This window comes from Chiloscyllium plagiosum, unplaced genomic scaffold (genome assembly GCF_037043375.1).
Source record: "Chiloscyllium plagiosum isolate Xiang-an unplaced genomic scaffold, Cpla_swu_hap1 HiC_scaffold_18, whole genome shotgun sequence".
NCBI classification, from domain to species: Eukaryota; Metazoa; Chordata; class Chondrichthyes; order Orectolobiformes; family Hemiscylliidae; genus Chiloscyllium; species Chiloscyllium plagiosum.
Window position 1 is genome coordinate 5373175 of NW_028270156.1, and position 107955 is coordinate 5481129.

The 107955-nt window shown below is 43.7% G+C and overlaps 1 protein-coding gene across 5 annotated transcripts; it reads right to left on the reverse strand.

Annotated features, from left to right (window-relative positions):
- Positions 1-4761: 4761 nt before the first annotated feature.
- On the reverse strand, positions 4762-100357 carry nadsyn1 (NAD synthetase 1). 5 transcript variants are annotated; one of them, XM_043705355.2, is made up of 21 exons: positions 99843-100344; positions 95675-95735; positions 87895-88011; positions 82339-82392; positions 77712-77801; positions 69211-69262; positions 62014-62102; positions 59155-59272; positions 56200-56331; positions 55632-55706; positions 53158-53282; positions 49784-49832; positions 42871-42973; positions 40288-40456; positions 27361-27496; positions 21520-21626; positions 15411-15542; positions 15089-15158; positions 13372-13500; positions 12411-12587; positions 4762-8616 (listed from the first exon to the last, which is right to left on the reverse strand). In XM_043705355.2, exons 1-21 carry the CDS (start codon positions 99928-99930, stop codon positions 8554-8556), a joined length of 2136 nt encoding a protein of 711 aa, XP_043561290.2. In that variant the 5' UTR covers positions 99931-100344; the 3' UTR covers positions 4762-8553. The 5 variants fall into 5 exon arrangements, with proteins under 5 accessions (XP_043561290.2, XP_087852380.1, XP_087852382.1 ...); XM_087996254.1 differs by lacking the exon at positions 99843-100344 and adding an exon at positions 97764-97884; XM_043705356.2 differs by lacking the exon at positions 4762-8616 and having other exon boundaries at positions 12421-12587; positions 13376-13500; positions 99843-100357.
- Positions 100358-107955: the final 7598 nt, after the last annotated feature.

The following is a 107955-nucleotide window of genomic DNA, read 5'->3' on the forward strand; positions in this document are numbered from 1 at the left end:
CCAGTGAAGCCAATGTCTCCCCTCCCTCTGCAGGGACCAACAAGATTCAGGAAGAAATCTTAGCAAAACAGCCCAGCAACATTGATGCCCTGTCTGTCCTCTGTATTTGCAAACTCCACCCAAATTCACATGGGGTGCCAAATCCGGATTAATGTTGCCCAACCAAACTAATAAACCCAACGTGACACCGCAACCATGGAGTTTAATTCCCTTTAAAGGATTGCAACGACTCACGTCTGAGCTTGTTGAGCAATGCAGAGAGTTACTTTCAGTGTTGTTCTTTTTTTTAAATTTTTTTTAGCACCCATGGTGTGTGCGTGCAGGTGTGAGACACAGTGAAGGACACAAAGTGCACGAATCATTATTCAAATTCCACCACCAGGAAGACAGGAAAACACCCGGGTGGCCAGTGACAAACACTGCCCTTCACATCAAAGGGCAGTGCTGTGTGATCAAAACAGTGAAGGGGAGGGTAGGGACTGAATCAAAATAGAGTTGGAGGGATTCAGTGTTGTTCTTCTTTGATGTGTAATCTTTTTCGGTTAGGCCAGAACTGAATCAGTTCTGACGATGAGTCACTAGACCCGGAACGTTAACTCCCACTTCTCTCCACTGATGCTACCAGATCTGCTGAGTTTCTCCAGCAATTTCTGTTTTTGTTTCTGATTTACAGCAGCCGCAGTTCTTCCGAGAAAAAATAGCCGCCCTGCATTGAGAGAGCCAATTTATTAAGATACTTCTTATCGGATGAAAATTGCTTTGAAGATAACCCGCTATATAACTGCAAGTTAAGAATGGAGAGAGGGAAAGAATCAAGAAATTGTAACGTAAATTCTGATCTTCAAAATACAATGGCAGAACTTTTCGTGAGATTTGAGCTAATTAGAGCGGGATTTGTGAAGCATCCGCCATAAATCGAACCAATTTTTTTTGCGACAGTAAAGTTGTATCTAACCCGGGACTGTTAGCTAACAGTGTATACGATTGGAGGCAACTGATTGACCTGCCCAGGACAGTCTCATTCGTCCGCTGAAGACATATAATCCGGACAAAAGTGCACAGAAATTGGAAGGAAGTGATCGTTTGTGGTTTTCCAGAGAACTTGACTTCAATTATTTATTAATGTCTTTGATAACATGCTGTTGGTCCTGTAGAAAAGGCAGAGTCCAGAGTGTGGTGCTGGAAAAGCACAGCAGGTCAGGCAGCATCCGAGGAGCAGGAGAATCGACATTTCGGGCATAAGTCCTTCATCAGGAATTCCTGATGAAGCTCTCATTCTCCTGCTCCTTGGATGCTGCCTGACCGGTTGTGCTTTTCCAGCTCCACATTCTCCACTCTGAGCTCCAGCATCCTCCACTCTGAGCTCCAGCATCCTCCACTCTGAGCTCCAGCATCCTCCACTCTGAGCTCCAGCATCTGCAGTCCTCACTTTCTCCACGTGGAAAAGGCAGGGGCATTGCAATGGTTACATGTCAAAATGGCTTGAAGTGCATGGCTGCACCTGGACCGTACAGTCAATGTCGTTTTAACCCATGGCCAAGGCTCTTGTGGTGAAGTGATAGTGTCCCTATCCCTGCGCCAGGAGGGTGACATTCAAGTTCTACCCATTCCAGAGGTGTGTCACATGTCTAAACAATATGGTTAGAAAATATCTAACTCATGGTGGGTGAGTATTGATAGGATATTGAACATTGGCGCCACCTCGTGCTCCCGCGAGGAGGTTGAGCAATTCATCAACTTCACCAACACATTCCACCCTGACCATAAATTTACCTGGACCATCTCTGACACCTCCCTCCCCTTCCTGGACCTCTCCATCTCCATTAATGACGACCGACTTGACACTGACATTTTTTACAAACCCACCGACTCCCACAGCTACCTGGATTACACCTCTTCCCACCTACCTCTTGCAAAAATTCCATCCCGTATTCCCAATTCCTCCGCCTCCGCCGTATCTGCTCCCAGGAGGACAAGTTCCACCACAGAACACACCAGATGGGCTCCTTCTTTAGAGACCACAATTTCCCTTCCCACATGGTTTAAGATGCCCTCCAACGCATCTCGTCCACATCCCGCACCTCCGCCCTCAGACCCCACCCCTCCAACCGTAACAAGAACAGAACGCCCCTGGTGCTCACCTTCCACCCTACCAACCTTTGCATAAACCAAATCATCCGCCGACATTTCCACCACCTCCAAACAAACCCCACCACCATGGATATATTTTCCTCCCCACCTCTTTCCGCCTTCCGCAAAGACCGTTCCCTCCATGACTAACTGGTCAGGTCCACGCCACCCCTACAACCCACCCTCCCATCCTGGCACTTTCCCCTGCCACCGCAGGAACTGTAAAACCTGCGCCCACACCTCCTCCCTCACCTCTATCCAAGGCCCTAAAGGAGCCTTCCACATCCGTCAAAGTTTTACTTGCACATCCACTAATATCATTTATTGTATACGTTGCTCCCTCTACATTGGGGAGACTGGGCGCCTCCTAGCAGAGTGCTTTAGGGAACATCTCCGGGACACCTGCACCAATCAACCACACCGCCCCGTGGCCCAATGTTTCAACTTCCCCTCCCACTCTGCTGAGGACATGGAGATCCTGGGCCTCCTTCACTGCCGCTCCCTCACCACCCGACACCTGGAGGAAGAACGCCTCATCTTCCGCCTCGGAACACTTCAACCCCAGGGCATCAATGTGGACTTCAACAGTTTCCTCATTTCCCCTTCCCCACCTCACCCGAGTTCCAAACTTCCAGCTCAGCACTGTCCCCATGACTTGTCCAGACTTGTCCTACCTGCTTATCTCCTTTTCCACCTATCCACTCCACCCTCTCGTCCCTGACCTATCACCTTCATCCCCTCCCCAATCACCTATTGTACTCTATGCGACTTTCTCCCCACCCCCACCCTCCTCTAGCTTATCTCTCCACGCTTCAGGCTCACTGCCTTTATTCTTGATGAAGAGCTTTTGCCCGAAATGTTGATTTCGCTGCTCCTTGGATGCTGCCTGAACTGCTGCTCTCTTCCAGCACCACTAATCCAGAATCTGGTTTCCAGCATCTGCAGTCATTGTTTTTACCTCGTTGATTTTAACCCTACTGCGAATCCTCTTGCAAGGATGCCTGCCTTGAAGAAGTTTTCCTCCTCTCTCTACAAGAATCTCAGGGAGTCCCTCTCCCACTGCAACTCCCAGGTCATTTACTCTGCCCTGAAGCTCTTCAACCATGTGGTGAAACAAACTCGCTACCACAGCCACAGTTAATTTTTTTTAGTCAGCTGTCTTGTGAAATTTTCCTAATTTTAAAAGGACGGATCTAGTGGATTCTGTCCCCGAATAAGAAAATATTTGAAAGTTATCATTGTTTGCTCTTAAAGGGAGGAGCGGATGAGAGATCTCACCGTATGCATAATACATTGAGACTCATACTAAGTAATTTGTTTCCTAATTGTAAACTAATAAGGGAAAGAAATATAAGATGCATAAATAAGTAAAATGTATGCATCAAAACTCAGTAGAAGTTTTGAGGAAGAAGTTAATAAGTTCTATTTTAAACCCATTGTAACAATCCTGCTGGTGTGTTGCAATATAATCCACGTTGCTTTTGAACTGGCCATAAAGGGAGGTTATCTGCTCGGATTTTCTTCAATTTCCCTTTACTTCCTCTCTTTGAAACGAGAGAATATGGCAGGGATTAACTAAGTTTATCCTCTCTTTCCATTATTACATAAAAGTTACAAATTTTCAGATTGTGTTAACTGACATGAGGTTGATGTTACCCAAAGTTCCTACTTTTGTCACTAAATTAGACACACGACACACTGCTTTCGCAATGCACTGTTGAGGGGGAGCTAAGCAGCTCAGTTATTTTTAAAAAATGCAAACTCACCTAAATAAGGGAACTGTTTGTTTTTTTTTAAAATGAGATGCAGATAATCTGATTGCATTCTTACTCCTGACATCTAATTTAACAAGTTAATGTAATGGAAGAATAACAGCCAGAGTTGGGTTCATTCATTGCACCATCAGAAGGCCACTTGTTTCTCGCCAGTTATAAAGTACCCCTCAGATGGCACGCCATCAGGAAGTGGAGCTTCTAAATACTGAATTTAAACAAAATCACCTTTTAGACTTCCTACCTAACTGACCATATCCAGTGTGTAGCCGAGACATCAGTCAATTCTCCTTCTATATATATTGCAATCAACTTTCACAGTCTTTGGTCCTGCAAATACAGAACGTGGGGCACAAACATTTACCTATTTGTAAATATCTTTAATCAGCCTGTTCATCGATGTTATTATGCTCCTGTGGAGCAAGTAGGACTTGAACCCGGGAATTCTGACTCATAAACAGGGACACTACGACTGCACCACAAGAAGCCGTTTTATTATTTGTAGTTTTTTTCTAACCAACCTATTCAGTGATGTTATTACGCATGTACGGAGCAGGCGGGACTTGAATGTGGGCTTTCCGGCTCAGAGGAAGGGACACTACCGCTACACCACAAGATCCCTTATTTGTATTATTTCTATTTTTCTATTGAATTATACAACACACATGAAGGCCATTTGGCCCATTATGCTTATGGCAGCTATCTGAAATACTTTTTCTTACAGGGTGCAATGAACTTCCGTCACAAATTAATGGGGCTGGAAATCAAGGCCCACTGTTCCCGGAGTCATCACAAACATTAAATCAGCAAATTGTCCAACTTTCCCTTGTTGTCAGGTTCCAAGAATGTACACAGCAGATTTTACCATTAAGAAGAAATTCACTATTTATTGCAATCAAACAGTTTTAAAGCAATGACAGCAAAGCAACTTGAGTTGCTAAATTATAACTCTATAACTTAAACTTTTCAAAACTCTCACACGCATACAAACTGACACTCCAAAAAACAATGCAAGACGTTGATACTGGGGGTAAGAAAGAAGAGGGTTGGTGGAGCAGTTCTGAAGTCAGTCCCGAGTACAGGTGTCAACGAATTCCCTTTGATGAAAACGTTAGGTTTTGGACGAACTGACTCTCAATCTTTCATTCCCCAGTTGAAAATTCGGCCTTTCAATGTGTTGAAGGTAGCTTCCCCCTTTTCAAGACAAGAATGCGCAGAGACTTTTGCTTCCTTCTGCCTCCTCCCCAAAGGGGAGAGAGAAACAAAGATTTAGGTGTTTTCTCTTCCATAGGCTGGGTCTTACTCTTGCTTTGTCCAAATACAAAGCTGTAGCCACTTGCCCAGGCATCAGATAACAAGATATTGTAATGCTGAGTACTCCGGACCAACAGTCCTTATTGGAAAACCAATCAGTCCCTGGGCGAAACTATCCTGGATACACCCCCACGGAGCAGAAATGTCTAGAATCCTCCTGCACTAAGTGAATAAGGTCACCTTGTAAATATAACACACAATGACTTCTGGTAACCTTTTGTTTTTAAAAGCTGTAACATCTTTACTCACACTTTCCTTGGTTAAAAGCAGTATCTTTTCCCATTTTTAAGTCTACAGTCTAAAATGTAATTTTTAAATATTGTGCACAAAGTTGCCTCCTAGACAATATTGATTTTAGTCAGTGATGATATCACCAAAGTGCCTTTGGTAATGGACACAAGTCCAGCACCCAGAGTATACACTGTGACCCTTATCACCCTCAGTGCTTTTTGCAAGTTTTGTTCAAAATGAATGAACACCAGCTCATTATCCAAAAGGGAATTAGGTGATAATCAGCAGTTGTGGGTCTTCATGGTGTTATGAAGATGAATTCTGTACCTTTAAGAGAGGGTGACTGCTGTTCTGAGAGGGGCTTGTCATGTGATATGACTAGACGACAGTCAGTATATGGGAAAACTGACAATATGTAACATTTGGCTATGAAATGGATACTGGAGTTGGTTGCTGACAAAATTAAACTGGTTAAATTCAAATTTATGCCCCGAGATACTAAAACCCCATCAAGTTTGAATTTATTGTTTTGCAAACATCAAACCAGTGAGACAATCCGATGTTGGGGATATAAAAATGCAGGCATTTTGAAAACTGGAGATAGAGCAACTGCCATCGAGAGAGACCCAAGAAATTAGGAAACACTCTCTATCAAAAGTACCTCTTCATATGAAACATATTCACAGTAAAAAGGAAGACAACGACCCAGTGAGACTTTCAGCCAGAACAAGACATCCAAGACAACAGCTGCTGTGTGGTTTTGAAATTAATTTGATGTAATTTTAATAAGTGTTGTATTGGAACAGCATATTGTTATAGAGATGGAGGCAGGAAATAAACAGTTAAGAGAAAGGGAGGCTCAGAGTTGTGAATAATTGTTGTTTAATGTTCACTTTTAGAGTTGAAGAATAAATTGATATTATTTTCTTTAAATCGTAGAATTTGGGAGTTCTCGGTCACTCATACTTTAACAGATTACAAGGAGAGGTGAGCTTTTCTGGTTTAATTAACAGAGGGGTCCACTGCCATCTTGTAACAATGTTCTCTCAAATCAATGTTGATAACTAGTAACTTCACACCCACAATGTCACTTCAACCCCTCCACCCAATGTTAACGTCTGTAAAGCAATAGTGAGTGATATTGAATAAGGCAGTACAGATCTTAGAGTGATGAGACTGATGACTTTAAAAACATCATTCTATTTTACAATTCAATTAGATTCAATGCAAAGAAGAGTTTGTGGCAATCTTACAACATTGACAATATTACACTCAGTTTACACTTTTTACAGTTTTTGGATTTAGCCTTGAACAGCTGAAACAGACACATTCACACATTTCAAAAGGTGCGGTGCTGAAAAAACACAGCCAGTCAGGCAGTATCTGAGGAGCAGGAGAGTCCAGCAGAAGCTCATGCTCAAAACGTCAACTCTATTCTTCAGATGCTGCCTGACTGGATGTGCTTTTCCAGCACCACACTTTTTGACTAATTTCCAGCATCTGCAGTCCTCACTTTCTCCTATACTCATACATTTGAAGAGTTGTGAAGATTCTTTTTTGAAGTTTCCATTTATCAATTTGTATTCCACAGTAAAATACTTCAGTTTAAATATCCATCTGATGATCATTTCATAATGTTCATAAAGGCCAAGTTCCTTCCTAATTAAGTGCCATCATTTTATTGTGAAACCTGTGCTATGAATCTAAAATCTCTTTCTGTAATTGCTAACAATGATGAAATTCCCTTCTAAAACTGGCTCTCTCCTATTCTCGATTTAAAACTTATTTCGACCAAACTTTGTTCACCTATTTCATTATGTCCTTCCTTAGCTTGGTCTCAACTTGTTGAACTGTAAAATCTAGGAGAAAGTGAGGACTGCAGATGCTAGAGATAAGAGTCAAAGAGTGTGATGCTGGAAAAGCACAGCTGGTCTGTCAGGCAGCTCCTCGGATGTGCCTGACTGGCTGTGCTTTTCCAGCACCACACTCTTCGAAACAGTACACATCTCGACAGATTGTACAATGTTAAAGATGCTATTTGAATGCAGTTAATGTTGCTGTAGTGAAAGCATGTAGCTTTAGTCACCTTAGTTAAGGGGGTATAGTAATTCCCATAGAGGGAGTGGAAAGGTCGTCCACCAGATTAATTCACTGGATACTGGGACTGCTTATGAGGCAAGATGTGAAGAAACTGGCACTGTATTCTCTAAAGTTTCAAAGAATGATAGGTAACTAATTGAAACTTTTAATGTTCTTACAGAGCATAACCAGGTGGAGAGATAATATATTTCCCCTGGTTGGTGGCTCTCAGACAATGGGATGCAATTTCAGGATGAGGGGTATCACAGAATCTATACAATGTGGAAAGAGACCATTTGGCCCATAAAATCCATACCAATCCTCAGAAGAGCAACCCACCCTATCCCTGTCACCCTGCATTTCCCATGACTAATCTACCTGGCCTGCACATCCCTGGATGCTACGGGGCAATTTTACTATGGCCAATCCACCTAACCTGCATATCCTTAGACTGTGGGAGGAAACCTGAGCATCCAACGGAAACCTGCACAGGCATGGCCTGGGGCGGGGGAACATGCAAACTCCACACAGTCACAATCACCAGAGGCTGGAATCAAACCCAGGTCCCGTGAGGCAACCACGCGAACCACTGAGCCACTGTACTGCCCAGTTGGCCATTTAAAAATCGAGATGAGCAGAAATTTGCTCACTCAGAGTGGTGAATCTTTGGAATGTTCTACTCCAAAGGACTTTGGAAGCTCAGTCATTGAGACTGTTGAAGACATAAAATGAATATGCTTCTGGAAGATAATGATGTGAAAGGGATATGGGAGATGGCGTTAGAAAGTGATATTGAGGTAGATGTCATGGTCTAGAATGGCAAGAAAGGCTCAATGGGCTGAACGGCTTTCTCGTGTTCCAAAGATGTTGAACAGGAGTATTATTTCTCAAGAATGGAAAGGATTTTCACTGGGACTATTAGGCTTTATTGCTATACAGCTACAACAAAGTCTGTGGTTTGATTCTGTGGGAGCACACTTCTCTCCGTCCATTGTTGGCAATTGTGCTCAACACTGAGTTGTAAGATTCAGTCAAGCTCGTCACAAACAACATCGTTGGAACTTTCTTGATTGCTCTCGAGCTTTGAAACCTTGAAAAAAAGAGAAAGAAAAACGAAACAATAATGAAGGACTTTCATAACTTAATCAACAAAAGCACTTTAAATAGACAAGGTTAAGATAGGGGATGCATAGTGTAAATCAAAACTGTTACATTTAAAAGAATCATAATTGACAAGGAGACAACTTGCAAAGTTATCGTGCCAAATAACACACATTTAATGAGCCAGTGCAGGCACAATGGGCCAAATGGCCTCCTTCTGTGCCTTAACACTTCTGTGATCACATGGAGGTTAGCTCACGAGACTGCACATTTGTTGTGATGTACAGAATTGGGGGAAATCAAGGTAAGTGAAGTATTTTATTTTGTGAAATATTAAACAGTACACCAGTTAGTTTCAGCCAAACACTGCACAGGTTTACAATATCCCCAATGTACTGGTGGTGCAAGTGGATGACACTTCAATGGATGGTGTGTGCTGGGATGGAAGTGGGGAGTTTGAAGTTGCTGAAATCAGTGTGTCGTCTGTATTGGAAATGTGAAAAGACATTTACAAAGACCAGCTACAAATATACAGAATAAGAGTTGGAAGAGAATCAGTGTACGGTGAAACCTGTAGATGTTTCACAACATGGCACTGAAACTAGTACAGAAGGACGCTTTCTTTAAATATAGAAGTACCAATAATAAACTGTTTTAATTGGAGATGATTTCTCCTGACCTAGGAGCACAGTCGAATCAGTGGATCAACTTTATCTTCACCTTGCGAAATTAATGCATTAGACTATTGCAGGTTCAATAAAACTCAAACTCAAATAGAAATGAGTACTCGTTGGCACTATGGATCTATCTACACACATGGGCTGCAGCGGTTTAAGAAGGTAGCTCACCACCACATCCTGAAGGCTAACTAGGGATGGACAATTGTTCTGACCAACCAGTGATGCCCACATCTCATTAATAAATCTTTAAAATGAAGCTTAACCTAATGAAGAGTCATCTAGATTTGAAATGTTAGCATGCTCTCACTCTCCATGGATGCTGTCCAACCCACTGTGATCTCCAGCATTTGTTGTTTTCAGCACAGATTCCAGCATCGATAGTAACTTGCTCCAACTTTAAAATTAAATTGTTCACCAACAAAGGTACAAGTACAAGGAAAGATAGCCCAAGTGAAAGGGAACGTTTTCAGCATTGAGTTGAAGGTGAAGTTTGAGCCAAGGCAGCCGAACATCAAATTCATCTGCCCACTGCGGCCTGATTAGTAATGTGCAACCTTTCTCTCTCCAACACAAAGATAGGATCAAGAATGCAAAACAGGGAATCAGGTAACAAATGGAGCAGACTCTCCACCTCAGACAAGCTGCGGTTCTGCAATGGCAATATCCCAGGACTAGATACCATTATATCATCCAGCCTTTCCTATCTAATTAATTAATTGTTAAAAGTTTGGGAGAAGATTTGGGTGCTCGTTGTTGTGGTTCTGTTCGCCGAGCTGGGAATTTGTGTTGCAGACGTTTCGTCCCCTGTCTAGGTGACATCCTCAGTGCTTGGGAGCCTCCTGTGAAGCGCTTCTGTGATCTTTCCTCTGGCATTTATAGTGGTTTGAATCTGCCGCTTCTGGTTGTCAGTTCCAGCTGTCCACTGCAGTGGCCGGTATATTGGGTCCAGGTCAATGTGCTTGTTGACTGAATCGGTGGATGAGTGCCATGCCTCTAGGAATTCCCTGGCTGTTCTCTGTTTGGCTTGTCCGATAATAGTAGTGTTGTCCCAGTCGAACTCATGTTGCTTGTCATCTGAGTGTGTGGCTACTAAGGATAGCTGGTTGTGTCGTTTTGTGGCGAGTTGGTGTTTGTGGATGCGGATCGTTAGCTGTCTTCCTGTTTGTCCTATGTAGTGTTTTGTGCAGCCTTTGCATGGGATTTTGTACACTACATTGGTTTTGTAGTGTACAAATGCTGGGTGTTCAGAAATGGGTGTGCCATTGATTTGTTCATATCAAATGGGCTCACCCATCTCTGGACTCATAGCAGAAGCGGTAATGCAAAGGTTAGAACAGTCTTACTGCAAATTCAACCCAAACTCTGGGTCAGATATGTGGATGACACCTTTGTAATCGTTAAAACCACAGAGATAGAAAACACACACCGGATCATCAACGCCACACTCACAGGATTCCGATTCACTAGAGAGGAAGCAAAGGACAGCCAACACCCATGCCTAGGCATGATGGTACAGAGGACGCTGAACGGAGACATCACCGCATATGGTATACAGGGACGACACACACACACCACACACACACCCACCCACACACCAAGTCCTAAACTACAAAAGCAACCAGCCCAACACACACAAAAGAAGTTGCATCAAGACACTGTTCAAAAGGGCCACAACACACTGCAGTACACCAGAACTGCAAAAAGAGGAAGAAGAACACCTATACAATGTATTCGCCAAAAACGGATACCCCCGCAATTTCATCAACAGATGCCGAAGGAAAAGACAATGGAATGAGGATATGCCACAACCCAAAGGACGAGCCACATTGCCATACATCAAAAATATTTCTGAACACTCAGCCAGCCTACTGCGACCACTAGGACTCATAACAGCACACAAACCAACAGCCACTCTCAGACAACAACTCACCAAGATAAAGGACCCGATACCCAGCATGAGCAAAACCAATGTAGTGTACAAAATCCCATGCAAGGACTGCACAAAACACTACATAGGACAAACAGGAAGACAGCTAACGATCCGCATCCATGAACACCAACTAGCCACGAAACGACACGACCAGCTATCCTTAGTAGCCACACACTCAGATGACAAGCAACATGAGTTCGACTGGGACAACACTACTATTATCGGACAAGCCAAACAGAGAACAGCCAGGGAATTCCTAGAGGCATGGCACTCATCCACCGATTCAGTCAACAAGCACATTGACCTGGACCCAATATACCGGCCACTGCAGTGGACAGCTGGAACTGACAACCAGAAGCGGCAGATTCAAACCACTATAAATGCCAGAGGAAAGATCACAGAAGCGCTTCACAGGAGGCTCCCAAGCACTGAGGATGTCACCTAGACAGGGGACGAAACGTCTGCAACACAAATTCCCAGCTCGGCGAACAGAACCACAACAATTAATTGTTAGTTAATTAGCAAATTATTTCAGTTGTGTCTTTTCAGTCATGCTGCCAATGATGTTGTTTTGCCTGCAGTGCCATCATTTGTCACATTTCATTACATAACAATGTTGATGCATAAAGAGCCATTCAGCCCACTGAATAGCCAGCTCAAATGATAGATCACAGACCAACTGTGATCTAACTCCTCATCTCATGGGTCAATAGTTTTAAATTAACAAAAGTCTCACTTCAATCAAAAATTTCTGATTCATACAGCAGCCAATATCAGGGAGGTGATGGCTTAGTGGTATTACTGCTGGACTCAGAATGGTCTGGGGACCCAAGTTTGTATCCCGCCAGGGCGGATGGTGGCATTTTAATTTCAGTTTTGTATTGAATTGAAGAGTCTAAGGAAGATCATGAATCATTATCAGAAAAACACATCTGGTTCACTAATGCTCTTTAGGGAAGGAAACTGCTATCCTGACTTGGTCTGGCCTAGACGTGACTCCAGACCCACAGCAATGTGATTAGCTCTGAAGGGCCCTCTGGGCAATTAGAGATGGGCAATAAATGCTGGTCTAGCCACGAATGAATAAATAATAAATCAAAATAGTCCAAGAGCCAAACCAAATAACTTGGATTTTCCAACTAGATTGCAGGCCACTGGATCCTTAAGCCTTACCTGGTTATCAATACACTTGAACTGCCAAGACCAACTAACATTGTACAGGAATGGTCGAAGATCAAACCGATTGTCGTCAGGACTATAATTTTCTGCATGGTACGCAGGGGTCAGTGTCGTCATTTTGTGCCGGTTAATCGAGTACATCTGGAAGAAATGTTTCACTTTCTCAGCCACCTGGAGATGAATCAGAAATGAAAATTCACTTCAAGTGAATGATATTCTCTTCAGTGCTCTTTCACGTTTGGGTTTAGTTTAACAATTGCGTGTGGATTGACTTTACAGAGAAAATCTATTTACATTTGGTCATGGTCTGTTAAATCCCATGCTGACTCAACAGCTTCAAGTCAATAAATAATAGATTTTCAGTTCAGTCAGACAATAGTGTGAAATGCTAGATTTACAGCTCCAAACTGAATTCTTAGAAAGGTACAGTCGAAGTTTTATCTAACATAATTTTAGTTGGATAGATAAAAGACTGGGCTTTCTCAACACATTTTTCAAATTTATTTGGGGATATTATGCAGATTAATCATCCAAGTCTAAATAACTGTCAGCTTCTGTATAAATATCGTCTGACTAATTCAGAAAATAATTCTGAAAGATAATTGCAATCAACTTCACACATACATTTAGAGAAAATGAAATGGGTAAGACAGAAGATTTGGTCGTATTACACATTACCAAAGAAAATAAAAATGTTCCATTTGAAAGAAAGGTCACTGACCTCAAAGCACAAAATCTATTTTCTCTCCACAGGTTCTACCAGACTTACTGAGATTTTCTGGCAATTTTTGCTCGTGTTTCATATCGCCAGCATTTGCATATCTATGTTTTATTAAACACACAACTATTGGTTTGATGAATATAGTGCAGACTTTACTCAAAACATTTCCTGATACTTTTCCTGGCTATTTTTTTTATTTCTAATTAACATATTGCAAACCTACTATTATATTACCTGCCTTGGGGTACAGATACTTTTCCACATGTAGAGCAATTTGCAGAACATACTGTAAGGTCCACACTTTGCAATCTTTCTTAGCTTCCCAAAGACAGACAGTTCTGTGTAGGTCATTCCCATATCAGCCTGTACAGAAATGAATGTTACATTGAAGCATGTGTATCACATTGAAATGGAATCCAACTGGTCTTAAAATTATTGTTGAAAGGATTCAAGTTGTTGAATCTTCCTGCACGCATGAAGAACTATGCAAAATACCAAATTTTAGACAACCACAACACTTACAGGGCTGTGGGAACAGACAAATCCAGAGCAGGAGTAGATCTCTCAGCTCCTGAAGCCAGCTCTACCACTCAAAAAAAATTCACAGCGGATTGGATTATAGCCCTTCCTGTCCATCAACTTTCAACTTCACGCATACCAAGAAACTATCCAGCTCTGCCTTAAAATATTCAAAGAATCTGCCTGCACCAGATTTTGAGACAGTAACAGTTCCAAAGATTCATGATCTCAGAGGAAACAAAACTTCTCCACATCTGTCTAAATTGGGCCACCTCTTATTTTGCAGCAGCTCTAGACTCCTCCCACAAGAGGAGAGATCCTCTTGAAACCCACTCTGTTCAGATCCCTGAGGATAGAGTCTTAGAGTCCTACTGCACGGAAACAGGCCCTTTGGTCCAAACTGGTCCATGCCGACCAAAATGTCCATCCACGCTAACCCAGTTTCCCTGCACTCGGTCCATAGATTTCTAAACCTTTCCTAACCATGTATTTGTCCAAATGCCTTTTAAATGTTGTTAATGTACCCGCCTCAACCACTTCCACTGGCAGCTCATTCCATGTCCATACCACCGTCTGTGTAACTGATGCCTTTTAGTCCTTGATTCCCCAATCCTGGGAAAAAGAATGAGTGCATTCACCATAGCCATGCCTCTCATGATCTTATGCACCTCTAAGACTCCCCCCACTCAATCTCCTAAGCTCTGAAGAAAAAAGTCCTAGCTTATCCAACCTCACCCTCTAACTCAGACCATTGGGTCCAGGCAACATCCTTGTAAATTTCTTCTGCACTCTTACTCCCAAGTGTGGCCTCACCAACATCTGTATAACTCCCAACTTCTTTACTCAGTGCCCTGACTAATGAAGGCGAGTGTGCCAAAAGCCTCCTTCACTGCCCTGTCTACCTATGACTCCACTTTCAGAGAACTGTGCACCTGAACTCCAAGGTCCCTCTGTTCCACTACACTCCTTAAGGGCCTACCATTCACCACAAAACTTGATTTGACTTTCCAAAATGCAAGACCTCACACTTATCCATATTAAACCCCATTTACCATTTCTCAGCCCACATCCCCAGCTGATCAAGGTGCTGCTGTAATTTCTGACAACCTTCCTCACTGTCCACTATACCTCCTTTTTGACTGTTATCTGCAAACAAACTAGTCATGCCTTGTACATTCTCATCCAAATCATTGATATAGATAACAGTGATGTTTCAATTAAGTCACTCAAGGGGAGGGGAATAAGACTCAACAGATAGCTCTTACAAAAGGGCCAGCATGGTGCAGTGGGCCAAATGGATTATTCTATGATATTGCAGTTGCTGTGTTGCTCACACTCTCTGATTGGAATAAAATTTCATGTTGTTTCACTAAAGTCAAGGCAACAGCGAATTACAATACAAGTCAGAAATCTTAAAACTAGTAAGAAGTACCTCATCAGTTTGAGATGTCTGTCCCTCTGAAAGTGGCTCCAGTTCAGCTGTTGGTGGCGCAGACATAATGCTGCAACAGGACAACACCAGTGATTCCTCAATATTAAAAGAACCGCACAAGAATCAAAACATCTCTCCCGTCACTTCCTTAGACCTGAAGCAGCCTTAATCTAGATTTCCGTTCTGGAGAATGTTTCGGGTCCAATGACCATCAACTCTGCTTTCCCTCCACAGGATCTGCCAGACCTGCTGAGTTTCTCCAGCTCTTCCGTTTCTGTTCCAAACGTAAACATGAACTGAAACTCTTGCAACATCAACTTACCTTCTCAGTGCGGTGAGTTGGAAGTTTTCAATACAGTACTGTATAAAGCTCCTTAAATCGGTCTTACTGATGCCACCAATTGGGTTGATGTCAGCACTGGAGCAATCGTATTTGGTCAGGTATCCGCAAAGGCTGAAAATAAAAATAATAATCCGTTTCCTCAGGTTAGGAACTCTGTCACCAACACAAATTCAAACTCAGGAAGACCTCTTTACAGGAAACGTTTAAGGACCCTGGCCATCTCCAAACCTCTCCTGAACCGGGAGGGAGTGCCTGAAGTTATGTTTGGATTTCCAGCCACACGTTTATTCATATTCAGCATGCACCAGATTTGTTGTCATGACTGTTCAAAGAGGCAGCTTTTCCTTGTCCAAATACCAAGAGGAAATGCTTTAGTTGCAGAGAGTGTTCGGATGAAAAAAAAAGAGTTTGGTTGCAGATGAAGCGAATGCTGTGACTAATTCCAGCCTCTAACATTCAAGCCCACATTGACAGGTTTGCATTAACTAACTGTGTTATTAATCATCCCATTCGAGGCAGTTTTACTCCAGTACCGTATGAAACTTCACCAGTACATCGCTCAATTGCTTAACCGCAAGAACAATCTGTGTTTAAATAAACTGTCACTTTGCGTTTTTAAATGTTCAGTTAGGTTTTATTAATTCGGAGTTTCCCATGTGGAGTCATGAGCTCAGAGGCAGCAGTGACTGTCATGGGTCTCTGACCGAGTTATAACAGGTGTGTTCCCACGATAACAAGGCCCCGCACACTCAGTCACCCACCTATCTCGGTCTCATTCCTTACTCAGGGGGATCATGACAATTCTCAAGGTCTTGAAATTGGGCAGACTGGGAAAAAATTTGGGAAGCACTATATTAATTATTTTAACATTTAACAAATAAATACCAGAACACACGAATTAGGAGGAGGCCTTTCAGCCAGTTGAGCATGTTCTGCCCTTCAACAAGATTATGGCTAATCTGTCAAATCCACTTTCCTGTCTCCCCATAATCCTCATCCAATAAAAACTTCAAATAAATTCGAGGCAGAGTTGCAACAACCCTCCCTCCACCACTCACGAGGGAAGAGAATTCCAGAGATTAATAACAGTTGGATTTAAAACAAAAAAAACTTTCCTCATCTCAAAACTTGATTGCGACACCAGGTTAGTGCCCAGTTTTATTTGAAATCACAAGCTTTCAAAGTGCTGCTCCTTCATCACATGAAAGCTTGCAATTTCAAATAAACCTGTTGGGACTATCACCTGGTGTCATGTAACCTTGTCCACCCCAGTCCAACACCAGCACCTCCACACCATGCCTAATTTTTAAACTCCAGGGGAAACATCCACTCAGCATCTACCCTGCTGAGTCCCACAGGATCTTAAAATGTTTCATTCTTCTAAACTCCAATCAGCAAAAGCCTAACTAGTTTGTTTCTTCGTAAGGCAGGCCCTCATCCCAGGAGTGAGTTGTGTAAACCTTCTCTGAAGAGGTACTCATGTGACCATATTCTTAAGTAAGGAGACTATGACAGTACTGTGCCTTTAAGAGATACATGTTCTGTCCTGTTTCTCTTGCAGTGAGCTGTTGTCACCCTGGTGCTGAGGTGTCTGCACCTGCGAAGCAGACTAAATAGCTTTGGTTTTTTTGTTTTAAATTCAACAAAAGCATTTGCCAGGGGTGGGTGGGATCAGACTCATGCCGAACCAAGGGACTTTGCAGTTTGCTGGCTGTTGGAGTTAATAGGCAGATCTCTCTCTCTCTCTCTCTCTCTCTCTCTCTGCTGCTAGTGAAGACTTAGACAGAAAATTAGTTTTATACTGCCCCTTAGAAATAGAAGAGGCTGACTGTTTCTTTTAGTATTTCTTTCTACTGGACTGGAGAAAGATAGCATGTGAGAATAAAATCATTTTGATAACCTACCTTTGCCAAGGGTGTTTATGCGATGCTACTTGTATTGGGACCTGATTTGGAGACACCGGTGTTGGACTGGGGTGTACAAAATTTTTAAAAATCACAACACCAGGTTATAGTCCAACAGGGTTATTTGGAAGTACTAGCTCTCACAGCACTGCTCCTTCATCAGGTGATTGTGGAGAATAAGGTTGTAAGACATAGAATTTATAGCAAAGGTTTACAGTGTGATGTAACTGAAATTATATATTGAAAAGAACTGGATTGTTTGTTAAGTCTCTCATCTTTTAGAATGAACATGTTGTTTTCAGTTCTTTTACATGTAAATCGCAAAACTTTTTTTTAAAAAGTTACATTCAAGTGAACTTTCACAATTGGTGTCATGTCAGCTCAGATAGTGTATTGAAGGTGTTAACTCCCTGTGAGGCTGACATTCCTGATGAAGGACTCCTGCCCGAAACATTGATTCTCCTGCTCCTCAGATGCTGCCTGACCTGCTGTGATTTTCCAGCACCACTCTAATCTAGACTCTAATCTCCAGCATCTGCAGTCCTCACTTTCACCTGAACACAACTATTTGTAATTTCAGCAATTGTTTTGTCAGGTGTCCATGGGATGTGGGCATCACTGGCTAGGGCAGTATTTATTGCCTATCCCTAAACACCCAGAGGGCACTTGAGAGTATTACAATCCCAGTTAATATTAGCACTGCACGAGGCAAATTGTAGACTGAAATCTAGCCTGGAGATCACCTGTTTGACTTAAAGTAAAACTGAAAGGTTCGCTTTCTATAGTTTTGGGTTTTACCCCCAAGCCTACAAAAAGAACCTAGTCCTAAAATTCTAACAGAAAACTTGAGGCACAATTTTTCACCCTGCTTAGTCCCAAGGTAGACTGCAAGGTAAAGAAATCCCATTGTTGCTGGAAACTAGCTCTCACAAATGGTTATTTGAAACAAACACCGGTGACGACTGAAGCAGGGTAATTATTATTCCCTTCAGACACACAGGAAAATCTTTGTGTCACTAATTCAAAACCCAAACAAGAATGGTATTAAAATACATAAAAATCACAAATAATCAACCACCTAGCTACAGGTCTGGAGTCACATGTAGGCTAGATCAGGTAAGGCATGGCGGTTTCTTTCCCTAGTGGGCATTAGATTTATTTTTTAAAAGCCCAATCAGGTTATTAATTTTATTCCAGCTTTTTAAAAAATTATTGAATTCAAATTTCACCATCTTCAATGGTGGGATATGAACCAATGTCTCCAAAGAATTAGCCTGGGGTCTTACATTACCAGACTGGTTCCTGTGATGGCAGGACTGACGTACGAAGAGACACTGAATCAATTTGGACTATATTCACAAGAGTTTACAAGAATGAGGGGAACCTCAGAAAACGGCAAAATTCTTATAGGACTCGACAGGGTAAACGTAGGAAGGTATGCTTTCCTCTATTGGACAGAGCATTGCAGATAGGAGTTGGGAGGTCATGTTGTGGCTATACAGGACATTGGTTAGGACACTTTTGGAATATTGCGTGCAATTCTGGTCTCCTTCCAATGTTGTGAAACTTGAAAGGGTTCAGAAAAGATTTACAAGGATATTGCCAGGGTTGGAGGATTTGGGAGAGGTTGAATAGTCTGGGGCTGTTTTCCCCGGAGCATCGGAGGCTGAGAAGTGACCTTATTGGGGTTTATAAAATCATGTAGGGCATGGATAGCTTAAATAAACAACGTCTTTTTTCAGGGTAGGGGAGTCCAGAACGAGAGATCGCAGTCTAAGGATGCAAAGCCCTTTAGGGCTGAGTTGAGGAGAAATGTCTTCAGCCAGAGAGAGTGGTTAGCCAGTAGAATTGTCTACCACAGAAAGCAGTTGAGGCAAAAACATTGAATTTTGTCAAGAAGTCTAATATAGTTCTTAGGAGTAAAGGGATCAAAGGGTGTCAGGAGAAAGCAGGAACTTGGGACTGAGTTGATCAGCCATGACATTAGGGAATGGCAGAGCAGGCTCAAAGGGCTGAATGGCCTACTCCTATTTTGGAATGTTTATTATTACTACATACATCTGCCCCATAACTGACCTCGATTCTACTCAGCCTCATTGTCATCGTCCTCTAAGTTAACCTCAGAGTCTGTCCCTGCCTCCGTGAATGACTGCTGAAACCCCTGAACTCCTTTAGTTCTCTGCCTACATCTCACCTCCCAATCTCCATAAGGGGGACGTCATCCAGCCCTCATTGCCAACTCGTGTTGAGCCCCATTCTCCTATCACTCTTGCTACTGTTGGACGTTATGGCTCAGTATCTCTCCCTTGCCCAAGCTTCAATAAAACTTTAACCTTCCAAATATCTCAATGTTCACAATTCTCTGTAACAAACTGCACGGTCGGCAGGATCTCTGGGAGCTTAGGACACATAAAAGAGGTTACACATGGTCAGAGGGTTGGAGAGTACGTTTACAAGCCACCCTTAGATTGGACCATTGGTGAGACGAGTTTCCACCTCGGTTGGTGTGTGCGTGCGTGTGCGCGCGTCTCATGTTCCAAGTGTGAATGAGGAAGGAGAAAATACAACAATACAGCACAGGAACCGACCCTTCAGCCCACCAAGCCTGTGCTGATTCTTATTTAGACCCGCTACTTGTTGCCGATATGTGCTTTTTATCCCTCTGTTTGCCGCCCCTTCATAGGTCTATCAAGATAGGCCCTAAACGTTGTTAAACGTGCCTGTTTCCACCACCTTCACTGGCAGTGCGTTCCACGCACTCAGTGAAAAATATTCCCCCTCCCTCACCTTGAACCTGTGCCCTCTGGTGGTTGACCTTTCCACCCTGGGAAAACGGCTCTGACTATCCACCCTATCTACACTTCTCAAACGTTTGTAGAGCTCTGTCAGGTTGCCCCTCAGCCTCTGTCTTTCAAGTGAAAACAGAGTTTACCCAGCCTCTCCTCACAAGTAAATCCCTCCAGACCAGATGACATCCTGGTCAACCTTCTCTGCACCCTCTCCATGGGTCCTTCTGATAGTATGGTGATCAGAACTGCAAGACAATACCAAGGGCTACAGGCAGCCAATGAATACTGATGTGACTAAACAAAAAAAAAGCTGCTTAATGTGGGAGGGGTCAAGGGCAGGACAGTGCTGCACAAAAAGGGACTTATCTGTAGGCTGCAGAAAATTCAGACTGTACCCTATCAATAGACAGTTAAGCTGCAAGTGGTGCACGGTAAGCATTTAAGGACAGTACAGATGCAGAATCCACAGAGATTCCTGGACATCTCTCAGGTAGACTCTCCAGATGGATGGCCTATCCATCTGAGGGGATCTTGTGTTCGACCAAGTGGAGGGAGTAGTCTGGGACAATTGCAGATGCTGGAGATTAAAGTCGAGAGTGTGGTGCTGGAAAAGCACAGCAGGTCAGGTAGTATCAGAGGAACAGGAAAATCGACGTTTTGGGCAAAAGCCCTTTATCAGGGACAAATGTAGGTCAATAAGTTACATATTGGCTTTACAATTGTTAATGGGATAACTGATTACATTTTACAATTGAATAAACTTTCAAATGATTGAATTTTAGTGTCCTTATTGCAGCTAACTCAAATTGACGTGATCACAGGAAGTTTGGCTGGTTTAGGTTTTGATGGTTTCAGCTTCCTCTGGTAGAATACAGCAACTATAACATTTCCTCCTGTGTCTTTCCACTGCAGATACAGGAGGAAATGCTTTGACAACTCAAAACATTTCAGATTCCTGAGAGGTGGTTCAAAGTCTCCACCACACCTTCAGCCACTAAGGCTACCAGCTCTGCAAGCCCCTGCATCCCTTTGCTCCTTTGAGCTACCTCATTGGCAAAGTTTCTCATCATCTTCCCTGTATTTCTTTATATGGCTTCGGGGTCAAACTCTGTTGGCAAATGGTGCAGTGAAGTGCTTTGGGGTGTTTTACAAGGTTTAAAAAAGGTCCTTTACAACCACAAGTACATCTTGAATAATTTCACTTGCAGCAAGTTGCAAATTGTGGGACAAGTTGATTTCTTACGAGACTTACAGAAAGACTCTACAGGGAGTTCACACTCAACTACAGTGAGCTGCTGGTCACCTTAGGAAAAAGTACAAATTCACAGAAAGCGAGTCATTTTGACAAAACTACAACTAAAGCCACGATTTTGCGAAATGGACAGGTGAGCTCACCTCTCATCTACATTGGCTGATCCAAGAACCAATGAGCTTCCAGGTTTTCCAGAAGTCCATAAACATAACTGAGCAAAGAGATATGCGATGACCATGCGAATTCTTGCCTGGAGAAGGCAAACACAAGAAAGCAAAATTCATGACTGAAGCTCTAAATGCTGGAAATTTCTTACTCCAAGAGTACAGCTAATATTAAAATTAAAATCCCAAATTTAAGTACAGGGAACTCCATTTAGTATAAAGCCCAACCTCTCATCATTAAAGAGCAGCAAACAGCTTTGCCAGAAGACAACTCCTTTCATGAGTAAAATGGCTGTGGTTTGAAAGATGGTCCCTCGCGGTCAGGGAGATATGATCTCCAGATGAATGATCAGTCAGGCAAGAGCGTCAAACTTCAGCTTAGCAATATCAATGGCAATGCTAGGCCATCTCCCTAACACATGTCCCACTCTCACACCAATTCTTCAATCAGTAACAAACCAACAGCCCTACGGCTGAGGTGACAAGTTTCATTGTGTCAGAACTGTTGTGACTCACTCTTGTGATGCCATGCCACAAGGCTATAGGCCAAAGGGCTGGAAAATGGGATTATAATAGTTAGATGAATGTTTTTGACTGGCACAGACTCAATGGGCCAATGTGGCGTACACTTCTATGACCCTATGGCAGGGGGCTGTGTATCTACACTGGGAAAAGCAGACAGACATTAAATCCTGGAACTCTGTTGCACAAAGAAATAGCAGGATTTCACCAATGGTGGAGTATGCTATCCCTAGTCTGTGACTCCCTGGGATCGGGGAGAAAGAGGAAGAGAGCTCCCAAAACTTCTCATTTTGCCTAATTTTCAATCCTTTCTCAACACCACCAGTGCCTCAATCCAGGTGGCGTTCTGGAGGGCGTGGTAACATCACACATCCACTGGTTATATCTGTGCCAGCACAGGGGCATGAAGATCTTTCCTCCACTTTCCGTCTCACTCTCCTTGATTCTGCCTGTGAGACTGTGGTACTGCTGATGGAATTCTCTCTTTTGGTTATATATTCGCAACTGAATCTGCTGTGAACCCCATGGGGTTGGGCGGGGTGGGTGTGGGTGCAGGCAATACATTTAAAGAGAGCATTAAAATAATCTCACAATACATCTCAGCAGTAATGTACACCAGTGATAAGGTAGTTCATAATAGCTGACTGCAAAGGAGACACAGTTTTGTGGATCAGTAAGTGACAAGAAGTCTGAATCTAATGTTTTGGCAGAAGCTTAAACAGTCAAGCATCAGGAACAAGGAAATCAGGAAACCAGTTGAAGTCAACCAGCTGCTCTAAAGCCAGGCGAGGGCGGTATTAAACAGTGGGAATAGTTGTTCCATTTGTTTGTTTTTCACTGAAGCATAAGCTCCTGCAAGTATCATCTTAGAAGGATCCCAATTCAACAAACATTAAACAGCCTGAGCTAATGTGATGATGTCCGTTATAACTGTCACTTTCTAAAACATACTGACTTGAACACCGCCGCAATTTTGCCTTCTGGGAACGTCAGCAGGTCCAACCCTTTACAGGAGTGGTGCAAAGTGTTCACCAACTCTGGCAGGACACATGCTGGTTCATTTTAAAGATGTACATTTTAGTGTAAAGCAGACAGTGAGGGAAAATTAGCGGGCGGCATGGTAGCTCAGTGCCTCACAGCACCAGGGACCCAGGTTTGATTCCCACCTCGGGCGACTGTCTGTGCGGAGTGTGAGTTTCCTCTGGGTGCTCCAGTTTCCTTCCATGATCCAAAGATGTACTGGTCAGGTGAATTGGCCATGCGAAATTGCCCATACTTTTCAGGGATGTGTAGGTTAGGTGCATTAGTCCAGGGAAAATATAGGGGAATGGGAGTGAGTGGGTTACTCCTCGGACGGGTGGTGTGGACGAGTTGGGCCGAAGGGCCGGTTTCCATTTAGGGCCGGGGAGGGGGATCTTGAATTCTACTTAAACTAGATTTCAATAAACACATTAAAAAGCAGGACTGAAGATACTGGAAATCTGAAATAAAAATATTAATAGCTGGAAACATCTGCAGAAAAACAACGAAAGTTAATATTTCAGGTCAAAGAATAGAGTCATAGAGTCATAGAGATGTACAGCATGGAAACAGACCCTTCGGTCCAACCTGTCCATGCCGACCAGATATCCCAACCCTAATCTAGTCCCACCTACCAGCACCCGGCCCATATCCCTCCAAACCCTTTCTACTCATATACCCATCCAAATGCCTCTTAAATATTGCAATTGTACCAGCCTCCACCACATTGTCTGGCAGCTCATTCCATAGATGTACCACCCTCTGTGTGAAAAAGTTGCCCCTTAGGTCTCTTTTATATCTTTCCCCACTCACCCTAAACCTATGCCCTCTAGCTCTGGACTCCCCCACCCCAGGGAAAAGACTTTGTCTATTTATCCTATCCATGCCCCTCAATTTTGTAAACCTCTATAAAATCACCCCTCAGTCTCTGACGCTCCAGGGAAAACAGCCCCAGCCTGTTCAGCCTCTCCCTGTAGCTCAGATCCTCCAACCCTGGCAACATCCTTGTGAATCTTTTCTAAACCCTTTCAAGTTTCACAACATCTTTCCAATAGGAAGGAGACCAGAATTGCACGCAATATTCCAACAGTGGCCTAGCCAATGTCCTGTACAGCCGCAACATGACCTCCCAACCCTGTACTCAATACTCTGACCAATAAAGGAAAGCCTTCTTCACTATCCTATCTACCTGCGACTCCACTTTCAAAGAGCTATGAACCTGCACTCCAAGGTCTCTTTGTTCAGCAACACTCCCTAGGACTTTACCATTAAGTATATAAGTCCTGCTAAGAATTGCTTTCCCAAAATGCAGCGTCTTGCATTTATCTGAATTAAACTCCATCTGCCACTCCTCAGCTCATTGGCCCATCTGGTCCAGATCCTGTTGTAATCTGAGGTAACCCTCGTCGCTGTCCACTACACCTCCAATTTTGGTGTCATCTGCAAACTTACTAACTGTACCTTTTATGCTCGCAGTCAAATCATTTATGTAAATGACAAAAAGTAGAGAGCCCAGCACCAATCCTTGTGGCACTCCACTGGTCACAGGTCTCCAGTCTGAAAAACAACCCTCCACCACCACCCTCTGTCTTCTAACTTTGAGCGAGTTCTGTATCCAAATGGCTAGTTCTCCCTGTATTCCATGAGATCTAACCTTGCTAATCAGTCTCCCATGGGGAACCTTGTCGAACACCTTACTGAAGTCCACATAGATCACATTTACTGCTCTGCCCTCAATCTTCTTTGTTACTCCTTCAAAAACCTCAATCAAGTTTGTGAGACATGATTTCCCCATGCACAAAGCCATGTTGACTGCCCCTAATCAGTCCTTGCCTTTCCAAATACATGTACATCCTGTCCCTCAGGATTCCCTCCAACAACGTGCCCACCACCGAGGTCAGGCTCACTGGTCTATAGTTCCCTCGCTTGTCTTTACCACCTTTCTTAAACAGTGAACCATGTTTGCCAACCTCCAGTCTTCCAGCACCTCACCTGTGACTATCGATGGCACAAGTATCTCAGCAAGATGCCCAGCAATCACTTCTCTAGCTTCCCACAGTTCTCGGTACACCTGATCAGATCCTGGGGATTTATCCACCTTTAAATATTTCAAGGCATCCAGCACTTCCTCCTCTGTAATCTGGACATTTTGCAAGATGTCACCATCTATTTCCCTACAGTCTATATCTTCTATATCATTTTCCAGTAAATACTGATGCAAAATATTCATTCAGTATCTTCCCCATTTTCTGTGGCTCCACACAAAGGCCGCCTTGCTGATCTTCGAGGAGCCCTATTCTCTCCCTAGTTACCCTTTTGTCCTTAATATATTTGTAAAACCCCTTTGGATTCTCCTTAATTGGATTTGCCAACGTTATCTCATGTCCCCGTTTTGCCCTCTTGATTTCCCTCTTAAGTATACTCCTACTTCCTTTATACTCTAAGGATTCACTCGATCTATCCTGTCTATACCTGACATATGCTTCCTTCTTTTTCTTAACCAAACCCTCAATTTCTTTCGTAATCCAGCATTCCCGATAGTTACCAGCCTTCCCTTTCACCCCGACAGGAATATACTTTCTCTGGATTCTTGCTATCTCATTTCTGAAGGCTTCCCATTTTCCAGCCGTCCCTTTACCTGCAAACATCTGCCTCCAATCAGCTTTCAAAAGCTCTTGCCTAGATTTGATTTGATTGATCATTGTCATGTGTACAGAGGTACAGTGAAAACTGTTGTCTTATGTGCTGTGCAAACAGATCACAGTATACAAGTACATCAGGGTAACAGAACAGAGTGCAGGGTTCAATGTTACAGCTGCCAGAGAAAGTGCAGAGAGCGATCAACATTAACATTAAAGAGATCCATTCAAAAGTCTGATAACAGCAAGGAAGAAGTTGTCCCTGAGTCTGTTTGTATGTGCAATGAACTTTTGGATCTTGTGTCTGATGCAAAAAGGTGGAAGAAAGTATAACTGTGGTGGAAGGGGTCTCTGATTAAGTTGTGATTTGAAGATGCTGGTGTTGGTCTAGGGTGTACAAAAGCTAAAAATCACACATCATCAGGTTATAGTCCAATAACATTTGGAGCGCCGCTCCTTCATCAGGTGATTGTGGAGTACACAATTGTAAGACACAGTTTATAGCAAAAGTTTACAGTGTGATGTAACTGAAATTATACATTGAAAAATACCTTGATTGTTTGATGAGTCTCTCATCTGTTAGAATGATCATGATAGTTTCACTTCTTTCATATGTAAATCACAAAACTCTTTTTTAAAGTAATATTCTCAGGTTAACTGTAACAATTGGTGTCAGCGCAGATAAGATGTTGAAGGTGTTAGCCCTCTGTATGCTCTGTCTGTGCTATAATGTTTAGACTGATTCTAATGTAAAAAAGGGTTAACAGAGACTTCATGCAAGTTTTGAGCAAAGTACAATGACACACACGCACGCGCACGCACACACACACGCACACACGCACACGCACGCACACGCACCATGAATCCATGTAAGACTCTATTAATTCATTTTTAACATTAGACTCAGTCTAAACATTATGGCACAGACAGCAGCACACGGGGGGCTAACACCTTCAACATATCTGGGCTGACACCAATTGTTAAAGTTAATCTGAGAATGTAACTTTTAAAAAATGTTTTGTCATTTACATATGAAAGAAGTGAAACTATCATGGTCATTCTAACGGATGAGAAACTTAACAAATAATCAAGGTATTTTTCAATTTATAATTTCAGTTACATCACACTGTAAACTTTTGCTGTAAATTCTGTGTTTTACAATTATATTCTCCACAAACACCTGAAGGAGCGTCGCTCTGAAAGCTAGTGCTTCCAATTAAACCTGTTGGACTATAACCTGGTGTAGTGTGATTTTTAACTCTGATTATGTTAGTTGCTTTCCCAAGGCAATGGGAAGTAAAGATGATGCCACGGGAGGAGAGGCTAGTTTGCGTGATGGACTGGGCCATGTTCATGACTCTAGTTTCTTTTGCTGTTGGACTGACTAGTTATCAGAATTGTCACCAGTCAGAAAAGTGACAAGGTTAGCTCGGTTTTTTGTCTCTACAAGTACTGCCAGACCTGCTGAGCACAGTCAGAACTTTCTTTTATCATTTCACATGTTATATTGAGTGTATGTGGACTAGTGAATGGGCTCACTATTATTCTTTACGCTACATAGCTATGCCTTTTGCAGAAAGCAAACAACATTCACCCAGCATGCAGGTCACAAGATGGAGTGGAAATTCCACCTACATACCTGCAAATTCTGTAGGGCCAGGTTCTCTCTTCTGCTGCCACCATGTGCTGCAAACTGTGGAGATTTACCGGTTACCAGGCGGAATATTCCCATCATCGCCTTCACCGCTGAATCGATGTTCAAGTTTATGTGATAACTGAAATTAGATAAAATCAGACTATTAATAGACAATAGGTGCAGGAGTAGGCCATTCTGCCCTTCCAGCCTACACCACCATTCAATATGATCATGGCTGATCATCCTTAATCAGTATCCTGATTAAGTCTCCATAACCCTTGAGAGCTCTATCCAACTCTTTCTGAAATGAATCCAGAGACTGGGCCTCCACTGCCCTCTGGGGCAGAGCATTCCACACAGCCACCACTCTCTGGGTGAAGATGTTTCTCCTCATTTCTGTCCTAAATGGTCTACCCCGTATTTTTAACCTGTGTCCTCTGGTTCGGCACTCACCCATCAGCGGAAACATGTTTCCTGCTGCCAGAGTGTCCAATCCTTTAAAAATCTTGTATATCTCAATCAGATCCCCTCTGTCTTCTAAACTCAATGGTATACAAGCCCAGTCGCTCCAGTCTTTCAGCGTAAGGTAGTCCCGCCATTCCAGGAATTGACCTCGTGAACCTACGCTGCACTCCCTCAAAAGCCAGAATGTCTTTCCTCAAATTTGGAGTCCAGAATTGCACACAGTACTCCAGGTGTGGTCTCACCAGGGCCCTGTACAGCTGCAGAAGAACCTCTTTGCTTCTATACTCAATCCCTCTTGTTATGAAGGCCAGCATGCTATTAGCCTTCTTCACTACCTGCTGTACCTGCATGCTTACCTTCATTGGCTGGTGTATAAGAACACCCAGATCTCTTTGTACTGCCCCTTTACCTAAATTGATTCCATTTAGGTAGTAATCTGCCTTCCTGTTCTTGCCACCAAAGTGGATAACCATACATTTATCCACATTAAACTGCATCTGCCATGCATCTGCCCACTCACCTAACCTATCCAGGCCACCCTGTAATCTCCTAACATCCTCCTCACATTTCACCCTGCCACCCAGCTTAGTATCATCAGCAAATTTGCTAATGTTATTACTAATACCATCTTCTATATCATTAATATATATTGCAAAAAGCTGCGGTCCCAACACTGATCCCTGCGGTACCTCACTAGTCACTACCTGCCGTTCCGAAATGGAGCCGATTATCACTACTCTTTGTTTCCTGTCAGCCAACCAACTTTCAATCCAAGTTAGTACTTTGCCCCCAATACCATGCGCCCCAATTTTGCTCACAAACCTCCAATGTGGGACTTTATCAAAAGCTTTCTGAAAGTCCAGGTACACTACATCTACTGGATTTCCCTCGTCCATCTTCAGGGTTACATCCTCAAAAAATTCCAGAAGATTAGTCAAGCATGATTTCCCCTTCATAAATCCATGCTGACTCTGACCTATCCTGTTACTACTATCCAGATGTGTCGTAATTTCTTCCTTCATAATAGACTCCAGCATCTTTTCCATCACTGAGGTCAGACTAACTGGTCTATAATTTCCTGCTTTCTCTCTCCCACCTTTCTTAAAAAGTGGTACAACATTAGCCACCCTCCAATCCGCAGGAACTGATCCCGAATCTATCGAATTCTGGAAAATAATCACCAACGCATCCACGATTTCTCGAGCCACCTTCTTCAGTACCCTGGGATGTAGACCATCAGGCCCTGGCGACTTATCAACCATCAGACCTAACAGTCTCTCCAACACCAATTCCTGGCAAATATAAATTCCCTTCAGTTCAGGTCCTTCAGCCACTGTTACCTCAGGGAGGTTGCTTGTGTCTTCCCCAGTGAACACAGATCTGAAGTACCAATTCAATTCTTCTGCCATTTCTTTGTTCCCTGTAATATATTCCCCTGTTTCTGTCTTCAAGGGCCCAATTTTAGTCTTAACCATTTTTTTTGCCTTTCACATACCTAAAAAAGCTTTTACTATCCTCCTTTATATTTTCAGCCAGTTTACCTTCATACCTCATTTTTTCCTCTGCGTATTTCCTTCTTAGTAATCCTCTGTTGTTGTTTAAAAGCTTTGCAGTCCTCCGTTTTCCCACTTATCTTTGCTATGTTATATTTTTTCTCTTTTAACTTTATATGTTTCTTAACTTCCCTCGTCAGCCACGGCATCCCATGCCTCCTCCTAGGATCTTTCTTCCTTTTTGGAATGAACTGATCCTGCATCTTCTGCATTATACACAGAAATATCCGCCATTGTTCCTCCACTGTCATCCCTGCTAAGGTATTGCACCATTGAACTTTGGCCAGCTTCTCCCTCATAGCCCCATAGTTCCCTTTATTGTCACTTCCGATTGTACCCTGTCTTAGCAAGATCGGGATAGTGTTATCCAGTGCAAAACAATCCTCATGAGATGTGTACAGTAAAGTTCCTCTCTCATGATTCGATGGGACAAGTGAAGCGAGGTGGGAATGTGGAGTAAGCAGATCATAGCGGATTCTGAAGGAACTTGACAGGGCAAATACTGAGAGGAAGTTTCCCCTCACTAGGAATGTCTGGCACCAGAGGGCACAGTCTCAGAATTTAGGGGTGCCAATTTAAGACTGAGATGAGGCAGAATTTTCTCTCAAAGGGTTGAGAGCCTTTGGAACTCTTTGCCACAGAGAACTGCGAGGGCAGAGTCCTTGTGTAGATTTAAGGCTGAGAGCGGTAGATTCTTGATCAGTCGGGGAAATCAAGGGTTACAGGGAAAGGGCAGGAAAGTGGATGTGTGGAATATTGGATCAGCCACGATCCTATTGAATGGTGGAGCAGGCTTGATGGGCCAAACAGGCAGAAGTAGGTACTGCAGATGCTGGAGATTGGAGTCAAGACTGTGGTGCTGGAAAAGCACAGCAGGTGAGGAAGCATCAGAGGAGGAGAATCGACGTTTCGGGCAAAAGCCCTTCATCAGGAAAGGTCCAAACAGTCTACTCCTGTTCCTGTTTCCTTACAGTCTTATTGTTGGAATCAAAAAAAAGTCAATTCAATTATTCAGGTTGCTTAAGTGAAGGGACTTTCAGAAAAGGTGAAACTGGAGCTTCAGTGATGCAATGGTAGTGCCCCTACCCCTAAACCAAGAGGTCTAGGTTTGGGTCCCATCTGCTCCAGAGGGGTGTCTTAACAGCCATGAATAGTTGGTAAGAAATCCCAAGGACCTTGGGTTTGTGTCAGCCTGACACCATCCCCTCATTCTTCTTTTGTCTAATTTAAAATAAAGACTCAATGTTTACCGACTGTTTCTGAAGCAGACATTTCTGTACAACTGGCAAAATCTCTCTGCAAGAAAGATAGCAGAGAACAAATTCCTTTTCAGAGCATCGTACAGTCACAGCCACTTAGCCGTATCAGTATACTCTGAGGAAAAAAAACCTGAAAATAATTGAATAATTGACATTGCCCCTTGAAGCGACAGTGTGTCTTCATATGTGTTCAAGTATTGCTTACAAGGCCAACAGATTATTTTCTTATGCACAGAAAAAATTCAAACAAATCAAATCACGAAAAGCACCATATTTTAACAAAACAAACCAAGGCAGCTGGTCTCTTAAACCCCTAACACTTTGCTTGTACAAAGCATTTCTTTTGTAAAATGGACAGCTGGTCAGCATGGATGTGTTGGACTGAAGAATCTGTTTCTGTGCTGTATATCTCTATGACTCTGGAGGACTTGCCCCGAAGAATCAGGGAGAATAGAGCCGATGGAAATACCAAGAGGGATCCAGTACTACATTCTTGCCGAAGGGAAGTGATGTGAAGTTCTCAGTTATGAGAAGAAACTAATAAGAGTTTAATTCCCCCCGCTGATGGTTTAATATATTCACTGCGTTATAAGTAATGCTTATCAATGTTGATATTTGTTTGTTAGATTCTTCAAACTTGTTCCTAAAAACCTTAAAAGCTGGTGAATCGTACTTCTCATGAAACAGACTCAAGGCTGAAGCAAAATTAAGCCACAGTATTTATTTTCAGAACATAGAGGAGTTGGAAATTCAGCTCTTCCAGCCCATGCTATCACTCAGTGAAATCATGGCTGATACAAAAACAAACTGCTGGAGAAATTCAGGAGGTCTGGCAGCATCTGTGGAATTAATGTTACGAGTCCAGAGACCCTTCTTCACAACTGATTTTCTATTTCAGAGTTCCAACATCACAATTCCGTGTTTTATTTTAGATCATGGCTGATGTTCTGTTTGGTCTCTGTTAACTATGTAGGTCCCTTGGAGGGTCAACCCAAACAGCCCCATAGATGATTGAGGTTAGAGTTTCTATCCAAGTGCTGCTTTCTAGATGGGTACCATGAGGGCTGGAGTGCATTCTCTCTCCCTCCAATGCCACTTTGATTTAGTCCCTCCTTTGTCTCCCCTACTTTCTTGATGATGCAGTGTTTGTATCTTGATTAATTGGGTGTCCTGTTAACTTGGTGGTGGGTTATTTAAACAAAACAAAACAAAAAAAAAAGGCTCTGTTCAACTCCCTTGCTCCCCCCAAACCCTTCTTCGGTTGTGTCGTTGTTAGACTGTTCCTGAGGGGCAGTGTTTGTAATTTGTTTAATTGGGTGAATTGGTAAATAGGTGGTGGACTTACTTATACATTTTTTTTTTTTTAAAAGTCTACTACTGCCCAGACCTCCTTTTACCATGCCTTCTATCGTTGGGCTGCAGAGACCCTAATACTGGGCTTTCCAATGATGACGTGTGGCATGGTGACATGGTGGAAATGCCACTAGACTAGCAAAGGAGTTCAGGCCAATGTTCTGGGGACCTGAGTTTGAATCCCACCATTGGACTTAAAATTTGAATTGAATCGAATCCAAAGTAAAAATGCTCGTCTAATGGTATAATGCAGCATTGATTGCTGCAAAAACCCATCTGGTTTGCCAATGTCCTTCCAGGGAGGGAAATCTTCCATCCTTACCTGGTCTGACCAACATGTGACTCCAGACTCACGCAGCAATGTGGTTGACTTGTAAATGCCTTCTTGGCAATTGGGAAAGGTAATAGAAACTGGCTTAGCCAGCGATGCCCACAGCCCACAAACAAATTTTGCAAAAACGTCCTCATCCTTTCCATCAGGGGCTTGGGGTAGAGGGTCTACACATGGAGCCCCATGTATCTGAAGATTCAGGTGACTCACAGATTTTCAGCCCAACGATTAATTCTGTGGCTTGTGTAATCCATCAGCCATGTATACACTGGCTATGGGAAACATCACCTGTTTATTTAATTAGAAAGCCTTCTGTTATGTTCTGTGGATATCCGCAATGAAAAAAAAAAATTTGTCTCATCATCTCCTTTAAAACTTTCTCACCCTCACCTTAAACCAATGCTCCCTAGGGATTTCATAGAATCATAGACTGCCAACAGCGTGGAAACAGGCCCCTCGGCCCAACAAATCCACAGTTGACCCTCCAAAGAATAACTGACCAAGACCCATTCCCCTACCCTATTGCCCATATGTACCCCTGACTAATGCACATAACCTTCACATCCTTGAACTCTATGGGCAATTTAGCATGGCCAATTCACCTAACCTGCACATCTTCGGATTGTGGGATGAAACCGGAGCACCTGAAGGAAACCCACGCAGACATGGGGAGAATGTGCAAACTCCAGACAGATAGACAGAGTCGCCAGAGGCTGGAATTGAACTCAGGTCCATGGTGCTGTGAGGCAGCAGTGCTAACCACTGAGCCATGGTGCCACATGGTGTATTTGACATTTCTACCCTGGGGAAAGAGAGACTTTGACTATCTACCTTATCCATGTCTCTCAATTCTGTCAACTTGTATCAGGTCACCCCTCAGCCTCCAACGCTCCTGCAAAAACAATCAAAGTTTGTCCAACTTTTCCTGACATCTAATACCATAAGACCACCATAAGAAATAGGTGTGGAAGGCAGGCCATTCGGCCCATCGAATACACTCCACTCCAGGCCATATCCTGAGAAATCTCTTTTGCACCATCTCCAAAGCCTCTGCATCGTTCCTACAGTGTTGCAAGCAGATTTGTGCACAGTGCTCCAAATGTAGCTTAACCAAAGTCTTATATGGCTGCAACATCTCTTGCCAACTTTTATATGCAATGCCCAAACTGATGAAGACAAACATGCCAATACACCTCCTTTACCACCCTTTTCCACTTGTGTGTCACACGGTCAGGGAGCTATGGACTTGCAACCCAAGGTTCCTCTGTATTTCAGTGCAAATAATTTCCTCTTGCATTTGATCTCCCAAAATACATCACCTCACACTTGTCCAGATTAAACTCTGCCATTTCTCCACCCAACTTTCCAGCTGATCTGTATCCTGCTGTATCTTTTGACAACCGTCCTCACTATCCACAACTGCACCAATTTTCGTGTCATCTGCAAACTAATGAACCAGGCCTACAATTAGAAAAATAACCCTTGACAACTACGGTGTCTTTTATGGCTGAGCTATTTTTGTATCCAACTTGCCAATTTACCATGGATTCCATGCACTTTAATCTTTTGGACCAGCCTCCCATGAGGGACCTTGTTGTTGTTTTAAGTCTGTCCAATAGAAAGGATGCAGTAGTGGGTACAGTCTTTATTATATGTTTTTGGAGATATGTCTTTTGATTAAACTTAAAATAGAAGCCACAGCTATTAATTTAACCTGGGGAAGTGTTTGTAGAGGAATAAGACGGTGTTATTTTCTGGGTCTGTAGATTGTGAAGGAGCAAAAATGGCCTTTGCAGTGAGATGTACTTCTTGTCAGATGTATAAAGTTAAAAATCACACCACACCAGGTTATAGTCCAACAGGTTTAATTGGAAGCACACTAGCTTTCGGAGTGACGCTCCTTCATCAGGTGATCAGACAATCACCGGATGAAGGAGCGTCGCTCCGAAAGCTAGTGTGCTTCCAATTAAATCTGTTGGACTATAACCTGGTGTGGTGTGATTTTTAACTTTGTACACCCCAGTCCAACACCGGCATCTCCAAATCTGGTCAGATGTGGAAGTTTAGAGAGTTTAAGGGTTACTGCGGATTATATCTGCCATAAATGCTTTTGGATGCAAATCTGATCAGGTCGAGTGGATCGGTTGGAGAGACAAATAGAAGCGATGAGGAATTTGCAACAGCTACAGTATGTGATGGATGGCAGTTATAGAAAGTGGGGGGAAGTCTCAGGTACAGTCACATAGATGGGTTAACTCCAGGAAGGGTAAGAGAGGTCAGCACCTATGGCAGGAGTCTTTTGTGGATATACCCATTTCAAACAGGTTTGCTGTTTTGGAAAATGTAGGGGGTGATGGATTCTCAGGGGAACGTAGCACAAACAGTGAAGTTTCTGGTATTGAGACTGGCTCTAATGCAACAAGGGGTACGTCAGTTTCCAAGAGATCAATTGTGTTAGGGGATTCTGTAGTCCGAGGTACAGACAGATGTTTCTGTGGCCAGCAGAGAAAAAGCAGAATGGTGTGTTGTTTCCCTGGTGCCAGGATCAAGGATGTCTCAGAGAGGGTGCAGAATGTTCTCACGGGGGAGAGGGGCCAGCAAGAGGTCATTGTCCACATTGGAACCAACAACATTGGAAGGGAAAAGGTTGAGATTCTGAAGGGAGATTACAGAGAGTTAGGCAGAAATTTAAAAAGGAGGTCCTCAAGGGTAGTAATATCTGGATTACTCCCAGTGCTAAGAGCTAATGAGGGCAGGAATAGGAGGATAGAGCAGATGAATGCATGGCTGAGGAGCTGGTGTATGGGAGAAGGATTCACATTTTTGGATCATTGGAATCTCTTTTGGGGGTAGAAGTGACCTGTACAAGAAGGATGGATTGCACCTAAATTGGAAGGGGACTAATATACTGACAGGGAAATTGCTAGAACTGCTTGGGAGGATTTAAACTAGTAAGGTGGGGGTGGGGGTGGGGGTGAGGGGGGTGGGACCCAGGGAGATAGTGAGGAAAGAGATCGATCTGAGACAGGTACAGCTGAGAACAGAAGTGAGTCAAACAGTCAGGGCAGGCAGGGACAAGGTAGGACTAATAAATTAAACTGCATTTATTTCAATGCAAGGGGCCTAATAGGGAAGGCAGATGAACTCAGGGCATGGTTAGGAACATGGGACTAGGATATCATAGCAATTACGGAAACATGGCTCAGGGATGGGCAGAGCTGGCAGCTTAATGTTCCAGGATACAAATGCTACAGGAAGGATAGAAAGGGAGGCAAGAGAGGAGGGGGAGTGGCATTTTTGAGAAGGGATAGCATTACAGTTGTGCTAAGGGAGGATATTCCTGATAACACATCCAGGGAAATTATTTGGGTGGAACTGAGAAATAAGAAAGGGATGATCACCTTATTGGGATTGTATTATAGACCCCCCAATAGTCAGAGGGAAATTGAGAAACAAACTTGTAAGGAGATCTCAGCTATCTGTAAGAATAATAGGGCGATTATGGTAGGGGATTTTAACTTTCCAAACATCGACTGGGACTGCCATAGTGTTAAAGGTTTAGATTCAGAGGAATTTCTTAAGTGCATACAAGACAATTTTCTGATTCAGTATGTGGATGTACCTACTCGAGAAGGTGCAAAACTTGACCTGCTCTTGGGAAATAAGGCAGGGCAGGTGACTGAGGTGTCAGTGGGGGAGCACTTTGGGGCCAGCGACCATAATTCTATTTGTTTTAAAATAGTGATGGAAAAGGATAGACCAGATCTAAATGCTGAAGTTCTAAATTGGAGAAAGGCCAATTTTGATGGTATAAGGCAAGAACTTTCAAAAGTTGATTGGAGGCAGATGTTCGCAGGTAAAGGGTTGGCTGGAAAATGGGAAGCCTTCAGAAATGAGATAACAAGAATCCAGAGAAAGTATATTCCTGTCAGGGTGAAAGGAGAGGCTGGTAGGTATAGGGAATGCTGGATGACCAAAGAAATTGAGGGTTTAGTTAAGAAAAAGAAGGAAGCATATGTCAGGTACAGACAGGATAGATCGAGTGAATCCTTAGAAGAATATAAAGGAAGTAGGAGTCTACTCAAGAGGGAAATCAGGAGGGCAAAAAAGGGACATGAGATAGCTTTGGCAAATAGAATTAAGGAGAATCCAAAGGGATTTTACAAATATATTAAGGACAAAAGGGTAACCAGGGAGAGAATTGAGCCCCTCAAAGATCAGCAAGGCGGCCTTTGTGTGGAGCCACAGAAAATGGGGGAGATACTAAATGAATATTTTGCATGAGTATTTACTATGGAAAAGGATATAGAAGATATAGACTGTAGGGAAATAGATGGTAACATCTTGCAAAATGTCCAGATTGCAGAGGAGGAAGTGCTGGATGTCTTGAAACGGTTAAAGGTGGATATATCCCCAGGATCTGATCAGGTGTACCCGAGAACTCTTGCTGAGAAATTTGTATCATCGATAGTCACAGGTGAGGTGCCGGAAGACTGGAGGTTGGCAAACGTGGTGCCACTGTTTAAGAAAGGTGGGAAGGACAAGCCAGGGAACTATAGACCAGTGAGCCTGACCCCGATGGTGGGCAAGTTGTTGGAGGGATTCCTGAGGGACAGGATGTACATGTATTTGGAAAGGCAAGGACTGATATGGGATAGTCAACATGGTTTTGTGCGTGGGAAATCATGTCCCACAAACTTGATTGAGGTTTTTGAAGAAGTAACAAAGAGGATTGATGAGGGCAGAGCAATAGGTGTGATCTATATGAATTTCAGTAAGGCGTTCGACAAGGTTCCCCATGAGAGACTGATTAGCAAGGTTAGATCTCATGGAATACAGGGAGAACTAGCCATTTGGATACAGAACTGGCTCAAAGGTAGAAGACAGAGGGTGGTGGTGGAGGGTTGTTTTTCAGACTGGAGGCCTGTGACCAGTGGAGTGCCACAAGGATTGGTGCTGGGCCCTCTACTTTTTGTCATTTGCATATGTGATTTGGATGCAAGCATAAGAGGTACAGTTAGTAAGTTTGCAGATGACACCAAAATTGGAGGTGTAGTGGACAGCGAAGAGGGTTACCTCAGATTACAACAGGATCTGGACCAGATGGGCCAATGGGCTGAGGAGTGGCAGATGGAGTTTAATTCAGATAAATGTGAGGTGCTGCATTTTGGGAAAGTAAATCTTAGCAGGACTTATTCACTTAATGGTAAGGTGCTAGGGAGTGTTGCTGAACAAAGAGACCTTGGAGTGCAGGGTCATAGCTCCTTGAAAGTGGAGTCGCAGGTAGATAGGATAGTGAAGGCGGCGTATGGTATGCTTTCCTTTATTGGTCAGAGTATTGAGTACAGGAGTTGGGAGGTCATGTTGCGGCTGTACAGGACATTGGTTAGGCCACTGTTGGAATATTGCGTGCAATTCTGGTCTCCTTCCTATTGGAAAGATGATGTTGTGAAACTTGAAAGGGTTCAGAAAAGATTTACAAGGATGTTGCCAGGGTTGGAGGATCTGAGCTACAGGGAGAGGCTGAACAGGCTGGGGCTGTTTTCCCTGGAGCGTCGGAAGCTGAGGCGTGACCTTATGGAGGTTTATAAAATTATGAGGGACATGTATAGGATAAATAGGCAAAGTCTTTTCCCTGGGGTCAGGGAGTCCAGAACTAGAGGGCATAGGTTTAGGGTGAGAGGGGAAAGATATAAAAGAGACCCAAGGGGCAACTTTTTCACGCAGAGGGTGGTACGTGTATGGAATGAGCTGCCAGAGGATGTGGTGGAGGCTGGTACAATTGCAACATTTAAGAGGCACTTGGATGGGTATATGAATAGGAAGGGTTTGGAGGGATATGGGCCGGATGCTGGCAGATGGGATTAGATTGGGTTGGGACATCTGGTCGGCATGGACGGGTTGGACCAAAGGGTCTGTTTCCATGCTGTACCTCTCTATGACTCTATGACTCTAAATGCTTTAGTAAAGTCCATGTAGACAACATCATTTACATTACTCTCATCAACTGTCACTTCCTCAAAAGAAAAACAAGACCTCTTCCTGCATAAAGCCATGCTGATTATTTCCAATCAGTCCAGTCTCCTCTAAATGCAAGTAAATTCTGTCCCAAGTATTTTCTCCAATAATTTCCTTACCACTGATTTAAGACTCACCAACCTATAATTTCCTGGATTATCCCTGCTCCATTTGATAAATAAAAAGAATCAACATTAGCTATTCTTCAGTCTTCCGGAACCTCGCCTGTAGATACAAAGATCTCAGTCAAGGTCCCAGCAATCTCTTTCCTCGCGTTCCTCAGTATTCTGGGATAGATCTCATCAGGCCTTGGGGCCTTATTTACCTTAGTGCTTTTCATGATACCAACACAACCTCCTCAATACTGACATGCCTGACAGTATCAGCAAACCCTTCTCTAATCTAACCATTATCCATGTCCTTCTCCTATTGATGCAGAGTACTCATTAAAGAACGAACCCAGCTCCTTTGGCTCCATGCATAAATTCCTTCCTTTGTCCTTGAGCAGACCTACCCTTTCCCTCATTACCCTCTTGCTTCTTACATAAGTATAAATTGCTTTGGCATTCTCTTTAATTCTACTTGAAGGGACCATGAAATGTCCTTCGAGCCCCCCCCCAAATTTATTTTAAAAATATTTTTCTCTTTCCTTTATACTCTGCATTGGCCTTATCTGATATCAGTTTTCTAAATCTTACATGACCTTCCTTTTTGACTAAATTTTCAAAATCTCTTGACATCCAAGGTTCTGAACTTTGCCATCCTTATCTTTAATCCTCACAGGAACTTGCTCAACTGAATCCTGACCAACTGGCCTTTAAAAAGACTCCTATGTGCCAGATGTGGATTTACCTTCAAGCAGCTGATTCCCAGTCCACTTTATCCAGTTCCTCCCTAACGCTGTTCCCCCAATTTAGCACTTTCACCTGAAGACCAATCATTTCCTCTTCCGTAACTATCTTAAAATGCATACAATTATGATCACTGTACCCCTTCATATTGTTAACCTGTAGAAATATATTGATCGCTGTCTCAAACATATTCAATGGCTGATCCTCCAGAGCACACTGGGAGACAGATTCCCAAAGATTCATCACCTTCTGAGTGAAGAAATTCTTCTTCCTTTTATTCCAGAATACACTTCTCCATATTCTGAGACGGTCTCCCCTCAGGGGAAAAAACATCCTTCCTGCCTTTACCCTGTTGATTGTTGAAATAAATTTATATCTTTGAATGTGATCACCTCTCAATCTTCTAAACTCCAGACATTAAAGATCCAGTTTATTTAAATCATTCCTCATCGGACAAACCCTCAATCCAGAGAAGTAATTTGGTCATTTAATAATTCAATAATCAAGACAATAGGTCAGAAAAGTTACCCAAAAATAACATTTGAACAATTCATGAAAATAATAGTAAGAGGAATTAAAATTTCGCTCCCAAACAACCATTGTTAACTATAAGGATTATGAAGTGTGTCATCTCATCAATTACAACCTCAAGTAGAACATAATAGAGAGGGTAAACACTACAATGTGGGAGTCCATTCAGTCCACACAAACCCTCCAAAGAGCATCCTACCCAGATCCATCCCACTCCCCTAACCCTGCAACTCCCCTGCTAATCCACCTAGCCTGCACATCCCTGGACAATATGGACCATTTAGCATGGCGAATCTTTGGACTGGGGGAGGAAACTGGAGCTCCCAGGAGGAAACCCACACAGACACTGGGAGAACGTGAAAACTCCATACAGAGCCATCTGAGGAAGGAATCAAACCTGGGTCCATGGCGCTGTGAGGCAGCAGTGCTAACCACTGAGCCACCGTGCTATCCTGTTTGAAATCTTAGAAATCACTGCATAAATTTGAAAGCACGAGAGAGAAGACTGAACCAGTGCCTAAAATGCCATAACAAAACTAACCCATTTCCCGCTTCCACCAACGCCTTACCTGCCGATTTGCTCTGCTAACTCTTTGGCTCGATTGCAAGTGTCTTGTGAAGAGTTCTCACTCGCCATGTAGCAGGTGATAAAGATGCGGTGACAAAATTCCCGTGGGTCCTTGGGGACATACTGAGGATCATTCACTATCCTCCGCGCATCTTCAATTACCTGCTGATCTGGACAGACAGAATGAAAAACCTCAAGAGCATTTTAACACACAACCTAGCAGTTTGTCAGGAACATCATCCCAGGAAACTGCTGGAAGTTGTTTAACCTTATTTGAAAATATTCCTCATCAATTTACAGCTAAATTAAGACAAACCTCACTCAGTGCAAAAATCTAACTTTTCTACTTTGTCAAAAAATATATTGTGAAAAGTATTGTTTAAAAAAAAAATCAATTATTTTGTGTCTGAAGTGAAAAATCACACCACCAGGTTATAGTCCAACAGGTTTATTTGGAAGCACTAGCTTTGAGCGCTGCTCCTTCATCAGGTGGTTGTGGGGTATAAGATTGTAAGACAAAATTTATAGCAAACGTTTACAGTGTGATGCAACTGAAATTATATCTTGAAAAAGACCTGGATTGTTTGTTCAGTGTGTCCTCTTAGAATGACCACGTGGTTTCAGTTCTTTCATATGTAAATCTCAAATGTTTTTAAAGTTACATTCTCAAATGGACTTTAACAGTAGGTGCCATGTGAGGCAGTCTGTACACCAATGTTCAGACTGATTCTATTTCACAAAAAGGGATTTACAGAATCTTACATAGATTAAATGGAGTTTTTTGAGCAAAATACAATGTAATTCTGCAAGTACAAATTCACCCAACAAAATTATATATGTGTGTGCGCGCACATGTCGGGGGATATGAATGTTTGAGAGTGAGTGAGTGAGAGTGTAAAGGGGTGTAGGTCTGAGAGAGGATGTGAGTGAGTGAGTCTGAGACTAAGAAAGCGAGCACGAGAGAAAGTGAGAGCGAGAGCTAGCATGTGAGAGAAAAACAGAGTGTGAGAGAAAGAGAGCGAGGAACCCAAGGTCTCAGTTAAGGACTTCCCCTGGGTACCGAACTTTGCTATCAGTCTCTGTTCAGCCACTTCACATTGTTGCCTGTCCTGAAGTCTGCCTTGAAGGGTAGTCACCCAAGGTTCGAGGCAGAGTGTCCCAGATCACTGAAGTGTTCTTCAATTGGAGGGAACACTCCTGTCTGTTGATTGTTGTGTGGTGTCCATTCGTTGCTGTAGCCTCTGCTTGACAGATGTGTGTGTCCAAGAATGAGACAGATGCTAAAGACTAGTCCATGGTGAGTTTGATGGTGGGATGAAACTCATTGATAGCACTGTGTAGTTGTTTCAATTACTCCTCGCTATGGGTCGGAGGAAGAAAATGTCATGAATATACTTGGTGTATAGTGTTGGTTGGAGGTCTTATAATCTTATACTCCACAACCACCTGATGAAGGAGCAGCGCTCCGAAAGCTACTGCTTCCAAATAAACTTGTTGGACTATAACCGGGTGTGAGATTTTTAACTTTGAGCACCCTGGTCCAACGCCGGCACTTCCAAATCATGTTGTGTCTGGATATGGATTGTGGTAATGGGCCAAATGGCCTCCTTCAATGCTGAACAATTCTGTGATTCTATTTAATCTCCAGTTTCACACGGTGCTCTCCAGCCTTGCTTTACACCACCTTCTACTGGTCAGCCTCTGCCAATACTCAGCCACTTTGATAAGTACAGAACAGCCGACAGAGCTCCTAACAATTCATTTTTATTTCCTCTAACAAAGCAAGGATATTTCATTTACATGCTGTCAGTGCCAAGTTGGCAGCTGATTTTTTGGTTGGGAATTCACGCAGCATGGAACCCACAGCTTGAAACAAAAAGGGTACACAGACCCGAAAATGAACTGGCATCATACTTTACCATATTACAACATGCCAGCAATTACAGTGACTCAAGCTGCTACAGGAGGAACCGGGGGCAGAGTTTAAAAACTAGGAGTCACGCTTTGAGGACAGAGGTGAAAAGGATTGCTTTTCTTTCTGCAGGTTGAGAGGCTTGGGTACCGTCTGCTTCGGAAGACAGTGGGGGGCTTGGGGAAGGTTCCTCAGTATCTTAATTACTAAGGTAGACTCACGGTCTTGTCTAAAGGAGAGTTTAAGTTGATTGAGGGTGGATGGGAATGTGGAATTTGGAACACAAACAGAACAGCTGTGAGCTGGTGCCAATCAAGTGGCCTTTATCCTGGAAGGTGTCAAATTCTCAAGTGTTGTTGGAGCTGCACCCATCCAGGCAAATCCTGACTTTAAATGGTGGGCATTACTGAGTATTGGAGCAGGCTTGAAGGGCCAAATGGGGTACTTCTGTTCCTAATTTGTGTGATGATATTCATGGGGTGACGGTGTCACTGTCTTGGCCAATGTTTATTGTCCAGCTCCAGTTGCCTAGAGTTTAAAGTTGACCATATTGTTTGGGTGTGAAATAAGCTGTAGGCCAGAGTGGGTAAGGATGGCAGATTTCCTTCCCTGAAGAGAATGAGTTAACCAGGTGGGTTATGATAATCGACAGGTAATTTTATAGCTACTTACTTCCATTACTTGCAGCAAGGCACACCTGATGACACATGGAATAGACAATACAGGCTGTAGCTGAGCTATCGATACCTCCACTAAGAGGAAGAAGAAATCCAGCCTACAGACAAAAGAAATGATACATCACAGAACAGGAGTAACTAACAGGAATCTGCTCAACTCAAAGTCCAACAATACTTCCATATGCACATTACTTCTCTATACCCACTCACACCAGATTCTGTGAAGTTGGAGAACACGGTTTCCATGGAGACACACACACACTCGTACAGAACTCCAGTATTGTTGAGAGCAAAGACTTTTTGTCCAAGCTTCTCCTTAGTCAGTTCGAATGTCAGTCAGGCTCCCAGCTTGGTGCCCTTGCAGGTGCTGGAAGCTGTACATGAAATACACAGAGTCCTGGTCTTTGTAGACAGAAAGAACATGTATACACACTGCACGGTTTCAACTCAAACAGCTGACAGTCATTCGCTGGTTTATTTATAGAGCAATAACCTTATCGAATCAGTTAACCTCCCTGGTTAAGATTTAAATAAAGCCTGGCTGTTAATTGTCAATCATTATTAACTGCTGCATTCTTAATGGCAATGACTCTACCAGAGTTCACTCACCACCAAATGTAGTAAACAAGTTGGCGCTCCTCTTAAATTTGTATTTTTGCAAACGTCCTGATGACTATTGACAAAAGACTTTAAGTGGTTTTTTTTCAAGCAAACACAATGAGATTGTGTGGATGGAGGAATGGCAAGATTTTCAATTATATGTTTACACACTGGAGGGCTGGATACCCCCAGAGGGCTGGAACCCCCCCCCCCACCCCAGAGGGGAGGATACCATTCTCCTCCACCCCCCCCCCCCACCCAAGAGGGGGCTGGATAACCCCCCTCCCGCAGAGGGCTGGATACCGCCAGAGATTAGAGCCCTCTTCAATAAGAAAAAGGTCACTGTTTACAGCTGGCATACACATGGACCTTTTAGTTTAAAAAAACATACATTACACTGGCTGTGGAAAGCAGGGGATGCTTTAATCACAGATTCATCCTGAGTGCTATGTTCAGACTGATGGCTGATACAGAACAATTTTAAGAGTGTGGTGCTGGAAAAGCACAACAGGTCAGGCAGCATCTGAGGAGCAGGAGAGTCGACGTTTCGGGCAAAAGCCCTTCCTCTGGAATATCAATGTTTCAGGCATAAGGGCTTCATCAGAAATTCCTGACAAAGGGCTCATGCCCGAAACGTCAACTCTCCTGCTCCTCAGATGCTGCCTGACCTGCTGTGCTTTTCCAGTACCACACATCTCTTCATGGCAGACAACTGCCTGAGAGGCAATGTTCAGAATGACTCCCTCTCTCACACACCCTCAGTCTGCTATTCTGGTCAGTCGTCTTGGAAATCAAAATAATTATAATTGTTCTGACAATTTCAGAGTTTTCTAAACTCACCCGAAATTCTGGTGAACGAGAGCTTTGCTTTAATTCATTCACAGGGTGTAGGTGTCACTGGCTGGGCCCGCATTTATCAAATTAATGCAAAACCTTATCTCAAGTGCAGCTCAAATGTGGCTCAACTCCACATGGGACATATGACCCAGAAAGGCAGAGCTGGCTCAATGGGTTGAATGGACTACTGCTCTTACATTCCAAGATGTGACAGTATTCGGTGTCAACCCAAATTTGGAGACTGCAGGTTTTCAGAAGACAGCTCACCGCCATCTTCACAAGGGCAACTGAAATGGGCAATAAATGCTGGGCCCAGCCAGTGACTCCCACACCCCATGAATGAATTACAGCAACCCTACAATTACCAATTAGAAGCATCCTCACCTGTATACCCCCCTCCCCCCACCCTGCCAAACTCAACAGACCCACAGAAAGCAAGGTTAGAAAAGGTGCCTCAAAATCCTTCATTTACAGTGCTCCCAGCGTACACAATCAAGTTTGAACATAGAACATAGAACCATAGAACCATAGAAGAATACAGCGCAGTACAGGCCCTTCGGCCCTCGATGTTGCGCCGATCCAAGCCCACCTAACCTACACTAGCCCACTATCCTCCATATGCCTATCCAATGCCCGCTTAAATGCCCATAATGAGGGAGAGTCCACCACTGCTACTGGCAGGGCATTCCATGAACTCACGACTCGCTGAGTAAAGAACCTACCCCTAACATCTGTCCTATACCTATCCCCCCTTAATTTAAAGCTATTATTGGATATTGGATAACGTTGGAAGAGTCGTACTGGGGACTTGAATCATTAACTCTGTTTCTCTCTCCACAGATGCTGCCTGACCTGCTGAGTTTCTCCAGCATTTTCTGTTTTAATTCTAAACTTAGGAGGCTTAGTTACAGCAATCCATCTCAGGCACAGGGTGTACTGTGGTGCGAGTGTGGAGGTAAAGTTTTGAATCCTGAGTTGACTTGAACAAGAGGACGTCTTACAGCATGGAAACGGACCAGTCAGTCTAACTAGTCCACCTACCTGCTCCTGGCCCATATCCTTCCAAGTTGAAACTTTATTGCTGGAACAGCACAGCAGGTCAGGCAGCATCCAGGGAACAGGAGATTCAACGTTTCGGGCACAGGCCCTTCTTTTTCCAAACCTCTCTTATTCATGTATGTATCCCAAATGTACTTTAAACATTGTAACAGAACCACATCCACCAAGTTCATTCTACACACAAACCACCTAAAGTAAAACTGCTTCTCCGGTCTTTAATCTTAAAATCTTAAAAATATGCCCTCTAGTTTTGAAATTCCCTGCCCTACAGAAAAGACACGTGCTATTCACCTTACCATGTCCCTCAGGATTTTATAAACCTCACCCCTTAACCTCCAACACTCCAGTGAATAAAGTCCCAGCCTGTCTAGCCTCTCCTTATAACCTAAACCTTCCATTCCCAGCAACATCCTGATAAGCCTTTTCTGAACCGTCTCCAGCTCAATGATAGCGCTCCTATAACAAGGCAATCAGAACTCAACACAGTTGAGTTGGAGGCCTCATCAACATCCTGAACAACCTCAACATGACAACCCAACTCCTATACTCAATTGTCCGAGTGATGAGGCGAGCGTGCTAAATGCCTTTTTAACCACCCTGTCTACCTATGACATAAACTTCAAAGAATTATGTACCTAAAACCCTTATGGTCTTTGAGGGTTGAGAGTCTTTTGAATTCCTTTCCTCAAAACTCAGTAGATGTTGAATCTTTAAAATGTTTTTAAGGCATGGACAAGATTCTTACTTAAGGAGGATGGACGTTTCAGGTCTCTGCAGGAATGTAGAGTTCAGGTTAAAAATCAGATCAGCCACGATCATATTGAATGGGCTGGCAGATGGGCCGACTGGCCTCCTCTTATTCCCTGTTTGTAGGAGTTGACATTGAGCAGGATATTCACGATGGGTCACCATCACACTCGACCCAAACCCCCGCTTCAGTGACTCTGCTTTCTCTCCGCAAGTGCTATCAGACCTGATGAGTTTCTCCAGCAATTTCTGTTGCTGTCTCCCCATCCCTTGTCAGGCAAGACATGAGAGAGCAAAAGCACTCCAGCCCTGGTGCAGTGACCACCCTCACGACTGGGGATAAAGACGGTTGTTCATCAAACTGAGAATTTCTTCTGCTACTCCACTGTTCACCAATGGGAGACAGCAATAATGATACCAAAAACACCCAAATGTAGCAATGGCGATAATATTACACACACAGGTATACAAACAAACCCCCTTCTGGAAGACTGAACCAATACAGTTGAGTATAGTAAGGCACAACTTACAATAGGTGGTGCTACAGTATCACATACAAATGGTGTATTTCTTCTACTATAGGCTAAAGGGACACTAGAGCCAATTCCTGATCCCCTTTTCTCAGATGCATCTTGGAACACAATCCAGGAACTCCCGCATTCCTCTTGGGTATCAGCTAAAGACAATTAAGGTCCAGAACCAAACACCAGTCTGCTCTCAGAGTGAGCAGCTGCCCATTCAGGGAAACTGTTTAAAGTAACACGTTCCCTTGTTCTCCATTGACCCATTACATTCCCCTTCACATTTATTAAAGGGTAAAAGCTTTGGATAAATCATAATTTGTTTACAGTCGCAAATCAATGAGATAACATTTCTTTAAAGTTTGAACTCTTATGGTAGATGGTGAAATTTGAATTCAGTAAAATTCTGGAATAAAACATCAGCCTAATTCCTATTTCGTAACCATCGTCGATCGTCATAAAAGCCCATGTGGTTCACTAATGCCCTTTTTAGGGAAGGAAGCTGCCATCCTTGTCCGGTGTTACATGTGACTCATTCCTTAGAAGTAAACCTCCTCCAACGTCAGGTTTGCTCCCATGGGTAGACTCTCACCTGGAGTCCGAAGACAGTGGGTTTGAGAGCTGAGCAGTACCACAACGAGCACCAACTAGCAACCAAAAGACACAATCAGCCATCACTGGTATCCTTACACACAGATGATGAGGGACACCGGTTCGCCTGGGACAATGCATCCATTCTAAGAACGGCTAAACCAAGACATGCACAAGAATTCCTCAAGGCCTGGCATTTAACCCAGAACTCCAACAAGCACATCGATTTGGACCCCATTTACTAACCTCTCAGAAAAAGAACCAGAAGTGATATCACCCACCACAACAGACCAAGGCACATAAATAGCAAGTGGGACAGAACACCAACGCTTCACCAGAGGCTCACTGATGAAGTTACCTAGCATGGTGATGAAACATCAGAGAACAAATCTTCCAGCTCAGCCAGCAAGCTTACAACCTGAACCTCAACCTGAGCTACAAATCTTACAATACTGCAATGTTTGAAATGTTTGCTTTTGGATGAGGCTTTAAACCAAGCCCCTATCTGAACTCTCAAGTCAATGCAGGAGCTCCCATCATCTCACTAAGAAGTAGTGGCGGTGGGTCCCCAGTGTCCTGGTCAGGGTTTGTCCCTCAAACAACATCACAAACAGGACTGTACACGAAAACCTGGTCTGTACAAAATGGCTGCCACCCCACAATTCTGACATCAACTCTAACTAAACTTCAAAATGTACTTGTTCTACTTTTGGACCGGATGTGGAGGTCACAGAGTGCCTTGCTCAACCATTTCAGAGGGCAGTTAAGAGACAGCAAGATCACGGTGGGTCTGGAGTTACACGTAGGCGAAAGTGTGGACAGTAGATGCTGGAGATCAGAGTCTAGATTAGAGTGGTGCTGGAAAAGCACAGCAGGTCAGGCAGCATCCGAGGAGCAGGAGAATTGACGTTTCGGGCAAAAGCCCTTCATCAGGAATGAGTCACGTGTACACCAGACAAGGATGGCAGCTTCCTTCCCTAAAAGGGCATTAGTGAACCAGATGGGCTTTTACGACGATCAACAATGGTTACGAAATAGGAATTAGGCTGATGTTTTATTCCAGAATTTTACTGAATTCAAATTTCACCATCTACCATAACAGAGTTCAAACCTATGCCCTACTGTACACCAGCCTTGGGGTTTCTTAGTTATGAGTCCAGTAGCGTTACCACTACCTCCCCCAGTCAATTAGTCTTTACAACAATCCATGCTAATTCAGGGGGAGAAGGTTGTAGTTCAGTTGATTTGGTCAACTGAATTAAAATTTCTCCATTGGCCAGGCTGGGATTTGAACCCATTTCTCTCGGCCATTAGCCTGGGATTGCTGGTGCAGTGACATAACCAATATGTCTTTATGCCCCCCAACTTCACTGGCTAAAAAGTAACCCACAGGCACATAAAAAAGGTGTAATATAAATTCAAGAGGTTCTGCCTTTCCTTCTCAGCACCTTCAAGGGAAAGCATTAATATTCCAGATGGTCACAAAATGTCATTGCAGGCTCCAGTAAAACCGCTCTGCAGAGCCAGGAAAGTCACGGAAATCATACAATCCTCAGAGTCTGGAAGCAGGCCATTCAGTCCATCAAGTGAACACTGAACCCCTCCCAACCAAAAGAGCATCCAGATCCATTCCCCCTACCCTATCCCTGTAACCCTGCAATGCCCATGGCCAATCCACCTAGCTTGGACATTCCTGGGTAATTTACCATGGCCCGTCCACCTAAACTGCATATCTTTGGACTGTGGGAGGAAACCTAGGCAGAGATGGGGAGAATGTGAAAACTCCACACAGATAGTCATCCAAGGGTGGAATTGAACCCAGGTCCCCAGCGCTGTGAGGCAGCATTTTTTTTTGCATAAGTTCAATTGGTTATTTTCCATCCTGTCTCCTTTAGAAAAGCAGCAATGTGGTTGGACTGTGTGGAGAAGCCTAGTTAGTATGCTGTGCACCTACACCACACTGGGCCACTGAACAGGTAACTCTCAAGCCAGCCACAGCTGGTGCAGGAGGAATATTGGGCTGGTTATCCTAATACCCAGCCTCTCAGTCTAGGGACACAGCTTCAAATCCCACTGTGGCAGCTAGTGGTGTTTAAATCCAATTACTAACTCTGCAATACAATGGTGTATGCTTCAATAATGCTGATCAGCAAACTACCACAGCGTTTTAAAAACGGATTTGTTTGACTGATGTCAGTTTGGAAGGGAATGGGACATTCTAACCCCATCTGGCCTACTTCAAGGGGTTAACCATCAATTGCCCTCTATCACTCAGTTAAGGGGCAATTAGGAAAGGACAACAAATGCTGCACTAACCTGAGACATGCACATCCCATGAAAGAATAAAGTAAGAAAAAAAAAAAATGTATGTTCGGTAACAATTGGTTAGTGTGCAAAACCTAGCAAAGAACCTTTCTTCAAACAATGAAGGCATCCCACCTGGACAAATAGACATTGTTAACAAAGCATCTTGTAAACTATGTACGGAAAGAGTAAAGCTTTCTAAAATTAAGCTTACCTCTATTAATATGACTATACATCTCACTGACTTACCTGTGAGCTACGTCGCAGGTAATCCCACAACCAACAGGCCGGTCCAAGACTAAATAAAATATGAAGAGGATACAATCAGCGACATCAAGTCACAATTTTCTGGCAATGTTTTATCCTGTACTTGGCCAGCAGTGTGTTTATGTTGTATTTAGAGGTGTAAAATCGGGCAAAATTACCATCGCATCATGTCATGATCCCAGCTGCTGGTGATATTGGACAAGTCAGATCCCAGCTTGAAACCTAGCTTGATAGGTCAGTTTTATTTTTGTAATTTGTTTACTATGGTCAGTCACTGAACATATTCACACAAAGCTGCCGATGTACATTTAACAAATGAACAAAGTGTTTTTCTTTTAGTGTGTAATAAAAAGCACTAGTTATATTATGCAAAAACTGATTCCTCATCCTGACCTGCTGAACCAAATGTTGTTATCTCGAACTATTGCACCAACACCAATCTTCTGTCTCATCTAACCTTATTTTCTAGAGCACGGAGTTAGCCAGTGAAAGGATTTTTATTTTGCTGGATTTAAATGCATATAAACAAGTTTTACTCACAGAACCATTCACAGAACACAAAAATGAAACAAATTTATCCCCTTCTTAACAAGCAATGTAGAAATAATTTGGAGATGCCGGTGTTGGACTGGGGTGTACAAAGTTAAAAATCACAACACCAGGTTATAGTCCAACAGGTTTAATTGGAAGCACACTAACTTTCAGAGCGCTGCTCCTTCATCAGATAGTTCACCAACCACCTGATGAAGGAGCAGCGCCCCAAAACCTAGTGCTTCCAATTAAACCTGTTGGACTATAACCTGGTGTTGTGTGATTTTTAATCATGCAGAAATAGGAGTAGGGCTTTAAGTTATACTAGATTCTGTCCACGTTGGAACCCAAATAACAATGAAATGTACAATAAAGTTCCATCGCAAACAAGTTGCAGGAAACCATTGAGTTTACACAAGAGATGTGGAATAATATGGTCAGGTACATGGACCCTGTTCTCTGCAGCTACAACTGAAAGTTCCAAAGACTACACTGCCTGCCCAATGCCAGGGGGTAAAGTACCATCATGGATGGCAAAGAACTTGAAGTGGGAGGGGTCAGGTCCAGTTATCATGGCTCACATAGGAACAAAGAAGAACTAGGAATGATATTCTGATGAGAAAGTTTGAGGGTTCGAATTCAAAAACAAAACGCTGAAGTGAATATTCTCAAAATTGTTACCCCAGTCTTAAACCAATTGGCACAGGAGTAAAGAAGTTAGGTTAAATGTGTGGCTGAATAATCTTGCCTGGGAGAGACAGGTAATTCACATCATGGGGTACTGGCACCAGTACTGGGCAAAGAGGGAGCTGTACCATTTGGACTGGTTTAGGACAAGTGCTCTAGTGAAATGGATGACAAGGACAAAACAGAGAGCTTTGAACAGATATTTGGTGAAGAAGTGTACTTTTCAAAATTTCTTGCATGGAATGTGGGCCTTGTTGGAGAGGCCAGAAGGTGTTGCCCATCCCTAGCTGCCCTTGAACTTATTGGCTGTAGAGAGCATTTCAGAAAATCAATCACTTGTCCACCACATTTTGTCATTACTTAATCGAATTTTAATTAACCAGCCACTATGGTGGGATTTGAACTCATGGATCCAGTTAACATTAGAACTAGAAGCAGAAGTAGGCTGTCCAGCCCTGTTCTGCCATTCCATAAGATCATGGCTGATCTTCTCATGGGCTCAGATCCACTTACCTGCACGCTCACTATATCCTTTAATTCCTTTATTGTTCAAAAAAAAATAAAAAAAATAAAAAATCTACCTTAGCTTTAAAAACATATACAGAAGTAGCATCAAGTACTTCACTGGGCAGGGAATTCCACAGATTGGAATTAGCTTTATTGTCACATTTACCTGCACGAGTGCATCTTAGGTACATGGTACCTAGATAGAACTTCTTAGGAATAGATTAGAAAAATAAAAGAAATAAAAAGTTCAGAGCTCCAGTCTTTCCAAGCAGAGGAGAAGGAGCAGAGGTGTCTGTACTGGCCTCCAGTCCAGCAGGGGCCTCACATGCAGACTCTCAGGGAAATAAATCTGCACTGTCTTCACCTCGGACATCGCCAATGCCACCAAAGGACAGGAGGCAAGACAAACAAAAGAAAAAAAAAAAGAGAAAAGAGAAAACCAGATGGAACGGACGTGCTCCAGTTCAGGAGTCCCTCTCTGCCATTCAGGATGTCTAATTCAGTAACATCGCCACCATATGAAAAAATGATACAAAACTGATGCACAGATCATGATGCCACCATCGCCCCCTTCTCCAATCAATACCCTCCATCTGTTTATAAACAGTGATACAATTAACACCTTACAGTCAAAAAGAAACCCCTTAGGGACCAGTGTGGTTCAGTGGGACACTGAACAAGGAAGCCTGGCTTCAAGCCATAAGTGTTCCAGAGATGCCTCAATTAACAGGATGATTAAAAAATACCTAGAGGGTATTCTCCCTTATGCCCTTCAAAATGGCTTACAGCATTTCCTGGATGGGCTGCTGCTGTAACACTTCCTCGCATTAATCTACTGTTCAGATATGTCTTGATGTTAGGCCCTCTGTTCGAGGATCCGCCCTCTTTCAGGGATATGGGCTGGAGTGTGTTGCTCGCAGTCAACCCCATCCATCGAAGGTGAAGGGTTCTCTCCAGGTGCCAGGCTAACACAGACTGTGGGGCATGGAGGAAACAGCTTTCCGTATTAATTGGAGATTCCGGTTGCAGCCCCCGCTCTGCTTTTAAATTTTTAATTGCACTTCAGCCCCTCATTGCTGTTGAATGGGGGCACTGTGCAGGAGGGAGAGGGGGTGATGCAGACAGATCAGAGGATCTCCTCCTGGGTCTGCTCCTGGCTACTGTACTCAGCTGAGGATCTGGGCAGCAGGTGTGGAGGGAGCTGTAGAACCTAACCACCTGCCCCTCTTCCACAGCTGCATCCATACTCAGGCGTCCTTTGAGAGGGAGCATGTGGTGTCCGCAAGCATGAGAGACACCACTGGCACAAGTGGGCACACCCACAGGATCAGGTGGGTATCATCATTTCAAATAAACAATGTGATTCAAAACATCAACTCTCTACACAGATGCTGCCAGACAGTTTAATTTCTCCAGCACTCTTTCAGAATTCCAGAATCCACAGTCTTTTCTTCTATATCCCCATCTGCATCTTCCTCATCCTCCTGAAAAGTAGGTTACCTACCTATTTTTGTGCCACAGACCGTGACCTGGATGCTTTCACTGAGGACCACATTAGACGTGGGATAGAACACACCAGGTTACAGTGATCCTTGGAGGAACTATTGAGCAGTTTGAGGACACAAGCCTACCTGATTTCCTCCTCAGGAGTATGGTACCGGATCTGAATGGGTTCAATGGAGGGCATACAGACATCATCGACTGAAGAAAGTGCAAAGTCAACTTTCACCCGAGGGTAGGGCTGGACTTCAGTTGCCTATTTGGGATTTCATTTAGAAGAGAGATTTAAATCTGACATTTGAAAACATGCACAAGTAAAAGAACAATGAGGTTTTTGGGAGTGGAGTCAGTGATTCATGTGATTAGGATTGACTATTAGTTTATTATCTCTCAGTTTTAACTGAGAAAAGTTCTCTTCAGCTAATCCCAAAAGAAAATAGTGTCATAAGACTGATAGAAAAATTCCAGACGGAACTCCTGAGAACTCAAGCTATTCCTCAATTGGTTGGGTTTAAGAGATTCACAAGTTTGCCTCGATGTCAACAGTCCAATAGTAACTCCCCAGGTGGAAATCAGGAAAAGAGTAAAGACCACTTTTCAAAATAATTTTGTTTGAGCATCTGCTGGGTTTTAAAAATGCCAACTGTCCATTGAGATTGGGTACCAAGGCCCCAAACAAACTCATTTCCTGAGTCTATCCACTTCCATAGCCCCCTAGAGAGCTTTACGATGCAACTCTGTCTACTCTTTGACCAAGGTTTTGGTCGCCTACATTGCCATCTCCACTGTAGCTTACAGTCATCTTATTTACGAATGATCCTACGAAATGCCTTGGAATATTCTAAAAATGCAAGTTATTGTTGGATGATGTGACAGGCGATTCAGCTGTCTCTTTCACCTGTGCCCTGGATTAGGTTCCTTCCAACCAGGCACCTTCATTCGCTGGGCGTTGGGCTTGGCTAGTTTTCAATAAAAGCCTCGTGCCCACAGACACACTGCATACAATTTGATAGGAATCACAAACCAAATAATAGATTCTCGGCCAGATGTGAAAAAGGTATCAGGGAAGAGCAGAACACAGCTAACAATCATTGATCTATGGAATGGAAAAGTGTCGTGCTGAAAAAGCACAGCAGGTCAGGCTTATGCCCGAAACGTCGATTCGCCTGCTCCTCGGATGCTACCCGGCCTGCTGTGCTTTCTCAGAGCCACACTTTTCATCTCTGATCCCCAGCATCCACAGTCCTTACTTTCCCCTGGTCAATGATCTATGGAGTTTGGGGGGTGGAGAGACTACTGGGACAGAGTCAAGCGACTCTTAATCCAGTCAGACCAGACTTGAAACGTTAGCTCTGTTTCTCTCTCCAGATGCTGCCAGGCCTGCTACGTTTCTGCAGTATTCTCTGCATTTGTTTCAGGTTTCAAACATCTTAAATAGCTTGCTTTTCTTTTAAATTATAAACTTCTGCTTTCCAAACTATTAGCAAGTTAAGGGGGCTTCTCTTTTGCCCTTTTTAAAAATATAAGTTCTGGAGAGTTTCTGTTGCTATGTGGGTGTCTGCTTTGGGGCTAATTGATACAGTTTCGGTATCAATTAGATATACCACTTGTTTTTAAAAAAGTGAATTTGTTTTATAACAAATTAGTTATTTGGATTTCATTCAAGAAATCCAGTGAAAGTCTTTGTTCTGAATGGCAATACAAAAGGGGTTCAATTAACCATGTTGGGGATTTTAAATTTTCTTGTGGGATATCAGCATCACTGGCTGGACCCAGCATTTTTTGCCTGTCCCTAGTTGCCCCTTTGAGAAGGTGATGGTGAGCTGCCTTCTTGAACTGTTGCAGTCCATGTGCTGTAAGTTGGCTCCTAAGGGAAGGAATTCCAGGATTTTGACTCAGCAACAGTGAAGGAATGGCGACATATTTCCAAGTCAGAGTGGTGAGTGGCTTCGAGGGGAACTTGTAGTTGGTGGTGTTCCCATCTATCTGCTGGCCATGTCCTTCTAGATTGAAGTGGCCATGGGTTTGGAAGGTGCTAAGGATCTTTGTTGAATTTCTGCAGTGCATTTTGTGGATGGTACACACTGCTGTTACTGAGCACGAGTGGTGGAGGGAGTGGATGCTTGTAGATGTGATGCCAGTGAAGCGGGCTGCTTTGTTCTGGATGGTAGGTAAAAACACTGACTGCAGATGCTGGATACCAGATTCTGGATTAGTGGTACTGGAAAAGCACAGCGGTTCAGGCAGCATCAGAGGAGCAGTAAAATCGACGTTTTGGGCAAAGGACCTTCATCAGGAATACAGGATGGCGGTGTTCTGGATGGTGCCAGGCGTCTGGGGTGTTGTTGGGGCTGCACCCACCCAGGCGACCGGGGGGTATTCCGTCGCACACACACGCACACACCTTGCAGATCATGGGCAGGAAGTCAGGAGGTGGCTTACTAGCTGCAGGATTCCTAGCCTCTGATCGAATCAGAACATTGACACTCCTGGGCAGACTATTGCAGTGGGACTTGATTACCAGCACATCCCTCCCATTACAGTCAGAACACTGGATATAGACAGAAACTCACAATTCAACATACAGGAAAGCTCATGTACCAACCATTAATCTTGCAGATATCCTGATTGCATCGTAGCTTCTGACATCTTCCAAATCCTGAGTGGTCGTTATAACTTCCTAAACATAGAGAAAAAAAATTCTAGAATGGATACCAGCTATCCCTGCAGTAACACCGAAAAATTCTGCACAAGCAACTTTGAAATTGTCTTCTTAAACTTTGAAATTCTTTTTAATTTTCCCAAGATTTATTGCCAAACCTTTAAATCACCCAGAGGCAGTTAAGAGTCAACATTACTGTTGGTCTGGAGTCACATGCGGGTAAGGGTGGCAGTTTCCTCCCCTGAAGGACATTAGTGAACCAGATGAGTTTTTCTGACAATCAATAATGGATTTGTAGTCATCATTTGACTCTTAATTGTAGAATTTTATTCAATTCAAATGTCACCATCTGCCATTGCGGGATTTGAACCCGGTTCCCAGATCATTCACCAGGTTTCTGGATTATCAGACTAGCAATACTAACATTAGGCCATCACCTCTCCACACCAGCTCAAAGGCAACGAAAAAGCCAAACGAATCCACCACCACAGGCCATACACTCAGGTCTTACCACATCATCCAAGGAAAACTGGGATCCTTGAGCCACAAGGTGGCCATTGACAGCAATCATTGCGCAGCCATCATAGTACAGGCGATCACCATCACAGCCTTTCTGGTTGGCAAGGAGATAAATACCACCATTCTGCTCAGACAAAAAAAAAAGAGAAGAAAATTGTGGACTGAGCTATCTTTGTGCAATTACACACTGTGAAGGATGGTGCTGACGGCAAAAGGTTCAGGTACAAGTTTGACAGATTTCCTTAGCAACAGAGCTGTATTACAGGAGCATAAAAAGGCAAACATTCCTCAACACTGATTTCAATATCACTTTGTGGCTGTGGTTCTGTTCGCTGGAAGTTTTTGTTGCAAACGTTTCGTCCCCTGTCTAGGTGACATCCTCAGTGCTTGGGAGCCTTCTGTGAAGCGCTTCTGTGGTGTTTCCTCCGGCATTTATAGTGGCCTGTCCCTGCCGCTTCCGGTTGTCAGTTTCAGCTGTCCGCTGTAGTGGCCGGTATATTGGGTCCAGGTCTATGTGTTTGTTGATGGAGTTTGTGGATGAGTGCCAAGCTTCTAGGAATTCCCTGGCTGTTCTTTGTTTGGCTTGCCCTATAATGGTAGTGTTGTCCCAGTCAAATTCATGTTGCTTGTCGTCTGCGTGTGTGGCCACTAGGGATAGCTGGTCATGTCGTTTCGTGGCTATCCCTAGTGGCCACACACGCAGACGACAAGCAACATGAATTTGACTGGGACAACACTACCATTATAGGGCAAGCCAAACAAAGAACAGCCAGGGAATTCCTAGAAGCATGGCATTCATCCACAAACTCCATCAACAAACACATAGACCTGGACCCAATATACCGGCCACTACAGCAGACAGCTGAAACTGACAACCGGAAGCGGCAGGGACAGGCCACTATAAATGCCGGAGGAAACACCACAGAAGCGCTTCACAGGAGGCTCCCAAGCACTGAGGATGTCACCTAGACAGGGGACGGAACGTTTGCAACAAAAACTTCCAGCTCGGCGAACAGAACCACAGCAACGAGCACCCGAGCTACAAATCTTCTCACAAACTTTGAATATCACTGTGTTCTTCCATGTATTTCTGATCTCAATTTATGACTCTTCATTGAGCACTTACTAAATAAATGTGAACATGCTGACAATGCCCACAATTTCTTGAGGTCCAATACCATCCTGATTCTCCCAGTCTACCTGCATGTTGAAATCCCCCATAACGACTGTAGTAACACTTTTGCAACAGGCCAATTTCAGCTCCTGATTCAACTTACATCTGACATCCAGACTATTGTTTGGGGGCCTATAGATAACTCCCAAGAGGGTCTTTTTACCCTTAGTATTTCTCAGCTCTACCCATACTGACTCTACATCCCCGGATTCTAGGTCCCCCCGCGCAAGGGACTGAATATCATCCCTTACCAACATGGCCACCCCCTCTGCCCGTCAGTCTGTCCTTACGATAGCACATGTAGCCTTGAATATTCATTTCCCAGGCCCTGTCCACTTGAAGCCACGTCTCAGTTATCCCCACAATAACCTGCAACAAAGAGCTAGAACTTTAGTCCAGCCAGCACTTGGAATATTATGTACAGCTCTGATCACTACACTGCCAGATGGATGTGGATGCTTTGGAGAGGTTTACCAGGATGTTGCCTGGTCTGAGGGACTTCAGCTATGAAGGTTGGATAGACTGGGTTTGTTTTCACTGGAATGCAGGAGGTTTAGGGGTGACCTGACAGAAGTTTATAAGGTTATGAATGGCAAGTATAGGATGGAAAGTAGGAGGCTTTTCCCCAGGGTGGAGAGGTCAATTACAAAGGGACAAAGATTCAAGGTGCAAGGGGACAAGTTTAAAAAAGAGATGTGCGAGTTTTTCACACAAAGAGTGGTGAGTGCCTGGAATATGCTGCCAGAGGAGGTGGAAGACACAATAGCAGCATTCAAGAGACACCTGGATGAATATATGAAGGGAATAGACGGTTACGGATCCTGAAGGTGAAGACAGTTTTAGTATAGGAGGGCAAAATGTGTCGGCTTAGGCTTGGAGGGTCGAAGGGCCTGTTCCTGTACCGTATTGTTCTTTGTTCTTCTTGTAAAGGCTGTTACGGTAGCTTCATGGTCACGATTAATGACACCATTTTTTAATTCCAGAATTAGATTAGATTAGATTCCCCACAGTGTGGAAACAGGCCCTTCAGCCCAATAAGTCCACACCGACCCTCCGAAGAGCAACCCACCCAGACCCATTCCCCTACACCTAATACTACGGGCAATTTAGCATGGCCAATTCGCCTAACCTGCGCATCTTTAGATTGTGGGAGGAAACCGGAGCACCCGGAGAAAACCCACGCAGACACTGGGAGAACGTGCAAACTCCACACAGACAGTTACCTGAGGTGGGAATTGAACCCGGGTCCCTGGCGCTGTGAGGCAGCAGTGCTAACCACTGAGCCACCGTGAATTATGGAGTTCAAATTCCTATAGCTGCTGTGGTAGGATTTGAGCCCACATCCCTAAAGGCTAACTCTGGGCCACTGGATTACTGGTCAGTCACATTTTCACTACCCCATTGTCTTGCCCACCTCAATATTTTTCAGAATCGGACAGGGCCACGTTCTAACTCCCAGCAGGAGACAGGCTATTCCTGCACCAGATAAACACTCAGTGAGCTAACTGGCCAGTCACTGGAGAATTGAGCTTGATTAAAAATAAACAAGGCAAAAGTGAGAACTGCAGATGCTGCAAACCAGAGTTTAGATTTTTGCGCGAAATATCGATTTTCCTGCTCCAGATGCTTCCTGACCTCCTGTGCTTTTCCAGCACCACTCTAATCTTAATTTAAAATTAAACAGCTGTGAGTTCACCCTTCCACATTTTTGCTGGTTTTTTTCAAAAGCCATGCAGGAACCTTTTAGTGACACCACCACATCCACACTCATACCTTTGCCGTCGCTGACTTGATAAGATCGACCCTCACGTAATTTTTCCGAAGGACATGGTGGCTCCCTGAAGAATTAGTAAATATTTCAACCCCATCCATCGCCATGGTAATGTGGGGGCTGAGAAAGAAAATGAAAGTACTCATTGTCTGATTTTTATGATGTCATGGAACTGTTGATATTTACACAAAGGCATTTAAACACAATGTACAATCAAGTTTTTGAAAACATTACTAAATAAGGTCTTTTTGTTTTAGCCGCACCTATGGCCTGCAGTCATTGACAAACCACAGAGCCGTAACCAAAACATGGTAATCTTAACCAGATGCTCTCTCAGGATTTAGTAACGGGTTCACTGTATCACAAGAAAGTAAAGTTGCCGCTGTCCCAAGGGATCACAGGGCTAATCTCTCACTGACGAAAGATGGCAGTTAACCTGAGGGTCACTAGGCAAGGAGAGAAGCTGAGAAGGAGACAAAAACAGAAAGTGCTGGAAAAGCTCAGCAGGTCTGGCAGCATCTGTGGAAGCTCTGAGGAAGAGTCACAGGAACAAACTTTTTTTCTTAAAGACTGGATTCCCTACAGTATGGAAACAGGCTCCTCGACGCCACAAGTCCACACCAACCCCCCCCCCCTCCTCCCCCGAAGAGTAACCCACTCCCCTCAGACTAATGCACCTAACACTATGAGCAATTTAGCATGGCCAATTCACCTTTGGACTGTGGGAGGAAACCTGAGCACCCGGAGGAAACCCACACAGACACGGAGAATGTGCAAACTCCACACAGTCAGTCACCTGAGGTTGGAATCAAACCTGGGGCCCTGACGCTGTGAAGCAGCAGTGCTCACCACTGAGCCACCATGCTGTTAACTCTGATTTCTCTCCACAGATGCTGCCAGACATGCTGAGCTTTTCCAGCAACTTTTGTTTTTGTTTCAGATTTCAAGCATCTGTCGTTCTTTCACCTTTTTTGGTTTTGTCCTTCAAGGTAACTTCAGCTGGTGCAGGAATTGAACCCATGCTTTTGGCATCAGCCTGCATGGCAAACCAGCCATCCAGCCAACTGAGCTAACTGACACCATCACATCAGCAGGTCACTGTGTCTGAAGGTGCTTCATTTTACATTGAACCAGTCATACTCAATCACACCTGCACCTGCTCAAACTAACATCCTATTATTTCAGTACAAGGCTGTTTACAAATATGTGCATACTTCAGCTGTCACGCAAAGTTGAGGATGTACACATTATTGATGTCAAAACAATAATCCAAGAAATCACACCGAGTCTTTCCAACGCCCTTCCGTGACTTAAACAGAACAAATGGGCCTAAAAAGCAAACAAGGTCAGGTTGTCATTTCCTTTTTAACATAATAATGAAACCAGGACGCAATGAGGTAACTCATCTCAAGGATGATTCTATTGAAAAATTAACAGCTGAAAATAATGCAATGCTAGGGAGCTTTCTTCCCGATATATTTCCAAATCTCCATCAACCAAAACCTTACCTCAATGCCCCCCCACCAAGAATTAAACATCACACAACACCAGGTTAAAGTCCATCAGGTTTATTTGAAAGTACTAGCTACTGGAACACTGCCTGATGAGGGAGCAGTGCTCTGAAAGCTAGTACTTCCAAATAAACCTGATGGACTTGAACCTGGTGGTGTTGTGTGATTTTTAAACTTTGTCCACCCCAGACCAACACCAGCACCTCCAGATCATAGCCCCCAGCCAAGAGGCAGTTAAGAGTCACCCACATTGCTGTGGGTCTGGATTCTAACGTAGGGCTAGCAGTTTCCTTCCCTGCAGGACACTAGTGAACCATTGGGTTTTTACGGCAATCAATTCAGAGAATGTGATGACTGCAGATGCTGGAGTCAGAGTCAAGAGTGTGGTGCTGGAAAAACACAGCCGGTTAGGCAGCATCTCCTGCTCCAAGGATGCTGCCGGACCTGCTGTGCTTTTCCAGCGTCATACTCTCGTTTCTGGTAAACGATAACAGTTTCATGGACATCACTGAACTTTTAATTCCAGATTTTCGTCAAATTCAAATTCTACCATCTGCCATGGTGGGATTCAAACCCGCCTCAAAAAAAAAGTCATCTGCATCTCTGGATTAATAGTCTCACAATAATCCCACCAGACCATAGACATCCCTGCCCCAAGAGGATGGTGACAGTAAGTCTGCCCCCAAGTGGTGAACAATGGTGCAATCAGTCTGCAACAACACAGCAATCAACAGTGTGGGTTCCTCATACAACATCTTCCCAAACTCAGTTCTTCAAACTCAACAATTTACTGTTTGAAGAATATATTTTTAAAAAAAAAAAATGGTAACAGCAAAAATCACAATTATTATATACTTAATCTGAATTTTTATGATTCTTTGATATTTTATAAATGCAGGAGCAATGGTAACACTGCAAAATTTCAGATGATTGATCATGTTTAAGCAAAATGATTGTCAGTGTACTACTCTATATCCTCAAACCCTGGAGGTCACTGACTAGTACAGTAAGTCAAAGTCTCTATATATTATTTCTATTTGACTATTTCAAAGATAACTTTACAGAAGCAAAAAAAAGTGACTGTCTCAATGTTTCAATTACTGAAGCCTCCTATTGTGCCTTTTTTTAAAAATCTGTAAATTTGTCTCTTGCAACACATTCCTGGCTGAACTCCCAAAGTCTACTATCCATAAACTCAAGGTCATCCGAAACTTTGCCTCCTGCGTCATTAGTTGAACCAATTCCCTGAGCTCACTGATCCACCTTGGCTCCGAGTGAACTGCTCCAAACCCCTGCAAGGTCTCCACTCTGAAGAGGAGATCCAGAAAGAAACAGAATGGACATTTGTACCTGTTCGGAACCCAGAGCTCCTGACAGATTTCACTGCCCAGGCAGGTGTCCTTTGTCTCAATGACAGCATCACCAAACGGAGCAGTATCCTGAAACAAAAACCATACACTGGCATTATAGTCACCTATCAGCATTCAGTTTTATCTGTTCCTTTACAACTGAATTACCAGGAAAAGTCTCTTCACTTATGGACAGGAATTGCTTCAGAGCTGAATGTGTTCACAGGCAGTGAGGTTTTACATATGGTTTTAAAATGAAATTTATCAATAAAGGCATCAGCACACACTCACTTGCACAAATTATGTTTGTACATCGGGGAAACTCAGTGGTTAGCACTGCCTCAGAAGATGCCAGGACCCAGGGTCGATTTGGGCCTCGGATGACTGTCTGTGGGTGGAGTTTGCATATTCTCCCTGTACCTGCCTGGGTTTCCTCCGGGTGCTCTGGTTTCCTCCCACAGTCCAAAGATGTGCGGGCTAGGTGCATTGGCCATGCTAAATTAAATTAGCTTTATCACATATACTCACGAGTACAGTGAAAGGTTTACAAGTTACCACTTACAGCATCAGCCTTGGTACAAAATTGCTGAGTAGTGTTTGGGGGATTTGTAGGCGAGGTGGATTAGCCATGGGAAATACAGGAGTTATGGGGACAGGGTGGCGGGGTTGGGTCAGGGTGGAAAGTTCTTCACTGCACCAAAGCAGACCCAAAGGGGCCGAACGGTCTTTGACCACAATGTTGGGATTTTATGATTTTGATTGAGCAGCAGCTTATTTGGATAGCGGTGGCTACTGCATTGATGCATCCAATAATAACTCAAGCCACAAAAAAAAAAGGTCCAGTTGAAAAGGAGATTCTAGTAAACACTGCAAAAGCTTCAAAGTCATTTCTCATTTGTCCACCCCTCTAACAAACTTCAAACTCCCTTCCGAAAATGTACAGGCATTTTTGTATTATATCAGCTAACAGAAAGTCTCTGCTAATTTCTAAACTTGCTTTCACACTGTCCAGGCATGTTCCCTTGGATTTTTCTTTGCACGTGATTTTTTTTTGTTTGAAGTGCACACAATCTCTACTTTCTTGCTCAGACATTCAAAAGGATGGGCTGGTGCGCAGTGTGTAGGATTCTGCATGTTGCTGGACGGCCAACCTTATCAACCTGCACTCAATGTGCAAAGAATCCTTATCTTCTGGATATAAAACAAGCTCAGTATACATCGATATAGATCCAAAATCACTACTTGAACTTTGCAGTGGGAAAAGTAGAGTACCCTTCAATATTACTGGAAATTGAATAGCAACTTCCAGTGCCTGCACAGAGTCAGACAGCACAAAAACAGACCCTTCAGTCCAACTAGTCCATATCATCCATAATCCCAAACTAAAGTAGTCCCACCTGCCTGCTCCTGGCCCATATCACTACAAACTTATACAAATGTCCTTTTTTTTGGTAAATATATTTATTAGCAAATTTTTTAACTTTACAAACATAAGATTATTGAAAAAAAATACAATCAATAACAAATCAGTATAATAAAAAGAAAAACACAAATTACAATAAAACTACTGTCTATTAACTACTAACCTATAATACAAACCAAACCCTAACACTGCACAGCAACACCAATAAGTAAGTAAATAACTACAAGATAAAGCAAACAAAACACAATACAGACAAACAAAGGAATGGGAGCATTGTATACATACCCGTATTAACTCAGGAGTCCCCCTCTCCAGGGCCCAGGGCTCGACAAACCTAACTATCCTGGTTAAACAAACGCCCTAGTTAAGATAACTGACAAATCTATATCCAAATAACTCAAGTAGGGCTGCTAAGTTTTATAAAAGTGGTCTGTTGTGTGATACACCATGTTTGTGAAAAAGTCCAAGGGAATGTGCTCCATAATTAATGTCTGCCATCCCAGCAAGCCCGGCGGGTTCTCAGACACCAGTTCATCAGAATATTCTTCCGTGCACAATATGCAACAATACTAAATAGTTTCTTCCCATGTCCGTCTAAAGATGGAAAATTCGGTAGACCTAAGAGGAGAGATATCGGGTCTACTTTGACTTCATTCCTCAATATCCTCCCTATCTCTCCCGCCACAGCGCTGCAAAAAAAAAAACCACCGAGCCCATGGTATGTCCAGAAGCAATGGGTAAGAGTACCTATACTTAGGTTACATTTGGGGCACATTGAAGATGCCCCTTTTTTAAACTTCGCCAGACGGTCTGGTGCCAGATGAACCCTGTGCAGAACTTTTAACTGTGTAGCGCATGTCCTATTACAGACTGAGATCTTTCGAGCATTCTCCCATATGTTCTCCCATGTTTCAGAAGAGATCTCCACTCCCAGCTCTTGCTCCCAGACCTCACAACCGGTTAATATCCTGCCAGGCCCTACCACCCAGCAGGCGATAGAGGACACTAACCGAAAGGGTGCTTGTGGAACGTAGCAATATCCTCTGTATCGGGCTTATAGGGCTTAGTGAGAAATGTAGTCTTCTTCTGGATGAAACCCCTAACCTGAAAAAAACGGAAAAGATCTCTGCTGGGCAACCCGTATTTGCGGCTCAGTTGCTCAAAAGACATCGTAACCTCCCCCTCAAATAAGTCGCCCAAACTAGAAACTCCTCTCGCTGCCATAGTTTGAACCCTGAGTCCATCATCCCTGGTCGGAACTCTGGCATGCCGACTATAGGTGTAAGTGGCGAAGTCTTGTATAAGTAACCCTCACTCTGACACATCACCCTCTATGCCTTGACTGTACTAATGACAATGGGGTTCAAGCAGAGGTCCAGAACTGTCCTCATTCATGAACAATAGGTTAATAAGCGGCCTTTGCTTGGGAGGCCTCAATATCCAGCCATATTGAGTTTGGATCGTTACCTACCCAATCACAGACAAAGGACAGCAGGGAATTCAATTGATGCCTCCTGATGTCTGGGAAATCAACTCCTCCCCCTCCTTGAGGCAACTGCAATTTAGTAAGTTTGATGAGGGGCCACCCACGATGCCAGACAAAGGAAACAAACCACCCCATAAGCTTCCGTAGCGTTGACTGGGAAACATTATAAGGAGCATACGCATGGGATAAAGCAAACGAGGAAGAACATTCATCTTAATCAGAGATATTCGGCCCAGCCATGAAATTGGAAAAGCCTCCCATCTCTGGCGATCTTGCCTTATATTGTCGAGCAATTGAGAAAAGTTAGTCCGAAATAACAGATCAAACTTGGGGGTAATAAAAATGCCTAGGTATCGGAACCCTGCCCGTGGCCACTTAAAAGGGAACTTAGGGCCACCTTCAACTTCTGGCACATCCTTAAGGTTCCCAAAAGGCACAGCCTCCGATTTTGCAAAGTTAATCTTATATCCTGAAATAGCCCCAAATGAATTGATACATTCTATCAAATGGGGTACGGAGGTGATCGGGTTCGATAAAAACAGAAGGACATCATCCACGTACAGTGTAATCTGGTGTGCCCTCGATCCCACTTCCGGAGCGGCTATGTGGACATTCTGACGAATAGCCACTGCCAGCGGCTCTATCACCAACGTAAACAACAACGGTGAGAGGGGGCAGCCTTGCTGACTATACCTACCAATCCTAAAATTCCCAGACATCACCCCGTTAGAGATGACCGCGGCCAGAGGGTGGTGATTTAAAACCTCCACCCACCTAGCAAAGACTCCACCCAACCCGAACTGTTCTAAGACAAAAAAGATATGGTCATTCCATCCGGTCAAATGCTTTCTCTGCATCTAAGGAAATCACCAACCCCTGAATCAATCGTTGCTGACAAACTTGGGACCATATTCAGCAACCTTCTAATATTATTAGAGGACCTACAGCCCCTTATAAAGCCCGCCTGGTCCTCTTTAACAATATGGGGCAACACCCTTTCCAATCTCAGCACCAGGATCTTGGACAGAATCTTGAAATCTGAATTTAATAGAGAGATGGGCCTGTGTGAGGCACAATCCTCAGGAATCTTCTCCTTCTTAAGAATTAAGGAAATATTAGCTTCTCTCAAAGATGGTGGTAAGCATTTATGCATATAGGAGTGATTGTACATCTCCAGCATCGACCCTGACAGAATCCCTATAAACTCCTTATAAAACGGTCTCCCGGGAGACCATCAGGGCCAGGCGCTTTCCCACTCTGAAGTTGCCTAGCTGCCTCCTGTATTTCCTGAACTGTCAAGTGGGCATTAAGATTAGATTAGATTAGATTACTTACAGTGTGGAAACAGGCCCTTCGGCCCAACAAGTCCACACCGACCCGCCGAAGCGCAACCCACCCATACCCCTACATTTACCCCTTTACCCTAACACTACGGGCAATTTAGCATGGCCAATTCACCTGACCTGCACATCTTTGTGACTGTGGGAGGAAACCGGAGCACCCGGAGGAAACCCACGCAGACACGGGGAGAATGTGCAAACTCCACACAGTCAGTTGCCTGAGTCGGGAATTGAACCCGGGTCTCTGGCGCTGTGAGGCAGCAGTGCTAACCACTGTGCCACCGTGTCGCCCAAAGGAGAGAGGCCTGTTCCAAGGTTACCCCTGAGAGGTCCAGGTTCTTAAAAAGGGTCTCCATTTTAGCCCTCCTGTCTTCACAACCTTCAGACCGATACAATTCAGAGTAACAGCTCCAAAAAGCTTCATTAATCTTTTTAGCATCATATGTAAGGACCCCGGTGCTGTCTCTGATTGCAGTAATGGATTGGGGAGCACGCTTTTTCCTAGTCAGGTATGCTAAATACTTCTCTGGCCTATCCCCATATTCAAACAGCCTGTGTCTAGCAAAACCAAGTTCTTTCTTTGCGTTTTGTGTCAGTATTGAATTCAAGGCAGCCCAGAGGGCTGTGATCCACTGCAGCTTAGTCACCGAAGGCCGCACAAAATGTGCTGCCTCCGCGGCCTTCAACTGCGTCTCAAGTAGACACTACTGTTCCTCCTTCTGTCGTTTCCAGCTAGCTGAATAGGAAATAGCTAATCCCCTAGCAAAGGCCTTAGCAGTCTCCCATAGCATGGACGGACTAATAGCCGTGTCTGAGTTGATGGTCAAGAAATCCTGAAACTCCTTCAAAACGTATTCCATAAATTCGGAATCCTTAAGGAGAAAAGGGTCCAAACACCAGTGCCGCAAACCTCGCCTCTCACTCTTGGCCTGAACCTTCAAATATACTGCCGCATGATCAGAGACAGCTATATTCCCAATTTTATAACCCATAATCGTATCCAGAAGGGCCGAGGGAGCCAGAAAGAGGTCAATCCTCGTGTGACATTTATGTGGGTTTGAAACAAAGGTGAAGTCCCTGCCGGTAGGGTGAAGACATCTTCAAATATCCACCAGCCCCAACTCCTCGCATAAGTCAACGGCCTGCGAAGAAATAGTTGGGGGCCCACAAGACATCCTGTCCACTGTCGGATCCAAAAGACAATTTTTTGCTTTTCTTTCTTTTGGTGTTGCTTTGCACAGTGTTAGGGTTTGCTTTGAGTAAGAGTAGGTTAGTGGTTAGTAGATAGCAGTTGTATTATAATTTGAGTTTTTCTTCTTTTTATCATACTGACACTTGTGATTGATTTTTTTTTCAATAATTTTATATGTTTGTAAAGTTAAAAAAAAATTGCTAATAAATATATTTACAAAAAAAAAGAGAACAAACATTAACCGCATTCTTCAGGCCAATCCATCTATTTTAAATTGTCTACAAAGTTTTTATCCACTGAGTCAAATGTATAAACTGAGCCCTCGTGGCTGATATGGAGCACTGCGGGGTACTGGATACCCAGGTTCCTCAGCCTCTTTTTACCTTTATCGAAGGACTTGCTCTTTCAAATTAAAGCTGCCAAGAAATCGTGGAAAAACATGACTTTTGACCCCTTGTACAACAGTGCCTGCAGATCTTTTCCGGGGATCTGGAAGCTTCTATGACTTTTTGCTTGTCCTTATGAGTGGAAGTGCACTAGGACCGGGTGGGGATGCTGCACTGGCCCTGACTTGTGCACTGTAACCCGATACACCCTTTCAATCTGAAGCCTGCTGGACTCGATGTGAAGGCCCAAAAACTTTGGCAGCCAGTTTTCAAAGAAACTGACTGGCTGCTCACCTTTAGGGAGCCCGACAATTCGGAGATTTATCCTCCAACCTCAATTTTCGAGGTCGTCGATATGGTCTCAAGGCCCGCACCTCTCACTCCAGCACCTGGATCCGACTGGGTGAGGACTGCATCGCAGCTTCCGAGGCCTTAGTTCGACCCTCCACCTCCTCCAGCCTCTCCCCGAGGCCCTGGATCTCCTGCTCATGCTTCTGCAGCATGGGCGCGATAGGTTGGACCAGGGCACGAATCTCCCCACGGATCTCCTCAATCACAGCCCCAACTTAAGGTCAGTCTCTCCATCGCTGCAGCCAATTCCTGTGAGTCTGTCAGGTCCCCAGAAGGGCAGGGGGGGGTGGGGGGGAAGGGTTTGCAAAACCAATATAATGTACAAAATCCCATGCAAGAACTGCACAAAACACTACATAGGACAAACAGGAAGACAGCTAACGATCCGCATCTATGAACACCAACTAGCCACGAAACGACACGACCAGCTATCCTTAGTAGCAACACACTCAGATGACAAGCAACATGAATTCGACTGGGACAACACTACTATTATAGGACAAGCCAAACAGAGAACAGCCAGGGAATTCCTAGAGGCATGGCACTCATCCACAGATTCTATCAACAAACACAAGCACATCGACCTGGACCCAATATACCGACCACTGCAGCAGACATCTGGAACTGACAACCGGAAGCGGCAAAGACAAACCACTATAAATGCCGGAGGAAACATCACGGAAGCGCTTCACATCCCAAGCACTGAGGATGTCACCTAGACAGGGGACGAAACGTCTGCAACACAAATTCCCAGCTCGGCGAACACAACCACAACAATGGTCAGTGTGGACCCGAAGGGCCAAATGGCCTGCTTCCACACTGTTGGGATTCTATGAACTCAGAATGGGCAATAAACGATGACCCAGCTAACAACATACACATCCCAAGGACAAGAAGATAAAAAGAAAGTGAATAGTGGAGTACCAGATTAACAAATTGCTGGAACCTGGAACAGGATTTAGCTCATACATCAATTCCTGATAAAGTAACCACAATGAAAGGGATCGATTCTGCACTCACCTGTCCAGTCACCCTTTGGATTATATCTGGAAGGGAAAATTCTTCGACTATCCTGGGAAAAAGAAACAAAACAATGACCAATTATTTAAATCAATCAAGAGAAATAATCCCCCACAGAAATATAAATGACTAAATGAAACTCTTAACCATTTTCAAGTTTACTGTAACATCTGCCAAGGAACTGCTCTTAATAAGCCAAACAATGCGCTATTTTGAAGAGACAGGAATATTCTACTCTGTCAAATAAATATATTGCTCTGCAGACAAACAATATTTCAAGTCTCGAATTTTAAAAGGACGTTTGAGGACTCGTCGACTGAGTTATTATGGGCAGAGGTTAGAAACAGGAAAGGAGAGGTCACACTATTGGGAGTTTTCTATAGTCCTCTGAATAGTTCCAGAGATGTCGAGGAAAGGATAGCAAAGATAATTCAGGATAGGACTGAGTAACAGTGTAGTTGTTGTGGGGGTCTTTAACTTTCCAAATATTGACTGGGAGAACTATAGCTCAAGTATTTCAGATGAGTCAGTGTTTATCCAATGTGTGCAGGATGGTTTCCTGACAGTATGTAGACAGGCCAACAAGGGGAGAGGTCACATTGAGTTTGGTACTGGGTAATGAACCAGGCCAGGTGTTAGATTTGGAGGTAGGTGAGCACTTGGGTGGTAGTGACCACAATTTGGTTATGTCTACTTTAACCATGGAAAGGGATAGGTTTATACTGCAGGGCAAGAGTTCTTGCTGGAGGAAAGGTGATTAAGATGTGATTAGGCAAGGTTTAGGATGCATAGGTTAGGGAAGGAAAGTGCAGGCAATGGGCACAATTGAAATGTGGAGCTTATTCAAGGAACAGCTACTCCATGTCCTTGATAAGTATGTACCTGTGAGGCAGGGAAGAAGAAGTGGTCAAGTGAGGGACCCACAGTTTACTAAAGAAGTTGAATCTCTTGTCAAGAGGAAGGCGGCGGCTTATGTTAGGATGAGACCACTCAGTTAGGGCACTCGAGAGTTACAAGGTTGCCAGGAAAGACCTAAAGAGAGAGCTAAGAAGAGCCAGGTGGGGACATGAGAAGTCTTTGGCAGATAGGATCAAGGAAAACCCTAAAGCTTTCTCTAGGTATATCAGGAATAAAAGAATGACTAGACAAAGATTAGGGCCAATCTAGGACAGTAGTGGGAAGATGTGTTCAGAGTCGTAGGAGATAGGGGAAAGCACTAAATGAATTTTTTTTTGTCTTTTCCAGTGTGCAACTGACAATGTTGTCAAGGAGAATATGGAGATACAGGATACTAGGCCAGGCAGGATTGAGGTTCACAAGGAGGAGGTGCCAGCAATTCTGGAAATGTGAAAATAGATAAGTCCCCTGAGCCAGATTGCATTTATCCTAGGATTCTCTGGGAAGCCAGGGAGGAGATTGCAGAGCCTTTGGCTTTGATCTTTATGTCGTCATTGTCTACAGGAATAGTGCCAAGACTGGAGGATAGCAAATGTTGCTCCTTTGCTCAAGAAGGGGAGTAGAGACAACCCTGGTAAATTATAGACCAGTGAGCCTTACTTTGGTTGTGGGTAAAGTGTTGGAAAAGGTTGAGAGATAGGATTTATAATCATCTCAAAAGGAATAGGTTGATTAGGGATAATCAACACAGTTTTGTGAAGGGTAGATGGTGCCTCACAAACCTTATTGAGTTGTTTGAGATGGTGTCAAAACAGGTGGGTGAGGGTAAAGCAGTTGATGTGATGTATATAGATGTTAGCAAAGCATTTGGTAAGGTTCCCGGCGGTAGGCTATTGCAGAAAATACGGAGGCATGGGATTGGGGATGATTTAGTGGTTTGGATCAGAAATTGGCTAGCTGAAAGAAGAGGGTGGTGGTTGACGGGAAATATTCATCCCGGAGTTCAGTTACTAGTGGGGTACCACACGGATCTGTTTTGGGTCCACTGTTGTTTGCCATTTTTATAATGGATCTAGATAAGTGCGTAGAAGGATGGGGTAGTAAATTTGCAGGTGACACTAAGGTCAGTGGAGTTGTTGGTCGTGCCAAAGGGTGTTGTATGTTACAGAGGGACATAGAAAAGCTGCAGAGCTGGGCTGAGTGTTGGCAAATGGAGTTTAATGTGGAAAATTGAGATGATTCACTTTGGAAGGAGCAACAGGAATACAGAGTACTGGGCTAATGGTCAGATTCTTGGCAGTGTAGATGAGCAGAGAAATCTTGGTGTCTACTTACATCGATCCCTGAAAGTTGCTACCTAGGTTGACAGGGTTGTTAAGAAGGCATACGGTGTGTCAGCTTTTATTGGTAGAGGGATTGAGTTTTGGAACCACGAGGTAATGTTGCAGCTGTACAAAACTCTGGTGTGGCTGCACTTGGAAATATTGCACACAGTTCTGGTCACCACATTGTAGGAAGGGTGTGGAAGCATTGGAAAGGGTTCAGAGGAGATTTACTGGGATGTTACATGGTATGGAGGGAAGGTCTTATGAGGCAAGGCTGAGGGGCTGGAGGCTGTTTTCGTGAGAGAGAAGATGGTTGAGAGGTGACTTATGAGACATATGAGATAATCAGAGAGCTAGCTAGGATGGACAGTGAGAAACCTTTTCCTCAGATGGTGATGGCTAGCATGAGGGGACAGCTTTAAATTGAAGGGTGATAAATACAGGACAGATGTTAGAGGTAGTTTCTTTACTCAGAAAGTAGTAGGCGCATGCAACTGTAGTAGACTTACCAACTTTAAGGGCATTTAAATGGTCATTGGATAAACATATGGATGAAAATAGAATAGTGTAAGATAGACGGGCTTCAGATTGGTTCCAGAGGTCGGCGCAACATCGAGGGCCGAAGGGCTGGTACTGCACTGTAATGTTCTATATTTTAAAAGTAAGGTTAGTTCCAAGGTCATTCAACTGGCTAATTACCATTCTACTCTGGCTCTTGCTTTATGCCAATATTAATTAAATGAGTGTAGACATGGAGGCTCCACTATATTTTCTTCCTATAAAAATTTGTTATCTTCCAAACTTTCAACATCTAGAGTTCCAGAACTCTGGACTGGATCTTGAGTGGGTGTCATAATTCTAGTTGCCGAATCCAGAAGCCACTCGTGGCCCTCATTCAGAGAGGCACCCCCACCCCCCCCTCCCCTCCCCCCCCCCCCCTGCCCAGTGACTAACTAAGTTTCAGCACTCAGGCCATTGTCTCAAAGAGACCTCAGTAACAGGTTGGTGAACAGCCACATAAATGTGGTTCAACTTGCCTTCTGGCAATGGCAAATCTGTCAATTTTTCTTACAGCTGGCAAAAAAGGCATAGTAATAGAAAGACACTGGACATCTTTTCAGTGGTTTATAATAAAATGATTCAGACTTGAATGTAAGAAGTATGATTAGTAAGTTTGCAGATGACACCAAACTTGGTGGTGCAGTGGGCAGTGAAGATGATTATCTCAGGAGTACAACAAGACCTTGATCAGATGGGCCAATGGGTCAAGGAGTGACAAATGGCGTTTAATTTAGATAAATGTGAGGTGCTGTATTTTGGTAAAACAATTCAGGGTGGGTCTTATACAGTTAATGGTAGGGCTGTGGGGAGTGTTATTCAGCAAAGAGACCTAGGTGTACTTGAGCATATTCCTTGAAAGTGGAATCACAGGTAGACAGGGGGTGAAGGAGACAGCATTTGGCATGCTTGTCTTTGTTGGTCAGAGCATTGAGTACAGGAGTTGGGATGTCATTTTGCAGCTGTACAGGACATTGGTGCAATCACTTTTGCAGTACCATATACAAATCTTGTCACTCTATCACAAGGATATTGTTAAATTTGAGAAAAGATTTACAAGGATGTTGCCAGGGTTGGAGGGTCTGAGCTATCGGGAGAGGCTGAATAGGTTGGGGCTGTTTTTCCTGAAGCTTTGGAGGCTGAGGGGAGACCTATGAAGGTTTATAAATTCATGAGGGGCATGGATAGGGTGAATATCCAGGTCTTTCCACCTGGGTAGGGGAGTCAAAATCTAGAGGGCAAAGGTTTAAGGTGAGAGAGGAAAGATTTAAAAAGGACTGGAGGGGTAATTTTTACATGCAGAGGGTGGTGTGTATAGGGAACGAGCTGCTAGAGCAGGTGTTGGAAGTGGGTACAACTACAACATTTAAAAAGGTGTCTGGATGGGTATATGAATAGGAAGGGTTTACAGGGATATGGACTAAATGCTGGCAAATAGGACTAGGTCAGATTGGGATGGCTGATCAATGTGGAGAGTTGGACCATAGAACAATACAGCACAGAACAGGCCCTTTGGCCCTCGACATTGCGCTGAAATGTGAACTAATCTAAGCCGATCCTCCTACACTATCCCATCACCATGTGCTTTTCCAAGGATTGTTAAAACTCCCTAATGTGGCTGAGTTAACTAAATTTGGCAGGCAGGGCATTCCATGCCCTTACCACTCTGAGTAAAGAACCTGCTTCTGACATCTGTCCTAAATCTATCACCCCTCAATTTGTAGTTATGCCCCCTTGTACAAGCTGATGTCATCATCCTAGGAAAAAGTCTTTCACTGTCTACCCTATCTAATCTTTTGATCATCTTGTACGTCTCTATCAAATCCCCTCCTAGCCGCCTTCTTTCCAAATGAGAACAGGCCCATGTCTCTCAGCCTTTCCTCATAGGACCTTCCCTCCAGAGGAGGCAACGTCCTGGTAAATCTCCTTTGCATCTTTTCCAATGCTTCCACGTCCTTCCTGTAATGGGGCGACCAGAACTGTACACAATACTCCAAGTGAGGCTGCACTAACGATTTGTATAGTTGCAGCATGACATCACGGCTCTGGAACTCAGTCCCTCGACTGATTAAACCCAACACATCCTATGCCTTCTCAACAGCACTATCAACCTGGGTGGCAACTTTCAGGGATCTACGTACATGGCAAAAAAAAAAAGGGACAGATAACCAGGTTTGACCTACAGAGAACGAAACCTGAAAGTAACACCATCCCCAGATTCTATGGACTACCTAAAGTGCACAAACCAGACATCCCAATCAGACCCATAGTATCACTACCAGGGACACCATCACACAAACTGGCTAAAGAACTACAACAGAAACGGAAACACCTGATCAGCAGATCCAGACACTCCATACAGTCAACACAGGGATTCTTGGACATCATCAGAAATATACATATAGACAATGAAGAAACTATGGTCTCATTCGATGTAACGGCACTGTTCACCTCTATCGACAAAACCCTAGTCAGAGAAACAATAGCCAAACTGCTGGACATACAGAACAGCCAACAAGACAGGGAACCTATCAACAAAGGCTGCATACTCAAACTACTAGACCTGTGCCTCACAACACACTTCAACCAAATAGATGAACAAATCAACGGCACACCCATGGGCTCACCCATCTCTGGACTCATAGCAGAAGCAGTAATGCAAAGATTAGAACAAACAGTCTTACCGTAAATTCAACCCAAACTCTGGGTCAGACATGTAGATGACACCTTTGTAATCGTTAAAACCACAGAAATAGAAAACACACATCGGATTCCTGAGAGTGTGGCGTTGATGATCCGACTCACCAGAGAGGAAGAGAAAGGACAACCAACTCCCATTCCTAGACGTGATGGTACAGAGAACACCGAACGGAGAATTCACCACAAAGGTATACAGGAAAGCCACACACACAGACCAAGTCCTGAACTATGAAAGCAACCACTACAACACACACAAAAGAAGTTGCTCAAGACACTGTTCAAAAGGGCAACAACACACTGCAGTACATCAGAACTGCAAAAAGAGGAAGAAGAACACCTATGCAATGTATTCGCCAAAAACGGATACCCTCGCAATTTCATCAACAGATGCCGAAGGGAAAGACAATGGAATGAGGATATGCCACAACCCAAAGGACTAGCCACACTACCATACATCAGGAGCATTTCTGAACTGACAGCCAGACTACGACGACCACTAGGACTTATAACAGCACACAAACCAACAGCCACTCTCAGACAACAACTCACCAGAACGAAGGACCCGAAACCCAGCATGAGCAAAACTAATGTAGTGTACAAAATCCCATGCAAGGACTGTACAAAACACTACATAGGACAAACAGGAAGACAGCTAACGATCCGCATCCATGAACACCAACTAGCCACAAAATGACACGACCAGCTATCCTTAGTAGCCACACACGCAGATGACAAGCGACATGAGTTTGACTGGGACAACACTATTATTATAGGACAAGCCAAACAGAACAGCCAGGGAATTCCTACAGGCATGGCATTCATCCACAGATTCTATCAACAAACACCAGCACATCGACCTGGACCCAATATACCAACCACTGCAGCAGACAGCTGGAACGGACAACCGGAAGCGGCAAAGACAAACCACTATAAATGCTGGAGGAAACAACACAGAAGCGCTTCACAGGAGGCTACCAAGCACTGAGGATGTCACCTAGACAGGGGACTAAACATCTGCAACACAAATTCCCAGCTCGGCGAACAGAACCACAACAACGAGCACCCGAGCTATAAATCTTCTCACAAACTTTGTACATGGACTCCAAGATCCCTCTGCATGCCCACACTACCAAGAATTTTTCCATTGACCCAGTATTCTGCCTCCCTGTTATTCTTCCCAAAGTGCATCACTTCACATTTATCTGCATTGAACTCCACTTGCCACCTCTCAGCCCAATTCTGCAGTTTATCCAAGCCCCCCTGCAACATTCTTCCACACTGTCCACTACTCCACCGACTTTAATGTCATCCACAAACTTACTAACCCATCCACCGGTGCCTGCTTCCAAGTCATTTGTTAAAAAAAAAAGACAAAACCCAAATGGTCTGTTTCTGGGTTGTGGGACACTATACCCTCCCTGCTGGCACCCACCCTCCTCAGAGCAGTTTTGTGCCATTTTTGCAGCCTTGGCTCCTCCCAACCCTTCACAAAAGTACTGGTAGAATTCTGGCCAAGATGTGATGAGGACAGGTATTTGTTTATACAGCATACTTCAATAACCATTACCTCAACATCTCTGAACAGTTTGATTTCAGAAAATATTATGACACTTCTGGAGCAGGTGGGACTTGAACCCAGGCCTCCTGACTCAGAGGTTTGGACACTACCACTGTGCCACAAAACCCTCAATAACCATATTTTATATTTAACAAAACAAACTATAAAAAGTACACAGCTAAATAAAAAAAAATCAAGCTGTCTCTCTCTCTGCCAACATTCACACATCCAAATAAAAAGGTCACTCTCTTATCACACCGTACCATGTTTGAGTCATTCCTGGTGATATAACGGGCAATTTCGATTCTCAATGTTTCATTCCGTGTATTAACAACTCTAGACACCATTAATCATGAGCAAGGAACAGAATATTACATCACATTCCACGACAGTGAAATTAAACAAACCTGGGTATTTTATTTTAAGAACCAAAAAAGATCACAAGGGGAGGTTTCAGTGATGCACTCGGCTCTTGGTGCTCTCCTCCTCAACACATTTACACAGCTCCTTCGATCCTGAGCAAGCCCCAGCAACACAGTTCGCGGCAGTCCCAGGATCTTGCCACATTAAGCACTGAGCTGTGGTCAGAATGGTAACTGTGGGCTGTGAAGTTGGATTACTATTCCACTTCATTTCTCTTGGGGAAGAAGGATAAAGTACCATTTCTTGGGGGCTTACTATTTGTGAGAATAATCATCACATGGTGAAAAAGGCAAAGCAAATTGTAAAACCGCAAAGGATAAATGGACATGATCTGCGGATCTTGCAGATTGCATGGACTGAAAAGGCAGTTGCTAAAGTTCCATGCCTTATAACAAAAATCATGATTTGTAATCCTATTCTGCCTCTCTTTCAGCTTCAAGCATGTAAAACATTGACTGATTTCATAATCGACTCCTAATGAAGGCTTTTGCCTGAAACGTTGACTCTCCTGCTCTTTGGATACTGCCTGACCTGCTGTGCTTTTCCAGCACCACATTCTCCACTCTGCATCTGCAGTCCTCACTTTCACCTAGTTGATTTCATAACTCATCGATCCTCTGGTTCAGTCGGCCCAAGGTAATGATGACTTGAAATGGAACAGGAGGAAAGGCATAACACTGTCTACAGCCATACCATTGAACAATGAGCAAAGCCAGATTTGATTACCCGACTTGCACACAGGTAAATCCATTTACTCAAATAGTTTAGCAAGGAAGCTTTTGGTGGGAACAATTAAGTTAAAATGAAGAATGTGAGGTAGTCACCAGCACATATTGACAATACCACATAGATCAGCTCCCACCATTATGCCCCCTGTGGACAGTGCTGAGCCAAAGTTCCAGTTCTCAGTTTCTCTTGCACTTTTGGTTGGGCTAAGGACATGCATTGCAGATATTCAGTACAAACATATTTATTGTTTAATCCAGAATGCTGGCTAGGATTTTAAACAACAATTGTATGAAAGAAAACTGTTGCCATACCTCGGTTTATCCCATGGCATAAACCAGCGTAGCTCTCGGTAGTTGCCACTATTTGCCATGGCCATCTTTGGTCTAATTAACAATACCTTCCTGAAACAAATGGATTTAAAAGCTTAACTGCAGAAAATTATAATCAATCTCTTTCCAAAAAAAATTCACATGTAAATAGAAGGTATGGAGCCACAGGCAACAGAACCACTAATGGTCAATGCCAATGGACAAAGGAAATATTTTATTGCATATTTGTGCTCCAATATATGACGTTTACAAGGTGAAACATTGCAATTCACCATGAAAGAGATGATGATCGGGGAGACTGGAATCAGTAAATCATTTATTCCTCATTGTGACACAATGCAGGAAACTAATTAAATACATTTGAAGCTATTTCTGTGATGTCAAGAGTTGCAGAAGGTAACAGCTCAGCAACAATTGATGCTTAAATTGCATTAGCTCCACTCAAGCTGATGTTACAGTCTCAGCACGAAGGAGGAGTTAGCCTTTCACAAAGTCTCATTGGGGACATGCTGATACATAGAGTCAGAGATGTACAACATGGAAACAGACCCTTTGGTCCAACCCATCCATGCCAACCAGACATCCCAACAGAATCTAGTCCCACCTGCCAGGACCAGCCCATATCCCTTCAAACCCTTCCTATTCATATACCCATCCAAATGCATCTTAAAATGTTGCAGTTGTACCAGCCTCCACCACATCCTCTGGTAGCTCACTCCATGCACATCCCATCTTCTGTGTGAAAACGTTGCCCCTTAGGTCTCTTTTATATCTTTTCCCTCTCACCCTAAACCTATGCCCTCTAGTTCTGGATTCCCTGACCCCAGGGAAATGACTTTGCCTATTTACCCTATCCATGCCCCTCAATTTTGCAAGGTCACTCACCGGCCTCTGACACTCCAGGGAAAACAGCCCCAGCATGTTCAGCCTCTCCCTATAGCTCAAATCCTCCAACCTTGGCAACATCCTTGCAAATCTTTTCTGAACCCTTTCAAGTTTCACAACATCTTTCCAATAGGAAGGAGACCAGAATCACACGCAATATTCCAACAGTGGCCTAACCAATGACCTGTACAACTGCAATATGACCTCCCAACTCCTGTATTCTGACAAATAAAGGAAAGCATACCAAACGCCTTCTTCATTATCCTATCTACCTGCGACTCCACTTTCAAGGAGCTATGAACCTGCACTCCAAGGTCTCTTTGTTCAGCAACACTCCCGAGGACCTTACCATTAAGTGTATAAGTCCTACTAAGATTTGCTTTCCCAAAACACAGCACCTCACATTTATCCGAATTAAACTCCATCTGCCACTCCTCAGCCCATTGGCCCATCTGGTCCAGATCCTGTTGTAATCCGAGGTAACCTTCTTCGCTGTCCACTACACCTCCAATTTTGGTGTAATCTGCAAACTTACTAACTGTACCTCTTATCCGTGTATCCAAATCATTTATGTAGATGACAAAAAGTAGAGGGCCCAGCACCAAACCTTGTGGCACTCCACTGGTCACAGGCCTCCAGTCTGAAAAACAACCCTCCACCATCACCCTCTGTCTTCTACCTTTGAGCCAGTTCTGTATCCGAATGGCTAGTTCTCCCTGTGAGATCGAACCTTGCTAATCAGTCTCCCATGGGGAACCTTGTCGAACACCTTATTGAAGTCCATATAGATCACACCTACCGCTCTGCCCTCTTTGTTACATCTGGGTCCTAATTGTAGTGACTGGAGGGCCAGGTGGGTCTCATTGACAATGAGATTATGATTGGGGTTGTTAAACTGGGACCAATCAGGGAGCCCTGGCTGGAAGATAGCTAGGAGATTCAGAGAGTCTCCTTATTCTCGGGACTGGCTCGGAGCTGGCTGGTCAAAACTCATGTACTGTACACATTTAGATAAAGGGTGATTATATGATAGGATACTAGCCTCTCTGCAGTTATTTCATGAAATTATTGTAATTATGATTAACTAGTTCATGTTGATCGTACATTTTACTGTCATAATATCCAGGACAAAGCAACCCATGATGGCACATCATCGAACAACTTCCTTGTTCACTCCCTTCATCACCAAGACACAGTAGCAGCAGTGCGTACCATCTAGAAGATTCACTGCAGCAACTCACCAAGGATCCTCCAACAGCACTTCTGAAACCCATGATCTTTACCAACCACAAGGACAGAAACATAGGAACATCACCAAGTCCCCCTCAAGTCATACACACCATCCTCATTTGGAACTCCACAGCCATTCCTTCAGTGACCAGGTCAAAATCTTGCAACTCCCTCACTAAAGCAATGTGGGTCTAACTGCACCACACAGACTGCAGAAAGTTCATGATAGTTTCTCCAGGGCAATTAGGAATGGGCAGTAAATCCTGGCCCAGCCAGCAACACCCACACCTCACAAATAAATGAAAAACAAATTAGGTGGTGATGTAACTCCAATGTCCACCTTGTATAAAACTCTGGTGGTAAAAAACAAAAACAGCTTTTTATCTTAAACTGATTGCTTACTGTTCTGAATTGGTCCAAAAGAGAGAAAAATCCCACACCTACCATTTTCCCACCAGTTACCCGGATGCAAATCAAGATGAGGGGCTTTCAAACAAATTTAAGTTTTAACCATTAGAAAAAAAAACACCCAATCAGCTTGAGGAGGGTTTTTAAAAAACATTTTTTCCCCCCAATGACCACAAGGCTTTACTCTACCCAATGCAATAGGTTTCTTACATTGAATGGTGGGGCGCGAATTTCAATCTTTTATATAAGCAAAAGCATTTATACTGTACGAGAGGAAAGTGTTGTTTGATCAGCAAGTCAACTAACTGGTAGAGACATTGTCATGGGTAATGCAGCAGTTTACAATGACTGACAGCTCACTGCCATTATTTGTTTAAGTTTTAAACTGGGGCTGTTGGCTGTGATTGGTCAGGTAACAGCACTAAAAGATTAACCAGTGAATTGTCATCAACCAATTTCTTGCACTGAAACAGGCAAACCACGTGTACGTGCTCTTTCTGGCTGAAAGAAAAGATAGGTACCTGTGTATTAACATATACAGCCCCAGCTCCACAAAGGTGCTGTACTGCAAGTCCAACTGACATCACTAAATTAGTTGTTGGCGGGTTAGCACTGCTGCCTCACAGCACCAGGGATCCAGGTTCTATTCCAGCCTCGGGTGACCATCTGTGTGGAGTTTGCATATTCTTCCAGTATCTGCTTGGGGTTCCTCCAGGTGCTCAGATTTCCTTCCACAATCCAAAGATATGTAGACTATGGGCAATTTACCATGGCCAATTCACCTAGTGTTCAGGAATGTGTAGGTTATGTGCATTAGTCAGGGGTAAATATCAGATAGTAGGGTAGGGGATGGGTCTTGGTGGGTTACTCTTCGGAGGGTCGGTGTGGACTTGTTGGGCTGAAGGGCCTGTTTACATACTGTAGGGATTCTATGATTCTGTGCAGTTTACTATCAGTCATCATTAACTGGCACATTCTCCTCTCGCAATGCCTCCCCTAATCAAAGTCTATTTAACAACCAACCAATGAACACTCTTCCCTCACACAAGAGGAATGTTCTTTCCTCTTTACTTGGGTATTTCTTGTGTATCATCCTTCATCAAAATTTGTCCTTTTCCACTAAACTCAAGTTCTGAATTCCCAAACAGCCATTGACAATTTATCATCTACAGTGGGTAATAAGACAGGCCGATAGATTCAGTCTGGAAAGGAGAATAGAGGGTTATCATGGCTGTCTCTACTTCAGATCCAAGGGGCCGGAGTTCAAGTCCCACCTGCTCTAGATGCAAAAACCATCTCTGAACAGTGGATTCGAAAGGAGGATGGATGTCAACAAACCATCCAAACCACAAGCCACCAATAGTTGGTAACCAGAGGATACAACACATATCAGGTGTCAATTAACCAGACAGTACTGTCCTAATGATCCAGTGAAGATTCATTCAATGTCCTTGTGATAAAAGCCATGGTTTTATGCCAAGAATTCAAACATGTGGTTGGCACTAACCAGGGACGAAACCAATCAACAGCAGTTTGGAAAGTAGGGTGATTTGGGACATTTGGCTCTGTGATCCTTCTTGATACGATGCAGTAAAGAAAACAGAGATGCCAGCCACTGCAATTCAACATGACCACTTCAGGACCTGGCATCATTTTCCTCAGTGCAGGGCAAGAGAGATTACAGGGAAATGTCATCAAGGTGCACAAGATCAGGCCAGTTTTAGACCAAGTCAACATTCTTTTCCTATTAGCTGATGCCACAAAGAAACGAACACAAAGTGGTTTTGATTTGGCGGGTGCAGAGGGATGCAGGGAAAATTGTTATAGTTTCAAGTATCTTAAACGTAAATATTGTTGAGCACACTATGCACTGCTGAAATCATTTCATGGCAGTATTAGAATACATATAATTGTGATAATTTTAGATTTATTATATCATGCAAACCAACAAGCATTTGATTTTTTTGAAACATGCTAATCGCTGCCAGACATTTTGCTGAAAAGTGGTACTTAAGTATAATTCTCAATAATGTAAGATTGACAAATACATGACATAGCAAGTACAGTACAGTAAAGAAAAACTTACTTGTTGAGAAAAATCACTCTGCAGTTATAGAGGGTGTTTTTGTACATGACTGGCCTGGATTGCATAAAAGAAAAGGGTTAGGACCAATTACAATGAGTCTTAGCTTATTCAATTAATCCTTTATTATTTCTCAATGTTATAATTTGACAAAAGACAGGCTCGACAATCCAGAAGCTTTACCTGCGTAAGGAAAATGATGAAATAAATCAGCTGGTTACCTATTTTCACTGTTGGTCCAATATTAGGAAAAGCACAAATTAGCCTTTACATAACCCAGCAGCATTGTTCAAAAGTAGGACTAATGTCTTTTTTTCCCCATTTATTCTTTGATGGGATAAGGCCATCACTGGCAAGAATGGCATATGATTGTACCTGCATTGAGTGTCTCGTCTGGCCATTTCATAGGGCAGCCAACAGCCAAACAGATTATAGCGGATCTGGAATCACATGTACATCTAGGAGAAAGTGAGGACTGCAGATGCTGGAGATCAGAGCTTAAAAATGTGTTGCTGGAAAAGCGCAGCAGGTCAGGCAGCATCAAAGGAACAGGAGAATCGATGTTTCGGGCATAAGCCCTTCTTCAGGAATGAGGAGGGTGTGCTAAGCAGGCTAAGATAAAAGGTAGGGAGGAGGGACTTGGGGGAGGGGCGTTGGGAATACGATAGGTGGAAGGAGGTTAGGGTGAGGGTGGTAGGCCAGAGAGGGGATGGGGGCAGAGAGGTCAAGAAGAAGATTGCAGGTCAAGAAGGCCTGCAGGGCAGCACGGTGGCACAGTGGTTAGCACTGCTGCCTCACAGCACAGGAGACCTGGGTTCAATTCCCGCCTCAGGCAACTGTGTGTGTGGAGTTTGCATGTTCTCCCAGTGTCTGCGTGGGTTTCCTCTGGGTGTTCCGGTTTCCTCCCACAGACCAAAAATGTGCAGGTTAGGTGAATTGGCCATGCTAAATTGCCCGCAGTGTTAGGTGAAGGGATAAATGTAGGGAAAAGGGTCTGGGTGGGTTGCGCTTCGGCGGGTCGGTGTGGGCTTGTTGGACCGAAGGGCCTGTTTCCACACTAAGTAATCTAATCTAATCAAAAAAAAAAGGAGGTGCTGAGTCTGAGGGTTGGGACTGAGAAAAGGTGGGGGTGGGGTGGGGGGAGGGGAAATGAGAAAGCTGGAGAAATCTGCATTCATTCCTTGTGGTTGGAGGATTCCTAGGCGGAAGATGAGGCGCTCTTCCTCCGGGCATCGTGTTGCCATGGTCTTTGGCGGAGTGGGAGGGGGAGTTAAAGTGTTCAGCCAAGGGGCGGTTGGGTTGGTTGGTGTGGGTGTCCCACAGGTGTTCTCTGAGACATTCCGCAAGTAGGCGGCCTGTCTCCCCAATGTATAGGAGGCCACATTGGGTGCAGTAAATGATGTGTGTGGAGGTGCAGATGAATTTCTGACGGATATGGAAGGATCCCTTGGGGCCTTGGAGGGAAGTGAGGGGGGAGGTGTGGGCACAAGTTTTGCATTTCTTGCGGTTGCAGGGGAAGATGCCAGGAGTGGAGGTTGGGTTGATAGGGGGTGTGCATCTGCCGAGGGAGTCGCGGAGGGAGTGGTCTTTCCGGAACGCTGATAGGGGTGGGGAGGGAAATATATCCTTGGTGGTGGCGGAAATGACAAAGGATGATACAATGTATCTGGAGGTTGGTGGGGTAGAAGGTGTGGACCAGTGGGGTTCTGTCCTGGTGGCGATTGGAGGGGCCGGGTTCAAGGGCGGAGGGGCGGGAAGTGGAGGAGATGCGGTGGAGAGCATCGTCAACCACGTCTGGGGGGAAATTGCGGTCTTTGAAGAAGGAGGCCATCTGGGTTGTACGGTATTGGAATTGGTCCTCCTGGGAGCAGATGCGGCGAAAGCGAAGGAATTGGGAATATGGGATGGCATTTTTACAGGGGGCAGGGTGGGAGGAGGTGTAGTCTAGGTAGCTGTGGGAGTCAGTCGGTTTATAGTAAACGTCCGTGTTGAGTCGGTCGTCCGAGATAGAAATGGAGAGGTCTAGGAAGGGGAGGGAGGAGTCTGAGATGGTTCAGGTAAATTGGAGGTCAGGGTGGAAGGTGTTAGTAAAGTGGATGAACTGTTCAACCATGCAAGGACTGCACAAAACACTATATAGGATAAACAGGAAGACAGCTAACTATCCGCATACTAGCCACAAAACGACACGACCAGCTATCCTTAGTAGCCACACACGCAGACGACAAGCAACATGAATTCGACTGGGACAACACTACTATCATAGGGCAAGCCAGACAGAACAGCCAGGGAATTCCTAGAGGCATGGCATTCATCCACAAACTCCATCAACAAACACATCGACCTGGACCAATATACCAACCACTACAGCGGACAGCTGAAACTGACAACCGGAAGCGGCAGGGACAGGCCACTATAAATACCGGAGGAAACATCAAAGAAGCGCTTCGCAGGAGGCTCCCAAACACTGATGATGTCGCCCAGCCAGGGGACGAAACGTTTGCAACAAAAACTTCCAGCTCGGCGAACAGAACCACAACAACGAGCACCTGAGCTACAAATCTTCGCACAAACTTTGTTCAACCTCCTCATGGGAGCACGAGGTAGCGCCGATACAGTCATCGATGTAGCGGGGGGTGGTGCCAGTGTAGCTGCGAAAGATGGACTGTTCCACATATCCTATGAAGAGGCAGGCATAGCTGGGGCCCATGCGGGTGTCCATGGCTACTCCTTTGGTTTGGAGGAAGTGGGAGGATTGGAAAGAGAAGTTGTTCAGAGTGAGGACCAGTTCAGGTCAGTCGAAGGAGGGCGTCAGTGGAAGGGTACTGGTTGGTTCGGCGGGAAAGGAAGAAGCGGAGGGCTTTGAGGCCTTCGTGATGGGGGATGGTGGTGTATAGGGACTGGATGTCCATGGTGAAGATAAGGCGTTGGGGGCCAGGGAAGCGAAAATCATGCAGGAGGTGGAGGGCGTGGGTGGTATCCCGAACATAGGTGGGGATTTCTTGGACTAAGGGGGACTAAGGTATGCAGAGAGGAGTTCGGTGGGGCAGGAGCAGGCTGAGACAATGGGTCGGCTGGGGCAGTCAGGTTTGTGGATTTTGGGCAGGAGGTAGAAACGGGTGGTGCAGGGTCGTGTGACTGTGGTTGGAGGTGGTGGATGGGAGATCCCCTGAGGTGATGAGGTTATCGATGGTCTGGGGGCGGGGGGGGGGGGAAATGATGGTTTGGTGGTGGGAGGTGGGGTCATGGTCAAGGGGGCAGTAGGAGGTGGTGTCCGTGAGCTGGCGTTTAGCCTCAACAATATAAAGATCGGTACATCTGACAAGGTCTGGACACCAACCTTCCTTACATTAGTGACTGAGGAGGTATTTCTCAACAATTGGACAATAGTTTCATGGTCACCATTACTGAGCCCAGCTTTCAATAGGATTAGGGTTAAGTTAAAATTTATTTTGAATTGAAATTCCACCAACGGAGTGGTGAGATTTGAACTATATCCTGAAAGCATTATTTGGGCTTCGGAATTACTAATTCAATGATATCACCACTACACCATCATCTCTCTGTTCTGATGATCATGATTCATGTCGGTGATAGTCTTTACATGACTTGACTAATGAGCATCATTCTCAATCAACTTAGCTTTGCTGCTGCAGCTGCTATGGAACAGAAAACCGCCAATCCAGGCAAGTCTGGTTACCTCATCGCTAAAACACACAGTTCCTTCAGCACAGATTAACACACCAAAACATCATCCCACTGTCAGTATGCTGCATAAAAAATGTGCACCTTCACTGTTTGGTGGAAAATCCCCCACTTTAAATCACTGCTAAAATAAAGTACATGAGAACTAGGAGCAGGAGTCACCGTCTGGCCCTTCAAGCCTGTCCCACCATTCAATAAGGTCAGGGCTGATCTTTTTATGGACTTAGCTCCACTTACCCACCCTCTCACTGTAACCTTTAAATTCCTTTATTGTTCAAAAACATATCTGATGTAACATCAATTACTTCACCAGACAGGGAATTCCAATATATTTACAACCCTGTGGGTGAAGAAATTCCTTCTCAATTCAGTCCTAAATTTGCCCCCTCTAATTTTGACAATATGTCCTCTTGGAGAAAGTGAGGACTGCATCTGCTGGAGATCAGAATCATTGATCCCTTGGATTGCACCAGTTTCCTCATTTCCCCTCCCCCACCTTATCAGAGATCAAACCTTCCAACTGGGCACCACTCTCTTGAACTGTCCATCTTCCTTCCCACCTATCCACTCCAGCCTCCTCTCCAACCTATCACTTTCACCTCCACCCTCACCTGTCTATTGTATTCCCTGCTACCTTCCCCTTCAGCTCCACCACCCGCCACCCCCCCCGACTTATCTCAGCCTCCTAGAGCCATCCCCTCATTCCTGATAAGAGCTTATGCTCAAAATGTCAACTCTGCTGCTCCTTGGATGCTGCCTGACCGGCTGCCCTTTCAGCACCACACTTTTTGGCTATTCTCTCTTGTCCTAGTTTCACCTGCCAGTGGAAGTATGGAATTAAATCTCCCTACCTGCCTGATATTAGATCCAGTTCCCAGCCATCTCTCAGCATCCTGTTCACTGTTCAGCTGAACCTCGATGTGCACTGACTCATTGCCTACCTATCTTCATTTATGACTTCCATTCGCATTTTTGTTATTGCCAATCCAAACTTTGCTAGCTTTCTCCACCTATCACTTTGGGTCTCCGCCACCTCCACCCTGTGCTCCAAACCATAGATATAGATGGCTATGTAATCAAACTATAGACAACCTCAAGCTACACGTTCTGGTCCATAGCCCTCCTGTTCTTTCACTGGCATCACAACCCTTAACCCCCTCAAACCCCACTCTCTGGAATTCGAGACTCTTGGCTTTCTATCCATCTCTCCAAAGCCTCCTGAAAACCAGCCTCTTGGGTTGATGCTTCTGTCATTAACCTAAACTCAGCATTGCTACTCACTCTGTAATCCCTTGGTCCTGGGTATTCTGAGAGTTGAAGGTACTGTGAGAACTACAGGGATGTCACAGGCAAGAGATTTCCAAGCAGAAAACCTGAATGGCACCAACATGACTTTTCAGTCTCCACTCAGTCAAAAACGTTGCTCAATTTCTTCACAGCCTTGCAATCAGAACTAAAGTAATTTCACCATGGAGGGAAGAGTCAAGGGGTGCCACACAAATCTAAATGTAGCAAACTAGTTAATGAAGTCTTCCAAATCGTTTTGATAACATCAATCATGATCATTCCCTGTTCAAACAGCTCTGCCAGACTGGCCAGGGCAGAGGTTAGAATCACTATTCTGAGAGAGACCTCCTATGCTTCTATATGTATTTCATTCTACTTTTTAAAAATTTCTATAACATTTGTTAAATTCTAAATGGGTTAACATGTGCAAAAATAACAGAGGGAAACTACTATGTCTCAGCTAAATTAATCATCAAATGACAATTCTTCAAGTCATGACTGCAAAACCTCAGCTCTAATATTAAGCAATTGAAATTATCTCAGTAATCAGCACTAAAACACACTCACATTCCTACATCGCACATTATATCTTCAGTGACCGGAGAGACCAGCAGTTCTGCCAATACTTGAAATGAGTGAAGTACTGTATCGGGTTCCAAATAGTGATCAGCACAGCCATAGCCACTGGAGAGGGGAGGATAAGGTACAAAAAGTGATGTTACTGAAAGTAGTAAGAGAATCAAAGAGCAACATCATGTAGTTTTCTTGAAAATTGATCAAAAGAGTCAACATTTTCAGAGAAGAGACATGATTGCTGTTGTCAATTTTGCTCCGATTACTGTATACATCGGAAGTTCAATCTGTATGCTGATACAAAGCATTAAGGAAACAAAACTCTCCATTGTCTTAAGATGGTTGACAACAAAAAATGCTGGGGATCGCAGCAGATCAGACAGAATCCATGGCAGCAGCCTGACCTGCTGTGAGCTCCAGCATTTTTTTGTTTTCAGTAGAGATTCCAGTATCAACAGTAATTTGCTCCTTAAAAAAGGTTGTTGTTTAAAGTATTAAATCCCACTTTATAATCGGACACTTGGTCAAAACGTTATCAGACTTACCTGAAACCACAATCTCAAGGAGATAACTAACAGAAGCCAACTTTTAAAGACAAAATGAATGGTCACTTGGAAATGAGAGAGTGTTAACTTGGGAGAGGCAGCAGTTATTTAAAGGCAAATCCATCATTTCTTTCTTTGTGGAAGTAAAAGAATGACTTGACAAATGTCATGCAGTGTACATCAGATTTTCAAAAGGAATTTGTTGAAGTAATACGCAAGACACTTATTTAGAGAGAGTAGAAATAAATAGTTAAAAAGGGACACCTGGAGGTTTAAGTGCCTGCAGGATTGGAGGGACACTGTAGTGATTAGAATGAGGGCCAGGTGGATCTCATTGGGGTTGTTAAGCCAAGCAAGAATCTGAGTCAATCAGGGAGCCGTGGCTGACAGATATAACCAGGGGATAAGCAAGGAAATTGCTTTAAATTTGTAATCTCAATTTAAAGCACTAAGTCAATAAGTGTAATTCTCCAGCCGTACAGTTTCATTATTAAGTAATATCAAATTGAATAATTGTTTTCCTTAAACCTTGTCTTTTAAATGTTTCTAGAGATGTACAACATTCTGATTTTACCATTATACTTTGACAGTTATAGAGTTATTGTGTAAATAGTTTAAAATAGAATGTGGTCCCCACAAAAAAAAATAACCAGGGGATAGTTCTGAGTGAAGAGACACTGGGACTTCGGATTTCTTTTTTGTTGTTTGTTTTTGGGTTTCTCTTTTTCTTTTACTGGGCGATACTGAGTGCACAAGCAGCTACTGCCATCACTGCTGCTGGTGCCTCGCTGCAGCCTGGGCCTGCATCTACTACGGCAAAAATAAATCTTGGGAATTCAGAATCTTCTCATTCTAGGGACTGATTCTGAGCTGCTGGTCAGAGCCCATGGGCTATGCATATGCAAATAAAGGGTGATAGGACACTGGCCTCAGTGCAGTTAATTCAAGACTATTAGGGTGAAGATGTTTTCCTGATAAGTGTTATTCGATGTGGTCCCCCAATTAATCAATGTTAAGACACTGTTTTTCACTTTCTATATGAATGGCCTGGATTTGCATACAAGGGGTACAATTTCAGGATAATACAAAAAGTTTTCCAACATAATAAATATAGTGAGGAGAATATTGGCAGATTTCTGGAGGAGTGGTGCTGGAAGAGCACAGCAATTCAGGCAGCATCCAAGGAGCTTCGAAATCGACGTTTCGGGCAAAAGCTCTTCATCAGGAATAAAGGCAGAGAGCCTGAAGCGTGGAGAGATAAGCTAGAGGAGGGTGGGGGTGGGGATAGAGTAGCATAGAGTAAATGACCTGGGAGTTGCAGTGGGAGAGAGACTCCCTGAGATTCTTGTAGAGAGAGGAGGGCAGTGATGCCTGCCTTGAAGAAGTTTTCCTCCTCTCTCTACAAGAATTTCAGGGAGTCTCTCTCCCACTGCAACTCCCAGGTCATTTACTCTATGCTACTCTATCCCCACCCATGGTAGGCTATTTCGGAAAATACGGAAGCATGGGACTGAGGAGCAATTAGCTGTTTGGATCAGAAATTGGCTAGCTGAAAAAAGACAGAGGGTGGTGGTTGATGGGAAATGTTCATCCTGGAGTTCAGTTACCATTGGTGTACCGCAAGGATCTGTTTTGGGTCCACTGCTGTTTGTCATTTTTACAAATGACCTGGATAGTGCTGAAGGATGTTACAGGTTACAGAGGGTCCTGGATAAGATGCAGAGCTGGGCTGAGAGGTGGCAAATGGAGTTTAATGTGGAAAAGTGTGAGGTAATTCACTTTGGAAGGAGTAACAGGAATGCAGAGTACTGGGCTAATGATAAGATTCTTGGTAGTGTAAATGAGCAGAGAGATCTCTGTATCCACGTACATAGATCCTCGAAAGTTGCCACCCGGGTTGATAAGAAAGCATATGGTTTGTTAGATTTTATTCATACAGGGATTGAGTTTTGGAGCGATGAAGCTATGCTGCAGCTGTACAAAACTCTGGTGCGGCCGCACTTGGAGTATTGTGTGTAAATCCGGTCATCGCATTACAGGAAGGATGTGGAAGCATTGGAAAGGATTCAGAGGAGATTTACTTGGATGTTGTCTGGTATGGGAGGGAAGGTCTTAAGAGGAAAGGCTGAGGGACTTGATGAGATTACTTACAGTGTGGAAACAGGCCCTTCAGCCCAACAAGTCCACACTGACTCTCCGAAGAGCAACCCACCCAGACCCATTCCCCTACATTTACCCTTTCATCTAACACTACGGGCAATTTAACATGGGGGGGATCTCACCTAACCTGCACATTTGTGGACAGTGGGAGGAAACCTGAGAACCCCCACGCAGACATGGGGAGAATGTGCAAACTCCACACAGACAGTTGCCTGAGGCAAGAATTGAACCTGGGTCTCTGGCGCTGTGAGGCAGCAGTGCTAACCACTGCCATCATGCCACCCATGAGGCTGTTTTTCATGCGAGTGAAGGCTGAGAGGTGACTTAATGGAGACATATAGATAATCAGAGGGATGGACAGGGTGGGCAGTGAAAGTATTTTTCCTCGGACAGTGATGGCTAGCACAAGGGATAAATTGAGGGATGATAGAAATAGGACAGATGTCAGAAGTTCTTTCTTTACTGAGAATAGTAGAGGCATGGAACACTGCCTGCAACAGTAGTAGACTCACCAGCCGTAAGGGCATTTAAATGGTCATTGGATAAACATATGGATGAAAATGGAATAGTGTAGGATAAGTAGGCTTCAAATTTGTTGCACTGACCTGTGGATACATTGAGGGCCAAAGGGCCTGTTCTGCGCTGTAATATTCTATGTACGAAGCAGGGTTGTGGGGATAGGATGGAGGGTGGGTCCGGTGAGCTACTCTTCAGAGGGTCAGTGGACTCAATTGGCTGAATGGCCTACTTGCACACTGTAGGAGATTCTATGATTCTATGGGCAGCACAGTGGCTCAGTGGTTATCACTGTTGCCTCACAGCACCAGGGACCCAGGTTGGATTCTGCCCACAGGCGACTGCGCAAACTCCACACAGATGTTTTCCCTGTGTCTGTGTGGGTTTCCTCCTACAGACCAAAGATGTGCAGGTTAGGTGGATTGGCCAAGGAAAATTGGCCAGTGTTCAGGGATGTGCAGGCTAGGTGGGTTAGCCTTAGAAATGCTGGGTTACAGAGTGGATCTGGATGGGATGCTCTTCAGAGGATCAGTGTGATCTCAATCAACCAAATGGCCTGCTTCCACGCCATAGGGATCCCATGAAGAAGTCTGAAAATCACTGGTTGAACCTCAGCTGGAGTACTATAAACAATTGTAAATCATTTTAAGATAGATGTTACAATCTTAGAAAAGATGTTTAATAAGATGACGCCAAGGATTAAGGACTTCAGTTTTATAGAGGGGTTGAAGAAACTACAGTAAGTAGATTTACCCTTTCAGTGGATTGGCGTACAGGTTTAAAACAATTGGCAGAGAAATAACCAAAGGGGAAATATTTCCCACTGAAGAGTTTTTAAATTCTGAAACAACACATGAAAAACTGGTGGGATCTTCAAAAAAAAACACGTGATTCATTCTTGAAAAAGATAAGTACTTTCGAAACTGTTCAACATGGCTTAAGAGGCTTTTCCCCACCAAAGAAACCAGCAACATTTGGGATCACTGTCATAATCCCAGATCACCCATGGTCATCTTAAACTGTGTCCAACATATGGTATTTAATAAAGAGGACTAATACTGTCAAGATGACTGCAGATTGAAATTCAACAACATTCTGGAACATTACGGCTGTATAGAATCAGGAAAACTTCAAATGGGAAACGTACAAGGGAAGAGACAACAAGAGGCTGACTATCCAAACCCCCCCTCAGCAGGAAGCCAGCTTCTGCAAACATGTTTGTCAGAAAGTTATACCGCACAGAAACAGACCCTCAGTCCAACTCACCCATGCTGACCAGATGTCCCAAATACATCTGGTCTCATTTGCCAGCATTTGGCCCATATCCCTCTAAATTCTAACTATTCATGTACCCATCCAGAAGCCTTTTAAATGTTGTAATTGTACCAGCCTCCACCACTTCCTCTAGCGGTTCATTCTATACATGCACCACTGTCTGCGTGAAAAAGTTGCCCCTTAGGTCCCTTTTATATCTTTCCCCTCTCACCCTAAACCTATGCCCTCAGTGTTTTGTTTCTACTAGGGATCTACAAGATCAATGGGGTTTAAAGGGAGCTTCAACCCTGGTCTGTGTACGTTAGTGGCCTTAAGTCCTAGTGTGTTGGACCATCACAGCTTTAAGGAAAGTTATTAACAATCCGCAGGAAAAGGGAAAAGGCAGTCTTTCGATCAATTGTGGCCAGCTAGCCACAGTCAAAAGCAACGAAGGGAAAAGAATTTCAGTCAAATTGGCAAATAAACAAAGTATCTTGAAAACAAAAAAAAAATCACTTGGCATTCCTATTTGCAGACCATTCCCTCAGTCACTGGGCCAATATCCTGGAACTCCTTTCACTGCAGGACTAACTTCCTTGCTTTACGAAGGAACCTCAAACTTTTTTGAATAAGTGTCTGCAGTGGGAGACCACAGTGTTAAGGGGGAATATAAATTTTGGGAATTGGGATTTAAATTCACGATGGTGATGTTTCAATTCAAAGAGGAGTTTTTGTTTAAAATGGAGAAAAGTCATTAGGAACAGTGGTCTGGTACATCATTTCCAAGGAAGCATTTGACTTCAGTTACGAGTCTAGCAGGATACTGGTGATTTTAACTGACAATGTATTTGAAAAGTTGAAATTTTTTCAGAGCAAAATCATACTGGAACAACTTGCGATTTGAGTTCAGATTGGAATCAGGTTCTATTCCAGGAGAACTGTTCACCACAGAAAGAGGGTTTGCTTTATAAAGTCTAAGTTTACATAGTAGTTTTCAGAAAAACTGTCAGAATGGAAAAGCAGAGTAGTTCGTCAGAACAGAGAAAAAGATGAAGACTTGGGAACTTGGGGAAGCTAGCGGTGAGATCTTGGGGACAGTCCATATCACAGTAGAGGTGGTGTTGGATGTATTAGAATGTATGACGGTGGATAAACCTCCAGGTCCTGACCACATATATCAGAGAACACTGCAAGAGGCTCAGGAAGAAATTCCGGGAGCCATGGCTGATATTTTTGCATCGTCGTTAGCCACAGTTGAGGTCCTGGAAGACTGGAGGGTGGCAAACGTTGTGCCCTTATTCAAGAAGACTGCAAAGAAAGACTATAGACCAGTAAGCTTAACATTTGTGGTGGGTAAGTTACTTGTGAAGATTCTGAGGAATAAGATATATATGCATTTGGAAATATTACACAACTACCTGATGAAGGAGCAGCATTCTGAAAGCTAATGCATCCAAACAAACCCATTGGACTATAATCTGCTGTTGTGATTTGTAACCTTGTACACCCCAGTCCAACACCGATACCTCAAAATCATGAACTTGGAAAAACAGGGTTTGATTAAGAATAGTCAGCATGGCTTTGTGCATGGGAGATCATGCCTCACAAATTTGTTAGAGTTCTTTGAAGAAGTGACCAGGAAGGTTGACAAGGGCAGGGCAGTAGATGTAGTCTATATGGATTTCAATAAGCCCTTTGATAAGGTTCCACATGGTAGGCTGCTCTGGAAGGTTAGATCACATGGAATCCAGGGGAAGCAGGCAAATTGGATACACAATTGGCTCGATGGTAGGAAGCAAGGACAAATACATTTATAGGAAATGTTCACAAGGATATTGGCCAAGTGCAGGGTAATGGCCAGTTTGGGTTAAAGGGCCTGTCTCTGTACTATAGGACCTGGAGTGTCAGAGACTGAGGGGTGACCTTATAGAGGTTTACAAAATTATGAGGGGCATGATAGGGTAAATAGACAGTCTTTTTCCTGGGGTCGGAGAGTCCAGAACTAGAGAGCATAAGTTTAGGATGAGAGGGGAAAGATATAAAAGAGATCCAAGGGGCATCGTTTTCACACAGTAGGTGGTATGTGTATGGAAAGAGCTGCCAGAGGAAGTGACGGAGGCTGGTACAATTGCAACATTTAAGAGGCATATTAATAGGAAGGAAGGGTTTGGAGGGATATGGGCCGGGTGCTGGCAGGTAGGACTAGATTGGGTTGGGATATCTGGTCGGCATGGACAGGTTGGACCGAAGGGTCTGTTTCCATGCTGGGTACATCTCTATGACTAAGAGGAAAGAAGTCTCAAAGCAATCAAACCTGAAAACAGGTCAGTTCAGTAACAAATTTTTAAAAAGTTTAAATGGGAGTGATACTTCACCAGAACGGAGTGTCTGTAAAGGATATTGCTGGGAATTTGTTGAAGTATCATTTTCTTGGTTTTTTTTTTTGGATATATGTATATATTTTTAAACTGTCACAGATTGTTTTTCTTTAGCGTAATAAACTTGTGACCTTTTGTTCAAGAACTTGGCAGTCCCGTGTGAATATGTTCAGTGACCACAATATCAAACTTCAAAAATTAAAACTTATGGTCTCTCATTCCAGGTTTTACTCTGGGATCTAACTTGTCCAAAAATGCTGGGACCATTACATAAGACCAAAGGGTCGCCCCATAGAGCATTCTGCTGTCAAAGTGACTTACACATTTCACAAGCAAATTCTCTACAAACATTACCAACTCTGAATCTTCATTTCAAACGTGAAGCAAGGAAAATGAATCAACACGATGCGTTTTTTCCTTGTCTTTCACGGGATGTGGGAGTCAATGACAATGACAGTATTTGTTTCCTATCCTGAACTGTCCTTGAACTAAGATGGTTTGTTTGACCATTTCAAAGGGCAGGAAAAGGTCAACATTATGGAATCACATGCAGGCCAACATCAAAAAAAGCAACAAGGTTTTTACAACATTTTATGTAGAAAAACTTCACGTAGCTTTATGTTTTATTCCAGATATTATTAACTAAATTTAAATTCTACCTTCTGTATTGTTCTGAACCTCAGCCTGGGCTTCTGAATAATAATCCAGAGATATTACCACTTCAACACCGATCCTCAAAACTGCACCTTCTCCATTGACAATTTCAGGATCATTCTCAAATTAAATGTGTGTGGGAGCTCACGCTGTGCAAATTAGTCAATGTGTTCATGACGCAAGACCAGGGTCTGGACTTGATAATTCTTCATTGGTTTGAAAGTACTGTTTACCAAAAAAAATAGCAGAAATTTCTTTTTTACTTACCAAATTTCCAGTTCAGGTCCAAGTCTATATCGTGCACCTTTTGATTTTGCTATTTCAATACCTGTAAACGTTTAAAAATATTTCAAAACAAAGAATGTACTAGTAACCTGCTCATAGGTTATTTAATGTTACTAAATTTTGACAACCTTAAAACAAGATATCGAAGGGAGACACAGAGAAAGTCATCAGATAGAGATAGATTTTGAGGAAACATTGCAATAGCTAGTTTAACTCTACCATTGGCACCAAGCTGTGAATTGACAGTCACCACCCTGTAGTCTTGACCACATCACTTCAAAGTACAAATCAGAATGCAGAGAGAAAACTGGCAGAATTAAAGCGAACAATTCTGTAATAGTTGGCTTTTGTCTCTTTCTTCATTACATTTTCACCCAATTTAGAAGAGTATAACCCTCTACCATTCCCCGTTGAATAAATTTCTCACTGGTAATGATCTGATCAGCAAAATCATTTAGAATCATAGAGATGTCCAGCACAGAAACAGACTCTTCAGACCAACCTGTCCATGCCAACCAGATATCCCAACCCAATCTAGTCCCACCTGCCAGCACCAGCCCACATCCCTCCAAACCCATCCAATTCATATACCCATCCAGATGCCTTTTAAATGTTGCAATCGTACTAGCCTACACCACTTGCTCTGTCAGCTCACTCCAGACACATACCACCCTCTGAGAAAAAGTTGCCCCTTAGGTCTCTTATATCTTTACCCTCTCACCCTAAACCTATATCCTCTAGTTCTGCACACCCCCAACCCAGGGAAGAGACTTTGTCTATTTATCCTATCCATGTCCCTGATGATTTTATATTTCTCTATAAGGTCACCCCTCAGCCTCCGACGCTCCAGGGAAAACAGCCCCAGCCTGTTCAGCCTCTCCCTATAGCTCAAATCCTCCAACTCTGGCAACATCCTTGTAAATCTTTTCTGAACCCTTTCAAGTTTCACAACATCCTTCCGATAAGAAGGAGACCAGAATTGCAAGCAATATTCCAAATTGGCCTAACCAATATCCTGTACAGCCACAACATGATTTCCCACGCACAAAGCCATGTTGACTGTCCCTAAACAGTCCTTGCCTTTCCAAATACATGTACATCCTGTCCCTCAGGATTCCCTCCAACAACTTGCCCACCATCAACGTCAGGTTCACTGGCCTATAGTTCCCTGGCTTGTCTTTACTGCCCTTCTTAAACAGTGGCACCACGTTAGCCAACCTCCAGTCTTCTGGCACCTGACCTGTGACTACTGATGGTACAAATGTCTCAGAAAGGGGCCCAGCAATCACTTCCCTAGCTCCCCACAGAGTTCTAGGGTATACCTGATCAGGTCCTGGGGATTTATCCATTTCAAGGTATCCAGCACTTCCTCCTCTGTAACATGGACATTTTTCAAGATGTCACCATTTATTTCCCTACATTCTATACCTCCCATGCCCTTCTCTACAGTGAACACTGATGCAAACTACTCGTTTAGTATGTCCCCCATCTCCTGCTGTTCCACACAAAGGCCGCCTTGTTGATCTTTGAGAGAGGTAAAAACAAGGACTACAGATACTGGAAACCAGAGTCTAGATTAGAGTGGTGCTGGAAAAGCACAGCAGGTCAGGCAGCATCTGAGGAGCAGGAAAAATCGACGTTTTGGGCAAAAGCCCTTCATCATCTATTCCTGACCTGCTGCGCTTTTCCAGCACCACTCTAATCTAGACTCTGATCTTTGAGGGACCCTATTCTCTCCCGAGTTATCCTTTTGTCCTTGATATATTTGTAAAAGCCCTTTGGATTCTCCTTAATTCTGTTTGCCAAAGCTATCGCATGTCCCCTTTTTGCCCTCCTGATTTCCCTCTTAAGTATACTCCTACTTCCTTTATACTCGAGGATTCACTCGATCTCTGCTGTCTGTACCTGACATAAGCTTCCTTCTTTTTCTTAACCAAACCCTCAATTTCTTTAGTCATCCAGCATTCCCTACACCTACCAGCCTTTCCTTTCAGCCTAACAGGAGTATACTGTCTCTGGACTCTCGTTATCCAATTTCTGAAGGCTTCCCATTTTCCAGGCGTCACTTTACCTGCGAACGTCTGTCCCCAATCAGCTTTTGAAAGTGTTCTCCAGACCATCTCCCCATTGGTGGGAGAATGCTTCTGTGGAACATCAATACTGCCACAATCTGGTCAAACAAAAACAAGAAGTGCTGGAGAAACTCAGATCTGGCAGCACCTGTGGAGGAGAAAAAAAGAGAGATAAAGTCTGAATGTCGGTTTGCTCACTGAGCTAGAAGGTTCATGTTCAGACATTTTGTCACCATACTAGGTAACATCTTCAGTGAGCCTCCGGACAAAGCATTACTGATGATTCCTGCTTTTTGTTTTTATGTTCGGGTTTCTTTGGGTTGGTGATGTCATTTCCTGATCTTTTTCTCAGGGAGTGGTAAATGGGGTCCAAGTCAACATGTTTGTTGATGGCATTCCAGCCGGAACTCTATGCGTCTAGGAACTCTCGTACGTGTTTCTGCTTGGCTTGTCCTAGGATGGATGTGTTGTCCCACAGAAAGGGGGTCTTTCTGTTATTAGTGACCCTCTCGCACTAGTATCCTTACATACAGATGAGGAAGGACACCACTTTGACAGGGACAACACATCCATCCTAGGACAAGCCAAACAGAGACATGCACGAGAATTCCTAAAAGCATGGCATTCCAACCGGAACTCTATCAACAAACACAGACTTGGACCCCATTTACCACCCTAAGAAAAAAAGAACAGCAACTGACACTACTAACCCAAAGAAACCCAAACATATAAATAGAAAGCAGGAATCATCAGCAATGCTTTGTCTGGAGGCTCACTGAACATGTTGCCTCGTATGGTGTCGAAATATCAGAACATGAACTTTTCAGCTCAGCGAGCAAACCTACATCCAGAGCCTCAACTTGAGCTACAAATCTTCTCAAAACTCACTAACAGAGTTAAAGTCTCAAGTCCAATAACCATACTTTGAAACTGCTCCAAAAAGGAAAAAAATTATTGGACTCAAAACACTCACATTGTTTTTCTCTCTGCACAGATGCTGCCAAATCTATAGAGTTTTTCCAGAAACATCTATCCCCAAAACATTAATCTGGGGGTGGGGGGGGTGGGGCGGTCTGAACATCTTGTCCAGGGATATGACCATTATGGCACTGCATCCCCAGTGGCTTGCTGAGCTTAGATTGTTGCAATGTGATTTAATGCCAATGAAGTATATTCACAGTGCAATCACTTGAAATTTTGAAAAATCAACAGCAAATTTGCAACGAGCAACCTCCCACAAACAAACAAGTGATAATGACCAGACAGATGTTGATTAAAAGGTTTTTTTTTAAAATCAGGCATGACATCAGGGATAACTCTCCTGCCCATCTTGGACACAGTGCCAAGAAATCTTTTATGTGCAACCCAAGGAGTCAGACAAGGTCTCATTGTATCAGCTTATCTGAAAGGCAGCACTTCAGTAACACACCAGTGTTAGAGATTTCAACACAGACCGTTCTGGCTCAGAAGAGGGAATTCCACAAAACAGCCACTTGTGGAAGTGTTGGTGTTGGACTTTCCTCCCCAGTCCAACACCAACACTTCCACAAGTTACAGTGTTGTTGAGATTATGTGATTGGTACATTTTAGCGTATCGCTAGGAAAGTGAGGAGGATGCATTAGGCAACCAAAACATGCTGTTGCTAGCTGAGAATGCAGCGGATTATCAGCATAAATCCTGGCAAGTCAAAGCTGAGCGACAGGAACACATGATAAACAGCACCGGGGCAGAATTAACAAAGGGTTGTAATTGAGCCCAGTGGGTGCACCCTGCCCAACCTCCTCCTCACTCTGGGGGTGCATCTGGGGGAGTAACTGTGCAGAAATGCAAGAACTAACATTAGCCATGAAAATGACATATGGGTTACAATGGTGCAGTTCAGAAAATGCCGAATAGTTCAAGCGATTCACGCACTGCCTTTGTTAGCTCCCACAGAATGGAACTCTCACGTTCTTGATAATTAATCCTGGGGGCAGAAATGATGGGTGGGGTGTAGGAATCCCCAAGTAACCATAAGAATACGTCCCAATATAACGACATAGCCGCGTACGGAGCTTATTAATTTTTGAAAACTTACTTTTCAGAATTCTTTTCAGATTTCCTTCAAAATCTAGTACCCATTGATTCAAAGCGCAGGTCGCCAGGGTGACCTTGCATCCGAGCATGGTGCAAGTAGACTTCACTTCCCTCTGCTGATGTTATAGGTGGTGGTGAGGGGACATATATTAAGACCTGGAAACAGGGTAAGCCGAGAGCTTTCTGAATGAATGCAATCTCCTTCAACAATCAACTCTCTCTCTCTACTTTTCTTCCGGGTCAGCTTGTCCTCTGCTGCAGAAGGGGGTGTGGAGAGCTGCCTTCTTGGATTCCCATTGCCAAACACAGTGCCTGCTCTTCCCAACCTTCTGCTGGTCTCCTCATCCTCCGCTCAGCGCTGTCTGGATGGAAACGCTGCATTATTCCCACGGTCGCAGACTGACACAAAAAATACAAATTGTTGCTCTTTTTGTTTTGTATTGTCCCTTAAATCAGCAGCAGCTTCAACATTGACTGGGCTAGAAGAACCTAAAGATTTATTTATAGTCTTGGCAAAGAAAATATTTGAGGACGGAGTGAAAAATAAATGATTTTACACTTGTATTAATATCAGAAAAGCTCTGATAGTTTGATTGACAATTAAGATTCATCCAATCAGATTATGGAGAGCGTTTTCTTTAGCTTCCCTATTGGTTTAGAAAGACATGGTTCTGCACATGCTCAGAGGAGGTAAGGTTTAGTGATTAAATATTCAGAATTTTATTTTGGCAAAAAAATATAATTTATCCATAAATTATAAGAATGTTGTAAAACAGTTCAATTTGGTCATTACAAAAAATGCAATTTTAAAAACCACTTTCTTATTCAGCATTTGCACCGTTTGATGACTCAATCCGAATGCAAGAAAAGTAACATATTCTAAATATGACCAGAAGCTATTTCAATAAAAACTAAGAAGGATTCTATTCGTTAACAAATCTTAAGAATGTAGAAACATAGAAAAGGTTCTGTACAAGGGTCACTGAACCCAAAACGTTAACAAAACGTTTTCTCTCCACAGACGCTGCCAGACCTGCTGGTTTTTCCAGCAATTTGTGTCAAAGAAAATAGGAATAGGAGTAGGCCATTCGGCCCTTCAAGCCTGTCCTGTTTTTCAATAGGATCAAGGCTGATGTCCAACTCAGTTCTCACTTTCAGTCCAAATACTTTAATCCCTTTACCCCGAAGTATTATACCCATCTTCTTCTTGAAAATATTCAATGTTTTGGCTTCAGTTGCTCTCTGTGATAGTGAATTACACAGTCTCACCACTCTGCGGGTGAAGACATTTCTCCTCATCTCAGTCCTAAATTTTATACCCTATACCCTTAGACCATGATCACTGGTTCTGGACTTCCCAGTCATTGAGAACGTCCTGTGTTTGCCCTGTCTCATCCTGTTAGAATTTTATAGGTTTCTGTGAGATCTCCCCTCTAAATTCTATTGAGTACAGTCCTAACTGATCCAATCTATCCCTATCAATCAGTTCTGCTATTCCATGAGTCAGTCTGGTAATCCTTTGTTGCATTTCCCCAATAGTCAAAACACCTTTCTTCAGATAAGGAGACCAGAATGGCACCCAATACTCCAGCTGTGGTCTCACCTGGACATCACCATACTCAAATCTTCTCGCTATGAAGCCAAAATACCACGTGCCTTCTTCACCACCTGCTAGATGTGCATGCACACTATTACATGTACGAGGACTTCTAGATCTCACAGCACCTATTCCTTTCTAAGTCTATTGTCATTCAGATAATAACCAGTCTTCCTTCTTTTGCTACAAGAGCTGATAACTTCACAGTTATCCATATTATACTTCATCTGCCATGTGTTTGCCCAACTCTCTCAACTTGTCCAAATCTCAGTGAAGCTTCTATGCACCTCCTCACAGTTCACCCTTCGACCCAGAAAAGAGAGGGGATGAGTGTGATGCTGTGAGTGTGTTACAGGTGACATGCATGTTACAGTTGATCAGCAGGCATTGTGTGCAAGCTGGGAGACGGTGAGTGTGCTGCTGACAACAGTTCTGACTGTGTGAGCATGAGGTGAGACCGATGAAAATGGGAGGTGGGAGGGCTCATTAATCAATGGTAGGGGCCAGCATGAGGGAAGTCCAATGTCTTCCCATTGTCATTCAATATTGCAGCTTCTCTGCTGAGATGAGGCATGTGATTGATTAATTCAATGACACTATCAAATAATGGACACTTTCTGCCCCCAGTGGCATATTGTTCCCCATCAATCAGGGAGACCACCAGGTGTATCCAGGAGGATTCTCAGAGGGATTTCCATGGATGGATGTCAGTGGCCATTCCATGGCTTACAGAGAGATTCCCAGGATGTCAAGCAGTAACATAAGACACCAACATCATCCTGGGGGATACACCCTCTCTGATCACTGGCGTTTGTCTCCCTCACGTTCCTCCCAATCCTGGCATCTGAAAAGCAATTCTCACCTGTCCTCTGGGTTCCTCAACATGGATGTGCCCTCTCCCCTTTCCCTCTAGGCTTCAACCTTGACCATCTCTGTCAGGGAGGGTTCCAAGTCAGTGGCCCTCTGACTGGGTCAGCAGCTCAAAGACACTAATCAGCCTTCTTCGTTGGAAGGCTGCCCTGGCTTCTTAATCATGGAATCATTACAGTGCGGAACAAGGCCAATCAGCCCATCAAATCTGCACCAGCCCTCTTGAAGAGTATCTCACTCAGACCCCTACCCTATCCCTGTAGCACGGCCAATCCACCTAATTTGCATGTCTTTGGATTGTGGGAGGAAGCCAGAGGAAGCCCAAGCAGACACGGGGAAAACATGCAAACTTCACACAGACAGTCGCCCAAGGGTGAAATCGAGCTGGGTGCCTGGAGCTGTGAGGCAGCAGTGCTAACCACTGAGCCATGGTGCCCGTTCATCTTTCACTGGTAAAACCCTCTCCAAGATCATCCATCCTCCAATATGAGCTCTGGACCAGCTTTCAGTCCTGGCAGCACAGCTCTCTGGACTCCTATAAAACCTTTGCCCACGAGTCCAGTCATCCTTCCATATTGAACGCTGAAACTCGAGACAGAATTTGCATTATAATCAACTCCTTGTTAACCAAATTTACACATCAATCAAAATACTGCTGCAGTTGACTAAGAAAATTGGTTTGTTCTTTGACTGAGAGATCCTTCATGGCTGATCCTCAAAAGCCAAAGCAGGAAAATTGAACCATATTAACATCCCTGAACACAGTGGGCAATTTAACATGGCCAATTGACCTAACCTGCACACCTTTGGACTGTAGGAAGAAACCCACACAGATACAGGGAGAATGTGCAAATTCCACACAGACAGTTACCCAAGGCTGGAATCGAACCCAGGTCCCTGGCTCTGTGAGACAGCAGTGCTGACCACTGAGCCACTGTTCCACTATGAATATGAATAAGGGAAAACAACACTTGACCAATCAGCAGTCTCTTCTTATACAATATAAAAATATTGTCTCTTTTACAATGGTATTTTTTATGAATTGTCCTGATGAGTGCCGGACAAAAGGTTCAATAAAAATATGTATTTTTCAAATACTGAAGTTCTGTAAAATGGTAAAATAAATGCCATTCATTAATAGCAAGGCAAAGAGTAACGTTTTCATGTAAAACCAGCCTAACTGTCCTCCTTCACCTTTATAATACATTTTTCAGGTCATTAAACATCTTACTGCAAATGTTTCTCTGTACTATTTTTGATTTAATTATTTAGGAGTGCAGAAAGTGAAAATTGCTGAACAGAGATAGGGCGGCACGGTGGCACAGTGGTTAGCACTGCTGCCTCGCAGCGCCAGAGACCCGGGTTCAATTCCCGCCTCAGGCGACTGACTGTGTGGAGTTTGCACGTTCTCCCCGTGTCTGCGTGGGTTTCCTCCGGGTGCTCCGGTTTCCTCCCACAGTCCAAAAGATGTGCAGGTTAGGTGAATTGGCCATACTAAATTGCCCGTAGTGTTAGGTAAGGGGTAAATGTAGGGGTATGGGTGGGTTTCGCTTCGGCGGGTCGGTGTGGACTTGTTGGGCCGAAGGGCCTGTTTCCACACTGTAATCTAATCTAATCTAGAGATGCACTTTGTTAAATCTTTTCAATTTGCATTCATCAGGACAATTCACAAGAATGTCAATTCAAGGGGAAAACCTACATTTATTAATATGAGGGGAGGAGCTGATTGGTTGATAAATGACAAAAGGTTGAGGCATTGCCATGCAGAATGCACCAATTAATGATGACTGATAGTTAACTGTCAAGATTTGTTTAAATTTTAAGACAGGCAAATTCACTCCTATTAATCAAGACATTGCCCTGTTGCAATGAACCAGCAAGCAGCGACTACCTACTGTGTTGCATTGAAACAGGTGCAATGTGTTATAGGTTTTTTTTCCTATCTATGTAGGTTCCAGTACTTTTTTTTCCTATCTGTAAAGAACAGGGCTCTGTGTAGGTTCTAGTACATGCAAATGTACTACATTGTCTGCAGTCTGGCTAATGATTCTAAATTGGTAATAAAACCAGAAGAGCACCCAGAGGAAACCCACACAGACACAGGGAGAATATGCAAACTCCACACAGCCAGTTACCCAAGGCTGGGATCAAACGTGGGTTCCCTGGTGTTTTAAGGCAGCAGTGCTAGCCACTGAGCCACCATGCTGGTAGTGTACATTTAAGTCAAGGTAATGTATGACCCAGCAATGGATTTGGAGGGGATTATGTTCTCGTGACATTGCTTCTCTTGTATATCTTTGTGATGGGGCTTACAAAGGAGAGATTTGTTGGTGAAGTAACCTTGCTAAGCTTCTGAAATGGAAACAGAAAATGCAAGAGACCTGGCTGCATCTGCACTGAGAGAAAAACAGAGCTGACGTTTCAAAACCGGTGACCCTTCTTCAGAACTGGTAGTACTGAGGAAAAAGCAGTATAAATACTGATGATGGGAGTTGTCTGGGGAAAATGAGTGAGTGGATAGGTGGAGACAAAGCCCAGAGAAAGATAAACAAGTGAGGGCAACAAAGAAATGGTTGATAGTAAGCCAGGGAAAGAGAAAGGCTGATAAGGAGGACAATAAGTGGATGAAACTGGGTTGGCTGTACTGAAAGCAGCCTATATTGTTAAGAAGGCATATGGTGTGTTAGGAGAAAGTGAGGACTGCATATGCTGGAGATCAGAGCTGAAAATGTGTTGCTGGAAAAGCGCAGCAGGTCAGGCAGCATCCAAGGAGCAGGAGAATCGATGTTTCAGGCATGAGCCCTTCTTCAGGTATGGTGTGTTAGGTTTTATTGATCGAGGGATTGAGTTCCGGAGCCATGATGTCATGCTACAACTGTTCAAAACGCGAGTGCGGCCTCACTTGGAATATTGTGTACAGTTCTGGTCACCCCATTACAGGAAGGATGTGGAAGCATTGGAAAAGATGCAGAGGAGATTTACCAGTACGTTGCCTGGTCTGGAGGGAAGGTCTTATGAGGGAAGGCTGAGGGACTTGGATCTGTTCTCATTGGAGAGAAGAAGGCTAAGAGGGGATTTGATAGAGACATACAAGATGATCAGAGGATTAGATAGGGTGGGCAGTGAAAGTCTTTTTCTTAGGATGATGACATCGGCTTGTACGAGGGGGCATAGCTGCAAATTGAGGGGTGATAGATTTAAGACACATGTCAGAGGCAGGTTCTTTACTCAGAGAGTGGTAAAGGCATGGAATACCCTGCCTGCCAATGTAGTTAATTCAGCCACATTAGGGGCACTTAAACAGCCCTTGGGTATGTATATGGTTGATGATGGGATAGTGTAGGAAGATGGGCTTAGATTAGTTTACAGGTCAGTGCAACATCAAGGGCCGAAGGGCCTGTTCTGTCCTGTACTGTTCTTTGTTCTATGTCATGACAAAGCTAAAAATCACACAGGTTACAGTCCAACAGGCTTATTTGGAAGCATCAGGTTTTGGAGCGCTGCTCCTTCATCAGGTGGTCATTCACCAGCGCTCCGAAAGCTGGTGCTTCCAAATAAACCTGTTGGACTGTAACCTGGTGTTGTGTGATTTTTAACTTTGTATACCCGAATCCAATAATGACACCTCCAAATTGTGTCATGACAGACTTTAGATGAGTTGTTATTGTGCCTGCTTTCAATTGCATATACAGTGAACCAGAAGTGCAGCTTTTGAGAATGAAATCTAATCAAATTCTGCATTGACAGTAAAAAGATTTAAAGGATCTGGCCAGGGTTGGAGGGTTTGAGCTGGAGGGAGAGGCTGAATACATTGGTGTTATTTTCCCTGGAGCGACAGAGGCTGAAGGATGATCTTATAAAGCTTAGTAACATTCTGAGGGGCATCGATAAGATAATTAGACAAAATCATTTCCCCAAAGATGGGAAGTCCAAAACTAGTGGGCATATGTTTAAGGTGAGAGGGGCAAGATTTAAAATGGACCTAGGGGAAATATGTTTCACTCAGAGGGTAGTGCATATATGGAATAAGCTGCCAAAGGAACTTGTGGAGGCTGGTACAATTAAAAGGCATCTGGATGGGTATATGAATAGGAAGGATTTAGAGGCCAAGTGCTGGCAAATGGAACTAGATGTATTGAGAATATCTGGTCAGCATGGGCGAGTTGGACCGAAGGGTCTTTTCCTTTCTGTACATCTCTATGACTCTATGATTCTATGGACATATACAAATATCATATAAGCAGGAGAAAGGCATGGACCCCATGAGCCTGTTCTGCCATTCTGTAAGATCATGGCTGATCTGATTAATTCACATTCCCACCTATACTCAATAGCCTTTCACCCCCTTACTTATAATTCACATTCCCACCTATACTCAATAGCCTTTCACCCCCTTACTTATAATTCACATTCCCACCTATACTCAATAGCCTTTCACCCCCTTACTTATAATTCACATTCCCACCTATACTCAATAGCCTTTCACCCCCTTAACTTATAAAGAATTTATCAATCTCTGTCTTAAAAATACTCAAGCACTCTGCTTCCCCTGCCTTTGAGGAAGAACGTTCCACAGACTCACAATCCTCTTTGAGAAAAAAAAGTCTCCTCATTTCTGTCTTGTCTCATTGTTTTTAAGCAGTGTCACTGCCTTCTAGATTCTCCCCATGGGAAGAGTTATCCTCTCCACATCTACCCATTCAACACCTCTCAGAATCTTACAGATTTCAATCAAGCCACCTCTGATACATCTAATCTCCGGTGGATACAAGCTTAGCCTGTCCAACTTATTCTCAGAGACAACAGTCCCATTCCAGATATTAGTCTGGTGAACTTTCTCTGAAATGCGTTTTGACTGCATTTTGTGATTCACACATCCAGCCACGTGGAAGGTATTCTGGCACACTGCTGGTAGAGAGAGATTCTGAGAGATAACGATGAGTTACCTGCCATAGATCTAGTCTCTGCTTGCAGTGTTGAAATATCTGATTTTGTTTAACCTCTGTGCAGTAGTACCCTGAGATCAACATGTATACCAATGATAGTGCTTTTAAAGACCAAGAGAAAATTTCTGAGCCTTCTCCACTACCGGATTATGGCGCAAAGTGGCTATCGAATTTACAACCACTACCACATCGAAAGGCAAGGGTATCAGATAACACCATAATTTCCCCTCCAAGCCACTCACCATCCTGACTTGGAAATATATCACCATTCATTCAGTCGCTGCTTCAAAATGCTGGAACTGCCTCCCTAAATGGCATTGAGGATCTCCGTGCACCAAATGGACTGCAACAATTCAAGAAGGCAGCTCATCATCACCTTCTCGTGGCATTAGGGATAGGTAATCAATGCTGGCCCAACCAGTGAAGTCCATGAACTGATTTAGAAAACACCCACTTTTCAGTTTTCAGTATTATTGGCAGCTTCTTAGCTTGGATTGCTTCATGATCAGGAGAGTAGACATGGAACTGAATACCATGACATCACTAATGAACCACCCCGTTTCAGATCTTATGATGGCGAGGAGGACACTGATAAAGCATTTGAAATGGAATAGGCCAGGGCACGATTTCATGAGTTCTCCAAGGCTGTGCTTTCCATACCTTACGCAAGTAGCAATTACTCAGGTATGGATCTTCAGATT

Coding starts and splice junctions, on each gene's coding strand:
- nadsyn1 (XM_043705355.2), bottom strand. CDS start 99,930: ATGCTCGGATGCAAGGTCACCCTGGCGACCTGCGCTTTGAATCAATGG. Junction 53,283..55,631: donor GGATATCTGCAAGATTAATG/GTTGGTACATGA, acceptor AATCCCAAATAG/GCAACTGAAGTCCAGCCCTA. Junction 40,457..42,870: donor CCTTGCTGCAAGTAATGGAA/GTAAGTAGCTAT, acceptor CTGTCTGTCCAG/ATCAGCAGGTAATTGAAGAT.